The sequence below is a fragment of the Carcharhinus amblyrhynchos genome, chromosome 26 (genome assembly GCF_965287045.1).
Source record: "Carcharhinus amblyrhynchos chromosome 26, sCarAmb.v2.hapA, whole genome shotgun sequence".
Lineage (NCBI taxonomy): Eukaryota > Metazoa > Chordata > Chondrichthyes > Carcharhiniformes > Carcharhinidae > Carcharhinus > Carcharhinus amblyrhynchos.
This window is the reverse complement of record NC_137349.1, coordinates 19226865-19371043: the sequence shown is the minus strand read 5'-3', so window position 1 is coordinate 19371043 and position 144179 is coordinate 19226865. Positions and strand designations below refer to the sequence as shown.

The 144179-nt window shown below is 41.2% G+C and overlaps 1 protein-coding gene across 2 annotated transcripts; it reads left to right on the top strand.

Annotated features, from left to right (window-relative positions):
- The first annotated feature begins 43899 nt into the window (after positions 1-43899).
- Positions 43900-140875, top strand: ap3d1 (adaptor related protein complex 3 subunit delta 1). 2 transcript variants are annotated; one of them, XM_080213236.1, is made up of 34 exons: positions 43900-44263; positions 75738-75833; positions 76571-76651; positions 80003-80083; positions 80215-80322; positions 80422-80551; positions 81193-81332; positions 84249-84322; positions 85947-85996; positions 90685-90734; positions 91185-91233; positions 92227-92372; positions 95852-96000; positions 96190-96420; positions 97569-97800; positions 100112-100257; positions 102983-103127; positions 107204-107275; positions 108508-108583; positions 109658-109854; positions 111387-111460; positions 113085-113108; positions 114306-114462; positions 117316-117447; positions 119775-119828; positions 121680-121769; positions 123314-123454; positions 125315-125362; positions 126177-126366; positions 127320-127408; positions 127495-127580; positions 134383-134504; positions 136807-136886; positions 140163-140875. In XM_080213236.1, the coding sequence occupies exons 1-34, from the start codon at positions 44168-44170 to the stop codon at positions 140259-140261; spliced, it is 3735 nt and encodes a 1244-aa protein (XP_080069362.1). In that variant the 5' UTR covers positions 43900-44167; the 3' UTR covers positions 140262-140875. The 2 variants fall into 2 exon arrangements, with proteins under 2 accessions (XP_080069362.1, XP_080069363.1); XM_080213237.1 differs by lacking the exon at positions 113085-113108.
- Positions 140876-144179: the final 3304 nt, after the last annotated feature.

The window sequence follows — 144179 nt, the reverse complement described above, 5'->3', positions numbered from 1 at the left end:
GTTTAACACTGCTGTCTCACAGCGCCAAGGACCCGGGTTCAATACTGACCTTGGATGACTATCTGTGGAATTTGCACATTCTCCCCATATCTGCGTGAGTTTCCTTCAGGTTCTCCAGTTTCATCCTACAGTCCAAAGATGTGCAGGTTAGGTGCATTAGCCATGCTAAATTGCACCATAGTGTCCCAAGGTGTGTACGAGTGGAGTAAATATGTGGGGTTACAGAGATGGGGGGGGTGGTCAATCCTGGGTAAGATGCTCTGTCGGAGGGTTGTTGCAGACTCGATGGGCTGAATGGCCTCCTTCCACACTGTCGGGATTCTATGATCGAAGGCAGCAGCAATCAACTTAGCCTTCGTATATTTGGATTTCCATGTTGTCTGCCTCCTCAGGAGATCAGATGCTGCTAACTCTGTTGGGATCAGGAGAACAGCTCCCTGATGCTCTGAATCCCTTCTTCACCCAATTCAATGTAGTAGAACCAAACTGTGGAATTTCCGTTTTTGAGGTCTGCAATTAAAACCTGACCTTTTGAGTGCTACTGCACGTCCTTTTTCAACATTGAAGTGACATTATTTATTTTCTAATTGATACCTGGATTGCTGTTCTGTAATTTGATAAAAGGGGGAAAAAAATAACTCAAAGTTACATTTTAGTCGTAATTAATAAAGCTTAAAATCTGGTTGAGTGGTGGGATTTTAAAGAGTTAGGCTTAGAAATTGGATTGCTCATTTTTCAGATGCCAAGTAAGTGCCTAAAGGTCTTGTGGGGCAATGGGTAGAGTCCCTGCCTCTGAGCCAGAATCGCCGGGTTCAAGTCCTACTCCAGAACCTGATGGCCAAGGACAGTGCATTCATAACACGGCCAAACAGGTTGAATATCAGTCTGCAAATCTTTCCAGCCACACCAATGGATGGTGGTAAGAGTGGGAGAGACTACTGGTCAGCCACACTAGATGTGGAGTGATGCCCCTCAAATAGGACAGACTATTGACCAGTTCTAGGAATTACTAGTTATGGGAACAGACGTATGTCTGCCTTAGTGCGTCACTGGCGTGGGAAGAGAATTGGAATGGAAATAAATGCCAAAGCAGTCAATATTCCATACTCCCTGGTCTTATTTTAATTTCCTTTTTGTATATTGGAACAAGCTTAGCTATATGCTTCTCCTCTGGCACTGCCCCATCTTTTGTGGAATTTTTGTACATATAAATAACGCTTCTGATATCTCCTGTTTAGTTTTCTTCAGTGTATGTTAGTGCCTTCTGTTTCTTCAGAAGGAACTCTTCAAATTGCAGCCAATTAAAATACAACAAAACTGACTCCAACTTATAAATCAAAGAAAAGGTTTAATAAAGAAACATCATTACTTCAAACTTAGGGCCTCGCCCTGGGCCACTCCAAGATTCCCACAATTCTACATAATTCCTTATCTATCAGCTGGTCAGCTGACTATTATGTCACTCTGTAATTGGTTCCTTGTTTTACTGTGTGAGTTATAAGGGTTAGTTGAACCTTACACCTTGTTCCCATTGGTCACATAAAATCCAATTCAAAGTTGTCACTGGTTACATTCTAACATCCAGATTTTGGGGTTAAATCCCATTTTAGTTTCGCCAGTTCATCAATTATTTTTCATTTTCTATCCCAACTCTACCAATATTCCCTCTAAGCTCAGCCTCTCTCGGAGCTTTGATTTCATCATCTCCTTCAGTAAGGACAGAGGCAAAGTAGGTAATCACGGGACAGAATTTTAGGTTTAGTCCGGTGAGTTCTGAAATCGGAAGGGGAATGACAGGGGGAGCATGAAGTTACATAGCTGGAATTCCCCCTCCTTGATCCCACCCACCCTGACCTGGGAGCAATTTTACATTGGAGCAGGCTGGACCTTAGCTGGGAAGACCGTCCTTGCCCCAATTAATGTCCTTAAATGGTCTTAAAGGCTTTTTTCCATTCAGTCTCCATCTGAAGCCCCTTGCTGACCAGTGTGAACACGAAGCCAAAGCATCATTTTGCTCACTCCCATTTGTACCATCTCCAGGGCTCTGATATCTCCCACCATGTAGAGGGACAAAAGCAGGACATGAGGATTTATATAGCCTACATGTACAGTTGTCACCGGGGATGGGGGTGGTTGGGTGAGTAGGCGGAGGTGGAGTGAGGGGAGAGGTAAGATATTGTACCACCCTTGTACTATAATGTAAAACTCAATTTGGCCTCCTAATTGCCTCATCACATTTCTTGTAAACCTTCAGCGTTTTGACTATCTTGGCCTTATCCTCCCTTAGCCTTCTCTTCTTCAGTGAGAAATGTCTCAGTTAGCTGAGTCGATCTTTGTGCGTTTTATTTTCTGATCAGTTAACCGTTCTAGAAGCTCATCTGTGCACTTACCCAACTGGGTTAAACGCTAACTGCATTGAGAGTTCCTGTGGCGCATTGAGTACTCCAGGTCTGACCTAGATTCTATCATTCCGTGGGACAATGCAGCAATACATCAACCCATTGTATATTCTTAAGTGCTTGCACTTATTCTATCAAACTTTGCACAATGATTGCAAATCTTGTCACAGCTCCTTGATACCAGGATTTGCCGTGCCAATTTGACTATGGCAATCAGCTAAGTGATTGATTCCTAGCTAGGAAATTAAGAGATGGCTGGATAAATCATGTCATTTGGGACTCAAGTTGGTAACTAGTCAAATTTAGAAAATAGTTTGCAACATTTAGAATGATTAAACGCAGGACCTGAAAAAAAATCTGACAAAATAGAATTTGCTCTGGAAACCATCATGCTAATATATTACTACCTTCAGGATAAAAAAACAAAGAATATTATCAGCAACGTCCAGTTATCTATAAATGTTAGCTGCACACGATGACAGTGGAAGTTTTGATTGTAGGTTTAAATATTATATTTCCATAGTGCAGTCAACCATGGACCTGTCTCAATTCTCTCAGTAGAGATATGAATTATTAATTTATCAAAGTCAGTTAATATTTGGATGGTATATTTCCTGTTAATCGTGGCATAGAAGAATCATAGGATCCCCACAGTGTAGAAGGAGGCCATTTGGTCCATCAAGCCTGCACTGACAGCAATCCCACCCAGGCCCTATCCCCCACATACTTACTCTGCATTTCCCCTGACACTAAGGGTCAATTTAGCACGGCCAATCAACCTAACTTGCACACCTTTGGACTGGGGGAGGAAACCGAAGCATCCAGGGGAAACCCACGCAGACACGGGGAGAATGAACAAACTCCACACAGACAGTCACCCGAGGCAGGAATTGAACCCGGGTCCCTGGCGCAGCAGTGCTAACCACTGTGCCACCATGCCATCAGAACTATTGAAAGAGTGATTTCTGAGGGAAGGGAAGGTGATAATTAAACCGCAGTGCATTTTTTAGTGCTGACATCACTTTGTGCATAAACTACGTTGTTACATTAACATCTGCTCGGGAAACAGAGGGAGGAGAACTTGTCTAAAAACTGCTTATTTAGGCGCGAAAACATCCAAACTATGCGAGACAGTAGGAATCAATAACCTGGCGCTTCCTGCAGGCCAACTTGAACTTTTTCTGCCTGAAAAATAAGCAGCCAAACTGCAGGGCAGGAAATCTGTTTCTTTTAATGATACTCAGCAGAATGGAGGATGGGAAATGAGATTATGCTACGGCATTAATCAAAACCAGAGCTATAATCGTCAAACATAGCAGGCAATGAAGAAAGCATGAAGTGACTATAAACAATACTGGTGTCCTAATAAGAAGTTTATGAATGATGGTGTCCATGTGGAGTTTGTACATTCTCCCTGTGTCCGTGTGGGTTTCCTCCGGGTGCTCCAGTTTCCTCCCACACTCCAAGGATTTTTTAAAATTCATTTGTGGGAGACGAGCGTCGCTGGCTGGCCAGCATTTATTGCCCCATCCCAAGCTGCAGTTAAGAGTCAACTACATTGCTGTGGCTCTGGATCTGTGGGTAGGCAAGGCCAGGTAAGGACGGCAGATTTCCTTCCCTAAAGGACATCATCGTACCTGATGAGTAATGTGCGGGTTATGTGGATTGGCCATGCTAAGATTACTCCTTCGTGTCCCAGGATGTGTAGGTTAGAATAATTGGCCATGGGAAGTGCGTGGGATGACAGGGATAGGTCAGGAGGGAGAGCCTGAGTGAGATACTCTGTCAGAGAGTCAGATAGGCTGAATTGCCTCTTCAGCACTGTAGGGATTCTATGAAAGTTCCATGAAAAACTCCATGATCTCATGATGAAAACATTGCGACAGCTGCCTGGGAAGCCGGTATGGCCTTATCTAATCTAGAGTTTCTGGAGGTTGACAAACACAACAACTCTGCCAATTAATGTCGCCCATATTCTTGTGTCTAGGAGCTCATAAAACCACATGGTATCGCCAATGACTTCACAGATTTTTTGAGAATCCGGGTAATGAAGTGGAATTAAATCTCTTTGTTATTCACTGGAAAAGGAAATAAAATTGTTGACCTTGCTGTTTGATACATCGACGGATTACAAATTGGTTGATCTGCTATTCCTAGAATCATAGAATCCTACAGAGCAGGGAGAGGTTATTCAGCCCATCAAGTCTGTACCAGCCACAATCCCATATCCCCGTGTGTTTACCCTAGTTAGTCTCCCTCACACTAAGGGGTAATTTAGCATGACCAATCCACCTAACCTGCACATCTTTGGAGTGTGGGAAAAAAACTGGAGCACCCAGAGGAAACTCACACAGACACGGGGAGAACAAGCAGACTCCGCACAGACAGTGACCCAAACCGGGAATCGAACCCAGGTCCCTGGCACTGTGAGGCTGCAGTGATATTACCTCTACGCCACCACTGTCCCCTTTCCAGAGGTCCTGGAGGGCACACTGTGATGGTACTGTGCTATGAATATATTTTGTGTTTAAAGGGGGTCTGCTTTAAGAGGGAGTGTTTTTCTGCAGAGTCAGGTAGTGGAAGGAATGCAGCAGATGCTGAGAAAGCAGGATAATTACTCATTTCAGCCGTGCATTTATTTAGCAGAAGGCTTAAAGGGGTGTTTTTGATTAAAGTAATAAGATGAATTAAGTATATCGGGACAGAGTCGTATGAGATTAGAAATGAGAGGAGTGAGACTTGTAGCAGAAAAGTAGTTTCATTTTCATTTTAAGAATGCCAGCTGCTGACTGCAGCTGGGTAAAAGCAGAAGCCGAGAGGCTCTTTCTCCCTGAAAAGACCTCCCTGAAAGTTCCAAGCCTGTTATTCCCAGTCAAAACAAGTATGCCTAGATTTGCACACTATTTTTAAAGTGAGGTTTAAACCTATAAGAGAAATATTGCTTAATTGGAACTGAATAGTAATAAGCTAGAAGATATGAGTTGTTTCTTTTCATGTTTAAAGATTGTTCAATGATTAAAAGATAAAGGGTGGGATGTTATGACCTCACCCCGTCCTGAAATTGAAAATCCCGTCTGAGGTTAACGGACCTTCCCATGGTCCGCCCCTCGACTGCTCCAAATCCCATGGTGGTTGAGACAGTAAAATTTTGGCCACGCTGTTTCATTTTGTTAAAGTTACACTTAAATTGTATTATTAATAAAGCTTGTTTTGATTTTTAAAAAAATCCCTAATTTGTCAATGAAATCACCCCTGGTGCAAAGCATCCTTTCCTCACATTTATGTCAAAATAGAAAAATTATTGGGGTTCTGGAACCCCAACACACGATAAATATTGAGCCCTTTCTTCTTTCTTAATTTGGTTATTATACAATACAACAAAAGAACTTTGAACTTTTTACTCTTATTGCAGTCAGCATTTCAACTTCACAGCAGATTTGCCACAAAAAACATTCCAGTGACTATTACTCAAAGTTATTGCGAGATGCCATCATTGCCAAAGCAAATATTCTGGGCTATTCTCTGTCGCTGAAGTGTTACTTTCAGAGCAATTCTCAAAACTATGTGAAAGTTCTAACCTTTGAACTCAGCAAGAATGCAACATAGTGCAATGTCAAGACAATGACTAATCCCTCTAAAGATTTCTCCACTTGCTCCATATTAAGTCTTTTTTTTAGATGCCAGCAGTGAATGTTGATGTCTGGTACGTCATCGGATAATCTCTGCAGCAAGTGTGATACCAAGTTTGAAAAGTTTGAGTCAGCTTGGCAAAGTAATGTAGCTGAAACTAATTTACAGTTGTTGTTACCAGTCCAATAATGAGTTCTTGTCGAAGAGGCAAGTGGATTATTAGGATGAGTCAATAGAGTTACTCAGATGTCTCCCAATTGTTGACATATTTTTACATTTTATACGTTATTAGGGATTGCCAAACCCATGAACACTTATTAACTTGCTAAGTGGAGGAAAACTGAGAAGATCCCATTCCAGTCGTGCACTCCGACTTCTCTGAACTTTCAAAAGTATCATAGAATCCCTACAGTGCAACAGGAGGCTATTCAGCCCATCGAGTCAGCACTAACAACAATCCTAACCTACCCCAGTAACCCCACGTACTTACTCTACAAATTCCCCTGACATTAAGCGACAATTTAACATGGTCAATCCACCTAATCTGCACATCTTGGGACGCAGCAAGACCTCTCTACTTTTATATTCAATCCCCCTCGCTATGAAGGCCAGCATCCCATTCGCCTTCCTGACCACCTGCTGCACCTGCAGGCTGGGTTTTTGCGACTCATGCACAAGGACCCCGAGGTCCCTCTGCACCGTCGCCTGCTGCAGTTTTTCGCCACGTAAGAAATAGTCCTTCCTACCATTCTTCCTACCAAAGTGGACCACCTCGCACTTGCCAACATTAAATTCCATTTGCCAGTTCCTGGCCCATTCGCCCAGCCTATCTAGATCCTTCTGCAGACTCTCCCCACCCTCCGCGCAATTTGCCATTCCACCAATCTTGGTGTCATCAGCAAATTTCGACACCATACACTCGGTTCCCTCCTCCAGATCATCTATATAAATGGTAAATAGCTGAGGCCCCAGCACTGACCCCTGGGGCAGTCCACTAGTCACCAACCGCCAATCCGAATAGCACCCATTAACCCCCACTCTCTGCCTCCTATTTGGGGCATTGGTGAGGCTGCAGCTGGAGTACTGTGTGCAGTTTTGGTCGCCGTACTTACGCAAGGATATTTTGGCCTTGGAGGGAGTGCAGAGGAGGTTTACTAGGCTGATACCGGAGTTGAGGGGGTTGAGCTATGAGGAGACGCTGAATAAACTAGGCTTGGACTCGTTAGAGTTTAGAAGAATGAGGGGAGATCTCATTGAGACGTATAAGATGATGAATGGGATGGATAGGATAGAGGTGGAGAGACTCTTCCCGCTCAGAAAGGACAGTAGGACTAGGGGGCACAGCCTCAAGGTAAAGGGGGGGCGGTTTAGAACGGAGTTGAGGAGGAACTTCTTCACTCAAAGGGTGGTGAATCTCTGGAATTCTCTGCCCGTTGAAGTGGTGGAGGCTGCCTCGCTAAATATTTTTAAGACGCGGGTTGATGGGTTTTTGATAAGAGAGGGGATTAAGGGTTATGGGGAGAGGGTGGGAATGTGGAACTGAGCCACGACAGATCAGCCATGATCTTATTGAATGGCGGGGCAGGCTCGGAGGGCTAGATGGCCTACTCCTGCTCCTATTTCTTATGTTCTTATGTTCACCCAGGGGCAATTTAGTATGGGCAATCCACCTAACCCACGCATCTTTGGAGGGTAGGAAGAAACCAGAGCATCCAGAAGAAACTCACGCTGACACGGGGAGAATGTACAAACCCCACACAATCACCCAAGGCTGGAATTGAACCTGGGATCCTGCCGCTGTGAGGCAGCAGTGCTAACCTCTGTGCCACTGTGCTGTCCCAATATCATGTATCATGAGATTATGGAATGATTGGGGGCAAATGGAGTCGAGGTGCAGACCAACCATGAGCTAGCTGAGCAGTAGAACAGACACGAGGAGCTGAATGATCTCCTGATGTTCCTACACTATTATAGCCAAAATGTTTCGGGGGTGACAGGGGTCCCAAAGTCAAGCATAGAGGCTGGTGTGGGGCGGGGGTGGGGGTGACCCCTCTTCAGCAGACAGCGGAACCCGGGACCACATTTTACAGCCAGTTAAGTTCATCGCAGGGCTGTCAGCTCAGAACTAATACAAAATCCTGACCAAAATTGAATGTTAGTTGAAGCCACTGCTGAAATGATTAAGTCAATATAGCACCCTCTTTAAAATATTCCATTCGATAACATCAAGTCAGCCAGCCAAAATCTGACAGAGCACATACTGAAGCACTTACAGCATGTTGCAAGTATTTTCTCCCTATGGCAGAGTTACTATTATGTGATGATGGATCAAAAATATACAACATTAATGCTTACACCAAACACTCACAATTAACACAGTTTGTAAAGCAGTTGGGTGAATAGTTAAGTTGGCCATTTGGAGGTAAATTTACACAAAATAAACATTTTCAAGGATTTATCAGCTGCTTTTAAACTTGATCGGTCTAAACTGCCAAGCTGTAAGTCCAGTGATAAATTGGATCAGATGGAGTTTAGTTGTTTCAACATAATGGGCTTTGACATTTGCTGAGTAGACTGAATGCTCCAGTTATGCAGCTTTCTGACATGTGAAAGAATGAACTAATATTTGCCCAAACAACAGACAATATTCTCATCATCAGATAGGTCAGTTTTAATTAATGCTGTGCTTTGGGGAGTGAAGTTGCATTTCAAGTTTATTTATTGGTGTCACAAGTACATTCACACTGCAATGAAGTTGCTGCGAAAATCCCCTAGTTGCCACACTCCGGCACCCATTCGGGTACACCAAGGGAGAATTTAACACGGCCGATGCACCTAGCAGCACATCTTTCAGACTGTGGGAGGGAACCGGAGAACCCAGAGGAAATTCTTGCAGACACGGGGAGAATGTGCAGACTCTACACAGACGGTGACCCAAGCTGGGAATTGAACCTGGGTCCCTGATGCTGTGAGGTAGCAGAGTTAACCATTGTGCCACCATGCCGCCCGTTAGAATACACATGACAAGATGATGCACTTAATGATGATCATGTACCTATGCAATGTTTTCAATTCAGCATGATTTCTTGTTACTATGGTAACCAAACATAAATTTGTGAATGTAAACTGATAACAGAATTTAATCTTGAGATAAAACAATGTAAATTTTTTAAGTAATTCATTCAAACCTTCAAGTTTTAAATCTTCCATTTTATAACGACTTAATATAATGTAATTGTAATGACTGAGGAAGGCTGACTAGAAAGGAACATAGTTTATTACAGAATTCATAGTAAAACCAATACCGTGACGTACACACACTAGTCCTTGCCTAGGACTACAGTTCAGCAGGCCCACTCCTGGGCCAGCCTTATAATAGGCTCAGGTAATGAGCTGGGCAAGCCACTCGCTACCTGTTACCAGGGGAGCTCCTACTCAATGAGCCTCATAGGGAGATCAATCAGTGATTCCTCGTGGACTGTGTGGGGGTTATCAAAGTAATACGTGGCCTAGTGTTCTCCATGTGGATGCCATGTGGATACTAATGTAATCAGAAAACACCTTCAGAGTTGACACAAATGGGCACCCTCTTAATAACAAGTGGCTTCATTGTGGCAGACCACAGAGGGAGGCCTCAGTGTAACCACTTTATTTCTTAATTTTGGTCCAGTTGGTTTAGTCTAGATTTTGTAGAATAGGTAAGGATCATCCCTCAGTTTTCCAGCCATTCATTGGCTGGACACTTGACAAATCTTCATGTAACTTAAGTTTCATTGTGCAGTTCAGCACTCTTCTCATCAAATATTTTGAAATATTTCAAAGTTTGCACTGATAATTGTTTCCATAATTATATCAAAAGATATAGCGTGGGATTCTCCGGTCACTCCAAACCAGAAAATCCCACCCGCGGTCAATGCCCTTTGCGTGGTCTGTCCTCTGCCCACTACAGTTCCCGTGGCGGGCTAAACTGGAGAATTCTGCCCATAATAATTATAAAACAATACGACTCTTGTTAAATGTTTAAAAACTTTCGTTTTACTTCTCTAAGTTATTTAAATATCCATTTTTAAATAGGTTTTTCTGGTCACCAGGACTAAATACACTACAAACAATAAGTTCAACTAAATCTTATCAATTGTTAATATTGCCAAGCCAGAAGACCAGGAAGGATGACTTCGCTGGCCTGACTGAGGTGATGGTTGAGTTGCTTCAATTGTCTTCAACATTTCTGGGCTAGGGAAGGAAAATAAAAATCAACGAGTGTTTGCACTTTGGATCAATGTCCAGTAACCCTTCCTGGAAAGTGCATGTATGTAAATTTTGGTTGAAGGCAGCACAGAGAGCAATGTGACATCTCTCCTCTCAAAAGACCTGCTAGCACTCACTGATGAATTGTGATGAAGTGGAAATGGCTGAGAGCTTTCGGTTTCTAGCTGTCTAGATCACCAACAAGATGTCCTGGTCCATCTATGCTGATGCTAAAGTTAAGAAAGCCCATCAAAATCTCTACTTTCTCAGGAGGCTAAGAAAATTTGGCATGTCCGCCATGACTCTCACCAGTTTTTACAGATACACCATAGAAAGCATCCTCTCCAGATGTATCACAGCTTGGTATGGCTCCTGCTCTGACCAAGACCACAAGAACCTACAAAGAGTTATGAACGTAGCCCAGTCCATCACTCAAACCAGCCTCCCATCCATTTACTCCGTTTACACTTTCCGTTGCCTCAAAAAAGCAGCCAGGATAATCAAGGACCCCACATACCCTGGACATACTCTCATAAGAACATAAGAAGTAGGAGCAGGAGTAGGCCATCTAGCCCTCCGAGCCTGCCCTGCCATTCAATAAGATCATGGCTGATCTGAAGTGGCTCAGTTCCACTTTCCCACTTTCTCCCCATAACCCTTAATCCCCTTGCCTACCAAAAACCTATCTACCCGTGACTTAAATATATTTAGTGAGGTAGCCTCCACCACTTCAACGGGCAGAGAATTCCAGAGATTCACCACCCTTTGAGTGAAGAAGTTCCTCCTCAACTCCATTCTAAACTGCACCCCCCTTATCTTGAGGCTGTGCCCTCTAGTCCTGCTGTCCTTTCTGAGCAGAAAGAATCTCTCTACCTCTACCCTATCCATCCCCTTCATTATCTTATACGTCTCTATAAGATCCTACGTCTCTATAAGATCATCCACTTTCTTCCATTGGGAGAAAAATACAGAAGTTTGAAAACATGTACCAACTGACTCAAGAAAAGCTTCTTCCCTGCTGCCATCAAACTTGTGAATATATTAACACTAATCTTTCTCTACACCCTTGCTATGACCATAACATTATATTCTGCACCCTCTCCTTTCCTTCTCCCCTATGTGCTCAATGAATGGTATGTTTTATTTGTATAGAACACAAGAAGCAATACTTTTCATCGTATCCCAACACATGTGACAATAATAAATCAAATCAAATTAATATTTTTTTATTCATTTGTGGGACATGGGTATTGCTGGCTGGCAAGCATTTATTGCCCAGCCCTAGTTGCCTGAGGGCAATTAAGAGTCAATCACATTACTGTAGCTCTGGACTCACATGTGTGCCAGACTGGGCAAGGACAACAGATTTCTTTTCTCATAAAGGGCAATAGTGAAGCTGATGGGATTTTCCGACAATTGACAATGGTTTCATGGTCATCAGTAGATTCTTAATTCTAGATATTTTTTATTGAATTCAAATTCCAACACTTGCTGTGGTGGGATTTGAACCCCAGTCCCCAGAGCATTAGTTGAATTTCAGGAGTAGTAGTCCAGTGATAATACCACTAGCCATTGCCCACACCCCTCTAAGGTTAGAAAATTATGCACTTGGATAAGAACCCAGGGGCTGAGCGACAACAACTTAACTACAGTCTATGTCTGTAATTGCTTTCAGGAGACGAGAGAAAATAGAGGAAGAGGAACTTGTTGCTCTTGAAAAGAAGGAATTTGCATATATAAAGCGCCTTTTGTCACCTCTGGACATCTCACAGTGCTTCACAACCAGTGGAGTGCAGTGGCTACAGCAATGTAGAGAAACACAGTTGCCGATTTGCTCAGCGGGTCCCAAAAGCAGCAATGAGACAAAATGCATCCAGCTAGGCCTTGGCTTTACCATTGGCCGTTAAGAACAGCTCAAACTTCCCAACGTGGTAAAGTTGGTGTGCAGCTGAGCCATACAGACCAAAAGGCGGCAGGGATACCTCCCAATCTGAGTTCAGCAAATTGATCTCCGTCGCAGTGACAGTGACAGGAGTCAAATTTCGTAATCTCTTGCTGTGACTCTGCTAGAAGATTGGCGGAAAGCCCAGAAAAATGGCTTTCTGCTCTTTCTCTGAGTTCTTAGTCGTCTTCAATCACCCTGCCACCACGTCACCCATGAAGGGGCAGTGCACCGAAAGCTGGTGCTACCAAATAAAACTGTTAACCTGGTGTTGTGAGACTTCTTATTGTGCCCACCTCGCTCCAACACTGGCATCTCCACATCATGACCATGCCAGCTGATTGTGCATGTTAGAATCCTACATCCATGTCTCTTTGCAGATGCTAAGCTGACCTACAATTGCACTTTTCGATCTTTTTTTTCAGATTACTGTCCTTCGCTGATCATTATCGTGAGCTGAGCTGGCAGTAGAAGCCTCAGTGACAAGGAGGCACATTTCAGTCATGAAGAGGAAGTTTAAAGTTTTATTTATTAGTGTCACAAGTAGTCTTATGTTAACACTGCAATGAAGTTACTGTAAAAATCCCCTATTCGCCACACTTCAGCACCTGTTTGGGTACATTGAGGGAGAATTTAGCATGGCCAATGCACCGAAGTCTTTCGGACTGTGGGAGGAAACCAGAGTGCCCGGAGGAAACCCACGCAGACATGGGGAGAGCATGCAAACTCTGCACAGACAGTGACTCAAGCCGGAACCGAACCCGGGTTCCCAGCGCTATCAGGCAGCAGAGCTAATCACTGTGTAACCGCGCCGCCCACACCAAATATCAGTGATCATAGATTATGAGCCTTCACAAGTGACTAATTTAAGGAGACAGCAAACATAAGACTTTAAACTTGTTTAACCACACGTACAATGTTATAGTTTTGTTGCCCAGATTTCGTTTTCAGAAAGATGTCCTATCCAATTGTGATTTTATTGTGTGTTCTATTGCCCCAGTCTTTGTTCTTTTGTCAGTGACTGAGTATTTATGGTGTTATGGGAGGGTGTTACTATAATTAGCAAACAATGGACTTCAAACCAGTGAACTGTGAGCTCAAATTAACAGCCAGATCCTCTCAACCCTTTCTTGAACAATGGCTGCCAGTTGCCGGCTGCTTTGTGTGGCAGGGGTAGAACTCCTAACCTGGGGGCTTGATGTCACACCCTGTTGTACCCAACAGACACAACCCAGCCTGCCAACTGATTGTTGAATGGCATTGGGCAAGGCGACGCAGGCAGGGAGGTGGCAGTGGGATCAAATTCCAGCGAAAAGTGAAAGTAAGGACCAATATGTATCAGATTTGATTTATAACTTTTGATTGCCATCTCCAAGCAACTGAGAGCAAAGTGTAGAGTGAAAAATAAGAATACATCTGTGTGACTGAACCAGCGTTAAATAATGTCTGCTGCCCTCTAGTGAACTGAACAGAATCAGATTTTCCTTCTACGCCAGGTATTGAGATCATGTTCATCAGAGGTCAGCTTCACCGGGTCAGCCATGTGGGTCAGATGGAGGATTTTTACATACCAAAGGCAGTATTCTAATCCAGCTAAGCATGAGAACCTGGACAACAGGATATCCCAAATTTAGACATAAAGACATTCTGAAAGCCAATCTCAGAACCTGTAAATTGGACCCCTCTACTTACTTATTCCTGTGGGTAATCCATCTGCTGAAGGATTAAGACTCTGTTGAGTGATGCTTGTACTCGCTGAACTCTGCTAATTTGTATTTGATTGTTTTTAGTGCTGAAAAGAATTGTATTAGTGTGTTATTTCTATTGCTGCAACGTTCGACTCTTGGCCAAGTCACAGAATCATAGACTCTCTACAGTGCAGAAGGATGCCATTTGGCCCATCGAGCCACAATCCCAACCAGGTCCTATCCAAGTAACCCCACATATTTACTCTGGCTAATCCCCCTGACACTAAGGGCAATTTAACATGGCCAATCCACCTAACCAGCACACCTTTGGAGTGTGGGAGGAAACTGGAGCATCTGGAGCAAAGCCACGCAGACATGGGGTGAATGTGCAAACTCTACACAGACAGTGACTCGAGGCCGGAATTTAACCCGGGTCCCAGGTGCTTTGAGGCAGCAGTACTGACTACTGTGCCACCATGCTACCCCTCATTATTATAAATAAGAATTGGTTCTCGATTGACTTAGCTGACTAAATAAAGAGTAAATAAATAAAATATGTGAGAAAAAACACAGACTGGATGTATCCAAATTGATAAGCTTTTGCCATCGAGCAATTGAGGGGAAGAGATCCTGCTCGGCATAGGGCAAGGGAACAGGCCACAAAGCCAATGTTGTCACCCATACCTCTAATGGGGCAGCACAGTAGTTAGCACTGCTGCTTCACAATGCCGGGGACCCAGTTTCGATTCCTGGCTTGGGCCACTGTCTATGTGGAGTCTGCACGTTCTCCCCATGTCTCATGGGTTTCCTCTGGATGCTCCAGATTCCTCCCACATTCTGAAAGATATACTGGTTAGGCGCATTACCCGAACAGTCGCTGGACTGTGGTGACATGGGGAATTTCACAGTAACTTCATTGCAGTGTTAATGTAAGCCTTACTTGTGACTAATAAATAAACTTTAACTTTATGTAATGTTTGCAATCTGACCTGCAAATCCAGACTTGGTTTAACAAACACATGAGATGAGAATAATCCAGAGGGTGAAAAAAAAACGGAAAATGCTGGAAAATCTCAGCAGGTCTAATAGCGTCTGTGGAGTGAGAATGTTGGCTCTGTTCTCTCTCCATGGATGCTGTCAGACCTGCTGAGATTTTCCAGCATTTTTTAGTTCTGTTTCAGATTCCAGCACCCACAGTATTTTGCTTTTCATGGTGAACAACTGCTGAACACTCAGTCCAACAAAGCGATGGGAGATCCCAACATCAGTGAACTGAACAGTTTCTCACACTGACATTAATATTTCTGTTCATTGCCCCCCCCCCCAACCCCAGCAATTTTCATCAAGGTGATATCACCCTATTGTTCACTCCTCTGGGGGTCACCCAAGTAGAGGGTAGTTGATACGATGATAATTTAACAGAAATAACCGTGCGAGTGAGTCAATCATTCTGGTTTGGGACATAACATGTGAGAAAGACGTTATTCAGCTGAGTTCCTTTATAATATGGACTTCAGTGTTGCTTAAATTGGATCCTCTGTCTCAGGGTGAAGGGCAGGAGATTCACAGGACATTTGAGAAAACAAAACCTTCAACCAGAGGGTGGTGGGAATCTGGAACGCGCTGCCTGGGAAAGCTGGAAACCTCCCATTTAAAAAGTATTTGGGTGAGCACTTGAAATATCATAATATTTAAGGATATGGGACAATTGCTGCAAAATGGCGTGACTTTAGTGGTAGTTATTGTCAGTGCATACTCGATGGGCTGAAGGGCCTTTTCTGTACTGTACCACTCTATAGATGCGATTTTACGATCTAGATGGTGCAAGGCTTATAAAATCCTGCCCGAGGCCAATGGAAAATTCCATTCTGCAAGACTGCCTGTAAAATTCTGGCCTATGGCTCTTTTGGCGGAATTTTACCATCCTTCCCGCCATGGGAATTGTAGTGGGTGGCACACGGACATGTTCAGGTCTGTTGACATCAGGAAGGACTTTTCGGCCTTGGGAGGAGCTCAGTCAGTTAATCTCACTCTATGGCTCTGAGTGGGAGGATGCATCTAATCATCGGATGCATATTAATTGTTTCACCAAATAACTTCTATGTCACGCATGTCATTTTCTTCATTAACTTTAAACCTGCCACTTCTAATTTGGACTCTGAAAGGCTTCAACTGTTTCTCTTTCTGTGTATTTGTATTCACATTAACAGTTATTGTGGTCACCATTTCACAGGACACTGCTCTCATGCATGCACGGAACGAACCCTTATGGGAGTAACTTTGGCAAGCTGAAGCAAATAGATTTGAATCAGCCACCATCGGACCCTTGTGGTTTTCTGTTATCATTTTGACCTACTATCACCAATTTTGTTTCCTCTTGCTGAGCTCATAAAGAAGATAATTCCCCACAATAGTTTTATTGTTTAGTTGACCAGTGTTTCTGATGCGGTTTTTCAGAACGCTCTGTGGAAATGTGTCAATATTTGCAGCAAGCCCCTGATGCAGAAGATTTAAAAACCATGGCTTTAATCAATGTCTGATGCAGCAGACTGGAAGATACCACAATGGCCTTGTTTAGTGAATAAATACTGGGTGTGCGCACCGTAGCTGCAGGAAAGGGACCATGAGCTGATAGAACTAGTCACACTCAGTGAGATGTGGCAAAATTGGAAGCTACATTGTCCATTAAAAGGTAAAGTTGCCATAGACCAAGATGACCTTGGACTGCTCTTCACCTCAAAGGGGAAAAGGGAGGGTGACTGGTGGTGATTTAACCTGAAGATCAGCATACCTCAGGCGAGGAGCAGGGTTGAAAAGACAAGCCTTTGTGAATAATCTCAGCCAGTACAGGAGTTGAACCCTCACTGTTGGCATCACTAACCAACCATCCAGCCGATTGAGCTAAACTGGCTCCGTTACAGCAGAGGAGAATCACCTCCTGGTAAGATACAGAAATTGGTGAATTACCAAGAATTTTCAAATGTTGATTTTTACTCTGAAGGCACAAGAACAAATATAAAATTAACGAGAATGACAAAAGCCACATAATGTGGTTTTTGTCATGAAGAAAAGGAAACGGGATGCAAATAATAAAGGGAACACAAGGACATAATGTGGTTCTATTTTGCTTAAGATTTTGTCCTCAAAATATCCCAACAAATAAAACATTTGCATCTGCGAGATGTTTCCACGGCTTCATCTGAAAGTTAGCTGATGAGCACCAGAGGGCACTGTTTACATAAAAGAAAGAGACTGCATTTACGTAGCACTTTTCATGACCCCCAGCCGTCTTAAAGACATCAGCCAAAGAAGTACTCTTCTGATGTGCACTGTTGTAATGTAGAAAACAAGGCAGCCAGTATAAACACAGCAAGTACCCACAGCCTGCAATGTTATATTAACCAGATACGTCTTTGTGATGTTGACTGAGGGTTAAAAATTGGCTCAGACACCATAGAACCTCATCAGGTCTACCTTGACTCTCCAAATCAGCTTATCACTCCCCTCTGCTGTACCCCTGTAAACTCACACATTTACCAGGGCTGACCCACATAACCTATATATCTTTGGACACAAAGGGGTAATTTAGCATGGCTAATCCACCTAACCTGCTCATCTTTGGACTGTGGAGGAAACAGAAGCACCTGGAGGAAACCCATGCAGACACAGGGAGAATGTGCAAACTCCACACAGACAGTGACCTAAGGTCGGATTTGAACCTGGGTCCCTGGCTTTGTGAGGCAACAGTGGTAATACTACTGGCTATGATGATAACTGCCCAGCTTTGCTTTCAGATAGTGTCATGGGATTGCTTACATCCACCCGAGCAAGCAGACAGGGCCTCAATTAACATCTGAAAGATGGCCCCTCTTATAGTGCAAGCACTTAACCTTCTAGCATCATGCTTAAACCTTACTTAGGGCTTGACCCCAGAATGCTGTGAGTTAGGAACCACTGTTTAACCAACTGATCTATATTTGGTACTCATGACAGGATATGTTTGGTAAACAAAACAAAAGTCTGGCATAAAACGTTCAAACATTTTTTTAATTTCAAAGATATAAATTATTCATATATAATCTGAAAAAAACTACAAAAACATTTCCAATCATTACAACAGTAACGTACGGTCATATTTACATTTTCCCTGAGATCCAAATTTATTCTGTGTCCAGTCTAAGAATGTGACATACATTTCAATGCAAGTCCAAAGTTCTTTATGAAACCACATACATTGGTTCAAATTGCACTTTGCAGTGCTTTAATGGAGTTGTTCCCAGTTAGTGTTTATAGGCTGTCTGAGGGCTTTTTCTGGTTACTAATCCCTCGGTCTATGTTGGCTGAAAGGCCTTATACGGATGCCTTTCCCCATGGTGCCTAGGTGGCTGCTGCCCCAAGCTTGAGTGTGTACCTCAGCACATAGTCCTGGACCTGCAACATTCAGTGGAGGACAATTCTTTGCACCGGAAGATCAATAGGATTTGGGCAGGCCAATGAGCACCTTCCACCGAGTTGATGACCCTCCAGCAGCAGTTGATATTTGTCCCAGTGTGCGTCCCTGGAAACAGCTCAGAGAGCACCGAGTCCTGCGTCATGGAGCTGCTCAGGATGAACCTTGACAAGTACTACTGCATCTATTGAGAGGGTGCAGAGGAGATTCACAAGGATGTTGCCTGGATTGGGAGGCATGCCTTATGAAGATAGATTGAGGGAGCTAGGTCTCTTCTCCCTGGAGAGACGAAGATTGAGAGGCGACCTGATAGAGGTTTATAAAATGTTGAGAGGTATAGATAGGGTGGATTCTCAGAGGTTATTTCCCAGGGCTGAAATGGTCACTATGAGAGGACACAGGTTTAAGGTGCTGGGGAGCAGGTACAGAGGAGATGTCAGGGGTAAGTTTTTCACTCAGAGGGTGGTAAGTGAGTGGAATCGGCTGCCGTCAGTGGTGGTAGAGGCGAACTCGCTGGGGTCTTTTAAGAGACTTCTGGATGAGTACATGGGACTTAATGGGATTGAGAGTTATAGATAGGCCTGGTAGGTATGGATATGATCGGCACAACTTGTGGGCCGAAGGGCCTGTTTGTGCTGTAGTGTTCTATGTTCTATCTCCGTTCAGACTTTCTTTGCAAAGGCACATTCCGCAAGGAGCGTGAGACCGTCTCATCATCCCCACAGCTGCTTTGAGGGCAACATGCGATGGCGCTGAGACTTCGGGTATGCATGAAGGGTCTGACCGGTGGTGCCCTTCTCACTAGCAGCCAAGCCAAGTCTTGATGCTTGGATATGTTTAATAAACAAAAAAAGAGCCTGGCATAAAAAGTTCAAACAATTTTTTTTAGCTATATCCAATCTAATCCAGTCAAATCCAATCAAAGTCCAATTCAAAGCCTCAACCATTTTACAGATCCAAGCTGACAAGACAGGCAAGCCTTTTCTTGTTTTGGGCTTGATTTACATCATCCAAGCATTTTGTACCCTCTCCAGTGCTTGATCTCATTTGCATCTTAGCCAAAAGGCCTAGAAATGCAGTTCAAGTGCAGGGCAGCAAAACTACACTTGATCTTAGCCGAAAGGCCGAGAAGTCCAAATAAATTGCTGTGAATTTTGCATTGGAAAGGTTTGCCTTTAAAGTCCTTTCTTTCTTCCCAGCTCCCCTTCTATTGCTCTGTAACTTCTTAAGTTTTACTTTCTACATGGGGCAGTAAGTATAAGTATATAAGTGCCGCAATGGAGGTAATAGGGCAGAGTTTCTGTTTTAGGAACAACCCAGTGAACTGGTGAAACCTGAGCCCAAAATGGGGAAAGGGTTGAGCAAGTGTTTTTTACCCTAATGTCTCTGCTCTAACCTATTTGCATAACACCAGACACAGACCCTTGTCATAAACCAGTCCAATCTTTAGAATGCAATTCTGAAAAACCTTTTGCTTTAAAAAATGTTCCTGATACATTTAAGAGTGACAACTTGGTGCAGTTTGCTGAAGATATACTTATCACAAAAAATAAACATCTTTTAATCTCAATATATAAGTAGACAAATTTTTTGGTAGCACAGTGGTTAGCACTGCTGCCTCACAGTGCCAGGGATCTGGGTTCGATTCCAGGCTTGGGTGACTGTCTGTGTGGAGTTTGTATATTCTCTGTATGTCTGCGTGGGTTTCCTCCTACAGTCCAAAGATGTGCAAGTTAGGGGGGTTGGCCATGATAAATTGCCCCTTAGTTGTCAGAGATGTGTAGGTTAAGAGGATTAGCAGGATTAATATGTGGGGTTACCCTGCATTTACAAATCAATACTGCTGGAGTCCCTAAGACCTTATTCTCCCCTCAACATTTAAAAATAAATCATATGCATGCTCCTTTAATTGTTCCTGCATTTCTTTCTGATGCTGTGGCAGGCAATTTTATTTATTCATCCATAGCACACGTACATCGCTGGCTGGCCAGCATTTATTGCCCATCCCTAGTCACCCTTGGCTCCACCATTTCAGAGGGCAGTTGAGAATTAACCACATTGCTGGGGCTCTGGAGTCACATGTAGGCCACACCAGCTAAGGATGGCACATTTCCTTCCGTAAAGGACATTAGTGAAGCAGGTGGGTTTTCTGATAATCAACAATGGTTTTATGGTCATCAGTAGATTCTTAATTCCAGATATTTTTTACTGAATTAAAATTCCATCATTTGCCATTAGTTGAGTTTCTGGGTTAACAGTCTACCACAAGGCCTCCCCTGTGCGTTCTTGCTGAAGTGCCAGTGTGATTTCTTTGCTGTGACGATATCAGGTTTCCTCTCTGGGGTGTAGGGAACTGTAAGAAATGGGACCAATCGGACGGCTCTTTCAAAGGAGTCAGTACAGGCACGATGGACCGATTAGCCACCCTCTTGTGTTACAGGATTCTTTGAGAAGCTTATAGGTAGGAATGGCCTTCTAGCACTGTCTGAGCGCACTCATGAAGGATGAGCTGGTTCCATAATATTGAGTGCCCATCGAATCATGAATTCAACAGCCCCTGGACAAAAAGGAGGAAGGCTGAATAAACTTCGAACAACAAAGTAAACTGTGCAACTGATTTTTTTCTCTGAAGTTACAGCGGCAATTTAAAATGTTTACATACGTGTGTGTGTCTTCTGTGGCACTGGGCGGCATGCAGATCTTGGGTTTTGAAAACTTATTTTTGTTAGTATCATAAGTAAGCTTACACTAACACCGCAATGAAGTTACTGTGAAAATCCCCCAGTTGCCACACTCTGGCACCTGTTTGGGTACACAGAGGGAGAATTTAGCATGGCCAATGCAGCTAACCAGCACGTCTTTCAGACTGTGGGAGAAAACCAGAGCACCCAGAGGAAACCCACACAGGGGAATCGTGCAAACTCCACACAGATATTGACACAAGCCAGGAATTGAACCCAGGTCCCTAGAACTGCGAAACAGCAGTGCTAACCACTGCATCATCATTGCTGCCTTCTTGTATTCTACCGTAACTCTGCCTGAAGATAGTGGAGGGGGCCGGGGCAAGCCAGATATTATGCAAGTAGCTGAAAACACAGTTACTGGTTAACCTGTTGTGGGAATATTAGGGCCAGTATTACCTCATTTCAGCTATTCTAACGCTTGATGACCTTTGTTGCTGCAATATTGATTCTACATTCAGCATTACTGTGTCTGAGCCAAAAATAAACCGAGTCTCTTGGCCCAGGGAGAGAGATCTAGAAGGATTTTCAGTCAAAGTGTTACAGTGCTGCTATATTTGCAACAGTGCTGTGAATCTCCCAGCACTTCAGAAACAGTTATATCTTCATACAATGGATCTTCCATTGAATGTCGAATTCAATGACAAAATCGCATAACATTCTTGCATTTATTTACAATTTCATTGGTACGAGCCATTCAAGCTTCAAAAAGTGACTTTCCAAGTGAATTGTTCTTTGTTTACCATCAGTCAAGTTGATTTGTGTAGGCCAAGTTTCTGATACCCATCCCCTACAGCAATAAGATTAAATAATTCAAGCAAACACCTTGATCAGATGTCTTAATTTACCACAGGCGTACGTTAGCATGCAGCGGATTGGAGCAGGCAAAGTCCTGTAATTATACGTGGTTACTACTGGAAGGCTGTCAAAAGAGTATAGACGCCTAATGGACTGAACAGTGGAAAGACAAACACTGCGGATGCTGGAAATCTGAAGCAAAAGAACAAAATCAGCAGATGTGGGGGATGTTCAGCAGGTCAGGCAGCATCTGTGGAGAGAGAAACAGAATTGACTCATTGGGTCAATGACTTACTGTCAAAACAGCGGCTGCCTGTCCTGCTGATTCCAAAAACAGTCCCCTTTAAACTCTCCTCTGTGTAGCCAGCCTTTTCACTTTGTAATGTTCAGGGTGTTTCTATGCAACGTGAGTAAAGTGCAGCAGCTGCAATATATTTTTAGTTTTAATTATCACTTCTGTAAACTGTTGTAACCAGGACTTGTGAAGTCACAAGCAACATCATTTTCAAATAAGTTCAAGCTGTGCAGATATTTTCACTGGATTTACAAAAACACTTCAATTAGAAATAATTAGAAATGCAGATTGTGCACTGTAAAGGTTTTAAAATCTAACCTTTCACCAGTACAAACAGGTTTAATTTCCCTACTGCTAGACCAGAACTTCTGAGATGGAGTCCAAAGCCAGGACTTGTTGGCCATGGAAGGCCAATGCGGTTCAACAGGCTGGCTGATAACCAGCTCAGAAATCCTTTCAATACTTCCCCCACCCTTCCCCAGACGGAATAAAAAGTATGGGTGTAAAGATACACCAACAACAGAGGACTTATCCTTCAGTCACTACAATCTCTTAATCTGAATTTCTCTTCCTAAATCATCAGTGCCTTTTCTCTCCAAACCCTCAACATCCCCACAAAAGTTATCTATTCAACAACACATTTGGTCATCTCCTTTTGATCTTTGAATGTCCCTCCATGTTCAACACATCTTTCTGTGGAATGTCCTTTTCTAAAATTCATTCAGGGGAAGTGGCCACTGCTGGAAAGTTCAGCATTTTTGGCCATCTTTGATTGCTTGAGAAAGTGATGGTGAACTGCCTTATTGAACCACCACAGTCTCGGTAGTGTAGGTAAACCCACAGTGCTGCTAGTGGGAGAGCTCCAAGAGGTTGACCCAGAACAGTGAAGAAAAGGTTCTATATTTTAAAATCAGGATGGTGTGTGACTTGGAGCAGAGTTTCCAAGTGGTAATGTTCCCATGTAGCTGCTACCTTGTTATTATAAGCAATAGAGATGGAGGATTTGGAAGGTACAGTGGAAAGAACCTGGCTGGAGCTATAGATGTTACAGACTGCTGCTATTATGTGCCAATGGTGGAGGAGATGAATGTTAAGGTAGCAGATGGGGTGTTGAGCAGGCAGGCTGCTTTGTCCTGGATAGCGTTGAAGATTCTTGAGTGTTTTTTGTGTTCATTCATCCTAACAAGTATCCTAACTTTGGTCTCGTAAATAGGCTTTGGGAGACAAGAGGAGAAAGTTTAAAGTTTATTTATTAGTGTCATGTGTAGGCTTTCATTAACACTGCAATGAAGTTACTGTGAAAATCCCCTAGTCGCCACACTCTGGCGCCTGTTCAGGTATATCGAAGGAGAATTTAGCATGGCCAATGTACCTAACCAGCATACCTTTCATGCTGTGGGAAGAAACCAGAGAACCCGGAGGAAACCCGCACAGACATAGACAGAATGTGCAAACTCTGCACAGACAGTGACCCAAGCCGGGAATCAAACACCTGGTCCCTGGTGCTATGAGACAGCAATGCTAACCACTGTGACACCGTGCAGAGTTACTTCCTTCAGAATTCCCAATCCCCATCCTGGCTTGTAGCCACAGTATTTATATGGCTGGCCCAGTTAAGTTTCTGGTAATTAGTAACCCCCAAGATGTTGTTGATGGGGGATTCAGCAATGATAATACTAGGGGAAAATGGTTAGATTTTCTTTTGTTGGAGATGGTCATTGCCTGACCTGTGTGTGGCACAAATTTTACTTTCAATATATTTCTAAATTAGCCAATGTGTGAGCGACACTGGGGATCTTTCACTTTAACTGATAGTGCAAACCAAGTGATATAATTTTGTGATATTGTTGACCATTCTGATTGAAGGCAATGAAAGTAAAGATCGAGAGAGATTCATGATGGCTAGCTGATTGCCTGTCAGCTGCTTTACACTATTGCTCAATAGATTTTATTTGAATCCATCCCAAAATGAGAGGATGAAAATAATTTCCCACAGATCATTTACTATGAGGCTGGATAATTTCAGTCCTGTTTTATGTGGCTGCAGGTTCATAGTTCAATATTATTTGATAGAATCCCTACAGTGCAGAAGGAGGCCATTCAGCCCATCAAGTATGCGTCGACAACAATCCCAACCTTGCCCTATCCTTGTAACCCCATGTAATCACCCTGGCACTAAGGGTCATCCCACCTAGACCTGTTCGCCATGACCCCCAAGTATTTACCCTGCTAATCCCCCAAACCTACACATCTTGGGACATTAAGGGGCAATTTGGCATGGCCAATCCATCTAACCTGCACATCTCCGGACTGTGGGAGGAAACTGGAGCATCCGGAGGAAAGCCACACAGACATGGGGAGAATGTGGAAAATCCACACAGACAGTCGTCCGAGGCCGAATTGAACCCTGTCTCTGTAAGGCAGCAGTGCTAACTACCGTGCCACCCTGTCATCCTTTGTGATGATATGAGCAGTAGAATATAAATAACACACTGATTCATTTAAGATTGGCCCTACTGGCAGCATTGCGGAACCATACTCTGCATCTAACTCATGCTGCTCCTTACCAGTGAGAGGAAAATGTTTGATTTCACATTGCTTTCTTTATCCCAAAGAATGCACATTTTCTCTCCACCAGTTCACTTCTCAATGAAAACTCACCACAAACACAGGGTCAACCTTGGGCACCAATTTAATTCTAGGATTAGTTTTTGTGGACAAGGTGATGATGGAAGCAAATATACAATCTATTTGTTTAACCTCACAGTAATGTGGTTTTTGCCTCTTTCATTGCAATGACACAAATGGAATCATAGAATCCTACAGTGCTGAAGGAGGCTATTCAGCCCACCAAGTCTGCACTGACCACAATCCCAACCAGACCCCATCCCCACAACCCTAGCTAGTCCCCCTGACACTAAGGGGCAATTTACCACGGCCAATCTACCCAACCCGCCACACCTTTGGACCTTGGAAGGAAACCAGAGCACCTGGAGGAAACCCACACAGATACGGGGAGCATGTGTAAACTCCACACAGACAGTGACAGCCAGGAATTGAACCAGGATCCCTGGCATGGTGAGTCAGCTGTGCTAAATACTGTGCCACTGTGCCGCCTATGAGTATGTGAGAATGAGTTCTGGCTGATTCCATCTTATCCAATTATTTGCGAAATATGTATTCTAGCTTTTTGGATTTATGCATGAGAAATCCTAAATCCATCTATGCTGCAGCCTTCTGCAATCTTTCTCTATTTAAATAATGTTTGGCTCCTTTAGTCTTCCTACCAAAGTGCATAACTTCACATATTCCGACATTATATTGTATCTGCCAAGTTTTTGCCCAGTGACCCACATGTTTATATCCCTCAGTGGGTACTTCTTGTCATCCTCACTACTTGTCTTCCCACCTATTTTTGCGTTATCCACAAACTTGGCACTAGTACATACACTTCCCTCATCCAAGTTATTGCTGTATCTTGTAAATAATTGTGACCCAGCACTGATCCCTGTGGCACTTCACTGCTTACAGGTTGCCATCCTGAAAATGCCTTTTTTTAATCCCAACCCTCTGTCTTCTATTAGTTCGCCAATCATCCATCCATGCTAATATACCTCCAACAGCTGCATGCTTTTGTTTTCCATAATAAAGCTTTCATCTCCAAAAAAAAAATGTTCAGAGAAACTTCCCTGGTTTTTCCTTCTCTTTTTCTAATTGGGCAGCACGGTGGCACATTGGTTAGCATTGCTGCCTCACAATGCCAGGGACCCGGGTTTCATTCCTCACTTCGGTCTCTATCCGTGTGGAGTTTGCACGTTCTCCCCATGTCTACGTGGGTTTCCTCTGGATGCTCTGGTTTTCTCCCACCATCCGAAAGACATGCTAGTTAGGTGTATTGGCCATGCTAAATTCTCCTTCAGTGTACCTGAACAGGGGCTGGTGTGTGGCAACTAGGGAATTTTCACAGTAACATCATTGCAGTGTTAATGTAAGCCTACTGGTGACAAATAAATAAATTTAACTTAATATCTGCCAAAATTATGAGAATCCAAGTGTCAATAAACAAAGTAGAATGTTCAGTTACATTTTTAGAATTCCACACTGGCGATGTTAAGGTGACTTCACTGTTATACCAGGAGGCTTTATGGTGCAGTGGGTAGTGTTCCTGCCTCTGAATTGGAAACTCTGGGTCCAAGTCCCACTCCCAGGGTGGTGACCAAGGAATGTGCAATCGTAATGCGATCAAACAGGTCAATTATCTGATGAAGGGTCACCCAGATCTGAACCAATAGCTCTATTCTCTCTCCACAGATGCTGTCAGACCTGCTGAGATTTTCCAACATTTTCTGTTTTTGTGTTGGTTGAGTATCAGCTTGCAAAATCCTTCCAACATGTCTGTGGCAGGCAGTAAGAATGGAAGAGACTCCTGGTTGGCCATGCTTGAGTGGCAACCCTCAAGTTCTGAGCCTTTGGCGACAGGCCAATGACTTGTTCCAGGACAATCTTGCTGTGGAATCGAATGAAAGTCAGTGCACCGCTACGCGTGGGAGGAGAAACACAAGTGTTAGATTCTTCTCTCCATTATACTTACTCTGATACAACAACACTCAGAGCTGGGTTTTTTTATGCTTTTGGTGCGCGAGACATAATAAATGCAAGCAGCATCTGTTCCACAAATACTGCAAAATGGGAGAGGGTGGAGATTTAAATTACCCAGCTAGTGAAATTGATATGTTAAGTTCTAATTATATCCTTTTGTTCAGAAAGATAGTGGCTGAGCAGAGTTGGGATCTGCAGACGGATGCTTACTGACCTACATACCATTGTCAAAACTCAGAGCGATTTACAAACCCATTCTGTAATGGCATCTGCATTAAAAGTGGATGTCCACATTTTGTATCAGCGCATTAGCCCTCAAATTTTCTCCCTTTTTTTTCTCCGCTGTGTCTCCTTGGAGCATGAACTATCGATGACTAAGAGGAGGTGCAGGCGGTTCTCAGGTCTCACAGTCCTGCCTTAAACCAGAGGTGCCAGGATTTACTGAGAAATGACGCCTTCATGTTTGTTTCCTTTCCCCTGCCTTCTGTTTATCACCTTTTTTTAAGCAATAAGTGATCCATTAGAATCAAGCAGCAGAGTTAAATCCTGTTCCTCCCTGGTGCTGGAAAAGTTGATCTTCCGACATCAGCTATCATTTTCTACACTACCAAAAATGTTGCACATGTGGTCTTCTGCGATTGGGGCTGGGGTACTTTTTTCAATGGGGGAGGTGCAACATAGAATATTTGCTCACCCACCTGATGACGTTTGAGAGTATTTCATAGAGTCATAGAATCAATACAGTGCAGGCCATTCAGCCCATCGAGTCTACACCAACCACCATCCCTATTCCCTTAACCCCACATATTTTCCCTGCTATTCCACTGACACTAGGGTCAATTTAGTATGGCCAATAAACCTAACTTGCACATCTTTGGGCTGTGAAAGGAAACAGGAGCACCTGAAGGAAACCCACACAGACACGGGGAGAATGTGCAAACTCCACACAGGCAATGACCCAAGGCTGGAATCGAACCTGGATCCCTGGTGCTGTGAGGCAGCAGTGCTAACCACTGTGCCACATGCCGCTCTTGATGCCAATGGAAGTGCTCCATTCCTCAGGATTGGCATTTTTTGCTTTTAAGCAGCCACAAGAAATCATAAAAGCTGGCTGTATTTACCCAGTTGTCCTAAATAAAATATTACAGTCTGCTCCCTAAGAATGTAAATGGTTAGATCATTTTTGTTGGTCATAAGATCACGAGTTCAAGTCACATTCCATAGACTCTTCATAAATTCACACTTCAACACAGTAAGCAGGGATCACACTGCCAAAATACTTCCTTTAAACCAGGCACTGAGTCCACCTGAGGTGAGCATATAAGATTCCTTGACAGTATTATAAGGAAGAACAGGGGAGTTCTCCCTGCATCCTAGCCATCAGTTGTCCATCAATCAACATCACTAAAGCAGATGATCTGGTTGTTAATTTTTTATTCACTTATGGGACATGGGTGTCGCTGGCTGGCCAGCATTTATTGCCGATTCCTAGTTGCCCTAGGGCAGTTGAAAGCCAACTACATTGCTGTGGCTCTGGAGTCACATAGAATCATAGAATCCTACAGTGCAGAAGGAAGCCATTCAGCCCATCGGGTATGCACCAACCACAATTTCACCCAGGCCCTATCCCCATAACCCCACGTATTTACACTATCTAGTTCCCCTGACAGGGAGAGGCAATTTAGCATACCAATCCACCTAACCTGTACATCTTCAGACTGTGAAAGGAAACTGGAGCACCTGGAGGAAACCCGCAGACACAGGGAGAATGTGCAAGCTCCACACAGACAGAGACCCAAGCCAGGAATCAAACCAGAGTTCTGGTGCTGTGAGGCAGCAGAGCTAACCCTGTGCCCTAGGCTACATCAAGTAAGGACAGCACATTCCCTTCCCTAAAGTGGATTAGTGAACCAGGTGGGCTTTTCCAACAATCAACAACGGTTTTGTGGTCATCAGCAGATTACTAATTCCAGATATTTTGTTTTTATTGAATTCAAATTCTGTCATGGCGGGATTCGAACTTGGGTCCCTGGAACATTTGCTGAGTTTTTGGATTAATCATCTAGTGGTAATTATCAACTGTGTGCAAATAGCTGCTACTGTTACTACATTACTATAGTGACCATACTTGACCTTAATGCGCTTTGAGTCGCCCTCTGGACATCAAAGGTAACTTGTAAATGCAAGCTTCATCTTTCTTTTGTCTAGTGTGTAGATCTGCTAATCACCTTGGATTGTATACTGCACACATTAAATAACTGTAACTGAGGGGCTACTTTAATTATCAGTCACTGTGAGTGAGTTAATCAAATGTTTTTAACCTCACACTTTTCAAATAGAGTTTATCTTTCCTGAGAACAAAGTTAATCAGGGACAATGATTTGGCATTTTTTTTCCAGCAGGTATTGAAGTGTTTCTCACATTGATTTTCTTCAGACATTAAGGCAACTAGCCCAAACCTTCCAGTCAGATTCTGAACCCTTGTGTTCAGAACCCTCTGATCAGATAAAAGTTTTGCCCACTCACCTGCAGATCATGAAAAGGCTCCAATGTCTGATGACAGACCTTGCAGAATTCCTCCAGTGCAGGATTCCTCAAGAAGAGCAACAAAGAGAATCTGCTCAGAGGCCTCTGCCCCTTTTTACAGCCTTATTCTGCTCAGATTGTCGGAAAAACTCATCTGATTCACTAATGTCCTTTAGGGAAGGAAATCTACCATCCTTTCTTGATCTAACCTAGGGTGGCACGGTGGTACAGTGGTTACCACTGTTGCCTCACAGCGCCAGGGACCCGGGTTTGATTCCCGCTTGGGTTATTGTCTGTGTGGAGTTTGCACATTCTCCCCATGTCTGCGTGGGTTTCCTCCGGTTTCTGCCCAAAGTTCAAAGATGTTTAAATGTCCCCAAGCATCTCAGTGGTTAATGAATGAATGAAGATGTGTGTGTCTAGGTGTGTGAGTGGGTGAGTTATGTGGGTAAGATGGTACTGGGTAGGAGGATAGAAAAAGACAATGTATAGTCAATAATGCTTTTAATCTTTTGCTATGGTAAATGTCTTAAGAAGTGAAATCTTGATGTGTGGTTCTTTCAGCTATTAACTGGAAGTTCAAATTTCTTTTGAAAGTTATTGGTCCCTAATGGGGATCAAAACACACCTTTCCTCTGCATAGCTATATAACCATCTGAAACATGTGTGGAATTTATTATAAGTCAGTCGAGCCACTGACAATGGTGTTTTACAAGCTGAATGGGTGATGTATATATAAACACAAGGAAGTGCCTTGATTAGGTGACTCTCCTGAAAAGAAGTGTTCAGAAGTTGATCATTAATAACAGGGTTTTATAAGCATGTAGAACCTATTTAGCAAGAGATTGAATGGGTGGCATTGTATCACAGTGGTTAGCACTGCTGTCTCACGGCGCCAGCGACCCTGGTTCGATTCCGGCCTTGGGTCTCTGTCTGTCTGGAGTTTACACGTTCTCCCTGTGTCTGGGTGGATTTCCTCCAGGTGCTCCAGTTTCCTCCCACAGGTCCAAAGACGTGCAGGTTAGGAGGAACGGCCATGCTAAATTGTCCCTTAATGTCCAAAGATGTGTAGGTCAGGGGAATAGGGCAGAGAGTAGGCCTGGGTAAGATGAATCAGTGCAGACCCGATGGGCAAATGGCCTCCTTCTGCACTGTAGGGATTCTACAATTCCTTGCAATTAAAATACCCTAAATACTTTACAATACATACAACTGCCAACAAATGAAACAAAAACTCATTCAGAAGGATTATCTCCATGTTTTTGTTGCATTGTTTAAAAAAATAAGGAATATTCATTTTCACTGGCAAAAACAACGTGTAAAGGTCTCGGCCAGAATTCTCCCGGACTCACTCGCGACTGCGTTCCAAGGTCCCGCTGCAGTGAATGGAGTTTTGGCTGAGCTGGCAGCAATGGTGGAGTGAACGAGATCAGAGAATCCCACCTATTATTGATTGATTTGGTACTTCAATAAAATCCAGCTGCCAAAATAAGATTTTTGTCATTAGCAGTGTGGTTCTAGAATTAATACTCCACCCTGCACAATCTGCACACTGCAAGCTCAAACTTCTACTTTCATTTAATCAGGATGTCCAGATTTAAATCAAACTCAGAATTCTCATTTTACTCAATGAGGTGATTGAGTTTCCTCTATATAGTCAACAATGTTTAAGGTGCAGCAATGCCAAATTATTCAACTTCTGACAAAAACCCGTACTGTTAACTGACTGCTGACTGCTAATGACAATTATTATTATGACAATAATTGATGCTGGATCTCAAGAAAATCCCAGATACACATCTGGGGCGGCACAGTGGCACAATGGTTAACACTGCTGCCTCACCCGGATTCGATTCCCAGCTTGGGTCATTGTCTGTGTGCAGTTTGCACATTCTGCCTGTGTCTGCATGGGTTTCCTCCGGGTGCTCCGATTTTCTCCCACAGTGCAAAGATGTGCGGGTTAGGTTGATTGGCCATGCTGAATTGATTCTAGTGTCAGGGAATTAACAGGATAAATATGTGGGGTTACAGAAATAGGGCCTTAAGTGGGATTGTGGTCGGTGCAGACTCAAAGGGCTAAATGGCCTCCTTCTGCACTGGAGGGATTCTATGAAATCCCAAGCCCAGTGTTCCTGAATGGAACACAATCCACATTCTGCAAACTGCCAATGAGAGACCCACCTCTCATTAGCAAACATCACCAACTGCAGCCTGGTGACTGGCCCAGGCTTCGACATTCCATGGGCAATCAGATGTAGACAAGTTGGGCTGAATGGCCTCTTTCTGCACTGTAACAACTCTGTGATTATTTATACTCTCAATTGCTTGAGGGAGGACAGGGAAGACATGGCCACTTGCTCCACGAGCCAAATTGCTTTTAATCCAGTGGCAATTCCTGAAAGGAGTCGACTTTGTACATCAGGTATGGGATTTGTTTGCTAGGCAACCCTAAAGGGAAATTCCGCACTTTCTCTCAACCCATTGTGACCTTTAACCGTCCCTCTAATTTTCCATGGGTGAAATTTTACAGCCCCTCCCGCTGATGGGATTTTCCAGTCCTGTCAAAGGCAATGGACTTCAGATTGACTCCAACATCTTTGATTTGATTTTGATTTGATTTATTATTGTCACATGTATTAACATACAGTGCAAGGTACTGTTTCTTGAGCATTATACAGACAATAACATACCATTCATAGAGAAGGAAACGAGAGAGTGCAGAATGTAGTGTTACAGTCATAGCTAGGGTGTAGAGAAAGATCAACTTAATGCAAGGTAAGTCCATTCAAAAGTCTGACAGCAGGGAAGGAGCTGTTCTTGAGTCGGTTGGTACGTGACCTCAGACTTTTGTATCTTCCTCCTGAAGGGAGAAGGTGGAAGAGAGAATGTTGGGGGTGCATGGGGTCCTTAATTATGCTGACTGCTTTGCCAAGTCAGCGGGAAGTGTAGACAGAGTCAATGGATAGGAGGCCGGTTCATGTGATGGCTTGGGCAACATCTGTGACCTTTCGTAGATCCTTGCAGTCTTGGGCAAGGCAGGAGCCATACCAAGCTGTGACACAACCAGAAAGAATGCTTTCTATGGTGGATCTGTAAAAGTTGGTGAGAGTCATAGCTGACATGCTAAATTTCCTTCGTCTTCTGAGAAAGTAGAGGCGTTCGTTGGTTTTCTTAATTATAGTGTCGGGATGGGGGGACCAGGACAGGATGTTGGTGATCTGGACACTGAAAAACCTGAACCTCTCGACCCTTTCTACTTCGTCTCCATTGATGTAGACAGAAGCATGTTCTCCTTTACACTTCCTGAAGCCCATGACAATCTCTTTCATTTTGTTGACATTGAGGGGCCCCTGCCATAACATACCACCTCATGTTTCTTTACATTTCACTCACACCCAACCTATTCTTCTCTCCCCCTTCCTGGTTCTGTGAATAATGATGCAAATGATCATGTCCAGGAAGTTTGAAAGCTGTCAGCACTTAGCCATTCTGGCAGAAATGGTACCAATTCTTCAGCAGTTAGAGCTGACTTTTACAAGCAGAAAGAAGTTCTCCCCTGTATCCAAGAGAAAGCAGACAAAGTGTTGTTAGATGTCATTACAGAAAAGCTTGAAGACTGTGTTTGAAACAGGGCTTGTAAATTACAATTAACTTTTATAATCTGGTAAATTCTAGTGTTTTTCTCATTTCTTCTGCTGTTCTACTCGACATCGAATGGGAATGGATGCTGAGCCGTTCTGTAACTTGCCTGCAGATATCATCACCTTCGCATTTCTGACACAGATCAATAGTCCTTTGTAACCAGTGCATGCTGTAATGCTAAATCAAGTAGCAATTCTGTGAAAGTCCACTGGCATAAAGCAACACATTTTAACTGATTTTATTGCTTCCATTCTCCACAGTACTGTGGCGGTATATGTATCATTCCCAATGCCACATCGCACCTTCCATTAGTCTCAATTAAATTATGTCACTGCAAATTCTTGGAGCAAACCTAATCTATAGTTCATGATGTGGACCAAAAAGCAATCAGTAATAGTTGCTCTGCGGGTTGGATTATGCTCAAAAGTGGATGCGATCCATTTTACAGTCAGATTTTAGACACCCCAGAAATAAACAATTCCATTCTCTACAATTACTGAGCCAGGATGGAGGGGGGGGGTGTCTTTCGGGTACTGAGCCTGGATGGGAATCCATTATAGCAGCAAAATATCTGTCTAAGAAAATTTATGAAGGAAATGCATTAACACCTCCATTCACAAGATGTAAAATGTGTTAAACTCTTGGATTGTTTACTTGAAAGGAAATGGTTGTAATGGGAAAGGAAATAAATATCATCAATAAAAGCTCTTCTTCTTTGAACTCCTTGGGAAGAAAGCAATGCTGACACTGCGCATATATTATTTTGGCTTTTAGATTCTACTGGAAGATCAATCAGTTACTAACAGTAATAGCTTTCACTTGTGGCCATTTGTGTTTGTATGTATGTATATAAATGAACCAGAATAAATGATTTTATTTGGATACTTGAACTCTATGTGCTTACACCAGTCTCTTTTTGACTGGCAAAGATATCGCAGTCTGATGATGAGGATTGGATTACAGATTCACTAGCTGAATAAATTTGATTGGAAAAGCTTTCAGCAAACCTGCAGAGGAACTGTGAGCACTTGTTTGGTTTAAAAATTGGATAGACCAACGTACAAAGATGGATGCATCAACAGATATGATTGGGCAACTAGGAGAGTATAGTAATGACTGAGAGTCTTTCAGTGCATATATGGAGTGGCTGGAGATATTTTTCATTGTTAATAATATTCTTGAAGATCCTGATAATCCAGTTGTTAATCAGGCAGTGGGACAAAGGAAAAGGGGAATATTTTAGAAAGAGGCCCAGAAATGTATGAAATGCTCATCTCTGCTATTCCACAAGACACAGTAAGAAGTCTCACAACACCAGGTTAAAGTCATGCAGCAGTTGTGTAACCTTGAGCAGGACTAAAACCCTAGGCTGTCAGAGATTGCTGAAAGCTATCAGTTTGGAACAAGGAACCAGTTGCCCACTGACGACCTCGGTGAGTTTATTGCGGCTTTGGCAAAGCTGTCCCATTCATTGCCATTTTAGAGAATCTCAAGGGAGAGCATTGCCGGATGGATTTGTGTGTGCCATTTAAAAAGTGAACATATTTGCAATAAGTTGCTGCCATTGTCAAAGTTAACTTCCAACATAGCTTGCCAAACGACATTGTCTCTGGACTTGGCGGAATGGAACTAGAGAGAAGTCAAAGTTAACAACTGCCAACCAGCTGCTGAAGTACCAAAGGTACAACTACCAACAAATCTCATTACCAGTGCTTCAACCAATATTGGAAACAGAATTGCCCACATGTGAAGGAACAGTGCGACAGCGGCAAGATGAAAGGTCACATTGCCAGGGCATGTTGGAAAAAGGTGAAAGAAGAAAATGCTGGCTGATGGAAACAGCAGTCACTGCATTAGGATGTCCACCAGTGCTAGGCTGATGAGGGGGTCATTGAGACCCATATGGTCCAAAACACAAGGATGTTCAATGGAAATTTGCAGGGCATCATAGCCCAAGTAGTGTTGAATGGAGCACCAGTAAACAAAGAAGTTGGCACAAGAGCATAAGATAGTATGATTCTTGAATCACAACACCATGAAAAATCACGTACTGTGTTATGAAGTCATGGAGGACAGAAAGTCCCCATGCTGAGAAGGCTATTGGTTCCAGCCACCTGAAAGGAGCAATGTGCAAATTTGCTCAAGATTAAAGTGAAGGTTGAAAAGATGAAAGTTGTTTGGAAGAAACTGGTTAAGAATCAGTTAAATTGGAATAAGCTTTTTGACAGAGAAGTGAAATTCACATTCGCATTGGGCAGGATTTTTCCGCCACGTTGCGCCAGTCAAGTATATAGTGCGGAAGGTGAAAAATTAGGTTCGTGTCTGATTTCCCGCAATATTGCCAGCCCCTTTCTGCCAGCGAAATCAGCCTTGTGCCTGCGGAGAGCGTGGGCGAGGCTGATTTTGCATGTTATTAACTAGTACAGGACGCAATAGTCCGGGGTCACTGCCTTTCCCACCTCGCCAGTGGAGGTCCTCACCAGTGAAGATCACAAATGGTCCCCACCAACGGGCAGTAGATGTAATAGCCTCGTTGGTGGGACCAAAAGCCATTGAAGCCCCCTCAGGTGATCAGGGACAGGGCTGGGCTGTGCCCCCTGGGCAATATCAATGTGGCACTACCAGCCTGGGACCCTGGCAGTGCCCGCCTGGTACTCTGCCACTGCCCACCAGGAACGTTGGCATTTCCCACCCGTCACAGTATTTTTATGACCAAAGCGAAGAACTTTACATTTCCCTACATTATACTCCATCTGCCATAATATATACCATATATTATTCTTTGTCTCTTTAACTTGATCATTAATTTAGCAATCTGGCTTCTACATTTTCCTTTCCTGTTTTTATAATATTGACCCTTGGTCCAGCGTGCTTCTATGCACAACACTAGTGTGGCAGCATAACACAGATATGATAGCTTTTTATGTGTAAGTCTCCGCACTGTGTATGGCAGGTTATTTGTCTATGGGGGATTTCACAGCCGAGCCTGATCCTATCTTCACCTGGTATTCAAACTGCAACAGCTCGAGTTCATGTAGCACCTTTACTGCAGGGAGAAATGCTCTCTCTGTTATGACCAAAGCGAATTACTTTACATTTCTCTACATTATACTCCATCTGCCATCTTCTTGCCCCACTCACTCCACCTGTTTATATCTCTCTGTAATCTTTCTGTGTCCTCATCACAGCTTACCTTTCCAATTAGTTTTGTTTCATCAGCAAAATTAGATATATTACTCTTTGTTTAACTTGATCATTAATTTAGATTGTTAATCACTGAGGCCCCAATACTGATCCTTGCAGCACTGCTCAAACCAGCCTGACTCACAGTTACATCCTCCTGTCCCTGATCATTGACTGACTAACCCAAAAGATCTAACCTCGCTTAAGGGATGTAGCCACAGTGGCTATCCTTCACTGCCTGGCTTCATAGAATGAACAATTCATAACTATTTGAGTTTAAGATACAAAATCAGCTGCTATAAAGTCTACCTCACGTATTAAGTGGGACAATTAATGTTCCTTGTGGCTCAGAAAACATTCATATATATTGACATATGGGGCAAAATTTTCCCGTCCCACCCGCCATGAGAATTGTAGCGGGTAGGGACAGACCATGAAAAGTTCCGTTGCCTTGGGCAGGATTTTCCGGTCTTGAGTCAAGTGTGGCCGGAAAATCCTGCCCGTGTACTCCACCATAATATATCTCGTCTAGCTCTTATCCTTGATAAATATCTCACTTTGCAAGGTGAGTATTACTCACTTTTGAGTAGTAAGCTAGCCGATCAGTCTCATTTGTAGAAATGTGACAAGACTGACCATAACATATTGCTAAAGGGTATCATTTTCATGATGCGTTTGACAAATCTTTTGAGGAGATCATGCTGGAACAGTGTTGCTGCAATATGTGTGTGGTGGTACAACATTACAATTTTACTCTTTTACTGTTAGTTATTAGCAACAAAGCTGCTCTGCTTGATGTCAGTGCCATGCCGATGGCTGCCTTCATCAAGCAGATCAGCTGCTGAGGCATTCAACTTGTGTGGGTGCTCTCACAGCTCAGGAGACTCAATTACAATTAAATTCACACAGCAGATAGTTGGAGCCAGAGCTGGTTGTATTGGCACAATTGATTTTCTGAGAATTCTCTTGATTTTCGCACCTTGCATTCACGGATCTTTCAAAGTGTTGGATCTCAGCTGTCAGTGAACAATAACTCTAGTTTTCCTGTAATAATTTCCCAAGGGGCTGGAGGTGTGACGATTCTTAAGATTCTTTTTTTTTCTGTGTCTCCTTAAACATTTACTTCGTCCTATTACTTTTCCTTAAACTGAGAATAAGATGAAGTCTTGGGGAATGCTTTCTCCTTAATGAGAAAGCTTTTAGTGTTTATTAGTGAAGTAGAAAAGAGAAGGGAGAAAGCAGAATTGCTGGCAAGTGACTGACTTCGTTTTTTAAACAGAAGTGTAACCTGTTTTATATATTGAGGATTAGAAACCGCAAGACAAATGGAGCAAACACCTATCTAGACAAGACCATAAGATATAGGAGCAGAATTAGGCCATTTGGCCCATCGAGTCTGCTCTGCCATTCAATCATGGCTGATAAGTTTACCAACCTCATTCTCCTGCCTCTTCCCAGTAACCTTTGATCCCTTTACCAATTAAAAATCTATCTATCTCTGTTACACTCAATGACCGGGTCTCCACAGCCGTCTGTGGCAATGAGTTCCATAGATTCACCACCCTCTGACTGCAGAAATTCTTCCTCATCTTGGTTCTATAGGGTTGTTTCCTTGATTCTGAGGCTGTGCCTTTGCATCCTAGTCTCTCCTACTAATGGAAACATCTTCTCCACATCTATTCCATCCAAGCCTTTTATTATTCTGTAAGTTTCAATGAAATACTCCCTCATCCTTCCATACTCCATTGAGTACAGACAGGTGATTGAGATTTTCCCAACAGCAAAACTCTGGGAATTAACTCTGCTGCAGAGTTTTACATATTTTCCCATTAGGACGGCGGTTAGACATTTGATATAGTCTTACAATATTTGAATCAAGGTGGAACCACAAATTAAATTCATTATCTGGAAGGAGCAATCCAATTAATGCAGACCGCAGTCCAGCTTCTACATTTTTCTTTCCTGTTTTTATAATATTGACCCTTGTTCCAGCGTGCTTCTATGCACAACACTAGTGTGGCAGTATAACACAAATATGATAGCTTTTTATGTGTAAGTCTCCGCACTGTATGTGGCAGGTTATTTGTCTATGGAGGATTTCACAGCCAAGATTGATCCTATCCTCACCTGGTATTCAAACTGCAACAGCTCGAGTTTTTTGTAGCACCTTTATTGTAGGGAGAAATGCTCTCTCAATCATAGAATCATAAAACTTCTACTGTGTAGGAGGAGGCCATTTGGCCTATTGAACTTGCACGCACAACAATCCCACCCAGGCCCTATCCCTATAAACCCATATATTTACTCTGCTAGTCCCCCTGCCAGAAAGGGGTAATTTAGCACAGCCAAATAACCTAATCTGTGGGAGGAAACCAGGGCATCCAGAGGAAACCCATGCAAATGGGGAGAATGTGCAAACTCCACACAGTCAGCCAAGGTCAGAATTGAACCCCAGTCCCTGGGGCTGTGAGGCAGCAATGTTAACCACTGTTCTACCATGCTGCCCACATGGGTTGCTTATTAGGAAATGGAAGAAGAAATCCTGGATGATTATAGTATATTTTAGCCATGGCTGCAGTATCCAACCAGCTTACCTCAATGAGCAAAACTCTTGTTTCTTGCAGAGTTGAAGATGCTAAACAAAACATTGCCTGAAACTCACCAACAGCAACCATGGGCCTGTTGAGAGACAACACGAGTATGTGTTCCTACTTTCTCCCCACTGCAACAAGTAGCTCACTGAGATGCTGAGGAAAGGTTGACAATGTTTTTAAAACAAAGAATGAAGAAAGTACCGCACAAGAACTGGCCCTTCAGCCCTCCAAGTGAATACCAATCATGATGCCCTAACTAAATTTTACAAAAGCCTTCTGCCCTTACTTGGTCTGTATCCCTCTATTCCCTCCCTATTCACATATCCGTCGAGATGCCTCTTAAATGTTGCTAATTTGCCTGCTTCCACCACATTCCCTGGCAGCACCTTCCAGGCACCCACCCCTCTCTGAGCGAAAATTCTTCTCCCCCACATCACCCTTAAACTTTCCCCCTCTCACCTTGAACCTGTGCTCCCTTGTAATTGACACTTCGACCCTGGGAAAAAGCCTCTGACTATCAACTGTGTTGGTGCCTTAAGGCAGAGGTGGATATATTCTTGGTAAGCAGTGGGGTGCTAGGTTATCAGGGACAGGGGGATGCAGATTTGAGGTTCCTATCAGATCAACCTTATTAAATGGTGGAGCAGGCTCAAGGGGCTGAATGGCCTACTCCTACTCTTTGTCCATATCTTTGTAGCTATGTTCATACCCAAAAACTACTGCCTTCCTCTTATGTTTGCAATCTATGTCATTCTTGGTGATTAAAGATTATGGCTGGATGTCAATAAAAAAAAACACAAACTCACCAGCTTAATTTTCTTTACTTTTATGAAGTACTATTGCCTTCTAAGAACAAAGAACAAAGAAAATTACAGCACAGGAACAGGCCCTTTGGCCCTCCGAGCCTGCACTGACCATGCTGCCTGAATGAACTAAAACCCCCTACTCTTCTGAGGACCATATCCCTCCACTCCCATCCTAATCACATATTTGTCAAGATACCCCTTAAAAGTTACTATAGTATCTTCTTCTACTATCTTCCTCAGCAGCGAGCTCCAGGCACCCATCACCCTTTGTGCAAAAAACTTGTCTTGTACATTTCCTTTAAACCTTGCCCTCACACCTTGAACCTATGCTCCCTAGTAACTGATTCTTCCAGCCTAGGAAAAAACTTCTGTCCATGTCCCTCATAATTTTTTGGACTTCTATCAGGTCACCCCTCAATCTCGGTCATTCCAGTGAGAACAAACCAAGTTTTTTCAATCTCTCCTCATAGCTAACGCCCTCTATTCCAGGCAACATCCTGGTAAATCTTTTCTATCCCCTCTCCAAAGCCACCTTCTGGTAGTGTGACGACCAGAATTGAACACTATATTTCAAGTGCACCCTAACTAAGGTTCGATAAAGCTGCAACAATTTTTAAACTCAATGCCCCAGCTGATGAAGGCAAGCATGCCATATGCCTTCTTGACTACCTTTTCCACCTGTGTTGCCACTTTCAATGGCTTGTGTACCTGTACACCTGGGTCCCTTTGCCTATACTCTGAAGGATTCTGCCACTTACTGTAATTTCCTATCTGTATTAGACCTTCCAAAATGCCTTACATTTGCCCGGATTAAACTCCACCTGCCACCTTTCCGCCCAAGTCTCCAACTGATCTATATCCTGCTGTATCCTCTGATGGTCCTCATCGCTATCCGCAAATCCACCAAACTTTGTGTCATCCGCAAACTTACTAATCAATCCAGTAACATTTTTCTCCAAATCATTTATATATATTACAAACAGCCAAGTTCCCAGCACTGATCCCTGAGGAATGCCACTTGTCACAGCCCTCCATTCAGAAACACACACTTCCACTGCTTCCATCCTTCAAGATTCCCGATGTTCCCAGACTCGAAACATTGCCTCTATCTTCTCTCCACCGATGCTGTCAGACCTGCTGAGATTTTCCAGCATTTTCTGCCTTTAGTCCTCAGGTAATGATTAATAATTACTCTGCTACACTAAATGACATAATGAAACTTTTTTTTTAATTCATTCATGGGACATGGGCATCACTGGTTGGCCAACAATTATCGCTCATCCCTAGTTGCTCTTGGAGGGCAGTTGAGAGTCAACTACAGTGCTGTGGCTCTGGAGTCACATGTAGGTCAGACCAGATAAGGATGGCCACTAGCTTGTCAAGTACCTGACTTAATTCAGCATATTTTCTCCACAAGAAGCAATGTACGGTTCTTGCCAGCTTTCCCCTCCATTAAATCCTGACTGGTCAGTGATTTCAACCTGCATTTGTGATCAAAATATATTTGAAAAAAATGGATACCCTTCAACTGAAACAAGAGAGTATCTTAGGCTCCTGAGAAATTCTCTCCCAGTGTGCAGTGCCCAATCTAAAGTGACTAGCCACATTATGGGATTGGAGAACAGGGCCATCACACCATGAAAGCAGAATTAGGCTATTGAATTGGTTGATCAGCCATGATCGTAATGAATGGCAGTGCGAGCTTGAAGGGCCAAATGGCCTCCTCCTGCTCCTATAGAGGTTTATAAGATGATGAGGGGGATAGAGTGGACGTGCAGAGACTACTTCCTCAGGTGGATGAGGCTGTTACTAGGGGGCATAACTATAGGGCTCATGACGGGAGATATAGGAGGGGCGTCTGAGGTAGATTCTTTACTCAGAGAGTGGTTGGGGTGTGGAATGCACTGCCTGCTGTGATAGTGGAGTTGGGTGCTTTAGGAACTTTCAAGCGATTATTGGATAGGTACATGGAACACAACAGAGCGATATAGAGTGGGATAGCTTGATCTTGAGTTCGGATATAGCTCGGCACAACATCGAGGGCCAAAGGGCTTGTTCTGTGTTGTACTGTTCTATCTTCTATGTTTCTATGTTCCTATATGATGTGGAGAGTCATATGATGTGGACAGTCTGACGAAGGGTCATCCAGACTTTAAACGTTGGCTCTATTCTCTCTCCACAGATACTGTCAGAGCTGCTGAAATATTCCAGTATTTTCTGTTTTTGTCTTAGTCTCCATTGCCCTAGTTTAATTTAGCATGTCCCAATTTAGCACCACAAATCCAGCAACTTCCACCACTCTCCCCACCCATTCAAAAAAAATACAGAAGAAAAAGCATCCAGACACATGGAACAACCAGTTTTTCATCCAGACACATGGAACAGCCATGGGGACCAAATTTGCACCTCAATATGCCAACATCTTCATGCACAGGTTCGAACAAGACTTCTTCACTGCACAGAATCTTCAACCGATGCTGTACACTAGATACATAGATGACATTTTCTTCCTTTGGCCTCATGGTGAACAATCACTGAAACAACTATATGATGATATCAACAAATTCCACCCCACCATCAGACTCACCATGGACTATTCCCCAGAATCAGTTGCATTCTTGGACACACGCATCTCCATTAAGGACGGTCACCTCAGCACCTCACTGTACCACAAGCCCACAGACAATCTCACAATGCTCCACTTCTCCAGTTTCCACCCTAAACATGTTAAAGAAGCTATTCCCTATGGACAAGCCCTCCGTATACACAGGATTTGCTCAGATGAGGAGGATCGTGACAGACACCTCCAGACCCTGAAAGATGCCCTCATAAGAACAGGATATGGTGCTCGACTCATAGATCGGCAGTTCCGATGCGCCACTGCGAAAAACCGCACCGATCTCCTCAGAAGGCAAACACAGGACACAGTGGACAGAGTACCCTTCGTCGTCCAGTACTTCCCCGGAGCGGAGAAGCTACGACATCTTCTCCGGAGTCTTCAACATATCATTGATGAAGACGAACATCTCGCCAGGGCTATCCCCACACCCCCACTTCTTGCTTTCAGACAACCACACAACCTCAAACAGACCATTGTTCGCAGCAAACTACCCAGCCTTCAGGAGAACAGTGACCACAATACCACACAACCCTGTCACAGCAACCACTGCAAGACATGCCGGATCATCGACATGGATACCATCATCACACGTGAGAATACCATCCACCAGGTACATGGTAAATACTCTTGCAACTCGGCCAACATTGTCTACCTGATACGTTGCAAGAAAGGATGTCCCGAAGCATGGTACATTGGGGAGACCATGCAGATGCTACGACAACGGATGAATGAACATCGCTCGACAGTCACCAGGCAAGACTGTTCCCTTCCTGTCGGCGAACACTTCAGTGGTCACGGGCATTCAGCCTCTGACCTTCGGGTAAGCATTCTCCAAGGCGGCCTTCACGACACACGACAGCGCAGAGTCGCTGAACAGAGACTGATAGCCAAGTTCCGCACACATGAGGACGGTCTCAACAGGGATCTTGGGTTCATGTCGCACTATCTGTAACCCCCGTGACTTGCCTGGGTTTGCAAAACTTCACTTACTGTACTGTCTGGAGACAATACACATCTCTTTAAACTGTGATCAGTGCTCCTTCCACTCACATTATCAGCCACTTCAGGTCTTGAACAGCAGGTTAGGTGTAAGGATTCGCATTTTAATCAGTAATCTCTAAACTGTCTGTGCTTTATATGCTCTGTCTGAGGCCAGAACGCTCCATTCACCTGACGAAGAGGCAGTCCCCTCGAAAGCTTGTGAGTACATTATGAAATAAATAGGTTGGACTAAAACCTGGTGTTGTCAAGACTTTTTACTGTGTTTACGCCAGTCCAACGCTGGCATACCCACATCTAGTCCCCGCCCCAGCACTCTGGCCCCACCCCGTCTCTGGCTTCGCCCCTACCCTGGCTCCCCAGTTTTCAGTTCCCTTGCCCCGTCCCCAGCTCGCTGCCCCGCCCCCAGGCTCCCTTGTCTGGCCCCGTGCCCACCTCCCCCGCCTGGCCCCGCCCCCAACCCTGTTGGCTACGCCCTGTCCCCTGGCCCCGCCCCCAAGCTCTCCGGCTCCGCGCCCGCCCTGGCCCCGCCCGCACCCTTTCCCGGCCCCGCCTTCCAGCTCCTCCGACCCCGCCTCCCAGGCCCCCGGCCCCGCCCCCGACACACGGGCCCTGCGCCAACCCTAGCCCCACCCACTCCCTTTCCAGGCCCCGCCTCCTAGCTCCTCCGGTCCCGCCCCCAGGCTCCCGGGGCCCGCCCTGTCCCCTCCCCTCCCTGTCCCGCAGTCGGTCACCTGACTCCAGACCGGCCGCCACCGCCGCCATTTTCTGTTGCTATTCGGAGCCTGTGAGAAGGTGAGAGCGGCCCCGGGGGTGTAAGGCAAAGCACAGCAAAGAGTCGGATCCTCACTTCTCCCATCTTTCCAGGAATATATGTATGTGGATGAAAAAGTAGCTGGCATGTTTCGCGGCGTCCAGTGAAAAGGAAACGGATTTATAAGGCAAGAAGTAGAGGAGGAGGGAGAGGCAAATTTACGAAAAAGGATCCGGAGAGCGGCGGCCCGACCATGGCTCTGAAAATCGTGAAAGGTAGCATTGACCGAATGTTTGACAAGAATCTGCAGGACCTGGTACGTGGCATCAGGAACCACAAGGATGACGAGGTGAGTTTTTTTTCCCTACGGCCATCAGCGCATTCCCTCCCTCCCGCCCCGCAGCAATCGCGGCCCCGCAGCCTAGGAGGAGGGCAAAGAAAACACAAGAAAAGTAAGTAGCCATTAAACCTGAATCCAGCCCGAGGCCTAGTCATGACAGCAGCGGGACAGGTCGGCTCTCTCCCTCTTTCTCTCTCTCCGGGCCCGCAGTCTCAGGATAGTTCATAATCCCGCCTGAAGAATCAGGCTGGCTGCTGCTGTCGCAAGAGTCTACATCTCATCCCCGTTAATCTGTGTTTTATTGCCTGGCCTTTAGTTTTCTCTCAACAGAACCCACCCCTCCCATTTTAGAGGAAATGCTCAAGCCTATTGTAAAATACTCACCCATTCCTTTCCCCTGAAAGTAACACACATTGGCTGCTTAGAATTCAGGGTCCAAGTGTGTTTTGGTCCATCAGCTGATGCTTTTGCTGACACGGGCTTCTGGTAACCTGATAGTCGAGAGACATGTGTTCCAACTTCTGACTTCGCTCTCAGCTCCTTGCTTACTCAGTAATGCAAGAAAGTGCTTTAGCTTTGCGATATACATGTGTTAATAGGGTGTGGAAGAGTGTTCAATTCATGATAAATGGCTGTAATCTTAAGTTTCTGAGCAAGGTATTTCAATTTGCCTTTTTCTGTAGATGCAGTTGTTACAGTATATAACAACTGAGAACTCCCCAGTATATCGTTTATTTGTTAGTTGTAAACTCCTTACTGATATTCAGATTATAGAATGCAGGCTGAGCATGGTAAGATACTGGTCCTGCAGGTGAAATATTTGACTTACTCATGCTCATGTTTATTCCTTGTTTGATCATTCTGGCACTATTCCTGATCCTGTGTTTCTTTTGTTGCTTCAGCCACCAGTTTAATCTTAAGAGAAAATATGGACTCGATGTTAATTCTTTACTCGTGTCACAGATGCTGCAGACCTGAGCTTTTTCAGTATTTTCTAGCTTTATTTCAGATTTCCAGCATTTTTTTACAGTATTTTGCTTTCATTTTGTTGTCACACTAATCTAGTTGCCCACGTTATATTGCAGCAGGCAACAGAATGGCTATCAGAATAGACTTTCTGTACCTGCTTGAAAATACACACTTTGTGTAAGGAGAAAACAACTGTCCACCCAAGCCCAATGAAGTAAGTTGAGCACAACTGTACTTGGGCTACCTTGTGCTCGCTCTACCATTACTGAGTTTGTATTGCAGTTTTAGGATGAAATGTTTTCTTTTGTAAACAGTGAATGGAAAATTTAAAGTCTCTGTCATTTGATAAAAGCATACAAATTTCAAGAAACAATATAATTTATTTACTCTATGCCGGGTCTAATTATTTTAAAAAATAGTGTAGCCACAATTGAACTTTTCTAGTTCATTTAAGAAATACTAATTGGATTGCAGCCTTTTAAAACTAATTTCTATAGTTTGCCCATACCTAATCTCTCCTGGAAGAGTGTACAAGAGCTGGAGGGGTGGGGGATGGGTTTAATGATGGTGATGTGCATAGTTGCATCATGTTGGATTGGACAAGCTTTCTGGACCAACTGGCGTCTTCCTGCCTTGTATGTTTATGCTGTGCCAGCAGTCATTCAGTTGGTATTTCTCTCACTCTGTCGGAAGGTTCTGAGTTCAAGTCCCACTACTCTTGAGTGTAGAATTCAAGGTTGACACTCCAGTGTTGCGCTGAGGGACTACTGTGCTGTCGGTGGTGCCATTTTTCAGAATGAAATGTTAAACAGAGGTCCCATTTGTATGTTCAGGTGGCATTAGGAGAGCTTGGGGTGGGGGGGGTTCATGAGATGTTTACCCTGGTGTCTTTGCAATATTTATACCTCAATGAAAAATAGATTGCTATGTTTGCAAATTGGCTGCCACATTTACAACAGTAACCGCTTCAAGAGTATTTAATTGGCTGAAAAGCACTTTGAAACATCTGTACAAGATGCTATAGCATTCTGTGTTACTGCAAGGAAGTGCTACTTGGGAGTTAGGAATTGGCAAGTTTAATCAGAGTTTGAGGGAAAAAAATGTATGATTGGCAAAAAGAGTGCAAATTTAGTAGTATGCATGATATGGTTTGTTGGCAAGTGCATGAAAAGGATTGTTGACTTTTGGATAAAAGCAAATTACTGCAGATGCTGGAATATGAAACCAACAGAGCGGATGCTAGAAAATCTCAGGAGGTCTAACAGCATCTGTAAGGAGAGAAAAGAGCTGACATTTTGAGTCCAGATGACCCTTTGTTAAAGCTAAAAGGCATAGAAAGTGGGAAATATTTACACTGTAAGATAAGGGCATGAAAGATAAGTCACAGCCACAAAAATAAGGGGAAAGGCTGCTAATGGCAGTCCATAGAGAGAATAGAAGATGTGAATGGCCAAATGGCAGAGAAGCTGAAATCAGAGGGTAAGTTGTGACAGATGGAGATGTGAGGGGAGGGAGGCATGGATGGGAGAGAGAGAGCATTGAGAAGAGAGGAGAAGCAAAGAGGGAAAAGGGTAAGGAAAGGGGGGGAAGAAAAATAAATAAAGACAATAAAGAAAAAGTGGAGAACAGTTATAATGAAATAAAATGAAAACAAAGGGGTCAAGGTGGCGTAGAGTTAATCATCTGAAGTTATTGAATTCAGTGTTGAGACCAGAAGGCTATAATGTGCCTGGCTGGAAGTTTGCGTTGAGCTTCGCTGGAACATTGCAGCAGGCCAGGGGCAGGATCATGTGTTAAAATGGCAAGGAACAGGCAGGTCAGGATCCTGATTGCACACAGACTGAAAGTGCTCAGCGAAGTGATCACCCAGTCTGCATTTGATCTCTCCGATATAGAGGAGACCATATTGGGAGCAGCAAATGCAACAGATCAAATTGAAAGAGGTGCAGGTGAAACACTGCTTAACTTGGATTGTGTTTTGAACCTTGGATGGTAACATGGAAGAGATAAGGGGGCAGGTGTTAGACCTTCAGCAATTTCATGAGACGATGCCATGAGTGATGGGAGAGGGTGGTGGCATCACAGTAGAGTTGGTGAAAAAGGCAGAGGATTATGCTTTGCATACGGAGACTTGTGAAATGTGACAAGAGAGGACTCTATCCTTATTCTGGGCGGGGAGCGTATGAAGGTCATGGCGCGGGAGATGGACCACACTGAGAGCCCTGTCAAATTGCTTTGTATTTTGAGTCATTATATTGACCTCAGTGGTTGCATAATTCCAAAAGTGGTAAAGTCACCTGCAGCAGGGATATCTAACTTTGAGTCTGAAGTCCTGCTTACCTAGTATGAAGTCAAAACAAATCAACCCTAATTGCATTTGCATGCTTTTGTATCCTGTTTCAAATTTGTAGGTCTGAGGTTTGGAAAGAGCTGTTTTTGATGTCTTTGCCTCATTTGGTGAATGTATGCTACAAATTGAAATAGGTAAATTATTGGGACTATTAAACTTTATGAAGTTCCAGGCATAAATAGTTCTATGAAGCAGAGGAAATTACAAGGATAATAAGAAAAGAAAGGACCATGGAATTGGTTTGGATTATTCTAGCAACGTGCTCTGTAGGATTTCACTAGTGAAATTCTGTGGGTTTTTTTTAACTGCCTGCATTCCTCTAACATGAAATTCTAATTTTAACAGGGAGGGTGCGATTGCATCATCTTACATTAACTATATCGAAAGCCATTTAAATTTAATTGACATGATTCTTAGTTTTGTCTGCAAGTATTCTTTATTGATGTAGTCTAGGATGCAGTTTTACTACAACTTTTGTCAATGCAGAAGTGGTACTAGCCAGATCGATAGTTTGATTTATCAAATGCATTTTAAATCTGAGTAGTACAGTTTTTTCCAGTAGATGGTTTCATGTCCCCTTTGTTGTGCACCTTCTCTAGTAATCTTCTGTTGCCCTTTGGGTGCAGGACATTAAGTTGGGGGCCAGCAAGTGTATCATGAGAACTGGACACAATTGGTCAGTGATTTTAAAAAGAAAACTGCATTGCAGGTTACTGAGTGATCATAATTTGCCTCACTTCATCAGATGAAATACTGGTTAAATGCTGGTTAACTTCAACGTTGAGGCTGGAGAAACTTCTAATGTATCAAAACCTTGTGTGATTTGTAAGTACTTGTAAAAATCTGTGGCTGTGGAAACCATTCATGAAAAGATTTTGGAAGGTATACAGCTGAAAAAGAACAGCTTCTAACTTGTGGTTTGCTATCACAAATTAATTCAGTCATCTCTATTATTATTCTGATGTCTGAACTACCATACCTTTTCATAAATATGATTTTTTAATACTGATTACAGATTCATTTTTGAAATTTTTCTGCATGAAGCCTTCTGTGTTTTCTTTGTGTTCTGTTTTTTCTTTGAGTAAAGCAGTTTAGTATTTTGCAATCTAGCTCTATCTCCAGGCCCATTGTGGTGAGGTCTTGCTTCATAATGACAGTGATTTCTGCTAAGCAAAGCGACCTTTTGGGATTCCATTTCCTGAAGCCCAGAATCCTCCAAACTGGAGGAAGTAAAACTTGGAAGTAGAAGTGAAAGAAGTGGTTTGTAATCAGTTGATAAATATATGTATGTAAAATTTAAGTTCCACATATTATTTGGAAACAAGTTTGTATTTTGTGCAGTTATGTCATCTTTAGTTGGCAGAGACATTAAAATAGTGGTGGATGTCCTAAATAGAGCCACAATAACAAAATGAGCAAAATGCTGCGGATGCTGGAATCTGAAACAAGAACAGAGGATGCGGGAAAAACTCAACAGGCCTGCCCATAGACCCTTTGTCAGAATTGAAAGGAGGCAGAAACTTGGCTAATTAGCTTTGAACTTTGTTATTGCTGAATGGGACCACAGAGATATCTTGATAGTCATTGAGGTTTTAAGTATGGTAATACATTGTGCATGAAATATTGCACTTAATATCTAAACTAGTGTCAATATTTGCCTAAATAGAGTAATGAATAAGCATGGTACAGTGCATTGCATTATGTGGTGTTTGTTTTTATCATAATGTGTGAGCCTTACAGTGTGGTGCATGAAAAAATTGTCAGGTAATGCTGTGAAGAGAATAACCATTAAAAGCCTTTGTAGAAAGGGGAAAGATTGAGTTTTTCTTCAATCATCTATGTGGAAGTCAGTAGTCAATGCACCATCTGTGGGGAAAAATAATTGCTTTAACTTGTATTTAGTTTGCATTCAGCACCACAGGATTTTTACCTGGTTCAATATTAATGGCAAACTGTCAAGTGGCTGTATATGTGACCAGAAGTTTTGAGAAAAACGCGTATAACCAGATATGCCACATTTCAGAAGTGAATTTCAATGAGATGACTCATACTTTTCTCCCAGCATGAAAATAGCGACTGCAAGTGCTTTTTACAGTTATCATTGGATGATATGTGTACACATCTGAATTTTTACATATTTTGCTCAATGTAATATTACAGGCTGAGATTTTTTTAACTCAATCTTTTTTTAAACTTGGAAATTTCCTGGAAGCTTGTGATATCAGGTCTGAACAGATGTTGAGGGATGACAGAGCTTAGTCTGGTTCTGTATTTTACTTAAAGAATTTGGTATGCTCGTGTAAAGTGCTTAATCTACTTGGATATTTTGACACTTGAGCACATCACGTTCACTTTACCCATCACAACCAGGATTCATGTTGCTCATTCACTTTCATAGCTGTCCCTTTTGTTTTCTCTGAGCCCCAGCTTAGTTTTATTTTAAATTGAGAATTTGTTCAACATTTCTGGAGTTTGTTGAATTGGACAAGAACATGTCAGATAAGGACATAGGAATAGGGAATGAAATTGTTATTTACCGCTATCATTTGAGGTGGATGGCACAGTAGTTAGCACTGCTACCTCACAGTGCCAGAAACCTGGGGTTTGATTCCTGGCTTGGGTCACTCTGTGTGGTGTCTGCATTTTCTCCCCATGTCTGCATGGGTTTCCTCCCACAGTCCAAAAGACGTGTTGGTTAGGTGCATTGACCATGCTAAAATTCTGTGTTCCCGAACAGGCACTGTAGTGTGATGACTTGGGCATTTATAGTGTAATGTAGGCCTACTTCTGACACTAATAAGTAAACTTTAAACAATTATGAATATAAGAAGGCTATTGCAGAAGTACACTATAAATTCCCAACTCCATCCTCTGTTTCTGTATTTCAAGTAGTGAGCGCATAAGGGAATATGTTGAAATTGCAAGCTTGGATAGGCTATTTGGTTCCAATTTTTGATGTTGACATTTGCCTTCCTAATGAACAAGTGGTTTTAACGAGCCTCCTGTTAAGTTTTTAGTGTAGCATTAAAGGATGTGTGAAAGTTTTCTTGGATGCAAGTTAAGTTTGGCTGAGACATGAAGCAATTCTGTTGGATTACTTTGGAAGGATATAAAGGTTTATTGCGTGAGATGGATGTAGACTATTCTAATAATCACACAATGTTTCTCAATTAAACTGCAATGTCAGTTGCAATGTTGAACTTCAGTAAAAATACAATGCGTATTCCACCCCCCACCCCCCCTCCTCCCCGGCCTGGTGCGCGGCGGCAAATATAACAGAAACTGAAATTTTGTGCTACAAATTACAGGTCAAATGTATTGGATCGGAAAAAGGTAAGACGGAACACAGTACTTGATTAGATTATAAAGCCTCCAGTAATCTCAGTGCCCCTTGCAAAATTGGAAAAGTGAACTGATAGCAGGGGAAACTGCCATTGTTCCACCTACAGCTGCTGTGCCAACATTTAAAATAGTTATAAACTTGCAGTTGGATAGTTTTTCTGATATATCTAACATTGTAGAATAAAGCACATCAGGCTCAAATAAACGATAGTGGTAGAAAAAGTATTAGAGAAACTTCTGAAGGAGAGCATCTGTTTCCATTTGGCGAGGCAAAGCTTGATCAGGGATAGTCAGCATGCCTTCATCAGAGGGAGGTCATACCTAACAAATTTGATTGAATTTTTTGAGGTGTCCAAGTGAGTAGACGAGGATAGTGCAGTTCATATACTTTATATGGATGTCAGCAAAGCCTTTGACAAGGTCCCACATGGGAGATTTGTAAAGAAGGTAAATTCACATGGGATAAAAGGTAATTTGATAAAGTAGATTCAAAATTGGCTCAGTTGTAGAAGACAGAGGATGATGACAGAAGGCTGTTAGTGACTGGAAGCCAGTGTCCAGTGGCATTCCACAGGGACCTGTATTGGACCCCCTATCATTTGTTATTTGCGTAAATGGCATTGATAACAATGTTGGAGGTAGGATTAGTAAGTTGGTGGATGACACAAAGATTGGCTGGGTGGTTAACAGTGAGGCGTAGCATATAGAACTACAAGAAGATATTGATGGAATGGGCAGGTAAGTGGCAGATGGAAATTAACCCTGAAAAATGTGATACACTTTTGAAGGAGTAATTTGACAAGAAAGTACTCAATGAATGGTAGGACACTAGGAGGTTCTATGGAACAGAGGGACCTTGGCGTGTTTGTTCACACATCTCTGAACATGGAAGGGAATGTTAGAGTGGCGAAAAAGACTATGGGACGCGCCTTTATTAATCAAGGCATAGATGACAAAAGCAGAGAAGTCGTGTTGGAGTTGGTGAGGCCACAGCTAGAGTACTGTGTACAGTTCTAGGGTCACCACATTATAGGAAGGATGTGATTGCACTAGAAGGGGTGCTCACCAGGATGCCGCCTGGGATGGAACATTTATGAAGAGAGGTTGCATAAGCTTGCGTCGTTTTCGTTGGAGCAGAGAAGACTGAAGGGCGAGTTGATCGAGGTGCACAAGATTGAGAGACATGGACAGAGTGGATAAGGAGCAGCTGTTCCCCTTCGTTCAAGGGTTAGTCATGAGGAGGCATAGGTTCAAGGTGAGGGGCAGGAGGTTTAGGGTGGTGAGGAAAAACTTTTTAACCCAGTTGGTGGTGACAGTTTGGAATGCGCTGCCTGAGAGGGTGGTAGAGGCGGGTTGCCTCACATACAAAAAGTATTTGGATGAGTACTTGGCACATCATAACATTCAGGGTTATGGGCCAAGTGCCAACAAATGGGATTAGGTGGGAATTTAGGTGTTTCTAATGTGACGGTGCTGACTCGATGGGCCAAAGAGCTGTGTGATTCTGAGTTTTCCCCAGTGATTCAGCAGTTCTGAATGATAAGCTCTGGCTTATTCCGACAGTATCAAAAAATAACTAATTCATAAGAAAATAAGAAATAGGAGCAGGAATAGGCCATCTAGCTCTTACAGCGTGCCCTGCAGTCCAATACAGATTTTTTTTTTGTGAATTGAGTACTCCATCGAGACACAGGTAATTCATATGCATTTCAAGTGGCACCCAGCAAAATTAACGCAGTTTATAGAACTTTATTGAAGTGGCTACAAAGCTGACATGCTGTAGACTCATAAGGCAAGCTATTTTAATATTACTTCATTATGATACACACCAATCCTTTATGACCTGATCTGTTAGATGCTAACAGATTTGAAGTTCACCTTTTTTTAAAAGCTTTTGTCATAGTTCTAATATCCTAGGATTTACATCATGAAGAAAAATTTGACATCTAAATGACTGCTGCTGCCTTTTGCAATGCTAGTCACTTTGAAGGGCAAAAGATTAAGTTCAGTGGGAGCAAATGTTATTTAGTAGATGCTTTGAGGCAAAAGATAACCAAAGTAATTATTTTGCAGTTGCATTAGATTTTACTTTGATATAGAAGGATGTAATACTGTCCATTAACAAGCTTGATCTAAAAGGCCTGGTTTGAGTGCTGGTCTCTTATCGTGTGGGCCCAATTGTCAAGCTCAAATACTATATTTAAGTTAACAAATCTGATATGGTGTGGGGCTCCTAATTATAATGGTAAAGAGAACAAGGCTGTCACAATTTTGCAACTCGTATTTATTTTGATATATAAAATCTAGCATGGTGTTAGCTATTTCGTTTAGCTATTTCATGGTGTTAGCTGTTTCCAAAAAGCTGAAAAACATGTTTGGTTCAGAAGGCTAATTCTTTACCATGTACTATGACTTACAACATGAATGGACCTCACTTTTTAGAACTAATAAAGAATATTGAACCTAATTATGATTTAGAATTAAACAGAATTCAATAGTGTCCATTGGGAAAAATGGAAAATGCAGAAATAATCCTGCATTTTGACAATTCAAAATTCAAGTGTCACATGAACTTATGAGAAACATTGTTCAGTGAAATTATTTAATTACAAAATAGGCACATCCTAATTTCTCAACTAAATTTCTTTCTAAGATTGGGAGCTGATTATATATCCCCATCTTTTTCGGGACGTGATCAGGTCATCAAAGTCAGTCTGAAAAGATCTGAACCAAGCTGCTTGCTTGGTATGTTCAGATCCTTTGTTGAATTATCACAAAAGGAACCTATTTTCACCACCATAACCTCTTGCACATTTTCTCTATCTGCTATTGAAATTATATTTCATCTTCTTATCCCCTTCCACATCAATTACAAACCTGTGCAAACTTAAACTCTACCCATGTTCTGTCCTACTCCTCAATTACTCCATCTTTACTGAAGTGCACTATTGACTTCCAGTTTCCAAATGGCACTGTTTTAAAATGACCAACCATAAGTTTCAACCCTTGTGCAGCCATGTGCATTCATATCTCAGTAACATTTTCCAGCAGTACTGCTTCCCCCCCCAATATTGTATCTTTGATTTTAAATTCTTGTGCAACATGTCCTCCTTTGTGCTATGATTAGCTATCTCTTGAGGTGTCTTGAGTCCATAGCTTGGAAGTCCCTGACAAACCTATTACGCAACCTCCTACTCTGTTTAACGCTAGCCTTAAAGCATACTTCTTTGGCCAAGCCTTCAGCAATCATTTCTAATCATTTTAATCTGGCATCAGTAATATTTCATGAGACCACTGAAGAACTGAGTGTTTTTGAGTCAATTTAACAACCAGTATTTACACTGCAGCTATCGACAGAAAAACAATCAGGAGTGATGGAGGTGTTGTGTCATGAACAATCTCCTTTGATTGTATACAAAAGATTTGTGATTTATGGACACTGAAATGCATTTGTAGCAAGTAGTAAGGGAGATTTACTTTGTCAGTTTGGATGTGACTAGCTTAAAAATCATAGCCACAGTTTTATTCTGAAGTTTCAAACTTCTTAGCAAAATCCATTTTATGTCACATAACTATTTTATATAATCTCTTACTGTGCTAATTATGTAACTAAAAATAGAAGATTAAAAAACTGACATGTTAACCAAATTGAATAAAATTTATTGGATGGATATTAATATTATAGTGATTCAAGGTACTTTTTGTGGTAAAAAGGAAAAATACCAGCTCTGGGTTTCACAATTGAGTTAACCCTCATTGCATATAATCAACCATACTGTGTCTGGGAAATTGTTCAATAAAGGTTGTAAGAATCCCTCCAGCAATGATAGGCCAGTCGCTTTAACATCAGTGGTGGGCAAGCTTCTAGAAACAATTGAGGATGCAATTACAAGTCATGTGGAAAAATGTGGATTGATTTGGAAGAGCCAGCATGGATTTCTAAAGGGTGAATTATGTCTAACTTGCTGAAGATTTCTGAGGAGATGACGGTCAATTAGGACAATGCTGTTGGTGTGGTGTACATGAACTTCCAGAAGGCATTCGATACAGTGCTACACAACAGACTTGTGAACAAAGTTGTATAACTCATGGGATGAAAGGGACAGTAGCAACGTGGATGCAAAACTGGGTGAATAATAGGAAGTACAGAACAATAATGGAGGATGCTTTGTAGTGGTGTTCACAAAGGGACGGTATCGGGACTCTTGCGTTATCTGATGTGATTTGGATCTTGATGTGCAGGAGTTAATTTCAAAGTGTGTAGATGGCTGGGAGGGATTGTAAACTGTAAAGAAGACCTTGCGGAACTTTAAAAGGACATAAGCAAGTTTGTTGGATAGATGGAAGATGACTATAGGATCCTTTGTATGGTTTGCATCAGTTAAAAGACTTCATTTTAAGATATTTCTGCCAATGTAACTAACTTTGCTAAGCTTTAAAGCTAACTTAACCACTTTTTAAAACTCAGATGGGAATGCTGGGATGAACTTGGAAAGTTGACTGCATGCTTTGAAAGTAATCCTGCAAGGTAAACAGGTTTTTCTCATAAGCTAAAACTTTCATGGCCGCGCAGCTGCAGTTGTTTATGAAAGTTAGGGAGGCAGTTTGTCCATCTATCCAACAAACTTGTCTATGTCCTTTTGAAGTTCCACAAGGTCGTCTTTACAATTTACAGTCCCTCCCAGCCATCTGCAAACTTTGAAATTCAATAACACAGATTGCAAATAACATACTGCGCATTTGTGTGTGTTTTAAGTTCAGCGTTCAATCTTGTTTTTGAGTTGAGTATTCAAGATTAGCACAGGGGGCTGGCAGTGAAGAAGCCTGTTTCTCCAAGTTAACTTTTTTCTTTTTCACTTCTGTAGTTTTAATTTAAAATTTTATTCAATAAAGAAAATCATTTTTAAAAATTGTACCTAGTGCTGCCCGTGCCCATTCTAAGGGATGAATGGAGCCTACAATGACATTCAATGCAGAGAAGAGAGGTGATGCATTTTGCTTGGAAGAATGTGGAGAGACGATGTAAGATTAAAGCTAAAATTCTCAAGGGGTGTAGGTGTAAAGAGACCTGGGTATAAATGCAAATAGATCACTGAAGGTGGCAGGGCAGGTGGAGAAAGTAGTTAACAAAGCATTTAGTATTCTGAGCTTTATTAATAGGGGCATAGAGTAGGAAGATTATGCCAAACCTATGCAAGACACTAGTTAGGCCTCAACTGGAATATTGTGCACAGTTCTGGGTATCACACGAAAGGAAAGGTATGAATGCATTGGAGTGAATCTAGAAGAGGTTTACAAAAGTTTGTTCCAGGAATGAGAAAAGTGAGATGTGGCCATGATGAATGATGGTGCAATCATGTTTTAGCACCATGTGCAGCAGGTATCTTTTTAGAAAATTTTAAAATCTGCAGCAGTGTAGTCAGTGGCTTTCTTTTAACAAATTCTGTCATGGAAAGCACGAATGTCATGCAGGTCTTTTGAGGCAGTAACTTTTCATTAACGCAAGTATTACTGATCATCTTTTTTCTTTAACTTTTCTGTCTTGTCCAAGATCTGCTAATTTTCCAATAAAAGATGGGCTTTATAAACTGTATTGGGTAAGGAAATGAATTTTTCTCCTGAAGGTATATTAAGAAAAGATAAGTGGCTGAATAGTATGTCTGGAGAAAATCGTGTGACCTTATCTGAGAAAATTAGATTCCTGCCTGTTGATATCTAAGTTTACTTTGTATTGAGTTTTACATTACAGTTGATTGAATTCTTAAACGGATGAGAATAACCTTGAATTTCTGAATACGCCTTTATCTTTCTTTTAGGAATTGGGCTAGTTAATTCATCTTGCATGTTGATGTGAGAAAAATCAATTTTGTTGTATTTTTCTTGGATGAAATCCATTTCCTAGCTATTTGTATGGATAGACACCATAACGGCAGGACTCCATTTCAATACATTGTATCTCTTTTGGATGGACAGATTCTTGTCTCTGCTCAAATGACTCCTTGATGGCATTATCACAACTAGGGTCCTAGCACGGGGGGGGATGGTTAGAGTGAACTTGCACCTCTGGCACTTGGCACGTTGCTGCTCCATTTTATAGGCAATGAGCGGGTCCTTGAAATCATACAGACTCAACTTCCAAAACAGAACTCGTGAAAGACCCTAGCAAAACTGCTACCAATATGGAATAGAAACAGAAAATGCTGCAAAACTCCAATCTGGCAGCATCTGTGGAGAAATAAAGTTAATGTTTCAAGTCCAAAACGACTCAACTTCAGAACTGCAACACCATTGGTGCCAGACAAGAGTAATTTTGGACTCACGTTAACTCTATTTCTCTCTCCATACGTGCCTTCAGACTTGTCATGTTTTTCCAGCAGCTTGTTTCATATTTCCAGCACCCATTTTGCTTTTATGCCATCAACATGGGTTAGTTTCTTTATGGGGCTGTGAGATGGAGCCTTTTTACCTGGAGGGCAAAAACGGAATCAACGGTACAGGCAAGACTTAATGGCTATTTTCGTATTGGGTGTAGAGGGAATTTGTGTTACTTTCATGTTACATTGAAGAAAAAATATTATTTGTATTGACATAACTTTGTATTGTCTTGGAGGGAGTAGAAATCAAATGTTTGGTTCTCAAACTTGTAACATAATGTAAGTTTTAATTTGTGAAAATCTGTTGCAAGCCTTTCACTTTTTGCTTCCCAATTTTTTTAGATGCTGGAATTGTAATCTAAATTAGTTGGCTGGTTTGTCAATAACTGTGCAGAAATTATTTAAAAATAGTCCCGATAAGAGACTTACAATGTGTTGTAACTACATTTTAATTCAATAATTCATTTGATAAGTTTGCATTGTTCAATTTTTCACTAATCTTTTTTCAAATCGGCATGTGGTATTAAAAGTTGAATTTCAGTAGCATGAAGCCCCATTAGAGGTTCCTTTTTTGCATAGATAAATGGAAACCTGTTACAGATAATATTTAATGAAAATAAGGAAAAGGCAATATCACAATTCTGTGGAAGATTTGAGTACTCTCTTTGGATTCTATTTAGACCAACAGTGATTAATTTTTCAGGGCAATTTTTAAAATGTATGTCAACATGCAATAGCGTTGTGCTAGTGCAAGTAGGTAAACAAATGAATATTGTTGTGTGGATAATTACATTAAAAGATCCATTTGGAAATCTTCAATCTTTGTCTTTTTCTTCCTGTTGTGTTCTTATTGAAATGCTGCCACTGAAGCGATTCTTTAAGTTCCTGCAAGAATGAAATCTGGATGTTCGATTACATTGCAGTAATCCAATTTGAGCACTGGGGTTTATATTGTAATAAATCACATGCAGTTTGCTTATTCCTCCAGGATATTTTGCTCTTGCATGGTGAATTGTATAATTATTCACTTTGTTGCTTTGTGGGTCAAGAAATATTTTTACTTCTGAACATTATTCTGTGGGTATTGTTTTAAGCAATTTGGGTCATCTAAATCATCAGAATCACAATTGGTGACACCCTTTTTGGCTGGCTGAATAAATTGCTTTGCTCAGCACCTAGCAATACTTCCTGAATGCAGTATCCTTTGCTCTCCCTCCCTGCACCCACCAGGAGTGCATCAGGCATATCCTTGTTGCATATATATCTGCAAATATTACAACATTTGCAACACAGCATGTACTCTTTTTTTTGGCACACAAGTTCTATCACACAATTAATAGAAATCATCCTGTTTTTTAGTCAAATGTTAATTTTGAGACAGGTTAATCTTGCCATTGCTTGAGTTGTAATAAATGTCTGAAACATGACCTAGCTTCCATTTGAAAAGACATCATGGGTGGTTCACACTGTGTCTCTGAATTTCACAAGGGTTTAAATGCCATGGTTACGCCTCCATGCCACTGCAACATGAACTCTTCTGTTGTCTTAGCTCATGCTAATGTTACTGTAGTATCAGATTCCTTTCACAGCGATAGTTGTGTGAGAGATTTGAAGTAATTTTGTAGCTTAATTTTGAAAGTTGGTCTCATATTTGACCATCCATCAACATGAATGAAAGCTCCATGAAGTAAAAGAGGAAGGGAAATGCTCACTTGACTGGTTTAAGCTGGAGCCAACATTATTGGGTCATTTATCTGGAAGTATTTTTGCAATGCTGCTTCTGTTTTGTGGTTTGATATGATGAGCTGTTCATCAAACTTTAAACTTTGGGATGGTGGAGTGCACGGGGATCTTGTTTTTCAAGATTAATAGTAATTTATTTTCTCTTGCTAATGTAGTTAAAATGTTTGGCTGGAGTAATCAGAACTGAAACTATTTCAAAGGCACAAGTTTTAGATTCTGTGTAATTTGCCTTGAGGGAAATGGGGTGTCAAAATTGTCCACGTATAACAAAGAATTCGACTTGTATAATTTAAAAATTTTGATCAAGTTGTTCGTAGCCATGCGTAGACTGGTGGAAACCTAACACTTGCAATGGAAAAGATCATCAAAATGCTGCGTTGGACACAGACCGGGAGTTGAAGTGCTGGTGTATCAAGTTTCAGGTGTCACAACTTGTAACAGGGTGGGTGCTTTGTGCTGCCATTGTAGGATTGGTGTGCAGCTAGAATTGCCCCAATTTAAGGGAATGCAAAGATTGTTTTGGCTTAAAGCTGATTATTGCTACTGAAACAAGTTCTGCGTAGTTTAGAGTGCACACAGTAAGAAGTCTGACAACACCAGGTTTAAGTCCAACCGATTTATTTGATTGTTCGATTATTTGATTTACTATCAAATAAATCGGTTGGACTTAAACCTGGTGTTGTCAGACTTCTTACTGTGTTTACCCCAGTCCAACGCCAGCATCTCCACATCGTAGTTTAGAGTGCCACAGGGAAGAGTTGTGTGTTAACCATTGGCTTCAGTAGCTTACCAGGCCCAGCTTGGTTCTAGTGAATTGGAGGGAGGCTTAAAAACATAAGAAAAAGATACAGGAACAGGCCATTCAGCCCATTGTGCCTGTTCCGTCATTCACACAAATCATGGCTGATCTACGTCGATGACATAAGAACATATGTACAAAGCGTGCAGGAAGGTTTTTTGACTCAGTATGTAGATAGGCCAACTAGAGGTGAGGCTATATTGGATTTGGTGCTGGGAAATGAGCCAGACCAGGTGCTAGACTTGGAAGTTGGTGTGCATTTTGGTGATAGTGACCACAATTCGGTTACGTTCACCTTAGTGATGGAAAGGGATAGGCATGAACCTCGGGTCAGTAGTTTTAGCTGGGGGAAGGGTAATTATGAGGCTATTAGGAGAGAATTAGGAAGCATAGGTTGGACTAGGAGATTACAGGGACTGGGAACGTCCGAAATGTGGAGTTTTTTCAAGGAGCAGCTACTGCGAGTCCGTGATAGGTATGTCCCTGTCAGGCAAGGAGGAATTGGTAGGGCTAGGGAACCGTGGTGCACTGAAAAAGTTGATTCGTTGGTTAAAAAGAAAAAGGAGGCTTATGTTCGGATGAGACTTGAGGGCTCAGGTAGTGCACTAGAAAGCTTTAGATTGGCTAGGAGGGAGTTGAAGAGTGAGTTAAGAAGGGCTAAAAGAGGACATGAGAAGACTTTGGCTGATAGGATTAAGGAGAATCCTAAGGCGTTCTATAGGTATGTCAAGAACAGAAGGTTGGTTAGGGCAAGATTAGGGCCAGTTACAGACAGCAGAGGGAAGTTGTGTGTGGAACCGGAAGAGATTGGAGAGGCATTGAACCAATATTTCTCTTCGGTGTTCACGCAGGGGGACATGAATATAGCTGAGGAGGACACTGGGTTGCAGGGGAGTAAAATAGACAGTATTGCAGTTGATAAGGAGGATGTGCTGGATATTCTTGAGGGTTTGAAAATAGATAAGTCCCCTGGTCTGGATGGGATTTACCCTAGGATTCTCTGGGAGGCAAGAGAGGTGATTGCAGAACCTCTGGCTCTGACCTTCAGGTCGTCGTTGGCCTCCGGTATAGTACCAGAAGATTGGAGGATAGCGAATGTTGTCCCATTGTTTAAGAAGGGGAACAGAGACTTCCCCGGGAATTATAGACCGGTGAGTCTTACTTCTGTTGTGGGCAAGGTTTTAGAAAAAATTATTAGGGATAGGATTTATAGTTATTTGGAGAGTAATGAATTGATTGGAGATAGTCAGCATGGTTTTGTAGCGGGTAGGTCGTGCCTTACTAACCTTATTGAGTTTTTTCAGAAAGTGACCAAAGAGGTGGATGGGGGTAAGGCAGTTGACGTGGTATATATGGATTTTAGTAAGGCGTTTGATAAGGTTCACCATGGTAGGCTTCTGCAGAAAATGCAGATGTATGGGATTGAGGGTAATCTAGGAAATTGGATCAGGAATTGGCTAGCAGATAGGAGACAGAGGGTGGTGGTTGATGGTAAATATTCGTCATGGAGTTTGGTTACGAGTGGTGTGCCTCAGGGATCTGTTTTGGGGCCACTGCTGTTTGTAATTTTTATTAATGATCTGGATGAGGGTATAGTTGGGTGGATTAGTAAATTTGCTGATGACACCAAAGTCGGAGGTGTGGTAGATTGTGAGGAAGGGTGTCATAGTTTGCAGGGAGACTTAGGTTGCAGAGCTGGGCTGAGAGGTGGCGGATGGTGTTTAATGCGGAGAAGTGTGAGGTAATTCACTTCGGTAGGAATAACAGATGTGTCGTGTATAGGGCTAACAGGAGGACTTTGAATAGTGTGGATGAACAGAGGGATCTAGGTGTATGTGTACATAGATCCCTGAAAGTTGGGAATCAAGTAGATAAGGTTGTTAAGAAGGCATACGGTGTCTTGGCGTTTATTGGTAGGGGGATTGAATTTAGGAGTCGCAGCGTCATGTTGCAACTGTACACAACTCTGGTGCGGCCGCACTTGGAGTACTGTGTGCAGTTCTGGTCCCCACATTACAGGAAGGACGTGGAGGCTTTGGAGAGGGTGCAGAGGAGGTTTACCAAGATGTTGCCTGGTATGGAGGGGAGGTCCTATGAGGAGAGACTGAGGGATTTGGGGTTGTTTTCGCTAGAAAGAAGGCGGCTAAGAGGGGATCTTATTGAAACATATAAGATGATTAGAGGTTTAGATAGGGTGGATAGTGATAGCCTTTTTCCTCGGATGGAGAAAGCTAGCACGAGGGGGCATGGCTTTAAATTAAGGGGGGGTAGTTATAGGACGGATGTCAGGGGTAGGTTCTTTACCCAGAGGGTGGTGAGGGATTGGAATGCCCTGCCTGCTGCAGTTGTAAATGCGCCTAGTTTGGGGGCGTTTAAGAGATCCGTGGATAGGTTTATGGACAAAAAGGGATTGGTTTAGGTTAGTGGGTCATTGTTTTTTAACTGGTCGGCGCAACATCGTGGGCCGAAGGGCCTGTTCTGTGCTGTAATGTTCTATGTTCTATAAGAAATAGGAGCAGGAGTAGGCCTTTGAGCCTGCCCCACCATTCAATAAGATCATGGCTGATCTGAAGTGGATCAGTTCCACTTTCCTGCTCTCTCCCCATAACCCTTAATTCCCTTGTCTGTCAAAAACCTATCTACCTGTGACTTAAATATATTTAGCGAGGTAGCCTCCACCACTTCAACATCTTCTTGCACTATTCCCCAATGCCTTCAAATTCCAAACATCTGTCGATCCCTTTTTAACATGTGCAATGATTGAGCCTCTATGCCCCCTCCACCTCCTTTGGGGCTGAGAATTCCAAAGATTCATCATTTATTTGCATCTCAGTTCTAAATGACCTACCCCTCATTCTGTGACTGCAGTGTTCCCTGGATCTAGCTTTTAACCCCCACCCTGCCAAATCAAGCCAGGGGAAATGGTCTTCCTATATCTATACTGTTGAGCCCTATATAAAAAATTGTATGTTTGCATGAGATCACCTCTCACTCTGAAGAATAGAGTCTCTTTGAAGGACAGTCACGCCGTCCCAGGAATCAGCCTGGTGAATCTTACCTGTCCTCTCTCTATGGAAAGTATATTCTTCCTTGGATAATGTTGACAAAACTCTGCACAACACTCCAAGTGCCCTCTCATCAAGACTCTAAAATTGTAGCAAGACCTCTTGAATTCTGGCCTCCAAAACCTCTTGCGATAAAGGTTTACATGGTTTCATTTATTTGAGGAAGGGGGCGAATGGAAGATGATAACTATTAGTGACTTTCAATTTAGTTTGAGGAATTAAGTGGCCAGGGTGGTAATGAGAACATCCCTCTTGATTATATATCTCAGACTTCACAAAAAGTCCCTCACAGAAAGCAAATAGGATTATAGCAATATATTTAGCTTGAATAAAGAAGTGGTTTTAAAAAAAAATGTTGAGTAAATCTGAATGGGGATACTTGAGTTGTTCCCTAAGCTTCTGTATTAGTGTCATTACTGATCATTCTTTATATTCATAGTTTAGATGAAAATATTCATGCTTTCATTACTAAATTTGCTCATGCCGCATACCTTGGTGTAGGTATAAAGACTAAGACCAAAGCATTAGGCCTATTTAGTAAGGAAATGGGTTCCAATAAGGCAGAATAAAGGCCAAATGTGCAGATGCTGGAATCTGAAACAAAAACAGAAAATGCTAGAAAATCTCAGCAGGTATGACATCATCTGTGGAGAGAGAATAGAGCCAACGTTTTGAATCTGGATGACCCTTTGTCAGAGCAGAATGTGTAACAATGATGCTTTGTGTTAGGAAACTTCAGCATGTGTGCCTTGCCCAGGTTACTGATTTAAAACTGATGAGCCAATAAGTTGTATAAAGGAACTCACTAAAAGTAAAAGACTATGGAAGAAACAGGTTGTAAGTTGACATGGGTGTGTGTATTATGAGGTGCATGTATAGAAAGATAGTGGGATTTGTTACAATGCACACACCATTCAGTACAAAACAAATAATGCTGTTGAGTCCTGTGTTCAGTTTTGGTCCCTGCATGTACTGAAGCAAGAGAGTGCAGAGAGGGGCAATAATAATACCTAGTCTTGGTTATAATGCTAGCCCTAATGTTTAATCGTTTACTTTTGAGAAAGCAAGCTTGGAAGGTACATGACTCAAGGTTTTCAAATAATGAAATGATTGAATCCATTCTGATTTAATGTGGTACTTTTGTATTGGGAAAAGCAAATACGTTTTTTGTTACTTGTTCATGGGATGTGGGTGTTTGCTGACAAAGCCAGTACTTATTGTCCATCTTTAATTGCCCTCAAGGTGATGGTGAACTGCCTTAATGACAGCTGTAGTCTTTGTGGTGTGATTACACCCACAGGCTGTTAGGCAGGGAATTGTGTAGCTAAACTTTCAAGATCAGTGTCAACAAAACACTGCTCCTCCTGTCAATGCAAGTTAGCCACTGATACTTGTCTGCGCATGAGCAGAAACGCAATGATATCATTCCACTGTGTCCTGATATGTTCCTGAGACATTGGCTGTAATTCTCTGGCCATTCATGTCCTACTGTCAGCAAGAATGGAAAATTTGGTGCTGAGCCAAATCTCTCTTCACTGCAGCAAGACAGGAGAATCCAAACTGGGGTCAGGGTCAGAGAATCCAGCCCATTATTTCCTGTTGTAAAAGTTCATTTTATCACCTTTTTCATGACGTTAAACTCAATATGTATTAGATTGACTTGTGCAACTGTACGTAGAAAGCAATGCGTAGGCCCATTTAATGCTATAAGGCAGGATTTTACAGCCTCACTCATGCAAGTGGAAATTCCCACCTGAGTTTTACTGATATTACCGTTGTCCGCCCCTTGCCCACTCCAATTCCATCACTGGCGAGCTGGTAGAATTTTTTTTGTATTGCTTCACATAATTTGTAGATCCCTGGCTAGCAACTCAATGTTGATACAAATGTTTGTCTTCAGTTTTTTTCACTTTCCATTCTTTTCCATTGAAGACAACAATAGGATCCCATACTTTCTTTCCTTTCCAGAGAAATTTCTTCCATTGCTACAAAAATACTTTGAACCTGTACAGGTTGGGCCATGGCTTATTTTGTCACTCTCACAATGACATAGTGGAGTAAAACACCACAACTGCACTGGCCAGTATTGGCAACAAATGCAGTCCAGAAAAGTATTAATTGACCTATTGGAGGAATAGAGAATGATTGGAAATTGAGAAATTGTCATCGTTTGAAAAGGAACTCCATAAGATTCCTGAGCAGAGAATATTTGATAGTAACCTGAAGCCCTGTCTGCCTGCAAGTAGATGTCAAGGATCCCATGACATTATTTCAAAGGAGAGCAATATCCATTGACCTTGGGTGGGAATTTCCACTCGTGGTCGAGTGAGGTTGTAAAAACTTGCCCTATAGCTTTAAATGGGGCTGTGCTTTGACTTGTGCAACTGTACACGGAAAGCAGTCTAATACATGTACATTCAGTGTGATGAAAAAGGTGATAAAATGAACTTATACAGACTTCCCCCTGATATCCTGGCCAAATTTTATCCCTCTGGCCAATTTTTATCTCTGTCTACGCTCCAAAACAGTCAGTCTGGTCACTATCATTGCTGTTTGTGGTTGTTTGTTGTGTGCAAATTGAGTGCCATATTTTCTAGATTGTAATAGTGACTACATTTTAAAATATATTTGATTAATTGTGAAGCGCTTTGGGATGTCCTCAGTTTGTGCAGTGTGCCGAATAATGCAAGCCTTTATTTTTCTTTAAAATTATGAAGATAACTGGTGGTATGGTTTATATCAAACATTAGAAATGATAATTCAGTTGCAAAAAATCTAAGTCTAAATTTGATTTTACACTGAAGTCTAAAATTCGAAGTTCATTTTTACAGTGAAAAAAGAATTAGCCAAAAAGTTTAATTAAGCAATGTAAACAACCCATGAAATTGGAGTTTAACGCTAAAGTATTTGAATTAAACCATTTTGAGTTTTTATCTGAAGAATCTTAATCTTTTCTCTTAAACTATTAAAATGGTAATTCTGGATTTTCTCAATAATATATCTTTCCTCTTTGTATCCAGCCCTATAGCAAAATTCTTAAAGATAATGAGGTTGCCCCTTACTGGGAAGCATAGTCGCAGTTATACAGTGCGAGGACAAACATCTTTTGTTGGTAAATGTTTCATATGTGTTCCTGCTGGTATTGCTTGATATGTAATGACGATCTGCCCAAGGGCAGGTCCTCAGCTCATTTTCTCCACACCTCATGGTTCTTTGCTTTCCCTCTCCATTTGTTCGAAAGAGGCATCCATTTTAAATGAGTAAACGATGAGGGAAAGAGTTGGTTTCCTATTGACTTTGTCATTTGTCAAGCCCTCTCCCTGAAGGATCTTCTGTCTGTAAGCAAACGCTGCCTCTCAAGGTTTCATTTTTCCATCATCAGTGCTTAAAGTTCACTGGTTTCACCATTTTTTGGTGGCTCATAATCCTGATCGTGGGAACATTATCTGAACCTGATGTGTGTCTCAATGCCGCTGGGGCTCCCATGACCTTTCTTGATTCCTTAATCAACCTTTTGCTTGAAACACAATTAATACATAAGAAAATATTGGTTTTCAATCAATCAATATCAAATTTGCCTTACAAAGAGAGTCAAAATTAATTGGAATGTTCATTTTATTTCCTTGAGAAAGAAAGTTTGTGAATTCACATCAATGCTTGTTAGACAGGGCTTACGTAAGAGTGCACTGAGGCAGTTTACAGATGGAAAAGTTAGAATGAAGAGGCATGATTTAATGGTCTCGTTGACTGGGCCAGAGATGATCAAAGCAGCTTTAAATTTATGGTAATTGCCAATGTAGGATAGCAACATTATCTGTTCTATATGTAGCATGGTTATTTTGGATCAATTTATAAAGCCTCAACAGACTTGGGAAGGAAAAATGAAAAGTATGGAGTAGCACTTGCAGTAAAATCTATAAGGGGCAGCACAAAATAATATGTAAAATCTACTGAACTTCACATTTAGTCCAAACTTCAATAATTCTTCCAAAATGTTACAGTCCATTTGTATGGACCTCCCATCATTTATCCATTGGACACTTTTTCCCCTTTCGATCTATAGTATACCTTTTGCTGGCAGTTAATCAATTCAGTTGAATTGCTATCAGCATCCTGGGATTTGCCATTGACCAGAAACTGAACTGGACCAGCCATATAAATACCGTGGCGAAATTCTTAAAATGCATCTGGGAAAGCTTTTCACACCAATACATCCTACAAGAGAGGGGGAAGTACTGGGCCTAATTTTAGGGAATGAAGCTGGGCAAGTGGTAGAAGTTTCAGTGGGGGAGCATTTTGGTGACAGTGACCATAGCTCAGCTTAAGCTAGTTATAGAACATAAGAACATAAGAAATAGGAGCAGGAGTAGGCCATCTAGCCCTTCGAGCCTGCCCTGCCATTCAATAAGATCATGGCTGATCTGTTGTGGCTCGGTTCCACTTTCCCGCCCTCTCCCCATAACCCTTAATCACCTCTCTTATCAAAAACCCATCAACCCGCGTCTTAAAAATATTTAGCGAGGCAGCCTCCACCACTTCAACGGGCAGAGAATTCCAGAGATTCACCACCCTTTGAGTGAAGAAGTTCCTCCTCAACTCTGTTCTAAACCGCCCCCCCTTTATCTTGAGGCTGTGCCCCCTAGTCCTACTGTCTTTTTTGAGCGGGAAGAGTCTGTCCACCTCTATCCTATCCATCCCATTCATCATCTTATATGTCTCAATGAGATCTCCCCTCATTCTTCTAAACTCTAACAAGTACAAGCCTAGTTTATTCAGCCTCTCCTCATAGCTCAACCCCCTCAACTCCGGTATCAGCCTAGTAAACCTCCTCTGCACTCCCTCCAAGGCCAAAATATCTTTGCGCAGGTGCGGCGCCCAAAACTGCACACAGTACTCCAGCTGCGGCCTCACCAATGCCCTATACAGCTGCAGCAAGACCTCCTACTTTTATATTCAATCCCCCTCGCTATGAAGGCCAGCATCCCATTCGCCTTCCTGACCACCTGCTGCACCTGCCAGCTGAGCTTTTGCGACTCATGCACAAGGACCCCGAGGTCCCTCTGCACCGTCGCCTGCTGCAGTTTTTCGCCACGTAAGTAATAATCCTTCCTACCATTATTCCTACCAAAGTGGACCACCTCACACTTGCCAACATTAAATTCCATTTGCCATTTCCTGGCCCATTCGCCCAGCCTATCTAGATCCTTCTGCAGACTCTCCACACCCTCCGCACAATTTGCCTTTCCACCAATCTTGGTGTCATCAGCAAATTTCGACACCCTACACTCGGTTCCCTCCTCCAGATCATCTATATAAATGGTAAAAAGCTGAGGCCCCAGCACCGACCCCTGGGGCACTCCACTAGTCACCATCCGCCAATCCGAATAGCACCCGTTGACCCCCACTCTCTGCCTCCTATTTGACAACCAATCCTCTATCCACGCTAACACCCTACCCCCAACTCCATGTCCCCCGACCTTCTGCAATAACCTCTTGTGAGGTACTTTGTCAAACGCCTTCTGAAAATCCAGAAAGACCACATCCACCGGCTCTCCTCTATCCACTGCCCTAGACACATCCTCATAGAACTCCAGTAAATTTGTCAGACACGACTTCCCTTTAATGAAACTGTGCTGCATCTGCTCTATCAAGCAATTCCCTTCAAGATGCCTCGCAATTTCCCCCTTAATGACGGATTCTAACATTTTACCTACCACAGACGTTAAACTAACCGGCCTATAATTCCCCGCCTTTTGCCTGGCACCCTTCTTAAACAACGGCGTAACATTAGCCGTTTTCCAATCTTCCGGCACTTCCCTGGAATCCAGCGACGTCTGGAAAATAACCAAAGAGACAAAGATGGGCTGCAAATAAAGGTTCTGAATTGGGGGAGGGCAATTTTAATAAGATGACAGGATCTGGGCAAAGTTAATTGGGAGCAGCTACTTGTTGGAAAATGTACATCAGAGCAGTCATTCAAGAAGGTAACAGAGAGTACAGAGCCAGCATGTTCATGTGAAAGTGAAGGGTAAGAGCAACATGTCCGGAGAACCATGGATGTCAAGGGATATCTAAGGAAAAAGTGGGAAGCTTATGGCAGATACCAAGGGCTCAAAACAGCAGAACCCAAAAGGAAAAAAGTGCAGAGGGTTACTTAAAAATGAAATTAGGGGAGTGAAGAAGAGGCATGAAAAAAGCGCCAGCAGGTAAAATAAAGGGAAATAAAAATATGTTTTTATAAGTATGTTACTTATGAGGAGGATGACCATGAAAAACTAGGGTCTATTTGAGACCAATGTGGTAATTGTGGAGCTGGAAGGTGAGGTTTTAAATGAGTGCTTTGTTCTTCTCCATTGTGAACATAGATGCAATGTCAGTATAGAAATCAGGAAAAGGCATTGTGATTTACTTGAACAATTTAACATTGGAAAGGATGAGATATTAATGGTTTTAACAAGCCTAAAAGTGGATAAATCCCAGACCCAGATGAGATGCCAGACTGTTGTTCGAGGTGGGGGGAGGTGATTGCAGTGACAGTAATTTTCAAGTCTTCTCTGGCTAGAGGAGAGGTAAACACAGTAAGAAGTCTCACAACACCAGGTTAAAGTCCAACCGGTTTATTTGATAGTAAACCCACAAGCTTTAGGAAACACTGTTCCTTCGTCAGGTGTGTGGAAAGTTCTGATCAGAGAAGAGCATATAAAGGCACACGGTTTACAGAATACTGATGAGAATGCAAGTCTTTACAGCTAACCTGCTATTCAAGTCTTAAAGATGTGGACAGTGTGAGTGGAGATAGCATTATGCATAGGTAAAGAGATGTGTATTGTCTCCAGACAGGACGGTAAGTGAGATGTTGCGAGTTCAGACAAGTCGTGGGGGTTACAGTGCGACATGAACCCAAGATCCCGGCTGAGGCCATCCTCGTGTGCAGAACTTGGCTATCAATCTCTGCTCAACGACTCTGCGCTGTCGTATGTCGTGAAGGCTGCCTTGGAGATGCTTACCCGAAGATCAGAGGCCGAATGCCTGTGACCGCTGAAGTGTTCGCCAACAGGAAGGGAACAGCTTTGCCTGGTGATTGTTGAGCGATGTTCATTCATCCATCGTCGTAACATCTGCATGGTCTCCCCAATATACCATGCTTCACGACATCCTTTCCTGCAGCGTATTAGGTAGACAATGTTGGCCGAGTTGCAAGAGTGTGTACTGTGTACCTGGTGGGTGGTTCTCACGTGAGAAGCTATGTACCACATCATGACAGAGAAGAGGTGCCAGAGGATTGGACAACAGCTAATCTGGTGCGATTATTCAGGAAGACAAATAGGGAAGAATTAGCAGTGTGATAAATAGGAGCCAAAGCTTTAGACTACATAATATAAATTGGCTAGTTAAATGGGCGGAACTTTGGTAAATGGAACTTAACTCTGAAAAGTGTGTAACCAGGACTAACAAGGCAAGGGAATATACAATGGTCAAACCCTAGGGAGTAAAAAGGATCAAAGGAACCTTGGTGAGCATGCCCATAGAATTCCGAAGACAGTAGGACAGGTAGGTAAGCTGGATAATAAGGCATTTGAGATAGTTGCCTTTAACCAAGGCATTGCTATAAGAGTAAGGAGATGATGGAGCTATATAAAACACTGGTTAGGCCACAACTGGAGTATCGTGTGCAGTTCTGATTGCCACACAAAAGGAAGGAAGTGATTGCACTTAAGTGCAGAAGAGATTTGCCAGGGTGTTACCTGGGCTGGAGCATTTCTGCTAACAGAAGAAACTGGAAGACTGAGTTTTTTTTCTTTGAGCAGATAAGGTTGAGGGAGATCTTGACTGAGGTGTATAAAATTGAGGGGCATCGATATGGTGGATAGGAAGGAACATTCCCCTTAGCAGAGGGGGCCTAGATTTAAGCTTAGGGGCAGAAAGTTTATAGGAGATGTGAGGAAAAACTTCTTCACCCAGAGAGTGGTGGGAATCTGGAACTCACGGGTGGCACAGTGGTTAGCACTGCTGCCTCACAGTGCCAGTGACCCAGGTTCAATTCCGGCCTTGGGTGACTTTGTGTAGAGTTTGTACGTTCTGCGTAGGCCTTTGTCGGTTTCTTCCCACGGTCCAAAGATGTGCAGGTTAATTTGATTGTCCATGCTAAATTGCCATCGAGGGGATTTTCACAGTGACTTCATTGCAATGTTGATGCGAGCCTACTTGTGACACTAATAAATAAACTAAACTTTTGTATCCCATGATATGTGGGTTTAGGGGGATTAGCAAGTAAATGTGGAGTTACAGGGTTAGGGCCTGGGTAGGATGCTCTTTTGGAGAGTTGATGCAGATTTGGTGGGCTGAATGGCTCCCTTCTATGTTGTAGGGATTTTGATTCTCACAGCCTGAAAGGTTGGTAGAGGTGGGAACCCTTGAACGTTTAAAAAGTATTTAGATGAGCACTTAATGCCATAACATACAAAGCTATGTACCAAATGCGGGAAAATAGAATTAGAGTAGACGGGTGCTTGATGGCTGGCACAGACACAATGGTCTGAGGGTCCTCCTTCTGTGCTAATAAACTCTATGACCTTAAGAGCAGGTCAGAGACTGGGAATCCTGCTGCAAGTGACTGACTTCCTGATTCGCCAAAGCCTGTCCGTCATCTACAAGGCACAAGTCAAATGTGATGCAGTACTCTCCATTTGTGTGGATGAGTGCGTCTTCCAAAACTCGTGACTGCCACCAGCTCAAAGGTCAGCAGATGGGGAACAAGACCACCTGCAAGTTCTCCACCAAGCCACACACCACCTGGCTTAGAACTATATCATTGTTCATTCACCATTGTTGGGGTCAAAAATCCTGGAACTCCCTTCCTGACAGTGCTGTGGGTATATCTATACCACGTAGATTGTAGCGATTCAAGAAGATGGCTCGTCACCATTTCCTCGTGCAATTGGGCTTGGGCAACAACAGTGACATTCTCATGCTGGGAAATAATTTTTTGAAACCTAAATGACCTGCAGTAGACTTCCTTTGATTAAGCTAAAAGCACATGTTAATAATGTTGAGGTTTTTTTTTAAGTTCGGGGATGACTCTCATAAATAGATGTTTTCAAAAAAAGCATTAAGCCTCTTCGATTCTGGTGACTATGTTAAAGTCCTTGCACCTGAGGCTCCTGTCTGAATCATGCATGCGTACAAATGTGGGTCATATCCTATTGCATAGATAGAACTTCAGAACCATCTTTTCCAATTTTAAAAACTTACGGATCAGAAGCCCTCCTGTAGCTTTTTTATTTAATACACTTTTATCTGTGGAGTCCAGTCATGCAGGATCCTGGGCTTTCATCTTCTGTGTTCCTGACATCATCTCCTGCCATTGATAACTTGCCTTTGCTGACAGTTGGCCTCTGGGACCCAATATTATGTTGTCTGGAATCTATTGAACTACATCTGGATGTCCACTTGCCTTCTCCTAGTTAAATCAAGTCCAGCCATTAAAATGGTCTATCCTTGCACTGACAGTTGAACTTAATTACAACGTACTGCCCAAACTGAATATTTTTAAGTTGCCTACTCAAAACAATCATCTTAGTGACTGTTGGAAACTTTGAGTCTACAACAGATGGTGTCTGGGTGCGATATTATTGTTCACGTCTGGAAGTGGGCATAGCAGTCCCTATGAACTAGAGAGTTTATCACTTAGGTTTCAGCTAATATCATTAGAGTTAGAACCAAAAGAATAAGGCTTCTGTGTGACCTGGATGCTGTGATTTTTAGTAAGTAGCCAGTAAATTTCTTTGCTTTCTCTGAGATTGATGAGCACACTAGTGACGTGAGGCCAATTGCTATCAAAAAAATTAACTTGCGTCCAGGTTATAAATGCACAGAATAATTTTCAGTTAAGTACATTCAATTTCAAATGTTCTTATTTAATGCAAATATAAAAACAGGACTCTACCTTTTTGAAATTTAAGTGTATTTACTTGCTTTACAAATCTCTGAATTAATTGACACTATCTTGGGAAACAAGTCGCATTGTCGTAGTGGTATAGTCACTGGACCAGTAATCCAGAGACTCAGCTAGATGCTCTGGGTCTGTATCCCAAATTCAATTTTAAAAAGTCTGATAAGTCTACTGATGACCATAGAATTATTGTCAGTTGTTGTAAAACTCACCTGGTTCACTAATGTCCTTTAGGGAAGGCAATCTGCCATCCTAGCCTAATCTGGCCTACATATGACACTAGATCCGCAGCAATGTGGTTGACTCTGAAATACCTTCTAAAATGGCCAAGGAAGTTTAAAGGCAATTAGAGACGGGCAATGATTGTTGGTCAAGCCAGCAATGCCTACATCCCATGAATGAATTAAAAAACATTTTGTCTCACTTGCTATTTTAGTGTTAAACTGATCAGGTATAGAAATGCACCTTTGTAAGATACTTGGTCAAATTTATTCTAACCATCCCTTCAAGCGGCTCTCACTTTCGCAGCCTCCTTTACCATTCAACCTGCTGATAACGTAATATAAAATAAGACTAAACTGAATCTCTGTATTCGCGTCTCTGAGCCCTTGTCTAGAACTTTTAAATGTAATTGGAGTTTGGAAGAATTTTCACATGCAGAAAGTAAAAATAGGGTGAAAACCTAATTACTTAAGGATTTGCTGTAAAAGTTCTCAATATAAAACGTAAAACTTGCTTAGCTTGTGATATAAGTAATTCCCTTCATATCTCCTAGAATTTTCAAGAAATTCACACAAATTGCTATGTAAATGCAAATTGTTATTTTAGATATTTTTTGCATATTTATGGTCCATAGAACATAGCAAAATTTGAGGAAGAAGTCTATTTGAAATTGTAATTGACATTTGTCGGCAAATGTGCAGAAAGAAATGGTGTTGGAAGAAGACAGCGCGCTAGCTCAAATGCAAATACCCCTCTAATCTTCAAATATTGAAGTAATTTTCAATGTGTGGCATTTAACTTTGTTTCGATAAAGCTGTTCATGGAAATAATTTATTACCCCCATTGCTACCTAAACAGCTTGTTTTAAATCTGATGAATCATCTTGTGCGTGAGGTAATTTAGACATAGTGTACAGCAGCAATGGAGTCGTAAAAGTTTTAGATTTTCACCATGCATGAAGGAAAGGTCCTCAACAATAAAAGTGCATTCAGGTGACAAAATCAGGAGGGAAGGGTGTGGTCTTTGTTCTTAGTGACTACGTATTCGGATACAGTGTGAAAGTGAAAATTCCAAAATGAGGAATCCTACTTTACAGAGAAATATCACCCACAGGAAACTTCTTTGTAGCAATAACTTTCACAATTTTTATTTTTTGAAAGCATTTCCAAATGTAAATACATTCAACGTAGTAGTCCCTTGCATTCATTTTTATGGTAGTTTACCAGTTTTAGATTTTATTCTCTATCCATGCACCCAGCCTCCTGTATATGATCCACTCTGCGTTTATTCCCTTAGTGATGGACATCTGACGGGCAAGTGTGTCAGAAGTTACCAGTACACAGTTCAGTTTGATGTCTCAGCCTGTGCCCGCCCTTGTTTCAACTGAAATCAAAAGATGAAGAATTACAATCCAGAAGTTGATGGGCTGGATTGCCTTTTTTTCAAATAAGGTGCCCTTTAAGGTGCAAGTTCTAAGTAAAATTTGAATTATGTAAACTAGACAAAATGTAATTAAATGGTGATATTTCACCCACTGAGACATCTTCCCTTTTTTTAAGCAAGGGCCTTGTAGGGCAGAAGGAGGATAAAGGAAGGTGGGGTGAGGTCATAAAAGCACTTAAAAATGGTAATGACAATTTTAAAGTTGAGGTCTTTCTTGATTTAGATGCCATTGTAGATTAGTGAGCACAGGTTGGTGGGTGCGTGAGACTCAGAACAAGAAAGAACAGAATTTTGGATAATCCTGACTTGATGAAGGATACAACGTGGGTAGACAGGTCAGAAGGGGGTGGATGAGAGTGAGCTCAGGCAGGAACATGGTCGGGTGATGTTAAAAAGGTGGAAATAAACAACCGTAGTGGTGGTGGGGATAAGTGGTAAGCAGCTCATTTCTGGGACAAGTATGACTCAAGGTTGCGGACGTACTGTTGCAGCCTCGGATTGTTGCCTGGCAGAGGAATTGAATCAGTAGCTCAGAAGTGTTGTAGCCGTCAACGATTTCAGTCTTACTGGTATTTAGTAGTTGGAAAATTCTTATCCAGTTTTGGATGTCAGATAAGTAGTCTGATAATTTGGTGACAGTGGAAGAACTGGACCTCATTGACTAAAATATATTTCACTTGCAGGTTACCTTAAGAGTGCTGTTAAACGTTTATGACAGTGACTTTGGTAATCAGTGGCTGCTATATTCTGTCAGTTATTTCATTATGCTGTTCCTCAATGTTATGTTTTAAACATTTCATTTTAGTTTGGTCTCCTGTCCCTTTTCCAGGGAAGGCAGTTGGGATGTTTAGTTGTGCACTGCTGCTGAGTCAAAATCCTGGAACTCCCTAACAGCACTGTGGGTGTATTTATGGCACATGGACTCCAGCAGTTCAAGAAGACACCTTACCATCACCGTCTCAAGGGCAATTGAAGATGGGAAATGAATGCTGGCTTAACCAGCGAAGCCCACATCCCAAGAATGAGTTTTTAAAAACTTGTACTGCACTAGCATATTGGATCAATTTTTTCTCCTGATGTTGGTTGATGCAAATAAATTATTTTACAACCTGCGCTCCTAAAATGATCACAACTGTTGTTTTCATTGTGAATTTTAAAAATAATGTACGTTAAGCAGTTAAACCAAGCTTTTGATGTTTGCTGATGTTTTTTAATTGCTTTCAGGCCAAGTACATTTCTCAATGTATTGATGAAATAAAACAGGAGCTGAAGCAGGATAATATTGCAGTCAAGGCCAATGCAGTCATCAAACTTGCATATGTAAGTGTATTATTGTCATACTTGAGAAATATCCGATTTAAATACAATTAAATGAACTGAGAGCATGGTAAATATACATTTGCTCAGTTAAATTCAATGCATCTTGAATAAATGTCTTTTGTTAGTGTATATGTTTGTGTGCAACTTGTAATAATATTTTGTTTTCCGTGTCCTTCATTTCTTGTTGTTAAGGTGCAAGTAACATAATCCATTAATAATTGAACTTGTTCTCTTAACCACAATCCCCCATTTGCCAAGTACTAAATATTAGCGAAGCATGTACTGTCATCTTCTGGTTTCATGAAGTACAATTTGCTTTGCACCATCACTGTAATTATAGCATAGTGCATAGCATAAATGACCTACATTTTGGACTCCAATGTGATAAGGCAGCAGAATGGAGGAGGGAGTCTTGATTTGTTTTGCTTTTGAGGCAGATCAGGCCTTGACACCAGATTTAGACTGAACAAGTTTAATTTTGATGTAAAGCTGACATCATTACTAAACTTGTAGCCTGAGTGTATATTGAGAGCTAGGATTTGGCACAGGAGCCTTGTTGGCAGTCTATTTTTCGGTCTAGTTTTTCATTTTTAATAAAAACATTCTGTGGGGGAAACTAAAATAAATGAAATATATTAAAAATAATCTCTTGTTGTTTCCTCAGTGGTTTAAACCTATCTTTAAAAAAGTAACAATGGTTGTACAGTTCTGTGATACTTTATTTTTTTTCCCCACAGCTGCAGATGCTGGGTTATGATATCAGCTGGGCTGCCTTCAACATTATAGAAGTAATGAGTTCGTCTAAGTTTACATTCAAGGTATATTTATTTTTTGAACCTCTACAATGCTTTGATATCCAACTCTGCAATGTGTGTAATATGGTTATACAAATTGCCAATTACACAACTAGGAACTACCAGAATGTTTTATTAGCATATTTTTTGCTTGGAATTTAATTGGAGATTTAGTAACGATGGCAAATAGTGAAATTTGTGTTCTTTGTAAAATGTGTTTCAACTTTCTTTGCTCGCATATCTCATTGTGTGCAATTGGAAAAGAATCTTTGGGAGAGACGGTTCATTGCCACTCCCTTACTCAAAGTCCAATTAGCTGAAGCTTGCCATGCTTATTAATTATGGCCAGTTTTGTGGCCAAGGCTGGCTTCCAGCGCAGTGTTTTTAAATCAATATGAAGGATTATCAAACCCCAACTTGTGCTTGAAGTTCCTTGATCATTTGAACTGGTTTAGGCAAATTTAGGAAAATTGTGCTGCTAACTTGTATAATAGAAACTGTACCTCAATATGGCTAATTTACTCAAGTTTTGCCTAATGCATGTTCTCAGTTTTCATTAAGTCTGTATTTCTTTGCCATTATTTAAAATTAAGCATCCATCATGATGCCCCTGGCTGTGTCTGCGGTTTTGGCCTGATCTTTGCCTGCCTCTGCTGTTGTGGTGCCTGCAGCCTTGGCTGGACCCCCTCGTATGTCCCAGTGCCAGCTTGCAGCCCAGACCCCCTCTCAATCTAAAGGATCAAAATATAGAAAGTAGTAGAGCAGTAGAGAAAAAAAGACTGAAAAAGAGGAGAGGAAGAAAAGAATGAGACAGAAGGGAAGGAGGTGAGAAAGATAGCGAGACTAGACAGTCACTATGTTAACTGGTCCATGACTGCAGGCTAAATCAAACCTCATTTCCAATTATAACTAAGCAATAAGAATCCAAAAATACAGCAAAGAAGCAAGAGAACAAGCATCCAGAAGGGAGTGGGGCAGAAAATGGTTGTGTGAATGGACAAAGGTAATGAAGTGACTGTTGGATCACATTATCTTGCTTCATTTCAATGTGAATGCTAACCTTTTATCCCACATTGATGTATTTTTACCTATTTGTCCGACTGTTCCTTGCCGTAAGTAGTCATTCCAGTCTATAATGATATTGACTCCTGGTTATTAACTGTATCTGTTTTATCCCCATCCTACCTTATTCTGATTAATAACTAATTAGTTATAATTGCAAAACCCAGCGCTCCCCTATTCCACTGCTTTGGGACTCCTTTCCTAAAGGGATGAGACTCTTTGCTTGTCTGAGTTCCTTTTGGTACCTAATATGAAGCTCCACTTGCATCACCCAAGCTCCCCAATACTTAAAAGTTCTAATAACTTTGTCCAGTTCCCTGCCTCCTGCCAAAAAATCATGAATATGATGGGGAATGTGTTAACATTCAAGAATAGTTTTGCACAGGTAGAAATATAGTACTATTAACATAATCACATTCCCATAAGTGTTTTACGAAAGTGTTAAACAAAGTTTGACATTACGTCACATGATAAGATATTAGGGCAGATGGCCAAAAGTTTGGTCAAAGCCGAGGTTTTAAGGAGCCTGCTACAGCAGGAAAGGAATGGAAAGTTTTAGCAAGGAATTCAAGAGCTTAGTCCTTGTCAGCTGAAAGCACATCCAGTGATGGTGGAACAGTTAAAATCAGGGATGTTTAAAGGTCAGAATCGGATATGTACTGAAATCTTAAAGGGCATAGGGCTGGAGGAATTAGAAACTGGGATTGATGAATCCATTAGTTGGAAAAGAGGATGAGAATTTTAATATCGATGTGTGGCTTACCTGGAGGCCAACATAGGACATTGAGTACAACGGTGAATGGGACTTGGTGGTTGAGGAATGTGGTTCATGTGGAGGATAAACACTAAAGAATTGATTAACCAAACAGCCTGTTGCCACTATTTCAGTATTGATCCTGGTAATCAATATTATATATGATTTACTTTACCCCACCTTCCCCCAGTGTTAACTGAAGAGATCATAGAATAATAGAATCCCTACAATGCAGAAGGAGGCCATTCAGTCCATCAAGTCAGCATCGACCGCAGCCCCACCCAGGCCCTATTCCCGCAACCCCCCACGTTTACTCTGCTAATCCCCTAATACTAGGGTTAATTTAGCATAGCCAATCAACCTTACCTGCACATCTTTGGACTGTGGGAGGAAACCAGAGCATCTGGAGGAAACCCACACAGACATGGGGCAAATGTACAAACTCCACACAGATAGTGACCCGAGGCTGCAATTGAACCCAGGTCCCTGGCACTGAGGCAGCGGTGCTAACCATAATCCAGCGTGCCACTCCCAAAGATAAGTGGGTATTTATTGTAAACCTCTACTCCGTTTATTCGTGACTTGTTAGAATATGGGAACTGGGAATTTAACTTGTGTATTCAAATGTTTTAGTTTTTATATTCAAAACAATATTTGCTGTCTATTATTCAATATTTCTTTATATCGCAGAGTAATACATTTTGCATTACATCAGTTATGCTGCTGCAACAGGAAGAATATGACTCCAATTGGCAGACCTCAATCTTGTTCACTGTTTGAAACCCCAGTAAAATAATTGCCACTGCACCAGTTAGCAACTCCCCAGTCACGTTAAAACTGCAATTTGGGTGCTTGGTGTCATGGTACTCTGTTTAATAAAGGGCAATGTAGTGAAATGGGCCTTGGTGCTGCTTTCATGAGCCCTGCTGGAAATAGAATCTGTATATTTATAAAATATGGTCTTGTGGTCTTAAATGTTCACTAATTATTAAGTTTAAAAATGCCAATGTTGATTTGCACATCAAAGTTCTGCCCAGTACCCAAATATTTTCAACTAGACCTGAGGCTAGAGTTTCCCCACGCATTCATAATTATGAACTGTGCTGCTTCCTGGCAATTGAATTTCCCATTTTCATTCAACTTGAATCTGTGCCCATAGTAGCACAGCACAGTAGGTAATGGCTCAATACTGGGTTTATTTTAGTTAATCTGCCCGTGGGATAGCAGATCTTCCAGAAGAAATTTACACGTGCGCAACTTTTAAAAAAAATTTCCTAACGGAAAAATATTTTGGTCAGCAGGATTAGTAACATTAACAAGTTGACTCTGATCATTCTGTGTGTTGCTCCTCTTTGGAGGCCTATTTCAGATGGATGTCTTTTTTCTTGGAAGGAATTCATATTTGATGCTGATCTTCTAAGCTAATATAAACAGATGGAAAAAGAGTTAATTGATGATTTGAACTTGGGTATCGCTGAAAAATGCTGGTTTATACTGTGGTTAAGCACACTGAAATCTTTACCGATTGTGATTCTCTTAATTGTTTTTCCTTATTGCAGAGAATAGGATATCTGGCTGCCTCTCAGTGTTTTTATGAAGGGACTGATGTGATCATGTTGACAACTAATCAGATTCGTAAGGTAAATTGAGAGTTGATGTATTTTAAGTTTTGAAAATTATCACTCTGGTGCAAAATCAAAATAAAACTGTACCTTTTTTGTTTGATCATGTCATTGTTAATTGTAATAAAAAGTTTTTACTGTGTACACAGGATCTCAGCAGCCCAAATCAGTATGATACTGGAGTTGCTTTGACTGGTTTATCATGTTTTGTTACCCCAGATCTTGCCAGGGATTTGGCAAATGACATTATGACACTGGTGAGTTATTTGAAACTTGCATGCAATTGATAGGAATTCCTTGTTGGATATCTGTAGTTACACTTGTACGCTAACAGTATGCACTACCTTGGTCCACAGATGTCTCATACAAAGCCTTACATTAGAAAGAAAGCTGTGCTTATTATGTACAAGGTATTCCTTAAATATCCAGAATCACTACGACCTGCCTTTCCACGTCTTAAAGAAAAGCTGGAGGATCCAGATTCTGGTGAGTTTATTATCTTTTTCACAGGGCACGATACCAGAGTGCCAAGGAAATTGTGCAAATTATTTTGAGGTTTTTCCATCATGTTGCAATATTTCACATTCCAACAGTGTAGATAAAGAAATTCATAGCAATATAATTGTACTGTGAAATTTTAAAATCGCTGGAACAGTATTTTAATACTCCATTGTATCAGCAGCCATTTAATAAAATGCTAGAGAAGACAGATCTGAACTGTGTCTGAAGGAATGTACTGATTCTATTTTAGTTCCAACCTTTCTGGAACAGAAGCTTAGTTCATAAAATTTCTTTCATTCTACTCAAGATGGATGAAATTTGAGAGTCATTCCCATTAATCAGCAGCACTACCCCAGTTATGCAATGCTTGTCATAGTCCACCAGTGTTATTGGCGTATGGAAGTAATTTTTCGCATCACTCTAGTTTTAAGTATTTTAAATGTCTCAACTGATACTTCATTATTCCATTTTTATATTTAAAAAAGATGAATTTTGCACAAAACACAAACTATTGTGGAGCATATCTCATGGGAGAGGTTAAAGGTGATCCAAATCACAACTGGCCACAATTGAAATTGTTGCTTGCAGTGATCACTTTGTATATCATTATCTCTTTTGTCATGTAGGTGTTCAGTCTGCTGCCGTGAATGTTATCTGTGAACTTGCCCGCCGCAATCCGAAGAATTACCTCTCTCTTGCTCCGTTGTTCTTCAAGCTAATGACATCGTCAACTAATAACTGGGTCCTCATTAAAATAATCAAACTGGTAAGTCTCAATGTTTTAGGAAAAAGATTAAGAAAAATAGTAAGGAAAGCTGCAGCCTACTTTGGACTGCTATGTTTGTGATGAAATACAGTTGGGCTTGACCATATTTTAGAACAAGGAAAAGTACAGCACAGGATGATGCCCTAACTAAACTGAAAAAAAATCTCTTCTGCCCTTACTCGGACCGTATCCCTCTATTCCCTCTCAATTCATGTACCCATCCAGATGCCTCTTAAATTTTGTAATGTGCCTGCTTCCATCACCTCTGGCAGTGCATCCTAGGCACCCACCAGTTTCTGCATGAAAAACTTCACCCGCACATCTCCCTTAAACTTCACGCCGCCGTGCCCCCCCCCCCCCCCCCCCCCCCCCCCCAATCTTGAAGCTGTGCCCCCTTGTAATTGACACATCGATGCTGGGAAAAAGCCTGTAACACTCCATGCCTCTCATAATGTTGTAGACCTCTCTCAGGTCTCCCTCAGCCTCTGTCATTTCAGTGAAAACAATCCTAGTTTGTTCAACCTCTCCTCATTGTCAATATCCCCCAGACAAGGCAATATCTTGGTGAACCACCTTTGCACTCTCTCCAAAGTTTCCACATCTTTGTGATAGTGTGGTGACCAGAACTGCGTACAATACTCCAGCACTTTGACTGTTAAATGATGGTTTTGATGCAAGAAAAATGTAAACATGGATTAGGCCTACTATATTGAGCTTGTGACTGCATCCTGTAATGTATTAATTCCACAATTGAGGCAGTAATAGAAAATCCGTTAGTTTTTACTGAGTCATTTGCAATTTAATTTTTGTGTATTGTGCTTGTTAAACTTCTGGATTTAAATGCAGAAATTATTTTATTATTCACGATAATACTAGACGAAGTTGGAAGTCACCCTTTTTGTAGACTTAACAGTCAACTATTTAAATGATAATTTGATGCTGGAAGTTTTTCTAAAACTACATTTTTAAAGTTTTGCAATTTAATGAAATGCAAGATCAAATTAATCTGGACAAGAAAAGATAATGTGAGTTTGAGACTGGTTTTGCATCAGAGTAGAATATATAGAAGGCTTGCATTCCTGATGTTTTACTTAGCACGCACAGATTGTATGCAACTTCAAGAAAGACAGACCGACTTGCATTCATGTAGTGTTTTCCACAACTACCGGAGGTCTCCAAACACTTCCTAGCTAATGAAGCACTTTTTGAAGTTGTCAGCATTGCAGTATGGGATGCAACATCTTCAAGTAATTTATGACTATTTTCTGTTCATTAAGAGCAGCCAATAAAGTTGCAATTTATGACTGTGTGTATGTGCGAGCTCTAGTGTACGACTCGCCTTGAGATTCACTGAAGCAGGGTTTATACTTGGATCACTAGATCATTACCCCAAAAAAGTTGTGACTATCTTACGATCCTGACAAACTTTAAAAAAAGTGGTGAATGTTATAAAGCTGTAGAAAATATTTTCCTGTGCCAAGTTTCAGAATTTAGCTTGAACAATTCTGAAAACGTGAAGGTGAAAGCACTGCTGGGTTTTTGAGCTGAAACTCAGGCTGATGTCAGTGGTTACATGTGGTAAGTTTATTTTGGGGAACGTATAGGGATGTTCAGGATCAACTGATAGCCATAATGCAAAATGATCTATAGGTTAGATTACATGCTGCAATAAAAGCTGCTGTTTGTGCCCCTCATTGGATAATTCTTGTGCCAAAATATGAATAAGATCAAATCCTCAACTAACATGCACTGAGGGCTTCGTTGTCAAAATATGGAGAAAATACAAGCAAATCAGTTTCTGCCAGGCAAGTTGAAAATAACTTTGAAGGAATTATGCTGACTGTTCAGTAATTATAACCTAATTTGCCAGATTTTAAAATAGTTTGTATACAGTACTTTATAGCCTATGTTAAACTCTCTTTGGTCTGATTATAGCAAAGAACAAAGAAAATTACAGCACATGAACGGGCTGTTCAGCCCTCCAAGCCCGCACTGACCATGCTGCCTGATTTAGCTGAAACCCCCTACTCTTCCGGGAACCATATTCCTCTTTTCCCATCCTATTTGTGTACTTGTCAAGATGCCCCTTAAAAGTCACTACCGTATCCGCTTCTGCTACCTCCCTCAGCAATGTGTTCCAGGCACTCTTTTGTGTAAATAATCTGCCTTGTACATCTCCTTTAAACCTTGCCCCTTGCACTTTAAACCTGTGCCCCCTAGTAATTGACTCTTCCACCCTGGGAAAAAGCTTCTGGCTATCCAGCCTGCCTATGCCTCTCATAATTTTGTAGACTTTTGTCAGGTCACCCTCAACCTCCCTCGTTCCAGGGAGAACAAACCAAATTTCTCCAACCTCTCCTCATAGCTAGTACCCTGCATACCAGGCAATACCCTGGTAAATCTTTTCTGTACCCTCTCCAAAGCCTCCACATCCTTCTGGTAGTCTGGAACTGAACACTATATTCCAAGTGTGGCCTAACTAAGGCTTTATAAAGCTGCAACATGACTTGCCAATTTTTAAACTCAATGCCCTGGCCAATGAAGGCAAGCATGTTGTATGCCTTCTTGACTACCTTCTTCACCTGCATTGCCTCTTTGTGACCTGTATACCTGTGCACACAGATCCCTTTGCCTATCAATATTCTTAAGGGTTCTGCCATTTACTGTATATTTCCTATTTATATTAGACTTCCAAAATGCATTACTTCACATTTGTCTGGATAAATGTTCAGAACGCTGAATATTACCAACTAATCAAACCAACTAGACTGTAAAGCTTTGTGATATTTGCTCAAAGCAGTGTCTATTATAAGGTTTTGTTAAATTTTCGAATTGTCTGATTCTTAAGTGACATTTTGTGTTGATTTTTACATATTTGAGCTTGTCACATTGTGTTAACATCTACTTTTCTCTTAGTTTGGAGCGCTTACCCCGCTTGAGCCACGGCTGGGGAAAAAACTCATTGAACCACTGACAAATTTAATACACAGGTTAGTAGTTGCATTACATGGTGCTTATTTTCCATTTTGGTGGTAATTTATCCACCCAAGAGTGCATGCGTATAAGTTGCATATTTTAAGTCTTATGATGTGCAGAAGACTAGTGGCATTGTTCCTGCTTGCTAAGTTTGCTCTATATTGTTACCTTACTTGAGTTCAGCAAGGTTAATATTTGCAGTACTATATGGATTGCCAAAACCTCCAGTATAATGTCTAAACGTCAAATTCTCTGGGGTGAATTCTGAAGTAACACTGTTGCAATGGGATCTCTCAACATGTGCTGAAGAAATCTTTTCCAGGAAGGATAGTGTAGCCTGAAGACAATTAAAAGTCATGCCTACCTTTCAAAATTTGACTTAGTCGTGTGATTTTGGCAAACCGCTATAATTTTTAAAATCTAGTTGTATGATACAATTGCAGCTTTATTTGAGGATAATATTTGCACAAAATATCCAACAACTTTTTGGCAGTCACCATTTTCTGATTTCAACACTTAATTTTGTATAAAAGCTCTGTTCTGAATACTTTCTTATACTTTAATGGCGCATTTTGTTATTTTAGTAATGTTTGTCATCAGTCAGTCACATGGCCTCAAACTTTTATATTAATTACATAGTATTTTGTTCAGCTGACTTCATTCACAATCTGATGCTTTCTTGACTCGAGACTTTTTCTGTGTTGGTGGCAGCAAATCTAAGTCACTGGTCCTACTGGAGTGAATTTCACTTTTAATATGGCTAGTAAAGAGATGAGGCTGAATGTAGTCAAGATTAGCCATTGCTACTTATATTTGTTATCGCCATTGAGAAGAATTAATGAAAAACATTGCCAGTGCATGGGGCAAGGTGTATTATTAATCTGGCTATTTGCATTCATTGTTTATGCAAGGAGGAGTGCTTGCCCTCCCCTTCAAAGGTGAAACTTGTGGTTCTCTTTTAAATGCAGCTTTCTAAATTCACTTCACTTTGTATTGTAACCTGGAAAATGGGCAGAAGAATACTGGTACGTGGTGGGACAGGCAGAGTGAGGCCAGAAAAGGGACGACAGTGTAAAAAATACATTTTAAAATTGAGTGGTCTGTACAAATATTGTGTGAATTCTCCTGCTATCCACCCACTGTATGCAATGTTGTCGTTTTAATTATTTGAACCTAAAAGAGCACTTCGGTAGCTCAACATTTAGCTGAGAATACTGGCAGTGGGGACAATGGAAGGGGAGTAACATCCATCCACTTTGAAACTGACAGGAGGAAGGAAGAACTCAAATTGGAAGATTGGATTGCAATGTAGTCATAAAATTGTAAGAGGACCATCTATGACAGATTAAATTGGCGAGGAGAAATCTTGGAATTTGCAGAGGGGGGGTTGCAGTTTGCCAAATCCTTAAAGGAATAAACCTGTGCTATATCAAACCCGTGGTCTTAAGTGTGGCCTTCAGGCTGTGTGTAATGAGAAATTGAGTGCATAAAGGAAAAGGCTTCAGACACCTCTGTTGTGGTTCATATTGCATTGTGTAATCAATGTTAATGCATGCATTATGATTCTTTTTGTACAAATGCCAAACTGATGTTAAATATATCATATTTAGTAAAGTAAACATTCTATTTTCTTTGCAGCACCTCAGCCATGTCCCTTTTGTATGAATGTGTGAACACAGTAATAGCAGGTAATATATTCTCTGCTAATCTGGAGTGCTTTTGTTTTGCAGTGTAGAAAGTTGTTAAATAAGCAATTTTGATGGTGATCGAACAATAAATCAAATGGCTACATATGGATTTAGTTGTCAAAAATAAGTGCTTATGTTGTCTGATTTCACTTTGTACATAATTCCTCTTTGAACCCTAAAAGGGACAGAAGACTGTACTTCCTAAATGGTGAAAAGCTGGAAGCTTATGTATAAAGAGGCTTGAGGGGGTCCAGGTACATAAATTATTAACAAATCACAGGTACAAAAATAATCGAAAGGCTAACGTAATGTTGGCCCTTGCAACCAGAGGACCACGCCCATAGCACAGTGTGCTGTCGTGGACACCAAGTCCAGTTGGGGATAGATTCGTTGGTCTTTGAATGAGTGCACTTAGATTTACTAGAATGATACCTTAATTCACAAATCCTAAAAGATGTACAAACTAGGGGTTGTATCCCCTGGAACAAGGTTAAGGCGTCGTTGGATATACATTTAAGATATTAAGGAGAACAGATGGGGTAGATAGTTTGAGGAGTCAGGAACTAGGGGCCATGGTGTAAAAGTTACGCTTTGGGAAGTTTGGAATCAGGAGGCATAGCGTAAAAATTGGGATCGAACGTTTTTCGAGCAAAATTAGGGAACCCTTCTGCAAACAACAAATAGTGAAAATTTGTAACTTGTGTCCTTGATTACTTGAATTACAGTTGATTACTTGAATTTTAAACTGACACTTATAGATTTTTGTTATCCAAAGGTATCAAGAGCTATAGGCAAAGATGGATAAACTGACTTAGCTTACAGACCAGCCTTGATCCCATTGAAAACGGGTTTAAGGGAGTAAATCTTTGTGCAAGATTTTTGAACATAAGAACATAAGAAATAGGAGCAGGAGTAAGCCATCTAGCCCTTCAAGCCTGCCCCGCCATTCAGTAAGATCATGGCTGATCTGTCGTGGCTCAGTTCCACATTCCCGCCCTCTCCCCATAACCCTTAATCCCCTCGCTTATCAAAAACCCATCAACCTGCGTCTTAAAAATATTTAGCGAGGCAGCCTCCACCACCTCAACGGGCAGAGAATTCCAGAGATTCACCACCCTTTGAGTGAAGAAGTTCCTCCTCAACTCCGTTCTAAACTGCCCCCCCCTTTATCTTGAGGCTGTGTCCCCTAGTCCTACTGTCCTTTCTGAGCGGGAAGAGTCTCTCCACCTCTATCCTATCCATCCCATTCATCATCTTATATGTCTCAATGAGATCTCCCCTCATTCTTCTAAACTCTAACGAGTACAAGCCTAGTTTATTCAGCCTCTCATAGCTCAACTCCGGTATCAGCCTAGTAAACCTCCTCTGCACTCCCTCCAAGGCCAAAATATCCTTGCGTAAGTACGGCGACCAAAACTGCACACAGTACTCCAGCTGCGGCCTCACCAATGCCCTGTACAGCCGCAGCAAGACCTCCCTACTTTTATATTCAATCCCCCTCGCTATGAAGGCCAGCATCCCATTAGCCTTCCTGACCACCTGCTGCACCTGCAGGCTGGGTTTTTGTGACTCATGCACAAGGACCCCGAGGTCCCTCTGCACCGTCACCTGCTGCAGTTTTTTGCCATGTAAGTAATAGTCCTTCCTACCATTATTCCTACCAAAGTGGACCACCTCGCACTTGCCAACATTAAGTTCCATTTGCCAGTTCCTGGCCCATTCGCCCAGCCTATCTAGATCCTTCAGACTTTCCACACCCTCCGCGCAATTTGCCGTTCCACCAATCTTGGTGTCATCAGCAAATTTCGACACCATACACTCGGTTCCCTCCTCCAGATCATCTATATAAATGGTAAATAGCTGAGGCCCCAGCACCGACCCCTGAGGCACTCCACTAGTCACCAACCGCCAATCTGAATAGCACCCATTAACCCCCACTCTCTGCCTCTTATTTGACAGCCAATCCTCTATCCACGCTAACACCCTACCCCCAACTCCATGCCCCCTTACCTTCTGCAGTAACCTCTTGTGAGGTACCTTGTCAAACGCCTTCTGAAAATCCAGAAAGACCATATCCACCGCCCTAGACACATCCTCATAGAACTCCAATAAATTTGGAGTTTACATATTTGAGAAGCTGCATCATTGTCAAAACAATTATGGAGAGACAACTTATAGATTAAGAGAGTAAATGTATTCTGGAAAATGAGGGCTTTTAACATTTGTGAAGGAAGAACAAAAACTTTGGTAAGATTGCATTAAGCAGAAAACACTATGTAAGCAGTTAAAATCTAAATTAAGAATTAACTTGGGTGCTGTAGCAGGTTGCAGTTGCAGAATACGTTGTCTTTATTTCAAAAAGATCATTGCTCTAGTTTATTTTAGATTTGTTCCTTATTTAGCTGATTTTTCTCACGATTTAGCTTGAATGTTGATTTAAGTAAAGTATATGGTTGTCAGCTATGAAGTACTTTTGCAGAAGTGGGGAGGCATTTTGCAGAACTCCATATTAGCTTGGTTCAGTGTTTGCATTCTTGCCTCTGGGGCAAATCCTGTATTGAGCCCAGTCTTGGACTTGTTTAATCATTGCCGCATTAGTTAATGCATAGGAATGCTGTATTTGGTATTAAACCAAAACCCCCTCTATCTGTTGATACTAAGTGGATCTCACGGCATTATTTGAAGAGTAGCAGGGGACTTCTGGCTGTCAGTTATTGCTGAGACGAAACAAGTTCTGTTCATCTCATAGCTGTTCATGGGACCTTGTTGCACACAAGTTGACAGCCATGTTTGCCTGCATAAATGATCAGTCATTGAACATCCTCAGGATGTAACATTGGTTCTTTCCTCCTCTACTAATTAGCTTAGTAAATCCTTTCCCTGACTCCTTCACCCTCAACTCCAGTAAGTGTAATGTGCTCTTGGACGTCATTGATATTAAGATGGAGGTCATCTGTTTAGCTCTCTATGCTGCATCCCCACCTTCCCCTTGCTGACTAGATCAGTCACTTCCAAGCATTTCTCTGCCTTTTGCCTTGAATCTATCGTTCTGTTGTTTCATTTTGTTTTCCTTTGTGCTCGTGCCATAAAATTGGCTGTTTTCACCCCATTTCTTCTGAGTTGATGAGCATATGACCTCCATCCCTTACCCTTACTCTAGCTAACATTGTTTCCATCTCCTTGGATTGTTCTCTACTTTTTTCAGAATCATTGTTATCACCCCCATCTGGAACCCCTGAATCCTCTGTCCTTGTAAACCACCACCAATCACTAATCTTTTTTCTGTCTCCAAGGTTCTTGAACATTTTGTCATATCCCAGGTTCATAGTTGTCACTCCTCTAACACGTATATAAATCTGCCCAATCACCTTGCAGCCAGTTTGACAGCATGAAAGCACTCAAATCAAAGTCACTAATTGTGTTTTTGTGATTGTGATCATAGCATATTCCAATTCATTAACCCCTTGATCTCTCTTCTGTCTTTAATCTAGTGAACAATGCTATCCTCTTCTAACTAATTTTTCTCCATTGTCTAGTTCAGTGACATTGTCCACAGTTCCGCTCCTTGCCATCCAATTGTAGACAAGGTTTCTTTGTCAGTGGCCTCCCTTTCTACCGCATAGCGGCACCTCGGGATTCGCCTAGGTTCTAATCCTGACCCCAACTCCTCTTCTATAACTTGGTAATGTTTTGCAAAGATCATCTTCCCTACGTGTACAATAACTGCAAGGTCTACATTTCCACTCTGTCTTTCAACCCTTGCTTCTTCTGACATTACTTGTCCAACATCTGGTTCTGAATCAGCTGAGATTTTCTCCAGTCAGAAATAGGAAACAGTCACGTCCCACTTTGGCCACAGCCATAAACTGCGTAACTTTTGTTCTTCTGTTTTCTGTCTACTGTTCACAATCTAGCTGCTTTCTTGACCTCCAATTGAGCTTCTACTTCTATCCATCTCCATCACCATCACCATCCTCTGTTTATAACTCGGGAGAAAGTAAAGAAGCAGTGCCAAACATAGATCATTGATTAGGCCACAGGTAGAATTGTGTCCAGTGTTGTACACTTTGAAGGGTCTCAAAGCTAGGGCAAGATTATGATTATCAGAGACTGAAGAAGTTGGAGCTCTTTTCATTGAATCAAGGGTAATTAAGAGGATAGATGGTGCACTTGTAAAAAGAGAGGAAAAACTTTTTGCACTAGTCAACAAGTCTGTAACTGGAGGGCACAAGTTCTAAAGGACATGGGGCAGTGGTTGGGAAAATGTAACTACCTATGTTAATTGAGTTGTTGAGGCATGGAATGTGACATGCAGTTCTGAAGAAGGAAGTGGACAAACATGAAAAGAGAATTCAAAGGACTATGGGGGAAAAAGGCAGTCAAAAAAGGTAGTGGAAAGCTGTCATTGAGCCAATTCCGGTGGTATAAAGCTTTCCATTTCATCATGCTTTTGCCACCCCCAAGTTCGTTATTCATATTTGTGCACTTCATTGAGAGTCTCACCTTTCATTCTGAAAGTATATTCTAAATTGTGTAATCAATACACATAAAAATTATTTGCACCATTTGAAGCAGGTGTCTTTTCTCCTATGCAAAGCTTGAAAAACAACTCCACTGGGTTGTTGAACTCTGTTTTTATGGAAAAACAGGTTTGCCTGTTCCAGGCTGATTTTTATTTCTTTTCGTAGTTCTCATCTCTCTATCTACTGGAATGCCGAATCACAGTGCAAGTATCCAGGTAACAACCTCTTACAAAACACAAGATCCTCTGTCAAATTACGTAGTTTTGTGTTTGCATATGTATGTAATTCTAAAACCAATGATGTATTCACACTTCAATTTTTCATTCAAGGCTCATTTTCTTAGGTGTCATTTGACTTTGGTGCATTTAAGATCAGAGTTTGAATTTCAGTTTTACACAGAATTCAATAAATTCATTTCATTATCCAATGCAATTTTTATGTTGGAACAGTACTAGCTAAGACTTAAATGTTGAAGTTCTTGCAAGGATTTAAGAACATAAATTTCTTCAAAGTTAAAGTAATATGTGCTGATCATCAGATTACAATGCCTTATAGTAAACTTAATATATTAGTTTCGGGGGGTTTTTGCTTGATCGTTTTACTGACGATTTCAAATTGCTGATTGTATGCCTCTTATTACTGTAAACTTACTTTTTCCCATTCAGCTTTGTGTGCAGAAATTGCGAATTCTGATTGAAGATTCAGACCAAAACTGTAAGTGGATAGTTACATTTTGTGCCATTTATATCTTGCTTCTTTGTTTGGGTTTTTTAATATTCCACCTTTTGAATTCTTGTCAATCTGTTACCTCCAGTTGAGCTGAAAAGGCTGCTGAAACAATGCACTTCTCCGACCATGAGCTTCACCATCACCATTGCCAAGCCATGTTTGGGCAATATCTGTGTTACTTTGATGTTGACACAAACTGGCCTTTTCTGTGAAGGAGAGATGCTTTGTGTCCAATGTGCTCCGACCTCCAGGCCTAGGCTTGAATTACTGGATGTAACCCATTGCAGATGATTAATTTTAAATTTTGGACAAGGCTTAGTTCTGAGAATTGCTCTCTTAAGTTAGTGATTCTCCAACTCTTTTGCTAAACAAGATAGATTAGCTAGTATGGAACCACCACCCCTCCCCCCATTTATATAATTGTGACATGAAAATGCTTCAAGCAAACAGTCTTTTATTCATACTTTTGAGAAAACAGTAGCAATTTGAGGACTGTTTCACTGATGTTGCTATGAGATAATACAAAGATAATAAAGGCAAAAGATAAATGTTGCTGCACTTGCAATTTAGTGATATCAAATGAACTGCTATAATGTGATTAAAAAATTTCCCTTACTGGTACACATCAATTTACAGATCGCAGGCAGTGCAAACTGCTAATGGCCCCAAATCAGTATTCTCACCTCATTGAGATGGTGATTTTGATTGTTTTATAACTCTTCCACAAACCTGGTTATAGAATTGGAGTGAAGAAAATTTTTGAGTTCTCATTTGCCTGCTGGGGCATCGGTTTCACGGACCCCAGATTGAGAACTACCACCTTAACGAAAACCTCTAGGTAGAGCTTCAGATCCTGGACTTGAGTAATTGTTTAAAAACTTATCACCATTACAGATAACATTTAATTTTTTCCACTAATTATCTGTTTATATGGTAATTATTGTGTCCAGTTGTCATGGATTCTGAACTGTCTTGCAGTGAAATACCTGGGTTTGCTGGCTATGTCGAAAATTTTGAAGACTCACCCTAAGTCTGTACAATCCCACAAGGATCTTATTTTACAGTGCTTAGATGACAAAGATGAATCCATACGACTCCGAGCTTTAGATCTTCTGTATGGAATGGTAACTTTTAATAATTGTCCTTTACTGATCAGATGTATTATGTTGAGCTTTTAATTAACAAATAGAAATTTCAGCAATACAAAAGCAAAATACTGCAATGCTGGAATTCTGGAATAAAAACAGAAAATGTTGCACATCCATTACTGGTTCAGCAGTATCAGTGGACCATGAAACAGAATTCATGTTCAGATTGATGACCTGTCATTAGAATTGAAAAAGAGATGTAACTGATTCTAAGTCTGTGCGGGGTGGGGGAAGAATATCAAAAGGAAGATTCTGTGAGAGAAGGCAGGAAAGATTAAGTGATGAAAGATTGATGATGCAAGGCAAAAGGCGATGGTAATGAAGCACATTAAGAAACCAAAGATGCTGTCTGGAAAAAAATTGGGGCAAAGTTTTAAATTAGAAATTGCTGAACTCCCTGTATTGAGCTCAAGGCTATAAAGTGCTTAATAAATACAGTTCTATTCCACAAGCATGTGTTGAACCTGAGCCTGTAACAGTGTTCTGGAGTGGGATGAGGAATTATAGTGACAGGTGACACAAACTGCTTCTGCAGTTTCTGTATAGCATCCATCATCCAGCTGCTGTCCCCACATTACCCTCTGGAAGAGATCGCTGCAGCTTTTCAGCACTGATTTAAATGGCAGAAATACTTGTGACTTCCTTCTGCATGTCACTTTTTAGAGTGGTTATACATACAGCATTTTCATATTATGTAGTGTATTATAATTTAAATGGCGCAGATCAGTAATTATGAATTTATTTGAAAAAGGGTCCTTCACCAAATATAGATACAGCCACTGTTTTCAATGATGTGAACTCGTTGAGCCTTTAAGGGCACTTTGTTTCCTTCTTAGACCATCCTGCTGGGGGCTGGAAGTGCAAATGGATTGGGCGTCCATGGGGTATAAGGAGATGAGAAATGGTTTGGAGTCTGGATGCTGAGGTTGTTGGAAGAGTCACTGATGCAAGTGGGAAGAGAAAATAAGTTGAGAAAAAATTAGTGGGTTGAGACGAGGCTGGGTCTACCAGAGCAAACCTGTCTATGGATCTTGGAAGGGAGGTGCTAGAGGACTGAGACTGGAGGCTTTGGATTGAAGATTGCCAAAAGACATGAGGTCAGTGACGTTTCTGAAAATGATATTTTGATGTTCAATGGTGGGGGTCACAGTTGAAGTGAATGTTGTGGCAAGCATTGGCTTAGATGTTCAGTCCCCTCGAGGTAGTGGTATGTTCATCGAACAATGATAGCGCCACCCTTGTCAGCAGGTCTAATGCCCAGGTTAATGTTGAACCTGGAGAGGAGTGTGCTGCAAGTTCAGAGTGAAGTAGGTCAGCATGAGTGAGCAGAAAAATTGAGATAGCTGACATCTCTCAAGTTCACAATGAAAAGATCCAGAGAGAGTAAGAGGCTTGAGGGAGGCATCGAGATGGAATAAGAATTTAAAGATGGGAGAAAAGGCCTGTTCTGTAGGAACAAAACTAGCCAAAAAAGTGATTGTGGAGGTGAAGCTAACTGAAGAAATGAAAACAAACTTTTTCTAAAAAAAAAACTCAAGTCTGGCAGCATCTCTGGAGAGAGAAACAGAGTTAATGTTTCAAGTCCAATGTGACTCTTCTCAAAACATTAACTCTGTTTCTCTGTCCACAGATGCTGCCAGGCCTGCTAAGTTTTACCAATGCTTTCCGTTTATTTTTCAGATCTCCAAACTAAGTATTTTGCTTTTGTTATCTGACTGAAGAAGAGCTGAGTGTTGTGGCAGGTTCAACTCTAGTTGGGCGCCTAAGGAAATGATGCTGAGACCTTTGCTGAGGTTTAAGGACAGAGGATTGTGAAAACAAAGCAAATAAAGGGATTGGAATGGGGCAAGAGGGGAAAGAATGATCCAAAAGGGTATTGGAATCCATGATTGTTGGAGTCTATTAAAGGGTTTTTGATTTAAAATATCCACACTCTGTGAGACAATCATACATAGTTTAATGCTCCATCCAGCCACACATTATAGGCTCGTACATGAAAGACGGCCATTTCTGTAAAGTTCAGAAGGCTTCCAGCACTTGTTGAACTGTACAGCAGCATAAATGGAACTTCTCAGAGAAAAGTAAACCAGAGGCAATTAGGTCTGAAAATGATTACTACGGCATGGTGCAGTTGGAATGTGTTTCATTGCATTTTCCAGAATCCTAAGTATTATGTGGGAAAATATCTACATGTCTCAGTCGCCTTGTAATGGCTTAATGCTCAAGTGCCACTGATTAAAGGCAACCTCTGGTAAACACTTGTGGAACACTGCTTTAGTTCCTGTCCAGCAGTGGTGGGGCTCTTGTAAGTACTGCATCCTGGCAATTGGAGTAATGTTGGGTTCACGTCTGCATATTTTTGCTGAATTACATTTGAATTGTTCACAGGGATAGTATACAAATAAAATCTCTACAATGCAGAAGAGGCCATTCAGCCTATCTAGTCTGCACTGACTCTCTGACAGAGTATCCTACCCAGGCCCTTTCCTCCACCCTAATCCTGTAACCACATTTACCATGGCTAATCCATCTAACAGGCACTTAGGGGCAATTTAGCATGGCCAATCCACCTCACTGTACACCTTTGGATTGTGGGAGGGAACTGGAACACCTGGGGGAAACCCACATAGGCACAAGGAAAATGCCTCTGTGGAGTTTGCGCAGGTCACTCAAGGCCAGAATTGAACCTGGGCCCCTGGAACTCTGAGGCAGCAGTGCAAACCATGGTGCCACCATGCCATAATCAGGATTACTTACAACCCACACTGCTGTTGATTCGCTCACATTTAATGTATTTTGAAAATAATGACCAATATAAATTAAATTATAATTTGTTTTCCAAATGTGCAAGTATGGTTCAATATTTGATTTGCATGGCATGCCAATTGCTTTCAATGGTAGCTCTTCAAAAATCATAGAATGCATATTAAATAAATGACAATATAACTTTGAATCTGCCACTTACTGAAAACTTAATCAACCTCTATCTGTAACTACCATTCCTTAATTTTAGGACCGCCGTCAGTTAAGGATATAGACAGGTCTTTGAAAGTGTCCGTAATTTGAGAAAAACTAATGTTGGCTGACTCGAGCCTTTATTTATACTTTTTGATTTCTCAGTTATTAATCATGGATATGTTGAATTAATTTTTCATGTTCTTAATTAGTATCAGGTCAAGCACGTCATTTTTCATAACCTGTTTTTTCTTTCTAAACTGCCCACTTATTTTTTTTAATAGCTGCTTTGGTGTTAGGAAGCAAATTTTGCCAGCGTAGAAGCAAATATCAGAATGTGGACTAGAAATAAAAATGGAATGTAGTTTTCATTTTGGAGAGTTTTTTGTACAAGATTGGATGTTCACCACCTGAGTCTATATTGCGATTAAAAACTGAAGTACTTAATGATTTATAATTTGTATGATCTTAAAATTTCCTATTGACTCCAATATTGGTAGGTTTCCAAGAAGAACTTGATGGAAATAGTAAAGAAATTAATGATTCACGTAGATAAAGCAGAGGGTACAACGTACAGAGATGAACTTCTCACAAAAATCATAGACATTTGCAGCCAGTCCAACTATCAGTACATCACCAATTTTGAATGGTGAGTTCTCATTAGCCACTATTTTAAAAAGATTATTTACATTGCTGACCTACAGGTAAAATATCCTTAAGATTGATTTTTTTTTAAACTGTCCTCAAGTTTTGCAAATGTTGGCCAAGTTATTGAACTATGTTTTTCTCCTAAATCAATTTAATGTTTCATGTGCTTCATATATTTTTTAAAATACAGGTATATTAGCATCCTGGTAGAGTTGACGCGACTGGAAGGAACGCGACATGGCCATCTAATTGCAGCTCAAATGCTTGACGTAGCTATCCGAGTGAAGGCTATCAGGGCATTTGCAGTGTCACAGATGGCAATGCTGTTAGATAATGGACACTTGCTTGCTGGTAACATGCAAAGAAATGGTATCTGTGAAGTTTTGTATGCTGCTGCTTGGATCTGCGGTGAATTCTCAGAGTATGTATTGCCTAAAATACTATTTTAAAAAAAAAAGAAAATTCAAGGCTGCTTTATAGTAGTTCCATTTATTTCTGATCTCCCATTAGATGATTTTGGTACTGGCAAACACAACACTTACATCTCAGGTCCACAATATCCGTGTTGTGCATTCTGAAATCAAGTTACAAAAACCAAATGCAAAATTTCTTTATGCTGCGTAACAAAATTATTCTTAATGATGTCACTGAACTATTGAGCTATTTCACCATTTTCCACATCAACCATTGTTAATCCCGCATGACAGCGGTGGCCTAGTGATATTATCTATGGACAATTAATTCAGAAACTTAATGTTCTGGGAACCTAGGTTTGAATCCTGCCTTGGCAGATGGTAGAATTTGAATTCAATAAAACAAATCTGGAATTAAGAATCTACGGATGACCATGAAACCATTGTCAATTGTCGGAAAAACCCATCTGGTTCACTAATGTCTTAGGGAAGGAAATGTGCCATTTTTGCCTAGTCTGGCATACATTGATTCCAGAGCCAGGTTGACTCTCAACTGCCCTCAAAAGACAACTAGGGATGGGCAGTAAATGCTGGCTAGCCAGCAATGCCCATGTCCCATGAATGAATAAGAGAGAATTTGGGCCAGTTTCGCCCTGTAAGCCTGTAATTAAGTTGTGTACAATTTTAGAATTTAAATCTGTTTTTTTTAAACTGGAATTTGATAAAGTTATTTAACCAGAAATTTTTCACAAACTGGGGAGGCAGTGGCACAGTGGTATTGTCCCTGGGCGGGTACTCTAGTGACCTATTGTAATACTTTGGGGACTCGGGTTCAAGTCACGAACAGGTGGTGAAATTTGAATAAATATCTGGAATTAAATGTCGAATGATGACCATGAAACCACTGCTGATTATTGTAAACAAAAATCTGGTGATGTCCACATCCCATGAAAGCAGGCAAAGGTCATCCAATCCCTTAAACTTGTTCTGCTGTTCACATCAATCTTTGCTGATCTGTCTTTTCTTCCATGTCCCTCAACATCTTTACCTCACTAAAATCATTTACATTCCCTTTCACGCTAGTATCTATCAAATTAATTAACAACCAGTTTTAGAAACGGTGTGTACATACAGTTCTAACTTGTGTGTTTTCCAGATACCTTCAAGAGCCTAATCAAACATTGGATGCTATGCTTAAATCCAAAGTCACAACACTACCAGGACATATCCAGGCTGTCTATGTGCAGAACGCTGGTAAATTGTATGCATCAGTATTGCAACAAAATGAGCAAGCTGGTGATAAGGAGGCTGCTCAGGAAATAACACAAATGTTGATTGACAAGCTACCCCAATTTGTTCAAAATGCAGACCTTGAAGTGCAGGAGCGGGTACGTGAACAGCCTTTCACCTCAGATGGTGTAATAATTTCACTTGGTCCATCATTAATAGTATTTTTGATAGATTCTTCCCTTACTATTGTAAATTTGCTTCGAAGGTTATATTAACTGAGCTTTGCATGGTTTGTCCCCACCATCTCTTTCCTGCCGCCCCCCCCCCCCCCACACACACACACACACACACACACACACACACACTCCCAACCTAGAATCATAGAACCCCTACAGTGCAGAAGGAGGCCATTTAGCCCATCGAGCCTGCACCAACAACAATCTCACCCAGGCCCTATCCCCATAACCCTGCTAATCTCCTTGACACTAACGGGTAATTTAGCATAGCCAATCCACCTAACCAGTGCATCTTTGGAGGAAAGAAGCAAAGTATTAATCCATACACATTTTTTTTTCTCATCAGTCTTATCTATTTCTTTTGAAAACATTGATTCAAGTTGGTATGGTGAAAAACTAGTCATCATCTGTTATGTTGCTTGAATTGATACTCCCGCATGGTTCTTAAGTATTTAACCATGATTTGAGACTATTCAGTCACTGTTGACCTTTTAGCCAAAGCATTACCTTTTTTCCTCCCTAACCCCCACACAGCCCCAGTAAAGGTTGTTGATTAGTTGGAACCCTGGGAAAAATTTTCTTGATTAATTGAGGGCATTGTTATAATGTCAGTGATGTTAGCGAATTCCCCCACTTCCAACACCCTTAGGGTTACCATTTGACCAAAAACTCAACTGGACTCGTCACAAACAAGTGGCTTCAAGAACTGCTCAGAAGCTAGGGATACTGTGGCAAGTAAGTCACCTCCTAACTCCCCAAAGCCTGTCCACTGTGTACAGGGTACAAATCAGGTGGGTGATGGAATATTCTCTGCTTGCCTGGATGAGTGCGGCTCCAGCAACACTCAAGAAGCTTAACACCATCCATAATAAAACACCCCTGTTGATTGGCACCACATCTGCAAACGTCCTCTCCCCCCACTACCAACATTCAGTAGCAGCAGTGTGTACTATCTGCAAGATGCACTGCAGAAATTCTTCAAAGATCCTAAATAGTACCTTCCAAACCCATGGCCACTTGCATCTCGAAGGACAAGAGCAACAAGTGTATGGGAACACCACCACCTGCAATTTCCTCTCCAAGCCACTTGCTATCTTTGGGAATATATCCCCGTTTCTTCACATCACTGGGTGAAAATCCTGGAATTCCTTCCCTAACAGAATTGTAAGCCAACCCATAGCTGGTGGACTACAGCCTTTCAAGAAGGCAGCTCATTGACCATTTTCTCAGGGGTAACTAGGGATGGGCAATAAATGTTGATCAGCCAACGAAGCCCTTGTCCCATGAATGAATTTTTTAAAAATGTCGCATCCCTGTCATTCCCTTGGCTGCCTGAGCACTGAACTTCACACTGACTGATGACAAACTGCAAACTAGTTTAGAATCATTAGTCCCCACAATTTGTTCACTCATTAATGTAGCCGCAGTAAGGTTACAGATTCTTTCAGAACATCACTGGGACAGTTGCCTTTTTGAAGAAACTTTTATGCTTCATCCTTATGGGTTTGGTATTTGATCCTGTAAAATTTTGTTTCTAATTTTTCATCTAGCACTCTGATAACAATTTGTCTTGCATGGTGTATCCTTGATTATTTTAATGGGAAAACATCATTGCAACTTTAGCTTTGAGAAGTAAACAGTTAAGTAAATTAGCCATCATTTTTCTGCTACAGTGGCATGTATAAAATGCTCTATCCTGTTAATCAGCTGCAGAGCATTGGAAAATTAGATGACAGTCATTCCACAATGTCCTGTCTTGCACAAAAATCCATTCTCTTTTCCCCCACTCCTCTCCCATACACACTGTCGTTGACGAGGTTCCTGCACTAGAATTAGATTGAGATCTTTAATGTATGAGTTTAAATCCCTTCTGGGCAAATCAATAGATTTGGATATGTAAAGTCTTTTTTGTTTCTGTTAGGAATAGGTAAATTTATGAAGCTGATTATGACAACTCTTGTCTTCGAGCTGAAAACTTAGTTATTCTGAGCTGTGTTCTTTTTAGAGACACTTATTTTTGTCTAGCTATGCTTCATGCACAGCAGTCTCTGCTCTGATGTCTTGCTGTCGATTGCCAGACAACACAAATCTTGCTTGTGAATTCCCCACAGCAGGTGGTTCAAACCTTTAGTCTTACATATGCAAGTCATTTGATGAGTAAACATAAATCACAAAGCATCAATGTCATACAAATATCTTCCTATAAGTCTCATGTTTGAATTTTATTTTACAGGCTTCCTGTATTCTTCAGCTGATTAAATACATACAAAAGCTTCAAGCTAAAGATGTCCCTGTAGCAGAAGAAGTGATGGCTTTGTTTGCTGGAGAACTTAACCCTGTTGCTCCTAAAGCACAGAAGAAAGTCCCTTTGCCAGATGGGTGAGACCTCTCTTTCCAGCATTTCAAGTGCATTTAACAGTATTATTGTAAATTTAAAGAAATTAAGCTTTTTTAAAGTTACAGTCCTTCTGTAATACAAACGAAAGCTGTCCAAAGTTAAACTAAATTTAATTATCATTGGAAAACAAATGTTACTGCATTACTCAAGAAAAGCATGAATGTTTTCACCTCATGATTCATCCTATTATCTTGGTACTGATGGTTTCCAAATACAGTATGTTGTTAAAATAATTGAGTTTTGCAGCTTTCCATTGGTAAACATTATAGTTGCTCTCTAGACTCAACAGTTCAGGGCTAGTAAATTACTCAACTGAATGGATTAATTGATTTCATTCAGGATAGTGATCAGAGCATTCCTATGCTAGGAGGGAAAGAATTAAGCTTTCACTGAGTGTCTGTGACTCCTGTTGGAGAGTGCACAATTGGCATAAGTGACTGCAGACATTTAATAGCAGATGACACCCTCCCCATTGAGACTCAAATGAAAAAAGGTCTCTTGGATGAAAGTACTGGGGAAGGCAAGTGTCTACAGAACTGTAAAACAACATCTTGAGCAGACAAAAGCAGACATTTTCTACGTATAACGACAATTACCTTTGGACCCCATCATTTATTGTGGCAGTCCTGTGAGCTGACAGTCTTTAACCTACTTTTCCTAAATATTCACTGATTGCAGGTGGTTCCTTTTGTATGAACAAATGTTTCCTCCATTTAAAAACTGCTATATTTGCCTCCCTCCCTCAAAAAACAGCCTTGACTAACCGTTATCAACAAAGCTCTAACCTCAGTTTCCTCTAAGATCCTTAGTTTGATGTCTGACCTCCTAACTCTCCTTGTCTGGATTGCTGAAAAACTGAAATTCAACCTATTTTTCAGCCCCATCGCAAGGAGTTTAATGCTGCATGCATTAAGCCCCCCGAATGCACTCATAAGTGACCGTTAGGTGTCATGTGGTAATGGTCCTTCCACTGTCCAGCCAGTTGATATTCATACATTCCATTCCTGACCCATGAACTTCCCAAATATACCAATTCCTTGCTCTTTAGTGCTTACCTTAATCAGTGTAAAGAAAACGATGATGAACCTTTTGGGAGTTAGATCTAAGAATCTTAAATCTGACATCTAAGTGTGCTGGGCTAAATTGATGAAACTTCTTATCATGACAGATGATAATCAATATGGGATCATTCAAAAGAGATCTGGATAGACTGACAGTAGGAAGAGAGACAAGGATGTCGAGTTTTGAGACTGGGAAAAGTGAGATGAGGAAAGTTGTTTTGAGTTCTTTAAAGTTTATATAGGTGTGGATCTTTTGGCACAGGATTCTACGACTGAGGTGCACAATTCCTTTTTTTTATTTTCTTATTTATAAAACGTAAACAATTATTTTAGTAAAAGTGTGAGAAGGTTATGGAGTTTGCTTGCAAGGGTGGTTATTAAAACGGATGAAGGATTGAATTTGTGTTTGGAACAGTAATCTATGATCGGCTACAGAGTTATTGCACAAGTGCTGGTTGAAGATGTCCAAGATGCAGAATTCTTGCTTGAATTCAGTCAGTGTTTTTGACATACAACATGGAAAACGAATAATAGGCAGATTTGGAAGCAATCTTGCTTTTTCTCATTGAGCAAGAAGAGAAGTTATGATTGGTTCTTAACTACTCTCGAGGGCCATTGGGGATGCGCAACAAGTGCTGCCCCCATCCCATGAATGAATTTTAATAAGAGTATTAATTCTAAGATCAAATTTTTTATATATATATGGTTCACTGAACGTTGCGTAAAATATCAGAGCCAAGGCTGCAGTTAGTCTGACAAGCCTGTCGCAAAAGAAATGACTGGGTTGGTGCAGGCACAGCCATATTATCCTCCTCATGCTCCAATTTTGGGAGACCCAGATGGCACTGGTTGCTGCAGATGGCTTTGCAAAAACATCCCTGGATTTTGACTTGGAGATGTTACTAGTTAAATTCACTGTTAATCTTAGGGGGAGTAAATCAATCGATGGGTCAAACGGTCTGATTGTGTGAATCATTCCTCAAATTCTCTACAGGAATGTTGCCAGTATTTGGTTGTATCCACATGCATAGAAAATAGAAGTTGGGTTAAGCCATTTGGCCCTTTGAACTTACTCCACCGTTCATTATGATCATGGCTGATGATCAAATTCAGTGCCCTGATTTTGCCAGAAGATGTCTTTGTTTACTTACATTCTCCCAGTCTAGGACTTCTATACGTTAAATAAGATACTCAGGCACTTCCTACACAAGAGATTAAAAGTGAGTCTGTTTCATACAGTGCCTCCTACATTGCCTGTAGAATCTCAGATCCATTGAGCCAGGTGAGCAGATTCAAATTGAAAAATCTCCGTGTTCAGCTGCTTCTCAGAAGCCAAAGCCGCCTCCCTTACCGGAGATAATCTTAGCATCTTAAACAATTCTTTGCAAAACAAGGGCCTGGGGATCTGTATCATATAGGGCATGTACTGAATGAAGGGAGGGATGATACATGTTCCAGCTCATTTGGCACTTGACTTTGCATTGTGGTAGCGTATACATGAATTGCAGTGGCCTTCCACGATGCCAGTTACATTGGCTGTAGCCTATCAGACAAGCATGACACGTAAAACAAGGGCAAAACATGGATTTATACATGTAGTGGCACTACACGAAATGAGTTTTATTTGACCTCTCTTCCTCTTCAGGCTGGATCTTGATGCCTGGATCAATGATGCACCTTCGGAAAGCTCTTCAGATGATGAAACCCCAAAGAAAATGATCTTCCATGAGGAGGAACAAAGAAGTGTAAAACACAGACAGCCAGAAATGGATGAAGATGAGCTTGCTAGGGTAACTTCTTTCTTTGTGTTCTTCTACAAAGAAAATCAGAACTTCTTGATCCTCTTGTCCTGTTTAGCTGCACCCTAACTTAACCTTCCTTGCTTTACAAATCTTGCTAGCCTATTTAGTATCCTTCGCTGCCATCAGACTGGACCCTGCCCCACTCACTGTACTGTGGACAAGAGCAGCAGTGACTTTCTTTGCATCACTAAAAGACAAATCTAACTCCTGACCTTTTCACAACACTTCACTCAAATCAACAATTCAGTCCTTTCCAGCATCTCTCCTTTAAAGTCTACTTTTCTTGTCTGTATGTTGCCTTGGCACTATCATTGGGAGACTTGGGGAAACTTATAGACATATGCAGACAACACTCAGATTTACTTATCTGTGACTGTCCTTGATTCTTGAATCATGAATTTATGTTGAACTATCTAGCAATTATTAAGTCCAAATAAGCAAGGATCTTTTTCGGCTCCACACTTGCAAACCAAAAGCCATGTAAACTCTAAATTGCCATCCAGTTTCTTAATTTTCTCTGATAGTTTCTTCAGAACAATCTCTGTGGTGATTAATCTTGGTGTCTGTTTGACCTTGAGCTCTAGTCTAGTTCTTCATTGAAAAGCCTGCCTGTGCCTACCTCTTTCCTAACTCGGTGTGCGTCACCTCCAGTCTCAAATATTTTGATATTACAGCCTCCTGAGCTTTCCTCTTTAACAAATTGCTGTTTCAACAGAAGTCCCGCTTTAAGACACATTGGGCCTAATTTTACCATCAAGTTGTTTTCAGGCACAAAAACTTGATAAAGTCAGGCGTGAGGCGAGTAGCACGATCTGTGCCTGCCTGTGCGCCGGTTCCCCCTTTACCAGGGCCCAGAAATGGCCACGATTGGGACCGCACTTGAAATGGGCGTGACGGCCATTTAAATACATTTACATGCATTCAAATTGACTTAATGGGCTGCACGCCCAACATTATTGGCACTTCCCCTTTACCACCACATTTGCCCATCCAGAAGTGAAACAAACATTCTTCACAAAAGGTAAGTGCCAAGCGTCTGACAGCTTTTGGCTTGAGATTAATTAGGGGGAAGGGGGGTCCGCTGCCACTCTGCCTGAGTTCAGTGGGGTCTGCTGCCATTCTGTCTGAGATCAGTAAAGGAGGAGGGGCCTGTGATCGCTCTGGCTGGAGAGGGGGTGGGGAGATAAGGGAGTCAGTCATGTTAGGGGTTTGGGCAGTGCCTGTGGGATCAGGGGGAGGCATTAGCTGGCCTGGGAGCAATGTGTTCGGGGAGCTGCATTCTATCATTTTGTTCTGCGCACGTGCAGTTGGAGGCGCTGATGGAGCTCCAAGATTTTGGGCAGTTAATCCCCGCCCACAGGCTTGTGCATCATGATTTGGAATTGCAGAGATTTTTACAGACTGTATGTGTACGGAGGCGCCTGAGAACAAGTCTAAAAGTCAGATCTGAAACACTCCCAGTTTCAAGTTCGCCCAGACTTAGAATCAAAATGATAAACTGGGGCCCATTATCTATATTCTTAAAACTTCAATGGCTTTCCATCTGCCAATGTCAATTTCTCAATTCTCCTAAGTGCAGAATCCCTCAAATCTTGGCCCTCCATTTTTTTTTGCAAGCTCATTCAGCCTGTGTTCGTTGACAGATTTTCTGTTGTTCCAACGTAACCACTGAAGCAGTTGCCCTTTTTAATCATTCCATTATGTTTTCACATGCAGAGCATTAAACTGATTAAAACCTGTTCTTTGGAAAATTGTAACCATACCGTAGCACCTCAGTTGTCCTCTTCCCTCTGTCAAAATCTACTTTGAGCATCAGCGCTATCCTAAGAACATAAGAAATAGGAGCAGGAGTAGGCCATCCAGCCCTTCGAGCCTGCCCCGCCATTCAATAAGATCATGGCTGATCTGTCGCTGCTCAGTTCCACTTTCCCGCCCTCTCTCCATAACCCTTAATCCCCTCTCCTATCAAAAACCCATCAACCCGCGTCTTAAAAATATTTAGCGAGGCAGCCTCCACCACTTCAACGGGCAGAGAATTCCAGAGATTCACCACCCTTTGAGTGAAGAAGTTCCTCCTCAACTCCGTTCTAAACCGCCCCCCTTTTATCTTGAGGCTGTGCCCCCTAGTCCTATTGTCTTTTTTGAGCGGGAAGAGTCTTTCCACCTCTATCCTATCCATCCCATTCATCATCTTATACGTCTCAATGAGATCTCCTCTCATTCTTCTAAACTCTAACGAGTACAAGCCCAGTTTATTCAGCCTCTCCTCATAGCTCAACCCCCTCAACTCCGGTATCAGCCTAGTAAACCTCCTCTGCACTCCCTCCAAGGCCAAAATATCTTTGCGCAGGTGCGGCGCCCAAAAATGCACACAGTACTCCAGTTGCGGCCTCACCAATGCCCTATACAGCTGCAGCAAGACCTCCCTACTTTTATATTCAATCCCCTTCGCTATGAAGGCCAGCATCCCATTCGCCTTCCTGACCACCTGCTGCACCTGCAAGCTGGGTTTTTGCGACTCGTGCACAAGGACCCCGAGGTCCCTCTGCACCGTCGCCTGCTGCAGTTTTTCGCCTCGTAAGTAATAGTCCTTCCTACCATTTTTCCTACCAAAGTGGACCACCTCACACTTGCCAACATTAAATTCCATTTGCCATTTCCTGGCCCATTCACCCAGCCTATCTAGATCCTTCTGCAGACTCTCCACACCCTCTGCACAATTTGCCGTTCCCCCAATCTTGGTGTCATCAGCAAATTTCGACACTCTACACTCGGTTCCCTCCTCCAGATCATCTATATAAATGGTAAAAAGCTGAGGTCCCAGCACCGACCCCTGGGGCACTCCACTAGTCACCATCCGCCAATCCTCTCCCACCAATTCTTGGTTCTGATTGTTTTCAACTCTGTACATTGCTATGAGATGTTCAATGTTAGGCTGCCATGTCTGAAGTTTAAATTTTTTTTAGAAGTTCAATTTGTTTGAGAAGTTCAGTGTTGTGCTCTTGACCTGAAATGTGTATTTTCTTCTTCGTTGCTGTTTTTCAATCCAGTGTTAGTATATCCACAATTTTTAAAAAGCATATAATCTAAGGACTGTTGTGCCAACACTAATCAAAACTACCAGAAGTAGGGGAAAGAGGTTAGGGTTGATATAGTACATCTGTTCACTTTTGTACCTTATCAAGTTATTTTCTTATGACTTGTTTGTAAGTTCTAAAGGAGAATGTTCCATAAATTGTCTTTGGCCCTGTGTGATACTGATTTTTTGCTGAACACTTATTTCAATTTTTTCAATCCAAGCTTGACTTCTCCAGAGCTTTTCTTGGCAGCCTCTTGAACTTCACTTAAATTCCAATTCTCCAAAACTACATTACACACAATCCTATTGCACCCCCATTCAGACTCTCGTATCATCCCCATCCTTGCTGACCGCAATTTGTTTTTTTTTGTGGCTCCAAATTGACTTCAAATGTTCATTTCCATTTTAAAATCCTATCATAGCACTAACCCAGCATCCAACTTCAGACCTCATCTTTCAAGTGTAGTTTTTTGTCCTTTGGTCCACTGTCAGTTGTGTGTTTTAACCATCACATTGTACGATCTGAATTGCTCTTTTACCCCCTCAGCCTGGCTGGATGTTTCTTGGCGCCACCGCCCCCCCCCGCCCCAACCACCCAGTGTGATTCCTAAGAGAAAATAAAATTACTGTGGATACTGAAATCTGAAACAAAAACTGATGAAGACTCATCGACACCTGAAATGTTAGCTCTGTTCTCTCTCCACAGATGATGTCATACTTAGTGAGATTTTCCAGTAATGTTACTATGTTAAACACTTTGTCTCATCTCCATTTTTTCTCGTGTATGTACGTCTTATTGTGCAAATATCTTTTTTTATATTGACTTTTTGGGGTATCAGAGTTTTCCTCCCCCCCCCCCATATTCCTCCAACCTACTTTGCTGTGATCAGTTACTTCTATGTGAAATATAAGTTTAGAATCTTTAAGCTGATATCGAACTTTCAATGAAGTGTAACTTGGTGTATAAAATTTGTTTACTTTCTAGCGGCGAGAAGTAAGAAAACAAGAACAGGCAAACAATCCATTTTACATCAAGAGTTCTCCATCTCCTCAGAAGGTAATGTCTTGTGATAATTTTCATAGAATCACAGAAACCCTACAGTGCAGAAAGAGACCATCAGGCCCTTTGAGTCTGCACCAACCACAATCCCAGCTAGGCCCTACCCTCATATCCCTACACATTTACCCACTAATCCCTCTGACCTACCTATCTCAGGACACTAAGGGGCAATTTTAGCATGGCCAATCAACCTAACCTACACATCTTTGGACTGTGGGAGGAAACCAGAGCACCTGGAGGAAACCCACGCAGACACAAGGAGAATGTGCAAACTCCACACAGACAGTGACCCAAGCTGGGAATCGAACCAGGTCCCTGGAGCTGTGAAGCAGCAGTGCTAACTACTATGCTACCATGCCAAACATCCCTTATTTGGTTGAGGGGGTATATGGTGAAGAGAATGCTGCCTTTAAATTCAGACTGGGGCACGATATATGTGGCTTGCTCAAGTTTTTGACTTGGCTGACCAGCAAAAAAAAATGTGACGAGAGCTTGTAAATAATACGAGAACCTAAGCCACGTAGATTAGAAAGCTAAAAGGTTCCTTATTTCATCTCGGCTATATCCACATTTTGGGATATCACAGTCTGCATTGTTGCCCTTAAGCTGAAAAGGAGGGTAGAAATCAACCAGGATTTTCAACCACAATTTCTGTTGATGAGCGGATAGAAGATGCCCAAATGTGGATGTTGGCTATGAACTTGCACTTGCATCTTCGTTAATGACTGACATCCAAAATTGCTGCCCGGCCTTTGACATGAAGGATAGGAACTCTGCCAAGTTACTAAAGGTTTGCCAGTGTCTGTGGTGGCATTCCTCAGCAGGAATTGATGTCTTTAGGAAGAGTGGGCAGGAAATTGGGATGGGGAGCAGCTGAGATAGTAAACACAAACGTTTTGTTTTAGTCTTGTAGAATTATGTTGGGTTTCAAAAGGAGATTGTGCACTTTGGGGAAATTATCTCACAGCCTATGAGGATTGAGTGGGAAATGAAACTGACTGGATTATTCGGCTTAGACATGATAGGTACTGTTCAGCTGTTGAGAATGAATTTGTAATTGCAAAGGAGTAAGATACCAACTGTACTTTAATTGTATAATTTATTCTTGAAGCAGTAATAACTGCCTGGGTTAAACCGAGAAATATGTTTCATTTGATGGGCGTGTGAAGCTTTGTCAACCAAGATTATGAGAATGATTAATTGACAGCCACTATTTTGTTTGATTCTAGAATTACCAGGACGCTAGTGGAGTTGATCACATACCTGTGGTGCAAATTGATCTCACAGTACCATTGAGAGTACCAGGTAATTGAGGCAGCTATTGCAGTTCTCCACATTCCAGTTACTGCATGTAGTAAGTATTTGTGATACCTTACACTGATGGTTTTGTAACCCACGTATGTCAACCACACAAAGCCAAAATGGAAGAATCCCAGTGAAGCTGCTTTCCCTCAAGTCTAATTTTCTACAGTCGTTAATCATTGAGCCAACATTGCTAATGTGATGTGCTAACTAAATTTATTTACCAGGGAGGAGCAGTTATTTTTTCCTCTGCCACAAGTATTGTTCTGCATTGTCATGGATGAGTAATAGTATGAGAACTTGCTGCCACCAAGGAAAAAGTGTACAAGATTCTTTGGGAGATGGTGGCAGCAGCGAATGAGGGTAATAAATCTTAAGTTGTTCAGCAGAATATTCTGTATTATATCTTATTATCAATCATCTATATACAATTTAAGATTTTTGGAGAAAATGGCTCACTCCTTCCTAAAGCTATCAAATGGGTGCATTAACATTGGCAATTTTCTGATTTGGAAAATTGTGAGCTAATTCCTCAATTTGGGTTTTCTTCAATCTTGATTTACAGTTTAGTTCTTTTTGCATGAAGTCTAGCATCATGATCATGCCTAGATGAGCAATGAATCTGAAATGGCTTAAAAAATTGTCATGATGCAGAAAGATTTGTGCATAGAATGATAGAATCCCTACAGCGCAGGAGGAGGCCATTTGGCCCATCAAGTCTGCACCAACCACAATCCCACCCTGATCCTATTCCCGTAACCCTACATATTTATCCTGCCAATCCCCTGATACTAGAGTCAATTTAGCATAGCCAGTCGACCTAACCTGCACGTCTTTGGGCTTTGGGAGGAAACTGGAGCACCTGGAGGAAGCCCTGGCAGACACGGGGAGAATGTGCAAACTCCACACAGACAGTGACCTGAGGCCAGAATTGAACCCAGGTCCCTGGCACTGAGGCAGCAGTGCTAACCATTGTGCCACCATGCCGTCCATGCATGAGTAATGTTTTTTCAAAACATTTATGGCCATGTGTAGTTTGTTCCAATCCTGTAATCTGTGTTGTATTGACGTACACAGGAATGCCTTTGTCAGATCAATATCTTAAACTGGAAGAAGAACGCAGGCAACAGCAGAAACAGGATAGGCAGAAAAAGAAGAAAAAACAAAAGAAAGACAAGAAAGGCAAACGCCGCCATGATTCACTTCATACTGAAAGTGATGAGGACATTGCTCCAGTTCATCATGTTGATATTATCACAGAAGAAATGCCTGAGGTTAGTAATTACACATTCGTCTTATCCTATGCTACTAAAAGCAAATGAATTAGTCATTGGCAATCCATTTGAGAGATGATGGGGAAAAAAGATGACGTGGATATTAAATATGCCTCTAAAGCTCCTGTTGAAAGTATTTTGAATGCCATTAAAAATTCAGACATTATTACCCTGGATGTATCTAATCATGCTGTCATGGTTTAAGCAAACTGACAGGGCACACAGGCAACCCATAACCACCATTGATTGCGCTATTAGATATCTGGTGGATCATGTTACTGCAGTTGTGAGGACTTATTGCACTGCTCCATCTTTGGATGAGATATTAATCCAAGGCAGCTCCTGTGCAAGTTGATGTGTAAGATCACATTCAACTTTGCAAGAAATTTGTGCTTCAGCCAACTTTGATCCTGCGAGAAATAGATTTTGACTTTATTGCACTTCTATTTGGGAGAATCTTGATGGGTGCAGATTGGCTATATTAAGTCACTGCATATCAAAATTTTGTATGAAGTACTTTGACAAATTTCTAACAAAATTATATATAAGGACAGGATATTTACTTTCCCTTTCTTCTCCCTCTCGCATGCTCTTGATCTCACTATTGATCTGGATTTTGCATCACTTATGCTTTTTTTGCTTTAGTGTTATTTCTTTCTTAGGCTGTCTGGAGTACAATTGCTAGTGCACTCTTGTGTGCATTTGTTCTTGCATCTGCTCTCAGTTCTCTTCTTTCATCATCATTTGCATGCACTTGTTTCCTCATGTTTTATCAGTAATGTTTTGTCTTGAAATTTTGCTCATATTCTCAGTGTGAAATTTAGCAACATTTAAGGAAGCTTTTTGCGATTTCCAAGTTGGATTTTTAAATACCTAGTCTCAGTTCGAAGTATTATATGTGCAAATTCTGTAGAATGCTATAGAAATGGTGGATAAAAATAATAGGCCCATACTGATCCAGATAAAAGCATTGTTGAAGTTAAACTATGTTTTTCTAGTAATGTATTCAAAAGTATTCCCATAATTTACATAATTTGTAAATGTTTAGGTGGAAAATATTGTCCTAATTCTTGCAGATCCTTCTCTGTTTCATTATAATGGATTTTTTCACTGTGGATGCCAAATTAACGAAAATAATATTCCACGGTTGTACCTTGGTTTCTTTGAATTGATAATGCATCCTCTGACACCATTTCATCAACAGTTCCTCTTCAGAATCTCCTTCCATTTGAACTTGTCTTCATTCATCCATCTAATGACTACCTTTAATTTGTGTTATTGTTTCAATATAATATTTAAGTAAATCCCAACTAGTACGCTGATTCTTATATTGAAAGAAATGAATAGTAGGGTGGGGAGGGAGTGGAATTTGTGAAATATGATCAATGATTTATACTTTTTAAACACTTACTGGTGCATGCAGTACAATGCTTTCTTCTCTCAACGTAACTCCTAGTGCTGTAGTTTTTTAAAAGAAAAAATTTCATACTGAACTTTACCAACACTGTTCATTGTCTTTGGACTTTGTTTAGAATGCCTTGCCTAGTGATGACGATGATAAAGATCCAAATGATCCATATAAAGCGCTGGATATTGACTTGGATAAGTAAGTATGCATTTGTTGCTCTTTTGACAAAGTTGAAAAGCTACTTTTCTATTTTGTAGCTGTCAGTTACCAAAGTTGCTTGAAGCAAATTATTACTGGTTCTGGAAAAACGTTCAGGTGATTTCTAAAGTAATGTCAACTGTCTTGCTTCAGAGTTAAAGATTTTGGCTTCAAGCCTCAGTCCAGGAGTTGAGTACAAAAATCAAGGCTGACAGTCCATTGCTGGTCTTAGGGAGTGCTACAGTGTTGGTGGTGCCACCTTTTGGATGAGCTGTAAAGCTTGGCCACATTTGTTCCTCAGCTGGACGTAAAAGATCCCTTTACACTAATTTGAAGAACGGAGAAGTTATCCCTGGTGTCCCGGCCAACATTCCTCCTTTAGCAAACACACAGATTATCTGGTCGTTATCATATTGCCATTTGTGTACTTTGCTGTGTGAACGTCGGCAGCCACATTTCATCCTTCGCTGCACTGCAAAAGCACTTAATTGGCCACAAAACAATGTCCAGTAGTCATATAAGGCTCTAGATAATTCCTGGCTCTCTTAATGCATCTGACTACAAGGATCATTCCCAAGTACTAGTGCTCACTATAGTTTCGTTTGCTAGAACAATGTTTTCTCAGTTTTTGTACATTCAAATAAATTATTTCACCATGGGTTTTTTGCAGATAATTGGAGTCTTTCCCCTGTATGCATTTTTAATATATTAAAGTTCAAATTCCAATCATTTATGTTTAAGTTTGATTGCTTTAAGTAAAGGCATAATTTAGGTCTATTCCTTGTATTTTTTGAATGTCTTCTGCCCATCTTTAGATCTAGTTCTCTCTTTCTTTTCCTTTCTTTGCTACTTTATCACATCTGATTAGAATTTTGACTGGCAGTGGTTACCTTCTGGAGCTGACTGGCTTTCATTAACTAAGCCACGTAAGCTAACTCAATTTTCGTTTCCTCTTCCTCTTCTTTCCCCTCCCACTGTCTGAACCCTTGCACTGCATCTCCCTCAGTAGCCCAGTCATGATCAAGTGTTTGTCGTTTGGAAAATTGCAAAGCACACACAGTAAGAAGTGGCATATCTATACTGAATGCTGTTATTGAGTCTCCACCAGTTAAAACAGATTGTAATTGACAATGTTGCAATTGCTAACAACATACAATTCAGCCACCCAAATAAGATCTTGTTCTTAAGACGCGTGGGTGGATTTTTAACTATGTAATATTGAATGAATTAATGTAATTTCAAACAGGAGTAAGGTTAACATGTACACACACAAGATTTGACTTGCACTAAACTTCCACACTGCCTGACATATACTATCTTAATATAAATTCAGAGTTGTTGTAATATTACATTGGGCGTACAACTCTATGAAGGCTATTGATTCCAAATGTAACTGCAATAGTCACAAAATTCATTATGCCAACACAATTTTTCAGTGTTTAGTGAATTTTATCATTGCTCCAAAATTAATATCACTAATCTCTGGCTATTTAATTAGTTCTGTGACTTTTTTTTTCTCTCCTTCCTCACGTAACATGCCACTCCATTTTTTTCCTGTCCTCCTTTCTTTTCTGTCTTTCTTTCTACTGCTCGCACAACCATCATCTTTGTGTCCCAACAAAAGTCTAAATCCAATGAAAAAAGGAAGGTATGTAAAATGTAATGTTTTGTTTTTAAAATTTCTTGTGGTCTTTTGACTTGGAGATGGGCCTGTGTGTTTTTAAGGGTTTAAACCTTTGATATCTACCCAATAATTCACATTTTGTATATAAACATGGCCTGATGTCACAGCTAAATACTGACATATATTTAATTGCAATTTAGTACTTTGTATTCAAATTCACAATTTCTGTCATCAAAGGGTTAAACTCTGTCATGTGCCATATGGTCACTGGTGTTCAGTAAAACTTGCATCAGTGAATTACATTAGAAAACTGTGGAAAGGTTGAAATTCTGCTTTTAATGAGTCTCCCAATATCACAACATAGGCAGCGTATTGTGATTATATCCATCCATCAACCGTAAGTCATTTCTTGCCTTACAGTTGTGGTTGGGAAACTTGATAAAGGCAGTTCTTTGTGAAATTGGTATGATAATTCCAAGTATTTTTCTCAAATGCAGACTTGTTTAAGAAGTTTGGTAAACTTTCCTTGCGTTCCTGACATTCCGATCATCGAAATTTACAAATGCTTTGCACAGTTTGTGTTTTATTGTGTGCATTAACTAGTTGCCTGTTGCTTTCTGATCTTAACCAGCTTTTTCATGTTCTGAAGTTCCTCACGAAAACTGACCATTCATTACAATCACGGTTGGTTATTTTAAGCGCTCTATGCCTTCCCATTATCCGCGAAGCTTTCTTATAACTATACCCAGAAGCACCAATTTTCCATTTTATGATTGATCAGTGATTCAAATTGAGAAAATCAATTTTTAATTTGCCTGATTTTCATATTTTGGATTGATCTTCGAAATAGAGGCTGGAAATTTGAGTTGGCTATCTCAATTTCACTGTCAAAATGACCTCCTTTTGGTAAGACTAGATCAGTAGATTCAAGATTTCTTCCAAATGTTTTCAGCAGATTCAAGATTTCTTCCAAATGTGGATATGCTGACAACTGTGTATCAAACTGTCTTGCGAGTGTTACCTAGGATTTTCCGAGTTGATTTTCCCATCTCAATCCACCTGGGTTGTGCTGTGAATGAACTGTAGAAGTGTTTTTTTTTGTAATGTGCTGGTTTGATGAAGCTAAAATTATGGAGCAGTGAAACTTCTACATTTCCTTATCATTTTATTAAACGCAAGAGCCACTTAATAGTTCAGTTTTATTTCTATGCTGTCTTAAAGGCCTTTAGCAGATAATGAAAAACTGCCTGTGAGGACACACCGAGCAACTGAAAAGAAATCGCCAGAAGTCGAAGCTGCTCCAGTGGAGGATAAAAGCAAAAAACCTTCTAAGAAGGCAAAGAAAGAAAAAGACAAAAAGAAGGATAAAGAGAAAAAGGTAAACTAAACTATTTTGAATCTTCAATAGTTTATGGAATCATGTTGCCCCCTGCTGCTGTTTAGGTAGCTTAATTTAGAACAATGCAGACTATTTCGCTGCAGTGATGTTTATATGATGAATAAATATGGTCTAAATATTAGATAGCATTGCATGGCGAAGTCCTGCTTACCAAACACCCCCTAAATCTTGTGGATCTGTTTCTGATCCAGCCTTGACTATTTGGTGCAAATATGGCAGTAAAATACCTTAAACTAGTCCTAACTGCACACAAAACTAAAACATTTATAATTGCGATGAACAGTCCACGTGATCCTCAATGGCTACATAAGAACATAAGAAGTAGGAGCAGTAGGCCATCTAGCCCTTCAAGCCTGTCCTGCCATTCAATGGCTGATCTGAAATGGCTCAGTTCCACTTTCCTGCTTTCTCCCCATAACCCTTAATTCCCTTGTCTACCAAAAACCTATCTACTCGTGTCTTAAATATATTTAGCGAGGTAGCTTCCACCACTTCAACGGGCAGAGAATTCCAGAGATTCACCACCCTTTGAGTGAAGAAGTTCCTCCTCAACTCTGTTCTAAACTGCCCCACCCCCCCCTTATCTTGAGGCTGTGCCCTCTAGTCCTGCTGTCCTTTGTGAGCGGGAAGAATCTCTCTACCTCTACCCTATCCATCCTTTTCATTATCTTATACGTCTCTATAAGATCCCCCCTCGTCCTTCTAAACTCCAACGAGTACAGACCCAGTCTATTTAGTGTCTTCATAGTCTAACCCCCTCATCTCCGGTATCAGCCTAGTGAACCTCCTCTGCGCTCCCTCCAAGACCAAAATATCCTTGCGCAAGTGCGGCAACCAAAACTGCACACAGTACTCCAGCTGCGGCCCCACCAATGCACTGTACAGTTGCAGCAAGACCCCTCTGCTTTTATATTCTATCCCCCTCGCTATAAAGGCCAGCAACCCATTCGCTTTCTTGATCACCTGCAGACTGGGTTTTTGCGACTCTTGCACAAGGACCCCCAGGTCCCTCTGCACCGTAGCATGCTGCAGCTTTTCGCCCTTTAAATAGTAAAGTGGATAACCTCACACTTGCTAACATTGTACTCCATCTGCCAGGTCCTCCGCCACTCGCTCGAGGACTGAGTAGTTATTTACCAAATTATATTGATGTGGTGGGATGATACCCTGAAGTTAAAAGTTCAGGCATATGTTTGAAGGAGAGCAGTCGGGAAGAGCTTTATTCAGCCTGTTAATGACCTGAAATTTTTTATTTGGTGAATTAGTGACATAAAATGGTCAACAAAATACTTTTTCATGTTCCAGCATAAAATTGTTACATTTATTGTACAATATAGATATTTACTGAAGACGGGATGAATAATTTTAACAATTATAGTTCTTGAATGTGTAAATTTAATTTCAGTGGTTTCAGTGCGTATTTTTGATTGTTTGTGCCACAGTAATCAACTAAGCTTAAAGCATGAGTTGCAGTGACAGGCTCTTAAAATTATCAATATTCTTTATCATCTTAACCACGTTGGAGAATTGATTATTGTTGATGATGAATGTGGTCATTTTTAGAATAATAATACTCTTAGTTTTTAACATTGGCCTAATTTTTACTCCTTTTAATACCTTGTGTTTTAGGAATGTGTTCTTCGTGCTTGCTGTTTCACTTCACAAAAGTTTAGTACGTCACTCACTTTCCTTGTAGCTTTGGTGAAAGTTGTATCGGGGAAATGTTTATTTTTGCTATTGACAGTCCCCTTTGCTGTTCAGCAGTATTACTGTATACTAATATTTCAGTATTACTACTGTTGAATCTCCCAGAATCAATATCCTGTGGGCTGCCATTGATCAGAAACTTAACTGGACCAGCCATATCAATACTGTGGCTATGAGAGCTGGTCAGAGGCTAGAAACTCCGTGGCGAGTAATTCTTCCCCCACCACCTGACTCCAAAGCCTGTGCACCATCTTCATGGCACAAATCAGGAATGTGATGAAATACTCTCCACATGTCTGAATGAATGCAGCTCCAGAAGCCTAACAGCATCCAAGACAAAGGAGTCTGTTTAATTTACACCCCATCCACTACCTTAAACATTCACTTCCATCAACACCATATGGTACTGTGTACCATATACAAGATGCACTGCAGCGACGTGCCAAAGCCACCTCAGGCAGCACCCTCTAAGCCCACAAACACGACCACCTTGAAGAACAGGAGAGCAGACTTCTCATGACACCATCACCTGCAAGGTCTCCACCAATTCATGCACCATCCTGACCTGGAACTATTATCATTATTCCTTCACTATGTTGGCTCAAACACCTGGAACTCCCACCCTGATAGCACTATGGGTGTACCAATACCAGATGGACTGCAGCAGCTCAAGAAGGCAGCTCATTACCACTTTCAAGGATAATTAGGAATGGAGAACAATTACTAGTTTTGCCAGCAATGCCCACATACCAAGAAAGAGAAAATTATTAAAAGCACATTTAATTTTCTAAGTGCTGCAACTTGAAATAATAATCTTTGTCATACCCTAGTGAATTGCATGTTAGTTTTAGATTTTAAAAAAATGAATATATTTTCCATCTGGAAGTCACCAATTCATGTTGAGTCTATTTCTATTGATTAATTACTTGTGTTTGATTCTATATTGTGTGATTTTCCAATTCAAGCAGCAGGCAAAATGTACTAGACTGTTCACTGAGTAAGAGCACATTTGTTAATAAATTGGAATCATGTTGGCACCCCTTGCCTACTGGCTGGGGAGAATTCAGTTATATTCTTTTTAAATGTGATTGCTTTGTATTTCTGCTATCTGCTATGTTGGTGCAGAAAAGTAAAGAGAAAGTTAGCAAAAAGCCTAAGAAGTCTCCAGAAAATGCAGAGAATGAACATACTGCACCAGAGGAAGAAATTGTTACACCTACATCCAAAGAAGAAGAAAATGCAAAGTCCACAGGAGAGGTCCGTACTGCACTCTTTGTAAAAAAAAAAAGTTTAAAATTTTATGAAGTAAATTGTTGGTTTCCCTTCATTATTGAAGATGGCCCTTTTTCACATGCACAGAGTCATCTATTGTGCTTTCTAACGTGGAGCCTGTTTGCAGACCTGCATGGCATTCCGGTGTGGGCAAGGATGGATTTTTAATTTTTGTTGGAATTACCCAATCTTTCTTGCTTGCCATTTGTCCTTTGCTGTTTCTTCTTTTTGTTTCACCCAGAGTATGGGTTAAAACTTGAGTGCATTTTGGATTTGCCTAAAGGCTTAGTGTTGCTTTCTGCATGACACCACTTTGGCCAATCAGTTGACTTCTCAACTAATCAGCACTCCTTTTCTCCTGTAGTATAAATTATTGTAATAATTTGAAATTTAGCATTCTTACATTTTCCCTGATGACTGCAAGTCTCCTTTTCAGCAAAACACTATTGACTAAATATTATCTTTATTGGCACCATATACTTTAAACCACAAAACAGAAAATTTCCCTTTAGCACAATCAAAAATATACTTCTCAGATATACTTTACACTGTACTTTAAGTAGACCTTCCGCTCTCCCAGTCTAAGGTGATTCTCAGCCTGTGAACTTTTATTGTCAGGACTGTCTTTCACAGTGAGGTTTTTTGCCTCAAAATCTTTTCTCTAGTGCAAGCAAGGTGAATCTTCCAGCTTCATTTCAATGCCTCATGAATTCAGCTGAAATGGTTGCCATAAGAGGCCACAGGCTTAGGGTGCTGGGGAGTAGGTACAGAGGAAATATCAGGGGTAATTTTTTCACTGAGGGTGGTGGGTGCGTGGTATTGGCTGCCAGCAGTGGTGGTGGAGGCGGATTTGATAGGGTCTTTTAAGAGACTTTTGGATAAGTACATGGAACTCAGTAAGATAAACGGTTATAGGTATGCCTAGTAGGTAGGGACATGTTCAGTGCAACTTGTGGGCCGAAGAGCCTGTTTGTGCTGTCGTTTTTCTATGTTCTGTGTTTCTATGTTTTCAATCCAAGCATGAGCTGCCATCCATATTCCTGCAGGGCAAACCACGGCATCTTGCTGCCTAGTGGGAGAATGCAGCTGAGGTTTGCCACGCCAATTCCTGGGATGGCAGGTCTGTTAGTATGAGAAGAGACCAGGTCAGTTCAGAGTGTATTCATTGGAATTTTAAAGAGAGCGAGAGGATCTCTTAGAAATGTATAAAATTCTAATAAGGTGAGACAGGGCAGATTCAGAAAGAATATTCCCAATGGTGGTCAAGTCCAGAACTAGGGGTCGTAGTTTGAGAAAAGGGGTAAACCTTTTAAGACTGAGGTGAGAAAATATTTCTTTCCCCAGGGACTGGTGAATCTGTGGAATTCACTACCACAGAGTAGTTGAGGCCAAAACATTGCACAATTTCAAGAAGAAATTAAATGTAGCTCTTGGGGCTAAGGGGATATGACGAGAAGGTAGGATAAGGTAGTTGATTTTGATAATCAGCCATGATCAAAATGAATAGAGGAGCAGGCTTGAAAGGCTGACTGGCCTAGTCCTCCCCTTTTTTTTTCTATAGCTGTTTTGTAAGTGGTCAGTCATTATAGTGGAGAGGATATGGAGTCAGAATTCAGCTCTGGTCTAATAGCATGCCAAAGCTGCACACAATCTGTTTCAGCCAGAAAAGGTGACTTGTGGAAGGCATGTAATCGGTGATAAAGGCAAGGAGTTTGTGGTAGAGACAAAGACCATAGTTTTGGTCCATAGACCAATGTTTAGCTAAGTGAAATTATTAGACTGGAAGAGAAGTCTCTCAAAAAGAGGTGCATGATGGTAATAGAAAGTGAAAGCTTCAGCATACAAATGAACGCTGATCTCCTGTTTGCCAGTGACTTCAAGGGGAAGCGTATACATGAGGAAGAGAGATGATCAATTTTGATCCTTGGGCTGTTGCAGAGGTAATGCAATAAGAATTGCAGAAAGGAAGATTGGATAATTTAAGTAAAACTAAGGAAAGACAATCTCACTGAGCTAGGTAGTGTAAGAGAGATATGGAGCGGGATGGAGTAATCAACCTAATCAAAGGTCGGAAAAGCCTTTGCGCCCACAGTCACAGCAGTTAATTTGTGGATTTGATTAGGTTGCCTGCGCTCTGGCAAAGACAACAATCTGATGCAAAAGGTCCAAACGGGGATTTGCATCAATGTCCCTCAGGATTTGTTTTTTATTCTCCTCATCTTTGTATAATTTTTACTCCATGTTCTATAATTAGAAATGTTGATTATAATCCTGCTGATATTTTTATTTTTGTTTTTGTTTTTCACATTCAGGCATCAGATCTGGACTTCTGGTTATCTAATGCTCCAGCACAAAGCAAACCAGAGGTTGGTATACTTGGAGATCCGTTCACTAATTAATCAGCTACTTATTTTAGATCGTGCTCTGTGAGCTGAATAGTTTGTAAAGGATTCCATGCAGTGTACAAACAGCTTCTCAAAGAGCTAGCCATTTCTTTTAATTTATAGAGGTTTGCAGAAGGAAAATAGTGTGGTGTTTAATTATTATACAATGTGAGAAGTTCTTGAGAGAAGAAAATTAAAATTTACTGATGTCAAATACAGCCAGTATAAATTGTAGTATGAAAAACTGCAGAAGAACATGAGCCGTATGGGCAGCTAAGTGGCAGGCACGATTCAAAGTAGAAACATATTAAGTCATTACATTTTGGAAATGGGAATAGGGCAAGGAAATTCACTTTAAATTGTTAAGATTTTAAATGAAGTGAAGGAATAAAGGAACCTTAATGGATCAGTAAAACAGTAGGCCTCAGTAAGTAAGGCTATAAAGGGGAACAATAATTTACTGTAATGTTAGAAATGAGGAGTTAAGAGTTGGCGATTATTTTCCACTAGAACTTGTTGGTTCAGAGCAACTGAATAGAGGTATTCATATTTCTGGAACTTCGTTATATTAAGTAATGTTGGAATGTTTCCAATTTCCATCAAAGAACAAAGATATAAATGTTAAGATAACAAGCAAAAAAAATTGAAGAAAAGCTTAAAAGTATTTCTCCACATCAACAATAGTGGGAATCTGTAATAAACCAGGAAGGCAGAATTCATAAATTCCTGAGAAAATGAATCAAAATTTCTTGAAAAAGTATGAAAGGAAATGGGCATCAACCTGTATCTTAATCATAGAATCCTGTAGTGCAGGAAGAGGCCATTTGGCCATTGAGTCTGCACCGCACACAATCCCACCCAGGCCCTATTCTCATAACCCCTCATTTATCCTTTTAATCCCCCTGAGTTGCCTATGCTAAATTGCAATCAACCTAACCCCACACATCTTTGGACTGTGGGAGGAAATCGAAGCACCAGGAGAATGTGCAAACTCCACAGAGACAATGACCCAAGGCCGGAATTGAACCTGGGTCCTTGGCTCTGAGAGGCAGCAATGCTAACCACTGTGCCACCTTGCTGCTCTCTTTAAGGGGAGGAACAGGACAGGGGCAGAGTCTTAATGGATCTATTTCTGAGCTACAATGTACTGACAAACCCTTACGAATATAGATTATAGGAATGACCATTTTGCTAACACTTCTATTTTTTGAAATAGAGTTGAAATGATACATTTGAATAGTGTATACATTTGTATAATGAACAAAAAATATAGTCAAGAGTTTTACTACCAGTATTTTGGAGAAGCTTGTTAGCCTTTCCCCATTGATCTATATTGAAGGATTTGTGTCAGAATTGATTCTCAGTGATTTCCTTGTACTCCTTAAATTGTGTGTCTGCATGCAAGTGGAAAATTCATACTCTGGAATTAATACTTCTGGCATATCATTCAGTGTGTATTAGTTATGGTATTGAACTAGTTGAGAGGAGTGAAATTGAATTCAATAAATCTAACAGTCATTCTAATGTCAGAAAATAAAGACCATGGCAGCTGTCTGGTTATGGCAACAACCCAAATAATTTAGTTCTGTCCTTCAAGGAAAGGAACCTGGTAAGCAATATTAGGACATCCACAAATAGTAGCTTTGCAGGTATCTCCCACAGTCTGAGATCACATACGCCAGTACGGTGCTGGCATTAATTATATGTTGCTATTGGGGGGTGGTTTGCAGTTGTACCAGTTGGTTTTCAGTAAGAGCTGAAATTGGGTCAAGAAAATTATTGTAACGTGGATGACGTTCAGCATTTGAGCAATTTGTTTTTTCCCTCTTGCAGCCAGAACCACTTAGGAATGAAGTGGCTTCTGAACCAGCGGCTTCTGAACCAGAAGAGGCATTAAAAGAAAATGATAAGGAAGAGGATGCAGTAAGTTCGTATTCGACTTGAGGCTGATTTGACAACTAGCTGTTGCCTTAAGCAAACGAAAGCACAAGTAACAAGTGTAGCATAAAATGAAAAGTTTGAGCACGTAATTTCCATGAGGGAATTCTACACTATTATGTTGTTATTTATTCAAGTACGTATACTGTGCTGCAGTAAATTAAATATTTCAGTTTATCAAACTTGGTTAACAGCCACCCTGAGATCCATTCTGATAATGTTGAGATTTGTCATTCTGTCCTTGAGGGTTACTTAAATGAGAATTATTGTTTTTCACATGACTGGGGGTGGCATTCTGTTCCCTGATTTTGTTCTTTTGAAAATCATTGCTTGGAAATAGTTGTTGCTGAAAGCGTAAACTCTTCTTCATTATTAAGAAACTTAAAGTATTATAGCACGATTAGAATTTAGTGTGAATGCATTATTAACTTCACTGTAACTCTTGCGTTGCTATGAACTTAGTTTTCCAAGATGTGGAGATGCCGACATTGGACTGGGGTGGGCACAGTAATAAGTCTGTCAACAGGTTAAAATCCAACAGGTTTATTTGGGATCACGAGCTATAAAACTCATTGTCTAAGGCTTTAAAGGGAGTTTTTTCAAAAATTATTAAGTATCATGAAGTATAAATTATTGGAGATAACTTGCAAATACATACATGTCTGTCATGAACAGCACCTTAGCTTTATGTAAAAGACGGAGGTGAATACAGTCCTAACCATATGATCAGCTAGATAGTCAATGTCTTTCCCCAAAGGTACGGGAGTCTAAAACTAGAGGGTATAGGTTTAAGGTGAGAGGGGAGAGATACAAAAGGATCCAGAGAGGCAATTTTTTCATAGAGGGCGGTGAACGTCTGGAACAAGCTGCCAGGGGCAGTAGTAGAGGCAGGTACAATTTTGTCTTTGAAAAAGCATTTGGACAATTTCATGAGGGAGATGGCTATCAAGGGATATGGGCCAAACGCAGGCAATTAGGACTGACTTAAACATTTCAAGGAAAAAAGGCAGTATGGACAAGTTGGGCCTGTTTCCATGCTGTAAACCGCTAAAATTCTAACTAATGTTCCCTCGAATGTACCTTTGTGTGTGGCCCTATCAATTGCTTTAGTCCCTTTAAGATTGTTGCATGTTTGCACATCTTAAATGGACTATTGATGTAACCTGTTTGTTCCCAGGACAGCACATGCTGGATTGCCGGGTGGCCACGCAGCAACACAGTTTAGACGGCAAGCTGGTCATAAGCTGTCCATGTTTGTTGGGTAATTAAACAAGCACAAACTGCTTGCACTTGTGAAGAAAAAATATCAGTCATTTTCTGGATGTTTGCCCAGAAAACGAATGCTGAAATCAAAGGAGGTAGTAACAGCGGAGACCGAAGGTTTAATTTGGAATGGTGTCATGTTTCCAAGTCAGACTTTGCATATGGACTGTGATTGTTGCTTTTGTACAATAAATATGAGCCTTGTTGCTTGCTAAGCATGGAGCCTATATTAAGATTCCCTGATTGCTGTTCCACTTCTGCTTTAGAAATCATCAAAGCACAAGAAGAAAAAACATAAGAAAGATAAGACAAAAGAAGAAAAGAAATCAAAGAAAAAGAAACACCACAGCGACGAAGAGGCTCCAGAATCTGTTCAGAATGGTAGCTTGGATGAAGAGCCCTTACCGGTATGTAAATCTGTACACTATTAGCAGATTCTGAGGTTCGTAAGGATAGTGGTTCTTTTAGACAGAGGTATCAAAATAAATATTGTAGGCATTCATGTTGTGTTTTTGTTGCTACTCCCATGCTGTGAAGTTCTGTGGTACTCCTTTTCTGTAAGGGAATGAGATAAATACAAAACAGTTCTCAACATGTTTAGGTTGCTGACCATAGTGAGTTACAATGGAATTATCAAGCAAAATTGTAATAAATATTTCGAGTTATCTTCATGTTCATAAGCTTTTTTTTAAGCTAACCCCTCTTTCCTGCCCATTTGAGCCTGTCCAGCATACAGTTGAGGGAATTGTGGTGATAACTCATTTTACTGGCCATTGTTGCATCTGGCCTACTAGTGATTTTTCAACCAGGTTTCAAATATGCATTGCTTAGTCAAAGGTTTTGTTCTGAGTTTGCGTTGAAATTGGGCAATTTGATATAATTCCCAGGAAGTATTTTTTTGAAAATACAATATACTACAGATGTTGGAAATCTGAAATAAAAGCAAAATGCTGGAAACTTAATCAGCAGGTCAGGAATTTTCTGTGCAGATATATTGTTTCAAGTCAGTGACTTTTTGCCAGAACTAGAAAAGTGTTAAAGATACTTTTTTAGTATCTTTTAAACAAGAATGGGGGTTGGGGAGGTAAAAATAACAAAAGAAAAGATATGATAGGGTGGAAGGCAGGAGAATAAATGACAGGGTAATGGTGCAAGGCAAAATGAGTGATATAGAAGTATAGAAACAAAATACGAGTCCAGAAGAAACCTAAACAGAAAAAAGTAAAAGTTTATTTATTAGTCACATGTAAGGCTTACATTAACACTGCAATGAAGTTATTGTGAAATTGCCCTAGTTGCCACATTCTGGTGCCTGTTCGGCTCAATGCGCCTAACCAGCCCATCTTTCATAGGTGGGAGGAAATCAGAGCACCCGGAGAAAACCCAAGCAGACATGGGGAGAATGTGCAAACTCTACACAGTTAGTGATCCAAGCCAGGACTTGAACCCGGGTCCCTAGTGCTATGAGGCAGTAGTGCTAACAAATGTGCCATTATGCCACCTCCTCTTCAAATAGCAGAATCAGTATTGACCAGTAGCTGGATTGCTATACGCTAGAAAAGTACAGATGTAAGGTGATTAAGTTGATGTATAAAATAATGACTGGTTTAGATTGTGCATATACAGACTTATTATTACAACAGGGGTCAAGTCGATGAATTTTGTAAGTCTTTTACATAAGACAGAATTATGTTGGATGTTAGGCTGCTCTGAGAACAGTGCAGTAAGTTGCCAGTTTATGCTAAAAATGATGGCAGAAATGGGCCAGCATGGTAGCACAGTGGCAGGCACCTGGGTTTGATTCCCGGGTCACTGTCTGTGTGCAGTTTACATGTTCTCCCCGTGTCTACATAGGTTTCCTCCGGGTGCTCCAGTTTCCTCCCACATTCTGGGACTGTGCCGGACTGGGGGAATTTCACAGTAACTTGATTGCAGTATTAATGTAAGTCTTGCTTGTGACTAATAAATAAACTTAGTGTTCCTACAAACAAGAGAATGGGCTCTGGTTGAGGTGGGCTAGGTGTCCTGTGATGTGAAACTGTCTGTCATTCAGTTGTACTTCAATTGCCTGAAGAAGATGGAGAGGAATTTTGCTGTTTTTCTCCTCCATCAAATCACACTGCCCCCAAATTGGCCTGTGTTTTCTCGACCATTCCCAGAGATTGCAGAAGTCCAATTATAACTGCGTTAAGTAGGCTGATAGACGAATGGCTCTTTACCTGCCTGTCATTTTTGTATGTTCCATTGACATTCTTAATATTTTGCAGCCAATGTCCAGCTACTGCCTTCTAGCAGAAAATTCTTATGTTAAAATGGTGAGTGCCATAATATTTGACTCTGTATTGTTCTACAAGTTGCATTTCATGTGAAGCAGTATATATATTTTGAAGAAGATCCAGAATAATATTTCTTCAATTTTCCCTATTTTGTTTCATCCGTCCATATACTTGCACCTTCCTGTAGGTGGGGAAGGATGCAGTTTAGGTTTGGCTTGTTTTGCGCATCCGCAGTCAGAAATCATTCCTTTGCTGCTGGCAGATTATTTCTTTAATTGCACATGATCCTATTATCTTTCAGAGTCCTTTATGATTAGTGTATGAGAATGGCAGGGAAAGGAGCTGTGACTGAACTGCATTGCTTGAGGAAACAGGCCCTTGGTCATTCACTCCTGTGATCTATTTTCCCTGAACCGCAGCATACTTTGCCAATCACAGTTCCAAGATATTTATTCAAGGAAATGAATGGTTTTGAAAGGGAGCTCTGTACATTATTAGTCTGACAAATAGATTCACATTTATTTGTGTTTTTTTTAAATGCTGGCAGTTACCTGTAGTACAAGTTGTATCTGTAGGTGGTGCTGTGATGTTCCTTTTCAGTATTAAGTAGCTGGCTATAATGTCATATGCATTTAATTTTAGCAGGAAAAATTCCTACATAGCTCTCTCTATAAGAAGACTGCTGTGCTTTATGCAGTCTTTATGCATGTGTCTGTTCCAGTGCGGTGGTTGGATTGAAGAAGTTCTTTTTGCTAGCCTGCTGGTTGATTGATTAGCATACTGAGTATGTTGAATATTTTTGTAACATAAAATTATTATTCAAATGAACAGTTTTTTTTTAAACCTTTACCAGATGTATGATATTCAAGGAAATCTTCAGGATGGAAGTCAAGTTGTTGTATCAGTTATCTTTGAAAATCAGAGTAGCGGTTATCTGAAATCAATGGAGTTCAATGTTTTAGACTCTCTCAACACTAAATTGGTTCGTCCGGAAGGGTCCTCCATACATGATGGTATATCCGTTCCTTTCCAGCTTCCGCCAGGTGAGACACTTCATTGACATGCCATGATGATTAATTTAGTTGCTTCTAGGATTATATTTTGGAATAACTCTTCACTATTTCAGCAGTGCTCTAGAAATTAGTTTTTAACACCCTAAGCTTTACAACAAATTAGATACCTGAAGAACTAAGGCAATAATGTACACCTACAAAAAGGGAATTAAAAAGAGGTACTGCAGTTTTCAGAAATCTGAAATAAATACAAAGCTTAAAATATGAGTCCGTGTCTCTGCAAAAGACCAGGCAGCTTAATGTTTTGAGTTGTCAGGGAGGATCTCAGCTTTATGGATTTTGACATTGTGTATTTTCCCTACTTTCCAGTTTCATTTTAACGATGTTACATAGGGTTATAGGGATAGGGGCCTGGGTGGGATTGTTGTTGACACGGACTCGATGGACCGAATGGCCTTGTGCACTGTAAGGATTCTATGATATCCCAGCTCAGTTGTGCATGTGGTCTGTTGCCATTTAGTGTTGCCATGCTTGCTTTGTTCTCTATAAGCATTAGTGGTGGAATCTACATACAGGTGAAAAGGGATGGGAATCCTTATGACTTCTAATGGTGGAATTCAGTGCATGTTGGAAGGTTGCAACATGCACCCTTTTATTTTTCCTTGTTCATGGGATGTGGGAGACATTTATTTCCCATTCCTAGCTGTCCACGTGATAATGGTGGTGAGTCACCCTCTTGAACTTCTGCAGTCTGCATGGTCTGAAGGAGCACTTGGGGAGTTGCAGGATTTTGACCAAATGATGAAGGAACAGCAACATATTTCCAAAGCAGATGGGGAATTTACAGGATTCTTCGGTTATGATGAAATTCTGAAACCATTTGAGTATTGTATACTTCTTGGCCATCAATTAATGGCTGAATTATTTTTAAATCTCATGGTTCCGAGAAAACTAATCTGTTGAATTCCATTTTATTTCTGCAGAAGTATCAAATGAAGCTCGGTTTGTGTTTACTGTGGAAAGCATAGTCATGCCACAGAAGCTGAAAGGCACCCTTACGTTTATAGTAAAAGTAAGTTCAAGCGTTGGACAGGTTTTCTGTTTCTGCATTTTCCTCGAGTTGCATTCAAGTCTTTCATAATACTATTTTTTTTCCAGACAGATGATGGATCTTCTCATGAAAAACTTGATTTTAAGTTGCACTTCACTTGCACTTCGTACATGATCACGACGCCTTGTTATAGGTTTGTTTCCAAGTTCTTCTGCTTTACTGGGAAAGTTCTGATTTACAAGAACATCAGATCCCAAAACAGTTCAAATAAAAATGCTACTTCATTTCATAATCATGGAATGGAAATAAAAATGAAGTCATGGAAATAAGAATAGAAAAGTCAAATGTGCAATCAGGTTTGTGATACTTTGCATCACATGCTCACCTGATTGCTCACTGGTCTTGGGCAAATGTGCATTTATTCTCTTCAGTTATTTGCAACAGTATATTTATACAATTGAATATGCAGTCTAGGTTGTTAAATCCGATGATGATCAATACGATGTGGTAGAGAGTTACTTTTTTACTGGTTAATGAATAATACTGCTAGTGTTTTGTTTTATTCATTGATGGAAAGCTATACCTTTAAAGTCTGCAATCCTTCAGTTAGAACGCCTGGTTTTTAGAACATAAGAAGTAGGAGCAGAAGTAGGCCATCTGGCCCCTCAAGCCTGCTCTGCCATTCCATAAGATCATGGCTGATCTTTTTGTGGACTCAGCTCCACTCACCATAACCCTTAATTCCTTTACTGTTCAAAAATGTATCTATCCTTGCCTAAACATATTCGATGAGGTAGCCTCAGCTGCTTCACTGGGCAGGGAATTCCACAGATTCACAATCTGTGTGAAGAAGTTCCTCCTCAACTCAGTCCTAAATCTGCTCCCCCTTATTTTGAGGTTCCGTCCCCTTGTTCTAGTTCCACCCGCCAGTAGAACAACTTCTCTCCTTCTATCTTATCTATTCCCTTCATAGTGTTTTTCAGATCTCCCCCCATTCTTCTGAATTTCAATGAGTATAGCCCCAGTCTACTCAGTCTCTCCTCATAAGCTAACTCTCAACTCCAGAATCAACCGAGTGAATCTCCTCTGCACCCCCTCCAGTGCCAGTATATTCTTTCTCAAGTAAGGAGACCAAAGCTGTAGACAGTACTCCGGGTGTGGCCTCACCAGCATATTATACATCTACAACGTAACCTCACTGTTTTTAAACTCCATCCCTTTAGCAATAAAGGACAAAATTCCATTTGCCGCCTTAATTACCTACTGCACCTGCAAACCAACTTAAGATTCCTGCACAAGGACACCCAGGTCCCTCTGCACAGCAGCATGCTTCAATTTTTTACCATTTAAATAATAGTCCATTTTGCTGTTTTTCCTACCAAAATGGATGACTTCACATTTACCAACATTGTACTCCATCTGCCAGAACCTCGCCCACTCACTTTTCCTGAGGATTGGGTGAAGTTCAGTATTCAGCAAAGAAGGACATTAGAGGGGAAAAATAGAGTATGAGAGAAAATCTCCAGTAACATGAAAGTGTCCATAAAAGCTTCAATAAGTTTCTAAAAAAAAATAGTGAAGACAAATGTAGGTCCCTTATCGTGTGAAACGGGAATTTATAATAGAGAACAAGGAAATGGCAAACTAATTACACAACTACTTCAGTTCTGTCTTCATGGAGGAAGACACCAGAAATGCTCAGGAATCAAAGGTATAGTGAGGAGAAATTAAAGGAAGTGAATATTTCTAGCAAAATAATGCTGGAGAAATCAATGGGACTGAAATCTGAGAAATCCCCAGGGCCTGGTAATCTACATCTCAGATTACTAAAGGAGATGGCCATGGAAATAGTGGGTGCATTGGTCCAAAATTCTGTAGATTCTGGAACTGTCCTGGCAGATTGGAGGGTGGCAAATGCTGTTTTAAAAAGGAAACAGAATATAGACCGGTTAGCCTAACATCAGTAGTCAAGGAAAGTGTTGAGTGCAGCATAAAGGATGTGATAATAGGACATCTAGAAAATATCAGTGGGATTAGACAAAGTCGACATGGATTTATGAAAGGGAAATCATGTGTGACAAACCAACTGGAGATTTTTGAGGATTTAACTAGTAGAATTGATAAGGGTGAGCCAGTGAATGCTGTGTCCATGTGGATTTTCAAAAAGTTTTTAATAAAGTCCCATTTAAGAGGTTCGTGTGCAAAATCAAAGTGCATGTGATTGTTGGTAATATTGGCACAGATTGAGAATTGCTTAGCAGACAGGAAACAGCAAGAATAAATGGGTCTTTTTCAAAGTGGCAGGCAGTAACTTGTAGGGTCCCGCAGGCATCAATGTTTGAGCCCCAGCTGTTCACAATATGCATCACAATATGATTTGGATGAGGGTACCAAGAACGTAGAAAAACTACAGCATAAACAGGCCCTTCGGCCCACAAATTGCACCGATGATATCCATACCTACTAGGCTTACCTATAACCCTCAATTCTATTAAGTTCCATGTACTCATCCAGAAGTCTCTTGAAAGACCCTATTGAATTTGCCTCCACCACCACCAACGGCAGCCGATTCCACTCACCCTCCACCCTCTGAGTGAAAAACTTTCCCCTAATAGCTCCTCTGTACCTACTCCCCAGCACCTTAAACCTGTGTCCTCTCGTAGCAACTGTTCCAGCCCTTGGAAAAAGGCTCCGAGAATCCACCCGATCTGTACCTCTCAACATCTTATACACTTCTGTCAGGTCATCTCTCATCCTTTGTCTCTCCAAGGAGAAAAGACCGAGCTCCCTCAACCTATCCTCATAAGGCATGCCACCCAATCCAGGCAACATCCTTGTAAATCTCCTGTGCACCCTTTCAATAACTTGCACATCCTTCCTGTAATGAGGTGACCAGAACTGAGCACAGTACTCCAAGAGAGGTCTGACTAGGGTAAAGGTGATATTTTTTGATACCAAAGGTGATATTTTCAAGTTAGCTGATGACACGAAACTTGGTGGGAATGTGAATGATGAGGAGAATGTAAAGAGGCTTCAAGGTAATTTAGACAAGCTGAGTGAACGGGCAAATATATGGCAGATGCAATATAATGTGAATAAATGTGAAGTTATCCACTTCAGATCGAGAAATAGAATGGCAAAGTGTTATTTAAATGGTGGTAGATTGGGGAATGTTGTCATGGAACAATAGTCACTGAAAGCAAGTATGCAGGTACGGGAAGCAATCAGGAATGCAAATGGTGTGTTGGCCTCCATTGCAAGCGCTCTTAAGTACAGGAACAAGGATATCTTACTGCAGCTGTACAGGGCCTTGGTGAGATCATACCTGGAGTATCCTATGCAATTTTGGTCTCCTTAGCTAAAAACGGTTACATTTGCCATAGAGGGACTGCAGCAAAGGTTCACTAGACTGATTTCTGGGGTGACAGAATTGTATAATGAGGAGAGATTGGATTGACTGAGGATTCTATTAGTAATGTATAAAATTCTGACAGATTGGATATAGGGATCTTGTTGTCTAGAACAAAGGGCGGACATCAGAAGAAATCTTTTCACTTGGTGGTGAACCTATGTAATTCTCTACCGCAGAAGACTGTGGAGGCCAAATCATTGAATATATTTAAGAAGGAAATAGATTTCAAGACTCGAGGTGTCAGGCAGTGTGGGGAGAGCGCTGGAGTATGACATTGAGATAGGGGATCCGCTGTGATCATGTTAATTGGTGGAGCAGGCTCGAAGGGCCAAATGGCCTACTTGTCCAATGGAAAGCTTCCTCACTCCCATCTTCTCAGTTTTAATCCCTGATATTTGTATCTGCAATAATAACTCAACGTTACAATGGAGTGTCTGCAGCAATAGCATATAGAACATAGAACATAGAACATTACAGCACAGTACAGGCCCTTCGGCCCTCAATGTTGCGCCGACCTGAGAAACCAATCTAAAGCCCATTTAACCTACACTATTCCAATAGCATCCATATGTTTTCCAATGACCATTTAGCTCCAATGTTTTTTGTACACAGCAGCATCAGTGTTTGAGAGATGTTGCAAGTGTTTTATTTTAAATATATTGGACAACCCTGATTAATTTTGCAGGAATTGAAAGATCTTGCTTTAATGAAGTATTTTAATTGAAAACTAAACAAACAGAGTCTTGAAACGCCAAACTCGGACAGGGTCTCCCTGTTTAGCTCCTGGAGTAGTATTTTTCATACAACACTAATATGACTAATATCAATCTGCTTTGCCTCCTTTTCATAATGTATAAACAGGACTTTCTTGGTTGACTTTCATTTCAACCTTTTCATGCCCCACTGAACTTATTTCTTCTTACCTTTGCTCCATTTTTCACCTCTTCGTCCAATTTTTCACTACCTACATCCGTGACTCTTACATAGAAACGCATATAGAAAATAGGAGCAGGTGTAGGCCATTCGGCCCTTTGAGCCTACTCTGCCATTCTTCATGATCATGACTAATCATCAAATTTGGTTTTGCCTTTTGCCCCAGGCTCTTCTGAGACCTTCCTGCATTTCAACTATTTCCAGTTGTTGTCTGGCCCTATCTGCCTGCTCTTCCCTATGGACTTTGAATCTCTGTCCACAACACCAGCCTGGACCAGAATAGTCTAATAGTCTTCCTTGAGCAGAGGCTCAAGCAGTACTTATCCATCACCAGCTGTACTTATTCTCTCATTGAACAGTTTCTCCTAAACCTATCTTGCTTCCTCCAAGTAAAAGGAGTAGCTTTTGGGTACCAGCATGAGTCCTCAACATCCCAGTCTTTTTGTGGGGTATGTGGACCACTGCTTGTCCCAGTCCTTCCTCTATTTGTTTTCTGATTCATTGATGACTATCAGTGCCATTTCCTACTCTTGCCACAACTGGAAACTCCATCAACTTTGCTTCCATTTTTCACCTATTTCTCAGCTTTACATAGGCTGTCTGCTAATATTCATGATAAGCCTACCAACACTCAACCAGTACATCGACTATTCTTCCTCACACTTTGCCTCCTGTAAGGACTCCATTCCATTTCATTCTCCCAGTTTCTCTTCTGCAACTTAAACAGCTGTGCTTTTAATATGTCTTCCTTCTACAACAGTGAATTCCCCCAGTGTGATCGGCAGTGCCCTTAGCTGTGTCTAACCCATTTCCTGCACTTCCCTCATCCTTCCCCTCCATCCCCAGCACCACATTAGGGTTCCCTTTGTCCTCACTTTCCACTCTATTAACCCCCACATTCAAAGGATCATCCTCACCATTTCCACCACCTACAACATGATGCCACTACTAAGCACACCTTTTCCCCCTCCTGTCGATATTCCAAAGGGACTATTCCTTCAATGTCACCATGGTCCACTCCTCAATCGCCCCCAAAACCTTTGACCTTCCAGAGTAATCACAGGGAATGTAACACACCTGTTCTTTCACCTCCTCTTTCTTCATGTCTAAGGCCCCAAACATCCAGGTGTAGCAGCAATTTACTTGTACTACTTTCAAGTTAGTATACTGTATTCACTGCTCACAATGCTGCTTCCTCTCCACTGGGGAAACCAAACACAGATTAGGTGACTGCTTTGCAGATCATGATCTGAAGCTTCCAGCTATTGGCCAGTTTAATTCACTACCTTGTTGCCATGCCCACATTTCTGTCCTCTGCGTACTGCTGTGTTCCAGTGAAGCTGAATGGAAGCAGCACCTCATCTTCCGATTATACACTTTTCAGCCCCTGGATTCAAATTGCATTCAACAATTTCAGACCATGAACTCTTCCCTCATTCTGATTCTGGTTTTTTTGCCATGTGCCAGTCTTAATCCTGTTTTTCGTCATCTTACTTTCAGATAGAGCTGTTTTTATTCTGCTTTTCATATTTATTCTGGATGAATGCTTTTTTTTTTACTATAACCACTACCACTCTCTTGCCATCTTTTATCATTTAATCTCTCCTGCCCTCTACCCTATTCCAGATCTTCCTTTTTGTTCTTCTTTCTCCTCCACCCCCATCCCCCCTTCAATAGTTTAAACCCATCACGTTTCCATTTTCCTTCCGTTCTAAATAGAGTCAACATGTTAACGCTGTTTCTCTCTCTGTAGGTGCTGGCCAGACCTGCTGAGTATTTCCAGAACTTTGTTTTAATTTAATATAAATCTCGTAACTTTCTGAACCTGTGACCAGTAAAAGCAAACGTGATGTATCCTAACTGGGGTATGCTAGCCAATGTAGCATATCATTTAACGATATTGGGCATGCACCCTTTGAGTTGGAGCTTTAATAAATTGGTTGATTTTTGGACAACAGGTGAAGAAAGTTGCATGAAAGCATGTTCTCAAACCCAACTGGTTCACTAAAATCCTGAATAAAAGGAACCTGATGACTTCTTTCAAGTCAAGTCCACATGTGACTCCAGTTCCACTACATCATGATTTTTGCTGGCCAATTAATTGATCTCTGGGTGTCTCAATTGTTAACTATTACTTCTCGAAAGTGCCCACTCTAGGGAAACTAAGGATGGGCAATGAATGTGGCATTGATTTGATTTTTGATTGTTGCCTGTATTGGGATACAGTGAAAAGTAGTTTCTTGCACACTATATACAGACAAAAAGTACCATTCACTGGGGAGAAGGAAAGGAGATGGTGCAGGATATAGTGTTACAGTCATAGCTAGGGTGTAGGGTTGCCAGCTACTAAGAACAGCTTTAACTGTTTTATAACTGTTTAATGTTTTAGCTGTTCTTCAGCTGGTGGTAACAAGAATTCACTGGCCATAAATATATGGGACAGTTAATGGCAAAGTACAGGTCAACTTCTAAAAGTTTTCTCCTGCTGAGGCTAGTTTTGGGGAATTGGTTATGCTTGCTGTGTAAATTCACGTTGTGCTGCTTTTTGACGTATTGACATACTCTGTCTTACAAATTAGTTCTTTCTTCCCTTTATTCTGTAATCAGGAATCTTTTGGTGTCATTTCTAAATACTTCTTTATTTTTGCAGTGACGCATTTGCAAAATTACTAGAATCTGGTGAACTAAAGATGTGTTCAATAAAAGTAGATGGAATAAGTATTTCTTTCCAGCTCCTCCTGGCAAAGATTTGCTTTCATCACCACTTCTCAGGTACTTTTTTTCAATGCATAGTGAGATGATTGTTTTGCTGTATTCACACTTCGAGATTCCTTTGTATGTTGATGGTCTGTATACAGCTGCCATTAAGAGTTAGTTGTAAATAGACTGGAAATCACAGCTCCGCAAATTGCCAGCTGATCAATTCTGAGCCATTGTGGAAAGCTTGAAGCCCGTAGAAAATATACTTGGTCTTTCACAATGTAATGGAAGCTGAAAAAAAAGTATTATAGTAGCTGAATGCAGCTTTCCGCCATCAGTTTAATGGAGACAAAGTGTTCTGGAATGCAAATAGCGTCGGCTGTTTTTTCAATCCACCCCAAAAGTATTTTCAACTGGCAATTTGTTTTCAACAATGCATGTTTACTTGACACGTGCAGTTTCCAACGTATGCAATGTTTCTACTTACTGCTTCCGAACCGTGGCTCCCTCAAAAATTGGCTGAAACCAGCACATCTTTTGTGAAGTACAATTGACACTGGCACTAATTTTCTATGCACATGATAAATTCCCAACATAACCTGGCCAATATCACGTAGGTATGCAGCATCAGAGTTAAACTCGCACACTAAGCAAGTGTAACAGTCTTGTTGCATTCTCTGTACAATGGATTGAGGATTATTAACTGCTATTTGCCTAAGACTGATGCACTGCACATCTCCTTTGAAAGTGAGGTCTTGCCAAAATAGTGGAAAGAAAAACTGCCATACCAGTTAGCAGTGTACATGCATGCTGGATTCACTGAATGCATATTAGTAATGTACCAGACCAGTTTGATGTTCAGTCCATTCAATTTAAATGTTCGCCGTGTTCTATTTACATTTGTTACCCCCTCATGGTTCTTTTAAAAACTCCATGAACCAGTTTTTAAGTTGACTTTAAAGGCAACCTCAAAATTCTGACTAGAACATGCTTCATTCTGGTACAATTAAATACATCACACCTGAAGTAGATCATTAAGATGATTAGAGGTTTAGATATGGTGGATAGTGATAGCCTTTTTCCTCGGATGGAGAAAGCTAGCACGAGGGCGCATGGCTTTAAATTAAGGGGGGGTAGTTATAGGACGGATGTCAGGGGTTGGTTCTTTACCCAGGGGGTGGTGAGGGATTGGAATGCCCTGCCTGCTGCGGTTGTAAATGCGCCTAGTTTGGGGGCGTTTAAGAGATCCGTGGATAGGTTTATAGACGGAAAGGGCTTGGTTTAGGTTAGTGGGTCATTGTTTTTTACCTGGTCGGCGCAACATCGAGGGCCGAAGGGCCTGTTCTGCGCTGTTATGTTCTATGTTCTATTACTTTTAGACAGTGTTCAAAATTAACTTCTGTCTTCTGTACTCGATCCCCAATTGAATGTTGAGATCCATCATTCAGTAAAAAGGATAACAGGCATTCTGCTGGAACTTGACCTTCAATACTGAAACATTGGTTATTCCATCTATATTTATCTGCCCACAGTGCTAAACAAATGCTTTTGCCATTTATCAGCACATCTTCATACTGAGAATATACTACAATACTACCACAATGCTAAATTGACAGGGATATTGTGGGGAAAAGGGGCCAGTCAGAGTGGATCGTTCACCTTCAGGCAATCAAGAAAATCTATAATAAAGGTGGCATGATAGCACAGTGGTTAGCACTGCTGCTTCGCAGCACTAAGGACTAAGGTTCGATTCCTGGCTAGGGTCACTGTCTGTGTGGAGTTTGCATGTCTCCCCTTGTCTGCATGGCTTTCCTCTGGGTGCTCTGATTTCCTCCGAAGGTCAGAAAGACATGCTGGCAAGATGCATTGACCCAAACAGGCACTGGAATGTGGCAACTAGGGAAATTTCACAATAACTTAATTGCAGAGTTAATGTAAGCCTTACTTATGATAAATAAACTTTTCATAAAATTTCTTTGAATTTACTGGTGCTACCTCTTTCCTATTAATGCAAAGAGTCCTCTAAACAACTCTTGCACTGCTGGGACTGAACATAATGATGGGTCATTACCTTCTAAAAAAATGCAGTGTTTTGATTGAAGTTGTGTTTGAGAAAATTTAGATTATAATGTGTAACTTTCTCTCCTAGCCCTAATTTAGGATGATGCATTTCCAAACACTTTCTCAGCCTCTTGTGCTTAATTAGAAAATAGTTTCATAGCAATTATGTTTACTTTTAGTACTATCCATCTCTTTTTAAAGCAATAGGAAATTTAAACTACACTTTTTTTAAAAAACATGAATTTCTCCTCCTCTAGAAAATGATTTTGAAATTGTATATTGTGCTTGAAATGATTTTCCTTTCCATCCTCAGTTGTGGAACGAATCAATTCATGTGCATCAATGTATAGCCGTTCTATCCAGGGTCATCACATGTGTCTTTTGGTGAAAATGGTAAGTATCAGTCGAATGTTGTGGTGTATCCTTGTCAGAATTCTTTTTACTTGTGTATCATCCCATCAGCTTCTGAAAGCTAGGATGTGAGTCCATTAGCTGAAGCGCATCAAGAACAATTAGTTAATTATTGCAAATTGACCTCTCTAATGAGAAAGAATGGGTGAAGCTATCTGCATATCCTGTTTGTGTAGCTATCTTATTTATCTCTCAGACTTCTGGTTTGATTTATTCTTGTAGAATGCCACTATGAACACACTGCTCTTTTTGAGGAATCTGCAGGTTTTTTATTCATTCATGGGACATGGGCATCAGTGGCTGGCTAGCATTTTTTTTGCCCATCCCTACTTGTCTGAGAACAGTTGAGAGTTGATTCTGGAGTCACATGTAAGCCAGACTGGGTAAGGAAGACAAATTTCCTTCCCTAAAGGACATTTGTGAACCAGATGGATTTTTTCCGACAATTGACAATGGTTTCATGGTTCTCAGTAGATTATTAATTCCAGGTAATTTTTATTGAATTCAAATTCCATCATCTGCCATGGTGGGCTATGAACTTGAGTCCCCAGAACATAGCTGAGTTTCTGAATTAATAGTCTAACGATAATATCATTAGGCTATTACTTCCTAAATTTATACTGGTTCCAAATTTGCTGCCGATTAAAGTCCAAGATAACGTCTCTTCAGAAACTCCATAGAGCTATTGTATATAACTTTATGCTTTAAAATGGCTGGTTTGTTTTAGGATCCAAGAGGACAATGTAACGGAGTAGAATTAAGTTACGTGTTCAGTAACTCTGATTTGAAAACTTTGCTTCCTGGGAATTACATTTTTAAGGGTGTTCAGTGGATGTTTTTGGAAGCCTGGAATACCTACTTCAGTTCACAATTTTAAAATGTGTGTAAAACTTCGCAAGTATCCTTTCATATATCCCATTACATAAGAACATAAGAAATAGGAGCAGGAGTAGACCATCTAGCCCCTCGAGCCTGCCCCACCATTCAGTAAGATCATGGCTGATCTGAAGTGGATCAGTTCCACTTTCCCGCTTTCTCCCCATAACCCTTAATTCCCTTGTCTATCAAAAATCTATCTACCCGTGACTTAAATATATTCAATGAGGTAGCCCCCACCACTTCAATGGGCAGAGAATTCCAGGGATTCACCACCCTTTGCGTGAAGTTCCTCCTCATTCCGTTCTAATCTGCCCCCCTCCTTATTTTGAGGCTGTGCCCTCTAGTTCTGTTTTCCTTTCTAAGCAGGAAGAATATCTCTACCTCTACCTGTACCCTATCTAGCCCCTTCATTATCTTGTGAGTTTCTATAAGATCCCCCTTCAGCGTTCTAAAGTCTTAACGAGAACAGGCCCAGTCTATTCAATCTCTTCATAAGCTAACCCCCTCATCTCCAGTATCAGCCTGGTGAACCTTCTCTGTACTCCCTCCAAGGCCAATCTATCCTTTTGCAAATAAGGGAACCAAAACTGCACACAGTACTCCAGTTGCGGCCTCATCAGTGCCCGGTACAGTTGCAGCAAGACCTCCCTGCTTTTATATTCTATACCCCTCACTATAAAGGCCAACATTTCATTCGCCTTCTTGATCACCTGCTGCACCTGCAGACTGAGTTTTTGCAATTCGTGCACAAGGACCCCCAGGTCCCTTGGCACTGTAGCATGCTGCAGCTTTTCACCCTTTAAATAATAATCCCTCCTACTATTATTTCTACCAAAGTGGATAACCTCACATTTGCTAACATTATACTCCATCTGCCAGTCCTCGCCCACTCACTCAGCCTATCCAGATCTCTCTGCAGACTTTCCGCACCCTCCACGCAATTCGTTTTTCCACTCATCTTCGCGTCATCAGCAAATTTTGTTACCCTACACTCAGCCCCCTCCTCCAGATCGTCTGTGTAAGTGGTAAACAGTTGAGGCCCCAGCACCGATCCCTGCGGCACTCTACTAGTCACCAACTGCCAACCAGAAAAGCACCCATTGATTCCAACTGTCTGCTTCCTGTTAGATAACCAATCCTCAATCACATTACCCCCAACTCCGTGCACCCTAACCTTCTGCAGCAACCTTTTGTGAGGCACCTTATCAAATGCCTTCTGGAAATCTAAAAACGCCACATCCATCGGTTCCCCTCTGTCTACCGCACTAGTCACATCTTCAGCTAATCTGTGATTGTGTTATTGACAAGAATCTACATGTTGTCCATGACTGGAACCTGTAAGAGGCCATAGAATCATGGAATCTCTACAGTGCAGAAAGAGGTGGTTTGACCCACTGAGTCTGCACTGACAACAGTTCCACCCAGGCCATGCCCAGTAACCCCATGTAATTACCCTGCTAATCCCTTTACAGTAAGGGGCATTTATCACCCTAACCCACACCTTTGGACTGTGGGAGGAAACTGGAGTACCCAGAAGAAACCCACACAGACACAAGGAGGACGTGCAAACTCCACACAGTCACCCGAGGTCGGAATTGAACCTGGGCCCCGGTGCTGTGAGGCAGCAGTGCTAAGCACTCTGCCACCGTGCTGCCCATCTGTGTTGCATCTCCTGGTCTTGAGAGCTCTAAATTTTGGCAGAGAGTTTGCCAATGAGAGTCTTTTTTACAGGAGCAAGGGTCAGTATTCCAATGCCAATTCTGGTCCCATTCCCAATATTATGTAATTTTTCTGATACTCTCCCGTCTTCTGAATCATACAGAGTTCCAAAAATGTCCACAGCCCAAGTGGGTGGTATAAGACTAGATAGTTGAATTTTACCAATTTTGACCACAAAAGGCATCACACCTGAACAAATGCATCAGTCAGTAGAGGGGCTGGTTATAATACTCTACCATTGCCCCAGCACAAACGATAAAGCTTTGGCTTAATAGTTCATGGTCACACTGAACATTTCATTTGTCAACTTTAATTAAGGAAACTCATGATTTCACCATGTTCTTCAAACTGAAATATTCACCAAAATCTTGTTGGTATTTATGCCAGTGGGATCTTAAGTTTCCACTGATGGTGCACCCCCACCATGGGTTTTCTGACAGCAAGGGGTGCTTTCAATGGGAAATCCTGTTGACAACAGAGGGGCCATGGATCCTGCTGCCAGAGAGCAGTGCGCTGCTCCATCGCTGCAGAGAGCACCGTGGAGGGGGAGGGTAATCCCATCCCATTGAATGTTAAGGTAAACTTTGTCAAGTTAGAGCTTATAACATGTGAAGTGACCTCTATACTAAGTGGGAAACATTATAATTTTATTTTCAATAGGGAGATAGCTCCGTCTCTGTGGATGGGAAATGCAGCGATTCTACCCTTCTTGGGAATCTACTTGATGAATTGAAGCAGACGTTGACAGAGAAGTGCTGAGCCGTTGTAAATTGCACTAGACTGTATTATGTTTTCCCCTGAAAGCATGAGCTACTTAACACAAGGCATGTGAATTATTTATCTTCACAGTCATTTGCAGTTAGACATCCTAATCTCGTGTTCAAGGTTTTTTTTTGTTTTCTTTGGCCACTACTCCACATATCGTTTCACCACAAACTCATAATGCAACCATGTGTATTATACCGGTTACTGAGACCAGCAGCCGTTCAAATATCCAGACTCCTAGAGTGTATTGAACCGGTTTGTGTATTTCAAATTGATACTGCATTCCTGAAGAATTGAACTGTAGTGGTGCTGTGCAAGCAGCTGTGAACCCAAAGTAGTCTGTCTGCCAGTCTGTGTCAGAGGCTGGACATTTACTTTAAATTTGTCTTAATTAAATGTTTATTCCAAAAATAGTGGTGTTTTGTTTGATGGTCAAAACTGTCAATTTAGCATGTAGAGTTCTCTCATGGAATCCTGTGTGTTAATTCTAGGATTTTGAACAACGTGTTTAAAATTATTTACTATCAACATTCCCTCTTGGAGGTAAAAAAATAATGACAAGCTGCTGTATCTTTTGTGTCGATAAATCAATAAAAATATAAAACCTTTTTGATGTCCTGCTTTTTAAAAATATCAGAGCCATTTCTTCATTTATTTTTCATCCTATTACAGAACATGCTTTCTAATTCACCTAATTTGTCATAGAGTCCCTACAGTGCAGGAGGAGGCCATTTGGCCCATTGAGACTGCACCAACGACAATCCCTATCCCCAGACCCTGTCCCTGAAACCTTGCGTATTTGCCCTACTAATCCCCCTGATGCTATGGGGCAATTTAGCATAGTCGGTCAATCTAACCCACGCATCTCTGGACAAAACCAGAGCACCTGTAGGAGAAGCATGCAGACACATGAGCATGTGCAAAACTCCACGCAGCCACCCAAGGCAGTAATTGAACTCAGGTCCCTGAGACTATGAGGCAGTAGTGCTAACCACTGCCACCATCCTGCCCTCATTCAAGCAAATGGTTTTGAACTTGCTACTTTGCAGCATTTCTTGGTGTTAGCTAACATGCACTCTGTCCAGTGGAATGTAGGGAGTGTTTTTTATCCCCCCTTTATTTGAAATTATGAACTAACATTGAAAGGCCACATAGAGCCTATTTGTCTGTCTACCTTGCATTTCCTTACCATAAATCTTGGGTCTTTTTGTTACTTGGAAGTTTTTGCTGGGCATCAGTCACAGGTTCTGTGTGAATTTCTGAAGTAACTTCATAGCCAGCATCACTGTTGGATAACCCTTGATGCAAATAAGAATGACTTAAAAAATTCAATCCTTGCAAAGAATGGAACAAAGGTTGGCCAAATTGAAAGCACGCAGGGAAAAGTGGAATGGAAAATGGAGAGAAGGGTAAATGATTGGATTGGAAAAAAATCAGAAATAGTTAAACACAGAATTTGTATAGCATGTTGTCCTGTAACATCACATTATGTTTGAGATCTGATATTGAAATTAATAATAAATGACGATGTCAATGGTAGTGAACTAACCGGAGGAGTTCATTAACATGCCTTTATCCTGATACAGTCAGCACAACACTGCCGAGGCAAGCTCCACCCAGGGTGGAGCTCAAATCCTGGGTCACCTGACTTTTTTTTAAAAGGCGCATGCCCCAAGATACATAACACATGCCATCCATAGAATTATTTTTGAAGCCCAGTAACTTGTGCAGGTAATCAAAGCAATTATTCTATGGCAGAAGTGAAGTCATGACCAATTTTTTTTATATAATGTTCGCCTAGTATGTCAGGAAAAATCCCTTGCACCACTTCAAATTGTGCCTTGATATCCATCTCCACTGTGGGATGTGGATGGCACTGGAGTTTGAAATGTCCTGACATTGCAGCACTCCCTTAGTACAGGATTGGGAATTTCAGCCATGTTATGTGCTGAAGGCAGGATTTTCTATGTTGATGAGTGCTGCCAATTGAAGATGGACTGCAGTGGTTTTAAAACTACTTTTTGTGGGGCATCTTGTGCAAATGGTAACAGTCCCAGAGGCTCCAAATCCTGCATTCTAGAACAGCATGTGCTCTAACTAAAGGATGATTGTCATCTTTACAGAAAATGCTTTACTTCCATTGTACATTGCTTTCTATTTACTAGCGCATTATAGAAATGTTATGGTTTCAGGGAGCCTCCAGGGTCTGGGAGCTCAATTTTAAAACATGATGGTACTCAATGAATAATATCAGAAAGACCAGAAATAAAATGGGATCAAATATTATGGCAAGTGTCCAGCTTCCATTTTTGCCATTTACTTACAAAACAGGAGTGAAAAATTCAACGTTGTCTGCTGTAATGATCAATAAGGTGTCAACTGAACTGTGCCTCAACTTAATTCACCCAATTCACATTAATTTACTGTGTTATCCTTGCCATACTATTATCTCTGGGCCCTTTTTGAAAATTTCAATTGACCCAGCAGCCTTCACACAGCCTGTTTAAAATCTCTTGTCAGTTCTTTGGACATCCTCTCCTAGTTTAGTTAGGTCTATCGATGGCAGAAATTGTGCAGTGCACACAATAATGACTTGTTTACTAAATAACCCTGACATAGAAAATGAAAGAATTATGACCGCTCTCTGGAAAGTGGGCGTTCTCCTGAATTCTCAGTCAAGTAGTCATTTTCAGAGAAAGGACGCGCAATTGTTTCGCAATTGAGCTTTCATGAACTTAGGTCCCGAATTGCTGAGAATGTCATCCTTTTACTGTGCATTTTACATCAATACTTGTGCCTGACCTTTTCTATATGTAATTTTGCATACATTATAGTAAAATTGGGATAATGGATGTACAAGTGCACATTAGAAAAGGCCAGTTGGAAAATTCAATATCGCATGATTCAAAGATCTGGTGATAAGGATCTTTAATATCCTGGCCCCGGGTCTTGTCTTCTGCATCTGTGCCAGCCATTCTGTTGCACAGATGACTTGCCAACCATTAAAAAGGTAATTAAGTTTTTACAGCTGAAGTAAAAGTGGATTTATGGCTCCACATTTGCCCCAAGTACCCCTCAATTACTTGGCAATTGAATAAGTGCAGAAGTGATTTCCTGCAGTGCAACAGTCACTACACTTAAACTACTTCATTGGCTGAAAAGTGCCTTGGGATGTACTGAGGTCATAAAAGACTCCATATAAATGCAAGTCTTGACTTTAATTTCACAGTCACTACCTTAAGTGTGGTCATAATGAATGACACCATAATATTTTAATAGCTGATATTTAATTCCAGTCTGTATAAGAGAATTTTGGAAGAATGCAGTTTAAAAACAAGAAATTGAGAACCAACCTCTTTCTGAAGGATATTTTCATAGAATCGCTACAGTGCAGAAGGAGGCCATTCAGCCGATTGACTCTGCACTGACAACAATCCCAACCCAGGCCTTTATTTATCTAACCCCACAGTCCAAAGATGTGCAGGTTAGGTTGATTGGCCATGCTAATCCCCTGACACTAAGGGGCAATTTAGCATAGCCAATCATCTTAACCTGCATATCTTTGGACTGTGGGAGGAAACTGGAGCACCCAGAGAAAACCCACACAGATACAGGGAGAATGTACAAACTTCGCACAGACACTGACCCAACGCTGGAATTGAACCTGGGTCCCCGGTGCTGAGAGGCAGCAGTGCTAACTACTTAAAATGTGAATAGTAAACTTGTTTGTTGTCAAAAGATCACATTCAGTGTTGCCAATTGATCCGATTACATTGTTTCACTGCTCATTATTTTCTTTTAAAAGGCAGTTCCTGCTGGCAGCTAATGAGCTGCAAAATATTATGTTTTCCACCTTTTGGTGTGCGTGGAAAAAAAAGTACAGAGGGCCACTTTGGTGAACACAGCATTTGC

Bases quoted from the DNA above. Each gene is read 5' to 3' on its own strand.
- ap3d1 (XM_080213236.1), top strand. From the start codon at position 44,168: ATGGCTCTGAAAATCGTGAAAGGTAGCATTGACCGAATGTTTGACAAG. The intron at 96,421-97,568 runs GTATGTATTGCC...TGTGTTTTCCAG, and splicing joins ATCTGCGGTGAATTCTCAGA to ATACCTTCAAGAGCCTAATC. The intron at 117,448-119,774 runs GTCCGTACTGCA...TTTCACATTCAG, and splicing joins ATGCAAAGTCCACAGGAGAG to GCATCAGATCTGGACTTCTG.